Source organism: Passer montanus, unplaced genomic scaffold (genome assembly GCF_014805655.1).
Source record: "Passer montanus isolate IOZ18808 unplaced genomic scaffold, ASM1480565v1 scaffold202, whole genome shotgun sequence".
In the NCBI taxonomy this organism is placed as follows: Eukaryota; Metazoa; Chordata; class Aves; order Passeriformes; family Passeridae; genus Passer; species Passer montanus.
The window spans coordinates 23,525-167,703 of record NW_024366615.1 but is presented as its reverse complement, the minus strand read 5'-3'; the positions used below and the strand labels follow the sequence as shown (position 1 = coordinate 167,703).

Below are 144,179 nucleotides of genomic sequence, written 5' to 3'. Positions count from 1 at the left end.
ATGTGCAACCAAGGTTCAAAACTAAAAGATGCAGGCAGTTATTTCATGTGATCCCTTAGCTATATGTCAGAGCTGTCTAATAGTTTCCAGTGTGGTATGTTTTTATGGTTTTTCTCAATAGATTCTTTCTGTGATTTCGTATATGAAACATGCATTTTTTCTTCTTGTAATAAAAAGCATTGGTTTTCTGCCCAGGGTTTATGTGACTTGACGTGTTTCAATTAAACTATCTGCTGCAGATGAATTATAATCTAAATTAGCATCCATGAGGCCATCTCTTCTTCTGCTTTATTTTGTAAGTTTGATCTGGCCATACAAAAGTGTGCTTTCCATGGAATATTATAAAAACTCAAACATTTGAGATTCATCTGAAATAGCTGGATTTCTGTGGATTTCAGATATATCAGAAAAGTTCACATTCTCTGAATTTTATTCTCATTTCCCTGCCACTGCCTCAAATGAAGTTTTTTGACTGTTTTTCATATTTTCCATTTTTTTCTGATTCAGATGTTCTGGTTTAACTGTAGAATTGGATTACTCAAGCTCTGTAGATCTGTCCAGAGAATTTTATTTGGGAGATGGGAAATGTGTTGTGGAAGCTTGGCTTGTTCACACCCAAGGAAACATGGTAGATTTGGGGAAATAATTAATTTCTGGAGCACCATACTGGTAGCTATTGTAGTGGAGGTTCTGGAAGTGTAAGGTTGACAATGTTCAGTTTAGAAATCCACAAGTGTGAGAGATGTGGAGATCAAGTTGCACGGTGTCTGTGGTGTCAGCAAAGACATTTCTGTGACTGGGACTGTAAAGATTAGTTTGAGGCTGTGTATTTTGGACTTTTCAGCGCCAAGTTCCCTGAAAGCACAGGATGAAAGTGTTCCTGACATAAAACCTGGGCACAGCTGACACAAGTCTTTATAACCTCCAGCAGCAGCGCTTGTTCAGGCATTTGGGTCTTTGTGATGGTGCTGGTAGAACTGGGAAGCAGTTGTGTATTCATTCTCTTAACACCAACATCTTGTGGCTGAAAAAGTAATTAAATAGGCCAAGAATTGTGTGTTTGGTTCATTATAAATGGTGGAACCTTTTTGTTAGCAATTTGATCTTAACTCTGAGGTAGCAGCACCCCACTGTGCTTCAGTGGGAATGAATCCATTGAAAGGCTTTGGATGTTTTATTAGAAATCCAGTTACGTCAGCCTTTTGTTGGGAAATGGAGTGCTTGGAGACATTCCCTGCTCAGGTGTAATTCCCTGAAGGATCGTTTGTGAGCTGTGCTTGGGTATGTTTACTTTTATTGTGGAAAAACACGACTATTGGAGTGCAGTCTCTGGAGCAGAGTGAATCAAATGCCCTGGCAAGCCTAGCAGGATCCTCAAATGTGTAATGGAATTCATGTGCAAAGGACACTTTATCAAATGTGCTTTTTCAAAGGAGAGAATTCTCAGTGTTAAGATAATAAAATTCTTGAGAGCTTGTGGATTAATTAAAAAAAAAAAACAAAAAACAAAACCCCAGCATGTGACACTGCGTCCCTTTCATGCACTTTTATAGCTTCTGTTTTTTTGTGGTGATAGAAGTTGTGAACACCCATAAACTCTTTGGCTGGGAAGAACAAGTACTTCCAAATTAAAATATAGTGACAGGTAATATAGAATCCCCTTATTTTTCTGCTGTGTCGCTCAGGTGTTTAACTTGAAATGCACTCACTGAAGTTAAAAAACTTGCTGAAGTAAAAGGTGCTTTTGGCTTCGTGCTGCTCTGTGGAGGAGAAGGGAGCTTGTTTTGAGGCTGGGCTTGAAACATGGCTTTGTTTTCCCGTGAATTCACTGAAACCACCGTGCTTTACAGCAGAGCGACTGGGAACTAGCATTACACGAGAATTCTGTGCGGTGCCGGGGCGGGTGGCTCGGTCCTGACCCGTCCGGGGAGCGCTTGGGGCAGCGCTGCCGCCCGGGGCCTCCTGCCCGAGCTCCTTCCTTCCCGAGCTCCTTCCCGGGCCCCCTCCTTCCCTGGCTCCCTCCCTTTCTCCTTCCCGGGCCCCCTCCCTTTCTCTTCCCTGTTTCTCTCCTGCTCTCTTCCCGAGCTCCTTCCCGGGCCCCCTCCTTCCCTGGCTCCCTCCCTTTCTCCTTCCCTGTTTCCTCTCCTGCTCCTTTCGCTATCTCCCTCCTCCTCTCCTCTCCTCTCTCCTTCCCTCCCTCCCTCCTGCTCTCCTCCCTCCCCTTCTCCTTCCCTCCCGCCCTCCTGCCCTCCTCCTTCTCTCCTTCCCTGATTCCGTCCCGCTCCCCTCCCTCCCTCTCTCCTCCCCTTCCTTGCTCCCTCTCTCCCTTTCCTTCCCTCCTTCCTCTCTCCCTCTCCTCCCGGGTTCTTTGCCTCCCAGCAGGGCTCCCTCCTTCCTCCCGGCCTCTGTCGCTGGTTCCCTCCCTCGTCCCTCCCCGGTCGGTCTCTCCTCCCTCTCCCGTTCCGCAGCCCCGGGCACACAAAGGCCGCCTTGTCCCCAGCGCGGCCAGCGGGCACAGCGCTGCCCCTTCCAGAGAAATGGCCTTTGCAATTCAGCCGGGGACATTATTTTTGTTCCTTGTGCGGAGTACGTCAGCCTGCAAGCCGGCCTGTGGGGTTTGAGACGAGCAGGCTTGTGCGTGGAGATTTTTCCCCTCGTTCCCGTTTGGTTTGGTGGCAGTAGGATTGCGATGGCAATTTATTTGTGCATAAAAATCTTCCTACGGCTACATGTTCGCAGCTGTGAAGTCGAGGGAATAATTGTCTTGGTTTGTGTGATAAATATTTTGGCTTTTTCTTGCAGTAAATGTCTGCACATGAAAAGTTACTTTAGTGTGTATCATGTAAAATGATGTGTAGTTTCAGACTCTTCAAATTCAGTTTTGTTACACTGAAGAATGATGTCCATCCCACCCAAAACACTCCTGAAGCTGCCTTACACAACAAGTTTTTTACCATGAATATCCAATTGCATTTGTTTACTTTAATGACACTGTGATAGAAATTAGTGGGGAATACTTTAAAGAAAGGTGTGCTAAAAGTTACTTTTATCTGAAGACCATGGAATAATTCAGGCTAGAACAGACTATTTCATCCAACCTCCTGCTCAGAGCAGGAACAGCTGCATGTTCAGTGAGTTTAGAGTTGCTCAAAGGGAGAAATTTTGAGTAAGATTTGAAATATTGAGTAAATAAAGTTCCTCACTAGAGGATTCTTGTCACCTTTCTCCTTAGCTTGGCTGAGAACGCGGGGTGGAAGTGTTCTGCAGAAAATCAGGTCCCTGTTGTGGAGGAACATGGTTCCAGCAGGCCTTGAAAAGATGCAGAGCTGGCTCTCAGAGGTAGCGTGGGAGTTGTCAGAGAAGCTCTTTGCTGCTCTCTGGGTTCCAAACTTCATGTGGTATTGAGAAATATGTTCCCACTGTCATTTTATTGTGACAAATTGGAGTTGGGAAAAAACCCCAGCACAAAGTTGAGAACACCCAAAGTGTCTCTCATCTGCTGAGTGAACTGTCTTCACCCAGTCCTTGGCACAGACGTGTCCTTGAAGGATTTTGGGGTTCACCTGGGGCTCTCAGAGCAGTTCTGTTGGAGCTGAACTCCTCAGTGGAACTGAGCCCATGTGGCTCTTGTGTTAAGTGGACAAAGGATCACAGAGCAGGTTTCAAACTGCTTTTCCTAATTTTTTTTTCCTTTTCTTGTCTTCATTGCTTGAATGATGGAGTGAACCAGACACTTTCTTATTTATTAATGGAGATCACACAGTGCACAAAATTAAATTGTTTTCAAGAAATATATGTTAAATGGAACCTTCAGAGACAGACTTGAAAGAGCCACCATATCTAAGTTAATATTTAACACAGTTGTAGTTCTTAGCCAGGGGGAATTTCAGAAAGCACTCCAATCCCTTTCAGTTGAAGCACATGTGAAAGGTTTGTTAGGAACAGTTTCAGGGCTAAAAGCAATTTGATTGATAGCTTATCAGTACTTCACAAAAAGACCTATCTGTCAAAATTTGGGTAGATGTTGAGGTACTTGAAAAACCAGGCAGTGTTAGCTCAGGTGTCTCCTCCACTTGCAGACAGAAGGGGTTTGTTAGCCAGCTCCAGATTTCTGCTTTGATATCATGTTTTCCACTTTCATTTTCCATCTTTTGTGGAGGAGCATGACCCTGCCCTGGTGTGGCAAGGCTCCAAGCTGCCTGTCAGGGCAAAGCTGTGTTAGTGCTGCACAGAGGGGTTTGATCACCCACTTAGGGAAGGCATCGGGGGCCCTGTGCACTCAGGGGTGGAATGGGAGCCACACAGTCATGGAATATTCTGAGCTGGAAAGGACCCACAGGGATCATGGAATCCAACTCTGAAATGAATGGGGAATCCCCTGAGCCCTGGTGTTGGATTTTTACCCCAGGGTGAAAGCAAAATTTTACATTGTGTGAATCAACATATGTCTACATGGGGTGAAATTCAGCACCAATCCAAAATCCTGAGACCTTAGAAAGAAGCAAGGAAAGAACCAGAAACCTTTGCAAACATACTCTGGATGTATATCCAATCCCATGGAAACAAAGGTTTAATCTCACTTCTTTCTATTTAACCATTTTCCCAGATGTTTCCTGCAGTTTGACAGATGTGCCTTTTACTAGAAAGTTGTGCTCTTGAGAATGAGAGTGTTATGGACACAGTTGCTATAGACAATGACTGTGTGAGGGTAAGGTTTGGAATAAAACCTTACATGAATTTCTACTTGAATCAGTAGTTTTGTTCCCCAGGCTGGCAGTGCTGATGCTGTGGGATAGCAGGCACAGCCTGGCAGGTTTAACTCCTTCCTGCAGCATTGCCAGGTGCTGCCAGACTGCTGGAATTCCCAAACAGTGAGCTGGGGGAGGAAGCTGAGGGATCCCAGGGAATCCTTGAGCTGTAGGGCTGGGGGTTGTGAGATGCCCTGAGGCTGGGCTGTGCAGGGCTGGGGCTGGCTTGGTTTGGGGTTTGTCCTCAAAGAAAGAAGGGAATAAAAGGGCTTTGGTGGCATTGGGGTCTGGAGGGTTTGATCCCAGTGCTGGGGTTGCTTTCCCAGTGGGAATTCTGCAGAGATGGATCCCATGTGGGTGTGGATGAGTCCCCAGATGGATTGGTCCCACTGTGGATGGACCCTGTGTGGGTGAGTTACAGAACCACAGAACACTGTGAGTTGAAAAGGACCCACAAGGATCATCAAGTCCAGCTCTTCATTCAGTGAGTGGCCCATGTGGGGATTGAGCCCAGAGTTGTGGATGGATCCCATGTGGACATGGCTGACACCACTGACATGAGTGATGTTCTGCTGCCCAAATGATGCTTCATAAACCTTTGTCACGTTTTTAATCAGTAACTGCCACGATTCACAAACCAATACCTTTAAAAGGGAGTAAACAAAGTCCCAAAACATTTCTTCTTGTGATTTGGTTTTCTAATTAAGTCTCCCCTAAACCAGAAGCTGCTGTGGAGGAGACTGCTGAGTGCACAGTGTGGGGTGCCTGAGCTGCAGAAATGCCCTCCAAACACTCATCTGTTGCTGCTGAGGTCCATTTGGTTGCCAGCTTTTCAAGGAAATATTTCACTGTATTGGTCTGAATAGTTGTGCAATATACAATGAAGCTGTTACTGTTTTTATAGTGCTTCTAGAGTTTTCGGTAATTCAGATTTTATTACCAATTACAAACAGTTTCAATAAACTTTTAATGAAATGTTTATCCCTTCTTTAAAACAGCCTGTGAAAAAAGGCTAATTTCTTAAAACCAGTTGTTTAAACACTGCTCTTGGTCTGAAGGCCTAAAGAACCTGGGTTTTTTTTGAGAGTTTTTGACATGTCTGGAAGTGAATTATTGTAGTTTCTCAGCTTTTCCTGCTTCACCTCAGCTAATGTTACAGTGTGTATCTAATGGATAGAGACATAATTTGTAAGTTTTAAGCATCCCAAGCCCTTTTCCCTCTTTCTCATTAGACCCAGTGGAGCTGGAAGGGAAGGCTGTGCAGTCCCATTTTCTCCTGATGATTTGGCACAGTTAATTCCTGCACTGTGACCTTATTTTCAGAGGCTGGTTGGTGTTGTTAAAGCTCTTACCAAATAAACTGGCTATGCTCATGCTGTTGACGTCTTTTACTTCCCCTATCATCTATTTGGAGAAAATTATTAATCTGCTCCTCTGCTGTAAAATTCAGCCTGATGCAGGCTTTTAGGTGGTGGAACTAGGGGAAATCTCATAGACTTGAGAGAATTTGGGGTTCATGGATTGATTCAAGCTGGTACCAACTTTTACAAACACAGTTCCATGACAGGCATTGGGTGGTGATCAAAAGTACTTTTTCCAAATAAAAAAAGTAAAAACATTGTGAGGAACAAGCCAGTGAATCCTCTAAGAGAACATAACTGACATTTTGTATTTCCTTTAACTCCTGCCAGGTTTCACCTCTGAGTTTGAGCACCAGCAGGTTTTCCCAGAGCCTGCAGGACAGCCTGAAGTGCCCTGGCAGTGCTGGGTGCCCTGGCTGATGCTGGTGCCCTGGGACACGACCCACTGCAGCACTGGATGTGCAGCCTTTCCCCTGACACTGGCCCAGCGTGTTCTCTGGGTGACCATAAATAGTTTTTATGGTATTTTCCAGTGACTGGCTATAGGAGGCTCGTTGCAAGTGCCAAGTTTGGCTTCAAAAGGAATTAAAAAGCTGCACATGACCCCTCTGATGGATGGGTAGAGTGCAGGAGGACATGAGTGCCAGAAGTGTTTGGGTGGGCACTGCAGTGGGTACAAATGAATCCCTTCACACCCTCTGACCTTGTAGATGTTTCCATTAAAGCCTCCCTGCTCTTTCCCTAAACTCAGGTTTTCCTTCCTGCTTGTTTGAAATGTGGAGTGTCTCTTGTACCTCGTGTTTTTATTGTTTTATCGTTTTATTGCTCTCCTAGAAGGTCACCCCTCCAAGCATCCAAAGTGCCTTAAGCACTTGAAGCAGCTCAGAGTTCTGCAAGGATGGCTTTCCTTTCCCTTCCAGCAGTGATTTGCTGTTCTAGATCTCATCCTGTTCATCCCAGTGCCTCCAGTACCCTGCCTGGCTCCACTCCCTCTGCTTCAGCAGCTTTGACTGTCTCAAGTACCTCAGAACAGCCAGACCCTGTGATGGCTTCCGCAGGGTTCACTTTTGAGCTAGAAGGGAAACCTGACTTCTGGGCTGGACTGGCAGCTGTAGGATGGAGTTCCTGGCACACTTTGATGTGTCTGGGTTTTGCTGAAACTGCCCTCCAAACAAATGCTCTCCAGAGTGCAGTAGCAGCATCTCCCAAGGACAGACCACATCCTCTGCAGGGCCTTTCTCAGCTTCCAAAACACCTCTGTCTCCTGTCCTAGCTCTTCACAGCTGGCAGAAATAATTCTTCCATGCAGCATTTTTCTTGTGTGCAGTGCAGGATTTTCCAGAGGCAGCTGGAGCTACTGTTGTTCTTTGAAGAGAGACTTGTGAGGTGGCTGAATCAGATAAATCCCAGAGAGTTGGAGTTGCTTGTCCTGTCTCCTTTCCAAGAACTGCTCTGCTCCTGGGCAGGAGCTGGGAGAAGGAAGGCAGAGATGCCCTGGTGCAGGTTGGAGGATCAGAAAGTTTCTTCTCTTGGACTGATGGGATTGGTGGGAGGCTGAAACTTTTTGACTTTTTGTCCTGAATCTTTGAAAAGTAAGTAGGATCTGATGAAAGCTCAGCTGCTGGTTCTCACCTAGTAAGAGTTAAACCAAACTTTGGAGATGTGGAAAAGGGTTATGGTTATTGTCCAGAAATCACTGTGTATTTTAGGAAACTTTTGCTGCAATATTCATTTATACCTAGACACTTCTTGTGGTAACAATGAAATCTGGAGCTTTCTCTTGTTCTAGCTCCACTTTTTGAGCTATTCATGATTTTTAAAGTCTTCTTTACAGGATAAGTTTTGTTAAAGCTACCTCAGTAGAATTAATGACAACACTTACCATTTCAGAAGTTTCCTGGGTATTTATTAGAAGTTAAATTTTTGTTGTTTGTGGCTCAGGAATGGTCTCACATAAAGTCTATTCAAAAATGATGGAAATTTGGAATGAGCCATCAAGTGTGCCATGCAAAAGAGAACCTAAACACAGGAGTTTGGAGTAGGTTTGGAGTTGGAATATTTTTGTAGTTGAGCAAGGCAGCAGCAGTGCAGAACAGAGAGATTAGTGAGTCATTTTTCCCCTTTTTAAAAAGAGTTCAATTGCAGTCTGTACCTATTGCAGCCAGGTCACTGTACTGTCATTGTTTCTGCATTGTACACATGTTCCAGCAGTGACAGAACTTTTAATTTAATAAATCCCTGAGTTTTGCTGTTATAAAGCAACCGGTGCTGTCTTCTAAAACAATCCTGTGAGTGCTGGAGCAAAGGTGGCCAACCATTAAAAAAGAATCCTGTGAGAAAAACGAGTAGGATCTGAGATTGTGTTAATTGATTTTACTGTACATTAGATTTAGATTTCAGTTCTGTGGGTTTGGCTTTGGACTGAGCTCTTATGTCATGCAGTTCTCTTGCATTCTTTCATACTTGTGAGTGTGAAGGGTTCAGGAAGGGAAATTCATCTGTATCTGAGTATTTGTGCTTTGGTGCAGGCTGTAATGGGACACTCCTTTGTGCATTTCACAGCTTATTATTGATTTCTTCTACTGTGAAATCTGTTCCCCTGGTTGATTCCATTTGCAAGTAACTGTCTGGTCCAAGGTTTATCTCTGAAAATCCTGTTTTGGTGAGGATAAATATAGAAAGTCTGAACTTGTGTTTGTTTATATGAGATGATCCCATTTCTTTTTAGTGTTTTCTTTTTTTCAATGGTTTAGACTTAAAGGTCTTTCCTTTGAGGGAGGGTATTCATTATGTTTATCAGGAAACCATACCTGGGTCTGTGGCAGGAGTGATTCCCAAAAAACAAGGATCTCTGCAAGGTTTGGGATGGAGTACTGAGCCAGAAAAGAAAAAGGCTGTTCAGAGGAGCTGGGAAGCACATGGCTGGTACAGTGGGATGGAATGGGGCTGTATATTTAGATGACAGTCATTCAGGAGGGCACTGGGCTGCTTGGAGTATTTTTTCATGTTCTGAATACTTCAGATAATTGGCTGAGACTCAGAGCAAAATGCTGCTGCTTTCAGGTTTTATTGGGGGTTTTGTTTGTTTGGGTTTTTTGTAGTGAATTTGTTTTGCTTAATTCTGAGTAAGGAACTCTTAAGGATTTTTCTCCCTGGATGTATATAATTGTATTTCAAATACCACTTTAAATTCTAGTTTTCCCTCCCAGTAACAGAATTACCTCACAGTAACAGAATTAAAGTGTGCAAGGAGATACTTTGCAGGAAATGATGCTCATCATGTGGAGCAGATATTCTGTATCAGTGGGTTAGAAATCCTTGAGCAGCCTTTAACAAAAGCAGCTGCCCTCTTTCAGACCTAGTGAATAAAGGCAGTAGAAGATGTAGGAAAACAAATATCACAAAGATGCTGAAAACGTTCAGATCGTGTCGGAATTAGGCTGCAGAAAGGAAAGTTTGCCCTTCAGCAGGGCATTGTGTTGGTGTGAAGAAGAGGGGGTGCTTGTTCTTTGTGCGAGTGAAACTCTGCAGCTTCCATTTCAAGCCAGCGCTGCGGCTGTGCCAAAGGGAGTGAGAACCGTCTGTGATTCCTTGCCTTGGAGGTACAGTAATGCTTTTGGCAGCATTCCGGAGGGCTCTGCAGGCTGGAAGTGAGTGCAGGCAGCGCTGTCCCCTTCGTGGGCCTCTTTTTTCCCTTTTCCTGCAGCAGCTGGCAGGGGCCGCCTGTTGCTGTGGGCCGGCTGTGAGTTCCCCCCTGGCGGTGCCAGCCAGCAGAACAGCCTGGGGTGAAGTTCTCCGGGACAAAACCCTGGGAACAGGGGCATTTACCCACCTTGGAGCTGCCCTCTGCCATGGCTGAGCCTTTGGGGACAGCCACCCCAGCACATGATGCTTGGTAAGTGCTCTGATTCACTGGGGGGCAGCTGGAAAAGCATGGCTGGGTTTAAAGGATTGGAGACATTCACTGGAGGTTTGGAGTGTGTCTAATTTTGCTAAAATAAAGCTGGAAAGTAGCTGGGATAGCTGTGTGAGCAGGGAATGGGGTGGTGGGCATAGAGCCCTGTGCCTGGCTCTGCTCTGGGCTCACCCATGGGAATTGCTGGATTTTAAACACGAGTTGCTCTGGCATCTTCCCCACTGTTCATGGACTCAGGGTTGGTAAAATCTGCTGATTTTTAAGACAAACTGGAGTCCAGGGATGGCAAAGCTGTTTGGACAGCTGGATTTGTTTGTAGTATATATTTTTAAGTTCTGTTTTGAGCTTGGTCAGAAATCCTTCTTTGTGATTTTGGGTCCTTGACTTGAGAGAGGCATCTCTGAACTTGTCCAGAGTGGGGGGAATGTTTGAGCTCCTGGACTTCAGTGAAATATGATTATCTTCACACACTTATCTTGTGACTGCCCTTTCAGATAAAGTCTTTGATAGCAAAACAAGAATCATCATCATAATAACAGCAACAAATTTTCCATAAAATATTATTTTTAAGTGACACTCTAAACTAAATCACTTAATAACATGAAATTGATGAATGCCCTGTAAATAATCTTAAAATTGTCTGACAAATCTGTAGGATTTGCTATTTATGTGTGAACAGGAGGGCCCCCCAAATGCTGCTGTATTTTCACAAGGACAGAGCTTTCATGGTACTGTCCTACATGGTGCTGGTAATTTCCAGAAGAAATATTACCTGATGTGGAAATAGTTTTTTAGTTTTTCCAGAGACACTATGAGTTGAAGGTGGATGAATTGAGGAGAGGGTTTTTAGGGAGTGGATTATAAGCAGTTCCCTGCCCGGAAGAGGAGTTGTTCTAATTTAAGAAGAGAGAATTGCTTGCCCACAGAAAGGCCTGGGGTGTGGTCTGCTGAGATTGCTGAGATAACCAATAATTTTAGGTGTCTTTAGGGAAGGTCTGCCTGCTGGGCTTGCTCCTGGAGACAAGCTGATCCCATTGCCCAGTTTTTGGTCTCTTCTTCCAAAAGTCTTAAGGGAAAATTTTTGATGGGTTTTTCTGTGTTATAATTTTTGTTAGGATTGGGTTTTGGTTTGGGTTTATTTTGTTGTTGTCCTTGTTGCTGGTTTGGTGGTTTTTTGGCAGAAAAATTGCCAGTTCAACAATATTTAGGGCTGTGACTCTTCATTTAAGGTGAGGATGAGTGAAATAAGCGTTGTTGTGTAAAATGGAAAGTTTATTTTGCTTGGGAATTTCAGTAAGTTTGTTCATCAGCGGTCACTTGACAGCCCCACCCCCCAGTAAATGCAACAGCTAAGTTGTTGGAAAGGGAGTTCTGAGACAAAAAACCCCAAACAACTGGTGTAGGTACATGTTTTGTTTCATGTCATAAGCATTTCTTGGGGAGTAAACAAAACTTTTGCTTTGAAAATCAGCTAGTACTTGCTAGAACAAAAGAGAATAATTCTGAGTAGAGATTCTGTTGGAGGCAGTGAGAAGTAGGAATCTCCTGGAGCTGTTGGTGGTTTTGCAGCTTCCAAATTGTCATTTTTATTGTAGTAGCCCAGCTAATATTCAGTTGAAAAGTGAGAATTTGACTGCAGCACCAAGAAGGAGCATTTGCTGCCCAGTGATTTTAGGTGTTTTTGGGGTTGCTGGTTCCCAGGATGTCCCAGGCTTTGTCCAGGCTGTGTGTGAGGTTCCTGCCTGCGTGCTCAGGGCTGGGATGGGATCATTCCCGTGTCCAGGAGCTGTTTCCATGCTGTAATCCAAGAGGAGCTACTGTAGGTTAAATATAGAGCCCCTTGTGCTGCCATTAACTCACATTTGTATCAGTCATTAGCTCAGAGTGCTGCAATTCCAAACTTTCCTGCTGAGGCTGCTCCTGCAGTTGGATTCTGCTGCAACTGAACTGGGACAGTGCTGGGACAGTGATTCCTGGGGAATTGTGAACTGCTGCTCAAATCCAGCCTGGAAAATGGGCTTGGGGAACACAGAGGACCAGCTGTGAAACCTCCAGGGTTGGATTTTACGGTGGATTCTCCTAATCTGCAGCTGCTAATTTGTAATTAGTGAAAAGGGCCAAGGGGATGCAAAGGGTTACAGATTGTATTGTTGAGCAGTTGGCTCTTCCCTCCCCAGGCTGCCAGGGGAATTTGGCACAGAGTCCCTGTGTCCTGAGCTTCCCAAGTCACTGGTTGCCTGGCATCGTGTTAACCCAACTTCTACCATGATAAATGAGCTGAGATTTGATTCAGGAGCAATAATTTCTGTACAGCCAAGTGACTCTGGAGCAAGATGAGGAATAGCACAGAAGAACTGTGAGTAGGTCAGCCAAGGTGCTGTTCCTGAATGCAGCAGAGATCTGGATCCTCATCTCCAGGAAGGAGGTGACTTTTAGCTCTTGCCAAAAGGGGCCACAAAGATGACAAAGATACAGGTTTTATTTGAAGAAGGCATTGCTGGAATAAAAGCTTGTTGAAGAGATGAACTTGGGAGTGGCTGCAAGATGATAACAGGGGAGCAATGGCTTTGTCTCTCTCCTAATTCAAGAGTCAGGGCTAGGAAAATCCAAACCATCGGATTTTAGGTTGAAAAGAAACAAAAAGAGTCTGTGAAGAAAAGATACTTCAAAAAGTATGTAATTTAAAGCCTGGAATCCATGACCAGGGGATGTGGAGGCTAAAGGATTTAGGGCTGGGCAGGATCACCATGGGACATCCCCACACCCCATGTGGGTGCTTTAGGGGCTCTTTATTTCCCTTGATTGGCAGGACTGTTTTCCCTCAGCCTTGCTTGTGGAGAGGCTTCCTCAGACACTGAAATAAGCAGTAGCTTTTTGGTCTTGTAACTTACTTCAGCATTGAATGTTGATTCCTTTTCTGTCTCTCCCTTTCATCTGAGCCTTTTTTAAGATCGTTCCTGCATATTAATTTGCCATGATAGGCTTCAAAAAATGGGAGAAAAACCACCTTGAATTTCACACACTTTTAGACAGGACGCAGAGGGTGTGTCGCTGGTACTCAAGAACGGTCCAAAGGCAGTTGTTATTTTTATTTTCCATGGAGCTGGTGGTCTCAGGTGCTTCTGCAGCTGGAATTTGCTGTTCCCCACTGCAGTGTGTGAGCTCTTCCAGCACTGCTGTCTCCAGGCTGCTGGGGATGCCCATGATCACCTGGTGATGAGAGGAGTGCTTTTCCCTTCAGTCACTGGTTTGCCTTTAATGACAATTCTGTTGTGGTGTGGAAACTGAAATCCCTCATTCCCAGATATAAACCCAGCTCTCTTTTCATTGCAGTGAATGGTGGGCTCGTTATGTGAGCAGATATACAGGGATTTGCTGTTCAGGAGTAGCTGGAAATTAGTCTTTTGAAAGATCAGTTGTAAATAAATGATTCTGAGATAAGCACGGTGTAGTTTGCTTTTCCTTCATTTTCTCCTCTGAAAATGTTGCTTCCTGCCTTGACTCCCTGCATTTTTGCTGATATCAGCCATGTCTTTTTAGTAAAATAAACTTTCCTTGGGCTTCAGCAGTGCTTAGAGAATATTGCAGAGTTAGATGGAGTGGGATTAATAGTATGGTAAAGAGGAGGAGTCTGATGTTTGGAAAAGGTGTTCCTTGGTGCATGTGGATGAGTATCTGAAGCAATTCCAGCCTGAAGAGAGATGCTGCCTGGCAAAGCTGGCAGATATGTGGGCTTGGCTTCTCTCGGGATATCCCACTGGGGGATTCCCCCTGGCAAGGTGCATTCCTGACAAGGAATTCCTGATGGAATGCTGCAGGTGTCAGGACCACACAAATCCCTTTTCCCTGTTTCTCCCTGGCAGAAGCAAGCCTGCCAACGGGGACTACCGGAAGGAGCACCGGGAGCGGAGCCGCAGCCCCATCGAGCGGGCGGCTGCCCCCACCATGAGCCTCCACGCCAACCACATGTACGCCTCCATCCCCAGCCTGAGCATGGAGCAGCCCCTAGCACTGACCAAAAACAGCGTGGATGCAGCCAGGACAGTCGGCATCTCCCCCAGCCTGAGCAGCGTGGAGCGGCAGCAGGTACGGCACCGGGATTGGCACCGGGATTGGCACCGGGAATGGCATTGGCATCGGGCCACGGGCAGGGCTCCGGCTGCCAGAGGAGAGGCTGCTCCTCGGGCAGCACGGGGTTAAAAGTGCACCCTGAATGTCACAGCTTGTGGTATTCGTGTGACATGCCCATGCTTGGGAATGCAGGAGTTGTATGTGGGAATATTTGGGAATGCAGGAGTTGTATTTGGGAATGCATGTGTTGTATTTGAGAATGCAGGAGTTGTATGTGGGAATATTTGGGAATGCATGCACTGTATTTGGGAATGCAGGAGTTGCATTTGGGAATGCATGAGTTTTATTTTTAAATATTTGGGGATGCATTAATTGTATTTGGGAATGCATGAGTTTGTATTTGGGAATGCATGAATTTTATTTGGGAATGTGTGAGTTTTTATTTAGGAATGCACAAGTTTCATTTGGGAATGCATGTGTTGTATTTGGGAATGCATGAGATGTATTTGGGAATGCATGAGATGTATTTGGGGATATTTGGGAGTGTATGAGTTGTATTTGGAAATGCATGAGTTTTATTTGGAAATATTTGGGAATGTATGAATTTTATTTGGGAACACATGAGTTTATATTTGAGAATGCACGAGTTGTATTTGGGAATGCATGAATTTTATTTGGGAATGTATGAGTTTGTACTTGGGAATGCAGGAGTTGTATTTGGGGTACCAGTGTTTTAAGTGGGAGTTCAGAGGGGTTGGTTCAGGGAGGCCCAGCACCTGCTGGCAGTGCCTGGGGACATTCCCTGAGCCCCTCCTGGTGATCCCTGTGTGCTCCCCTCCCCTCTGTCCCAGCTCTCTCCAAGAAGGGGTGCAACACCAAAGGGAGAATTTGGCTCAGGATGATCTCAGTTGTTCTAGCCAGCCAGAGGCAGTTGCTGTGCTGTTCAGAGCAATGTTGTACACTCATTCCCTTTTCCTGAAGCCAAACCATTCTTTTTGATTATTTTATGCCTGGTTTCCGTGTGCTGGAGTGTTGTTAAGGTTTTTCTGTTGGTTGTTCTTCGCTTTGCCATCTTGCACGTGGCATTTGTTTTGCTGCAGAAGTGCTGAAGCTGAGCCACCTCTGTAGGCAAGAACAGATTCCTCGTGTGTCAGACTCACTTTGATCCCTCCTACAAGAGGACACAAAGCAGAGAATTGAGCTGTGATGAGCTGCAGCACTGAGAAATTAAACTGCCCATGTACCCAAGCTCTGCCTTCCCTGGGTCCCTCTCTGTTCTCTTTGACATTTTGAACCAGATTTCAATCATTTTTCTTGGGAAAACAGGATGTTGGGGCAAGGCCTTGCTAAGAGCACAGAGAACAAATCATACAAAACAAAAAGCGTACTGAAAAAAAGAAATCCTAGTTTGATAATTCCTTTTTTTTTGATATTTTTTTCAACCTTAAACATGTTTCATGAGATTTCATCTTACTCTGTTTCTAATAAAATACCTAATTTGCATCAGGACAGGGTATTCATCTGCTGTAGTTAGTGATTGTAACTAAATTCTCAGTTTATCTCAATAGTTTTATGTAAGTTTCTATATTCTGTATACACAGAATATACACAATTGTATATATACAATATAAACAATGTATACAACCGTAGCAGAGAATTCTGCCAGGTGCCTTGTTGGGTTCTTTAGGGTGTTGGCGTGTGTATTTCTGAGATACTTGATACTCTTACCTGTCTCTCTACTTCCCACCTCCTGCATCTCCAAAATACTCTTCTGAAGAGAATTAAATACATGCCTTTCTCAAAAACCACTTCTGAGAGGCACAAAATCCTCACCCCTACAGAAAATAATTACTCCCACATGTGAATTGTTTGCAGAAAAATAAAAAATCTTCTGTTTTTCTTTATTTACTTTTTTCTACTTTGCTGACAGTGCAGTAAGATGTAAATAACCTCATTGCTCTTTTGTCCTGGCAAAAATGGTGTTAAACTTCCCTAGAAAGCTCAGCTCTTTTACTTTACTGGCCTTGCTCTTGCTCTGCCTAAAATACCACCAAAGAAGGGAAATTCCCTCCTTCCTCACTGACCTTGTATGGGGGTAGGTGATTTTTTTGTGGATAAAATTTTGTAAAATGGTCAAGAAATTAAATTCCATCAGTTCTGTTCATCTTTTGAACACTTACTACTTAATTTGCATTGAGTATAATGGACTCCATGCATCATCAAATATATGAAATTTATTCCAATGCCTGTGTTATTTCCCTTCAGCCACCTGGAGAAACTGGGACATTTCTTCTCCCAGGCTTTGTGTAAATGTCCCTAGTAAACAACTCTGAAAAGAGTATTTTATGTTACACTTAAAGTACAGATGGAGGAGTTCTAATGTAAGGTAGCTGTGAATAGACATTTTGGGAATTTGCATGTGCTGAGAATGACAGTGATGTTAATTAAGTATAAATTAATTCACCTGCTGGAAAGGCAGGTGAATTCCAGCAAGAAAGGATTTGTGGTCTAGACTGGCTCAGAGTTCTTCATATTTATTGTACATTGCAGGGGATGGGATGCACTGTGGAATACAGAGGTAGGGCAAGGAAAACTCAACTTGTGAATAAAAATTATAACACCACGACAACAAATACCTGGAGAATCTGCACAAGTGGCCACAGAATGAAACATTTAATGTGTTGATGTGGAACTCAGTGAAGTTGACACAGTCACTGTAAAATCACTTCAGAGTTTTGCTTTCACACTGTCCTTTTTCTGTTCACTGAAATAACCTCTATGGAAATGCAATGGATTTTTAAAAATAGATTTTTATTTTTAATTTTTAATCAAAGAAGCAGCTGAATATTTAGGGGTTTAATATGAATTGGGTAGTTTAAGGATTTAATTGCCATGGCTGTGGAGTTGCAACAATCAGTGTAAAATTATTTTTAAGATTTACTTTCACACTGCCCTTTTTCTGTTCACTTACATAAGAACCGTTGTGGAAATGTGATGTGGATTTTTATTTTTAATCCAAGAAACAGCTGAATATTCAGGGGGTTAACATGCAGTGGGTTGAATTGCTGCTGCTGAGTGTGCCACTGTGCTTGTGTCCCCTCAGAACCGTCCCTCTGTCATCACCTGTGCTTCTGCCAACAACCGCAACTGCAACCTGTCCCACTGCCCCATCGCCCACAGCGCCTGCTCCGGGGCTGCCTACAGGAGACCCTCCAGCTGTAAGTGCCTGCCTGGGGTGGGAAGGACTGGTGGCTGCTGAGGAAGGCAGGAGCTTCTCCTGAGATGGAAAATGTAAACCCCTTCCCTCCAAATTATTATAGTTTTGAAATTAAGGGGCTCTCAGGCAGAGATATGGGAATAGGAGTAATAGTTCTTTATTAGGACAATAAAATGCAGTGATACAAAAGAGCACAGCCAGAGTCAGAGCAGGAGCTGAGCCCCTGTGGGTCAGGGTGGTGGCACAGTCCCATTCCATGGTGGCTCAGCCCTCCTGCAGTGCCAGCTGTGGTTCTGCTGGAGCAGGGATCCTGCAGAAGGGTGGAGTTTTCCTCTGAAGGTCCAGGGGTGGTTTAGATGGGTCTGCTCTTCCTCTGGGAATGCAGTGGAGAAGAAAGCTGCTCCTCTGGGAATGCAGTTGGGAAAAGGCTGCTGTGGTGTCCCAAAATCTCCGATTCTATCCAGGTAGGAATGCTTGGCTCCTCCTCCTGGGTGGAGCTTCTCCCAGTGGGATGATGGAATTTGATCAGCCAGGCAGTGACACTCACTGGCCATGAACAGAAGATATTTCCCAGAGGGAGGATTGGTTGTGGAAGAGAGAAAGAAAACTGTCCAATGAACAGAACTGCCCCACCTCTAATAGATGGCAAATAGAACACACACTTCCAGCCACACCTTGCATTGCACCCTGAGACAGTGACACCCTCCAGCCTGCCCTCACTGGGGTCCCAGCAGAGCAGAAGGTCCCCAGTGTGCCCATATTGACAGGGAGAAAAGGAGGTGAAATGTTGGACACCCCTTTGTCTCCTCCTGTGCCACAGCTGGAGGTGCTGCTGCAGAACTAGGGAGAGAGAGGTGTTCTTTCTTCTTGTTTTGAAAAGCTTATTTATAAAAAAACCCAAAAAACAACAAGCACCCCACACAGACAAATAAGTCATTATGTTTATTTTAGTCCAGCTGACAAACAGCAGCCAGGGCCAGCAGATCCCCCCACGCTCTTTTTTTAGGAGCTGTAGTTTCCCCTGCTCTCTCAATGGCCAGGAGACTCTTGTGATTCAGCTGCAGTTGCAGAAATCTTTCCTGCAGCCACAAATACCCTTCCAAAGGCTGGACCCTGCACCCTGCTCTGCATGGATAGCACAAAAACCTTTGGAGGGCAGTTGCTACAGCAACCCAAACAGGGAGCTTTAGCTTTGTGCCTTCTGTGCAATTAGCAGTGCTCATGAAATCTGCTCAGGCAGTACTGCTGGGAAAGCTGGGCTGTTCCTGTTCACTCTCACTGCACAGAAAGCACAGGGGAAGCTCAGCCCTTCCCTTGCAAGGCCTTTACCTGCTGGGGCAGAGCTTTAACTTGCAGCACTGCCAAAAGCTCAGGGGCTCCAGCAGCCAGGATGTGTCCATGGAACAATACCAGTGTGATGTAGGCAGCAACCTAAAGCCCATAGCAGGGTATTTATTAGTATTTTGTTATTCATAGTAATTTAAAAATAATTTTTATAAAGGTCAGTATACTGTTGATAACTAGAATTGGGAGCTGAAGGAGCCCCTTAGGCTCATGGAGAAATCAATCATTGAGGATCTCAGATGTTAAGGTTTTCTCACAAACTGGTGTTACTGGTCCCAGGAGAGCTGCTCCAGTGGGCATGGGAACAGGGCTGGATGTTTCCAGAAAAGATCTGTTCCTGTCAGGTGAAGAGGTGTCTGTGCATGACACTTGGGTTTATTTTAGGATCAATCAAGCTTTGCTTTAGGATGAAGTAGGGGGGCTGTGCCATGGATCCAAACAGTTCCAAGTATTTTTGGAAAGACAATTCTTATTAAAGACACACAAGTACTGATTCTAAATTGTAAAACTGCAGCGCTCTTATATTTAGTCTGAGGAATTACTACAGTTCTTGGTCAAAACCTGACTTTTAAGGCTTTTGTCGTAGTCTTAGAGTACTTACTGCAGTGCTCCTGATTCATTTAGTTCTGACTGCTCCCAGCACAGGTGTGGGGAGCAAGATGAAGCCCTGAGCTCAGCTTTTGGCATGCTGCAGTTTAGGATGAGGTCTCCTCACACCTGACTGCTATCAGCAGGCTTGGGAGCTGATTTTAAACAACTCTTTACATTATTAACTCCATTTAAGCTTAAATATAAGTTCTGTGTGATTGTTCTGGGAGAAGGTTTCCCCATAGAATTGGAGCTGGAGCTGTTAGTTGCCTGAGGGAGAAATACAATTATCTATAAATGCTCACCTGTTCCAGGTCACAGAAATGTAAAAATATTTAATTCCATTGGGTTTTTTTTTCATTTTAACTCCTTCCTTCCCATCTCCTTGCCCACTTCTTTCACTCCCAGGTGTGTAAGGGTGTGAGGAAGGCCATGTTAGTGACAGGGACTTGTAGTGACAGGGCATTAAGCTACAGGGGAGATGCTTTGGGGGCTGGAGCCCCTCTGCTTTGGAGATAGCTCAGGAGAGATGGGGATGTTCAGCCTGGAGAGGAGAAGGCCCTGGAGAGAGCTCAGAGCCCCTTCCAGCTCCTAAAAGGGCTCCAGGAGAGCTGGAGAGGGACTGGGGACAAGGACATGGAGTGATGGGATAAGGGGAATGGCTTCCCATGCCTCAGAGGGCAGGGTTAGATGGGATATTGGGAAAAAATTGTGAGGGTGGGCAGGCCCTGGCACAAATGCCCAGAGCAGCTGTGGCTGCCCCTGGATCCCTGGCAGTGCCCAAGGCCAGGCTGTGTCTTGGAACCCCTGGGACAGTGGAAGGTGTCCCTGGCAGGGGGTGGTTGAGCTTTAAGGTCCTTCAAGCCATTCCAGGGTGTGTGAGAGGAGGCAGGGTGAGGTGCAGGGTGCGAGTGCAGCGCCAGGGTCTGAGGTGCCCCTGTGCTGCTGTCCCCACAGCCAGCGCTGCGTGTGACCCGGTGGTGGAGGAGCACTTCCGCAGGAGCCTGGGCAAGAACTACAAGGAGCCCGAGCCCGTGGCGAACTCGGTGTCCATCACGGGCTCGGTGGATGACCACTTTGCCAAAGCACTGGGGGACACGTGGCTGCAGATCAAGGCTGCCAAGGACGGCGTGGGCAGCAGCCCCGAGTCGGCGTCGCGGCGGGGCCAGGCGTCCCCCTCGTCCCACATGGTCAGCCACAATCACTCGCCCTCCGTGGTCTCCTGAGGACAGCAGCCTTCCCAATGGGAATTGCATGGTTTGACTGAGCTTGGAACAAGTGCTTCAGTAGTGCTGGGGAGGGGAGGGGAGTTTTCAACACATGTTTTTGTGTACTCACTTTGATGTTTTTTTGGTTGTTTATTTTTTTTGTAAAAGGGTGCCCTTAAAGACGATAGCAGGAACTATTTCATAAAGATTCATATGATGTAGCATCCTTTTCTTCCTGCCTCAATTACCAAAGAAACCTCTGATGCAAATCTGCTGCCCCTTAAAAAAATAATGCACGCTAATCCACAAAAGCCATTACACTTAGTTGGTTGACCCAAGTGCTTTTTTGCTTTTCTTAGCTTCTCAAGACTAGAATTTGTCTGGTTTGCTTACATTGCTTTTTTTTTTTTCCTCTGTGAAGTAATTTTGTATGTATATACTTGAAAAGAACTGTCATGTATGATTTGCACTATTGGAGGAGGACTGAAGTTGCACAGCAACTTTCTGGAAGAGGCTAAATATTTTGAGGGCAAACTGCTGAAAAAAGGGTTTAAGGATGACATTTCTATCAGTTTGATTTTTCTTAGAGCAAAACAGCTTTGGAAGGGGAAGTCTCATACAGGTTATAGGTCTTTCTCTCTTTAGATTTCAGGTGCTTAGTGCTTGCAACTGGACTGCATAATTTACAGAACACGGGCATTTTTTCCTAAACACTGCAGTTTGTTAGAATAGAGCTGAGGTTGGAGGGTTCCATAGTGCTTAACGATGCATGTTTTATGAAAAATAGCTGGTATCTATTAATGTATAGACAGTAAGAATCATAATACTTATTAGCTTCTCTTCAGAATTAGTTTATTTTTGTCAGTAACAACCCTAGATATACTTACTGCTGGTACAGTTGTACTCTATGATATTTGTATTTGCTATTCACTTTAGTGGCAGCAGCCCCGAGGGCAGCTCAGGACAGGCCTCGTGCAGCACTGCTGCTTCACAGGGATCTGCTTCCCAAACCCCAGTCTGTGTAATCCACCCTGAACTAGCTGCAGGAACTGCTACCCTTACAGATCTTGGCTGGACAACAGATTGTTACAGTTTGTGAAAGGTGACCTTTCCGTTTGTTTATTTTATTTTGGTTTTTTTAAGCCTATCCATCAGCCTACGCCAAGTCGCAGCATACATTCCTCCAGTAGATTTTATACAGGTATTACTGCATTTATTATCATTTGCTATTTTAATAGCTACTAACTAGAAATTAGGCAGTAGAGGCAGGCATAAAACCACAGCTGTGCTAGTGCTAAGAGCTTCTCTTCTTCTTGTTAAGTGTAACTACTCTCCCCAGTACATTCCATCTTCCCAGGACAGTTGCAGCCAGGGCTTGGTTTTTATACTGGGCTCCCTGAAAGGATGGGCTCAGTGTAGGAAGTGAGAACTGGTTGGAAGATGAACTCCACGTGATGTATTATGGACTATGTTACAGTATTGGGTCCATTGTGGCTTTTATTTTATGCTTTTTTGTTGTTTGGTTTTTTTTTTTAAAGTTAAGCTATTTAATTTGGAAAAGGTGCAGGGTAGAAAGAGATTGGGAGATTGGCTCTTACTCTTGGTGAGAAGGTGGCTGCTCAGTTTTCTTTAAAAAAATAAAAAAAAAAACCACAAAAAAAAACCAACCCAACACCTAAGCCCCCCAGTTTTACACATTTCACTACCATCTTACTGGGTAGTCAACGCTTCCTTGCTTTGGCATTCAGTACCCTACTCTCTGTAGGAAGATTGTTAAAAGAACACTTTTTTATATAGGTAACTTTAAGACCATCGTTACGCTGTGCGTAAAGAATGTACAGAGAAATTTGTAGGTATTTTTTGAGGAACAATTAATTTGTTAATGATATGTAGCTATTTAATTTTTCCCTTTCCTTTATTGTAATCATTCTTTTTTTTTTTTCGTTCGTTTGTTTGGAGAAAAAAGTTGATCTTTTTTTTGTGTTGTAGATTTGTCTGTAATACAGTAAAAAGTGCAGGAACACAGTTATTCTATGAGGACACTGCATTAGCATTAATAGCCACTCGTTTGTTATTGCTACAGGCTACTGAGCAGTATAACAGTCAATACTAATACTGTAGATGGACTCTGTGGAAAATGTGACTCCTCTATTTCTTTGTAAACACAAATAAGATAATGTTTTTAAAGCTAATATTTTCAATAATAGCTGTTTTACAAGGTTACATTTACTTATCTGAGATAGGTAAATGGATTTGAGGGCAATAAAGATTTAATGTGCTACATCCAGTAAAACAGATACTGGACACAACAATGTCACGAAAGCCAAAGGGTTGGGGGGAGGTGGAAGGACACTAAACTGAACTCACCATCACGAGACGTGGTGAAGCTTCTTCACAGAGCCAGGTTATCTACAGTTCAGTTTGAAAGATTCTCTCTGTGTTTGTAAATCTGTAATATACCATTCTTTTGTGGCCTTGTTTCACCTGGAAAAAAAAAAAAAGGTTTGGCAGGCCATCTTTTTTTTTTGTACTTAAAAGTAGCCTTAAAGAACAATAAAGTGCTCTTAAATCACAGGTGTGTTCCTAAGCCTCTGTATTGCCTGCTGAGACAGGAATTGGTGTGTGAGGCAAACCTCTGGCCACATCCTGCCTTCCTTCCAAGCATCCCTCCCTTTTTTAGGACCAAAACCCCACTGGTGGGGCTGCCACAGCCTCAGTCTGCAGTTCAGGGGGCTTTTCCCTACAGGAGTTTGTCAGGAAATCCTTTACAGCAGTAAAAACCCTGCTGCTGCCCCAGCAGCCATGCTGGGCCTTGAGGAACTCACCTGGACAGGAGCTGGTTTGGAAAACACCAGCTGGTGCTGCATTTCTGTTCCTGAAAAGACCAATTTTGTGGCACTTTGTCCTTCAACTTCTTCAGGGAAAACAGCTGAATTTCAAATGTCGACCTCCACAGTCCTCTGGTCCAGGTGAGCAGCATTCCAATGGCACTGGAGATGGTTAATCCTTAAAAGGTAGTTCTAATTACCTGAGTTTGAGAAAGCCCCGTGAACCAGGCAAGAAGGGGGGCTCTAAAATGAAGGGGAAAAAAAGCCCTAAAAGGAAGGAGACATGAAGTTCCTGTTGGCTCAGCAGGGTTTGGAAACATGGCAGGCCTGGCTCAGGGTGAGGAGATGCCATGAGAGCACTTCAGGAGGATTGGTGGAACACATCTGGAACACATCCCTGCTGAAGCCCTGGGAAGAGGCCCAGATCTGTGCTGGGAGGGTGTGGGGGCAGGCCAAGCACAGCACACCCCTGGGGCTGCTCTCCCAGGGGAGCTCCTCTCCCTGCAGGGACAGGGACAGTGACCCTGCACCAACGATTTGGGGGCTCCATGGCACAGGCCAGGCACATGGCTGTCTTCCAGGTCAGTGACTTACAGCAAACTCCATTTCCTGCATGGGAGCAGGGTTTTTCTGGCTGGCACCATGCAGGAGCCAGCCCAGACACGCAGTATTTCATGCAGTGCCCCAGCATTTGTAGTGGCATCTTCTGGGAGCTGAGTGAGAGGCACCTTCCAGCTGTGCCTTCAGTCCCAGCCCCACACACACCAATTCTGATTTCAGCCCAGCCACCACGTCAGAAAGCAGAGCTGGCAGCACAGACACCCCCAGGGCTGCACAGCTCGGGCTGAATGCACTTTGGATGCACCTCAGGCTGGACTGGCTGTGGAAATCACCTCTGCAGACAAATCCACCCAGAGGTGCTGGTGTGAGCAGGGGTGGCAGCACGGGTCCCAGCCCTGTGTGCCCCAGCTGTGACCCTGAGTGCCACAGTGAGCCCTGGGCTGCCCAGCTGGGCTGGGGACACCTCAGGAGCCTGGCAGTGGCACTGCTCAGGCTCCTGTGAGTGGAGACTTCTCCAGTGTCCCAGCACTGCCACCAGCTCGTGTTCCCAGTGTGGCACCCAGGCAACACCCACAGCAGCATTTCCAGGGTTATTTGTGCACTCCCCAGGGCTGGCACACCCAGGCTTGGCCCAGGGGACTGCTCACACTATCTTTAGATCCTTCTTGAAATGTAAAGCCCTCTGCATGCTCCTGATCCCTGTCCTCTGGCACAGACACAGCCCCAGGTGTGTTCCCAGCTCTCCAGCTCTCTTCCCTTAGCAGACAGTGATCCCACAGCTGGATTACAAGGTATGCTAAAGCACATTTTATCCCTGAAGAGCTCCTGATAGAAATTATATCCATTTAATAATTTTTTTAACCTCTCTTGAAATAGGAACATTCTGCCTCTCTGGAACAGCTGCCTCCAGTGCTTTCTTGGGTATAAGGCAGCCAAGACAATTTCAATGTGTATTTTGAAGCTGTGGTGCCAAGCAGAGCCCATTCCCAGCACGGGCTGCTCCTGAGCTCCTGGGGCCAGTGCCCTGCTGCAGGCTGCATCCCCATCCCCAGGGAGGAACACCAACGAGGAAATTCTCCTTGTGAAGGATCAGGAGCCCAGTTCAGCCAACAAGGGGCAGGCTCAGAGGTTCAGAGCTGCTAATTGCTGTGGCACTTGGGCATCCACAGCCAGGGACGTTCCTCCCTGCTGGGAATGGTTGGCATGGGATCAGTACACCTGGATATTCCCACTGGCATGCATTTGTATTGCAGCAGAGCTGGAAAATACAGAATTTCTTTTTCCACAGGCTCATTTCACTTAATGCCAAAGCAGTTACTGACATATTTCACTGCAGTCACATGAGACCCTCTCAGTCTTTTCTTGCTCAGCCAGTTTCACTGCTCACTGCTGCACTGTTCAGTCGAATTTTACATTTTATTTTGCTAAGCAGCAGCTTTCTTAAGTGCCAGGGAGAACATCTGTCTTCTGTCCATCACAAAGAGACACAAAGGCATCTGTCAACACCAGGCTGTGTCAGCCAAACGCCTGCTACATTTCATAGTCAGAAAGCTGCTTATCTTCCAAGTGTTTACTCAGTTTGGGGAAATGCTCTGCACACAGAGCCCTTCTGAGAGCCTCTGCTAGCTGGGGAGTCAAGGTTACCTTTTACAATGCAGAAAACACAAAGCCCTGATCTCCTGCTTCCTGAAAACAGTAAAACACTCTGGGTTGAGCTGTGTTAATGACATCTGGCTTGTGTGTTAAAATATAAACAATGTATCACTGAGTTAGAGTAGTTCTAGGGAGTTTAAAAATACAGATTTTATTTATTTATTTATTTATTTTTACTTTCAGAGGGAAAAAGTCGATTCAACACATTTAAAAATAGTATTTCCCAGGCTAAGCCTGAACCACTGCCCTCACTGCCACACTGCAATATTCACTTACCTGTGTTTTTTTTGAGGGGGGAAGTAGAGATGAAAATAGTGAGAAGAACTAACAATACTCACAGATCAAAGCAAGGGCTTTTCCTTTTTCTTCCAAGGGATGAGTTCTTGGGCTCCTGCTAAGAAAATCCTACAGAAAATCTCAGCTTATCAACTTCCCCAGAAGAAAGTGTGGGTGACTTCAAACAGCCCCACAGGGAGCCAAGGCTTTTCTCTTGATTTCCCTGACATACCTGCAGTGAAGTTGATGCAATTTTTATCCTCGCAGGCTCTGAGGAGTTCCTGGCCCTGTCCTGTTCCATGCCCTGACACAAACACACCTGCTCAGGAAACACACCCCAAATCAGAGCTGCTAAAAATAAAAAGTCACCCTCTGCTGTGAAGCTTTTCAACTCAATACCAACCTTTTGTCACTGGTCTCTCCTTCCCAGTGGCTCTCACACCTCCCTCAGGAATTGGAAAATCAAGATTAAAAGAGGTCATTTATTAACCTGCAAGTTGCATTAATAGAGTAACAGCAATGACCAGCAGAGCTGGTTGTTAAATGTAAGCAATATTCTCATTTTTCCCCTAGAACTCAGCACATTAACACACAGGTACATAATTCACCTTTTGCTGTGAGAAAGCCCCAAGATACATCAGGAAAGTGTCCAGAGGAAAGCAACATCTCAAAGCACTCCAGACATTTTCTTTGTGGTGATCAAGACGTGACTGGCTGAACAGGGCTCAGAATCACCAGCCATAGAAAGGTAAAATGCACTTCAGCTTTTAAAGATGTTGCATAAATTGTCCTGTTTCAGAGGTCTTTGTTGTGCTCCCCTCCTCTGACATTGAATTCAGCCTCCAGCTCCCTGGTCTGGGCAAAGTAATTAATGTCATTAACTCAAACGTGGAGTTTTCAGGTGGGAAAATGGAGAAAAAACCCAAGAATTGCAAAGCCACCATTTAAAACAACCCCAGAACTTGTTTTAAAAATGTGCTCACAACAGAAAATAATGCTTTGGTTGCTGCCAGGCTTACGAATGCAGGCTGTGAGTCAAGCTCTGACCTTTCAGGATGATGCAAAATCAGCAGCAGTAAATCAAACCATGACTTTGCTGACACGTCGGTACCTCTGAGTGATTAATCCAACAAATAAACAATTTCTGCCTGGAAGTGCAGGAAGGGGAGTGTGGGATTCTCCTCCTGCTCTGCCCTGTGGCAGCTGAGCTCTGGATGCAGTTTTGGTCCCACCAATTCTCACAGGAAATGTGAAAACACTGGGGCAAAGGCTGAGGACCAAACTCAGTGCAGATCCACCCATCAGAGATCATTAAAGACAGAGTGGAGGCAGGAAATATTCTCTGTTTAGAGGGAAAGGTTGCTGCTTTTAGCTGGCAGATCCATCTCCATTCTGTCCTTTGGGACACATCCCCAAACAAATCACATGGATTTCCCCAAAAGAATTGTCCATTTTACCAGCACAGGTCAATTAGCTCACACATCACTCTGGACTTTTGAGACTTCACACAATTCCCCAGCCATCCAAAAACTGTTTTTTTTTACCAGCACAGGTCAATTAGCTCACACATCACTCTGGACTTTTGAGACTTCTCCACACAATTCCCCAGCCATCCAAAAACTGGTTTTCTGCCTCTCTAATGGTAAAGAACAGACGCAGAGCATTGCTTTTCTATTGCTGGCACAAATCCCCACTGCTGTGTGGCTGTTTGCCCTGCACAGACCCAGGGACAGCAAACAGAGCAGCATCAAAGTGCTGCAGTGCCTGCAGAGCTCTCCTGCCACCAGTTATTTGGGTTATCACTCATGTGATCAATTCCAAAGGATATCTCACAACTGTGTTGTGCACTCCCAACACTCAGAAAATATTTCACTCCCATTTTTCAGGAGTGAAATGAAAATCAGGTTATTCTGAATGATGACATTTGGAGTTAATTCTGTCCTTGAGGCATTTTGCTTCACATTTTCAAGTCTTTTTGACACGGCCACAAAACAGATGGGTTCGTTTTGAAATTAAAGAAAAAAGAAAACAGATCCTTGGGAATTGGAGGAGGCACAAAACAACAAAAGCCCAGCGCTGGGAGAGCAGCAACATTTTGAGAGTTGAGAAAGCTGCAATTTACCCAGGCTGGTGAAAAGCAAAGATTCTCCCCTCAGGAAACCTCCTCTGCTGAGCTCTGCATCCCCAAAGTGGGAACCAGCTCCAGTCCAACCTCAAACCCAAACAGTGCAAGAGCTCCCACCCAGGATGGGGTTTGGGGGCCCAGGAGCTGCTCACTGAGCTACAAAATCACAAGTGAACCCTCCAGATTTGTGTTTATTTATTCAGCTTGGGGTGGAGACTCTGCCCAAGCAAATCTGTTGCTTTAGTTGCTCTGGAGGTACAAATTCAGAACAACATTCCTGCCCTTCCTGAGCAGCTGGGTGACAAGAGAGAAACATCACTTCATTTCTGCCCCAGAGGAGCTGAGAGCTGCGGGGACCCCTTGGAGCCACAGCTCCACAAAACCTGGAAACCCCAAAAGAAAAAAAAAAAAGGATGCTGAGCCTCAGGAGAGCTCCCCAGAGACAAACCCTGTCACAGAGAGGGATGTGCCAAGGCTGTCAGCAGCCAGGGGGATGGACTGGACCTCCCCAAGCCAGTGACAATACCTGAGCTGGGAAAGCTCCAAACTGGGCTCCAGGCAGCTGCTCTTCCTGCCTCTCCTCCAGGTTCCTCTCCTGCCCCTTCATAGCTCCCACCTGGGGCTGGAACAAGGGAGGGAAGGAAAACATGAATGTGGAAGGGCAAAAGAACTGCTGGAGCTTCACTGCAGCAGAGATTTGGGGCAGTGGGTGAGGCTTTCCAAGGATTTCTCAGTTCATTTGCTCTTCTCTCATGATGGAAGTTTTGTACTTTTTTTTTTTTTTTTTAGTGAAAAGTTTAACTGGGGAAAAGAGCCAATGACAACACTGGGAAAGGTTTGTAAAACACAAAAATATCAGTGACACCACTGCAGAGCCCAACAAATTACAGGTCATGGCAACTTATTTACACTTTGTGCTGAGTTCACTCAGGAAGTGAACAAACCCCCCTTTTTTCCTCTCCTCTGGAGTATATTTATAATGTATGATCAGGAGGAAGAAATGCTTGTTAATTAAGAATTATTATTAAAAAAACCCAAGCCCAATTCTTACTTGCTTCTCAATTCTGTTCCACTAGCAAAGTCAAGGCACACCAGAGGAATCCAAAGCTTTGGTTCCTGGGGACAGAGCTTGGGCAGCCTGGGAGGGCTCAGCCACCACTCCCTGCCCCTCTCAGCCTGGGCTGCTGAGCTCCTTGGACCCAGTTCCTGCTGAGTGTGGATCCCAGTCCCTCTGGGATCACTGGGACAGAGCCAAGCTCTGGGCACTGAGATGGGGAACAAACGCCACCCCCAAAACCAGAAATTCCCTTTAATCAAGAGCACTCAAATGACATTTCCCTTCCTGATGTTTGTGTTCCACGAGAACAGCAAAGCTCTTTGGGAACTCCTCTCCACTTCAGCTGATTTGTTCCACCAAGCCCAGGGCCCATCCTGGGCATTGCCCAGACACACCTGCAGGAAAGAGCCAAACTGAACAGGGAGCAGCCAGAAGGTAGGAGCAGATTTATTTATTCCTCTTTCACACACATAACTTTTAAAAATACATGCTTAGGGTAAGATTGTCTTTACATTTGACATCAGACTTCTCTCAGAACTCTGCAAACCAGTTTAAAACACCATCAAAGAGCATCCCAAGCTGGGCATCCAAAACTGAGGCCAAGGAATCCCAGTAACTCCTGGAGCAGCTGTGCAAATCCAGCTGCAGGGCAGCAGCAGTGTGAGAGGGAGGCAGAGCAGCATCACCCCCAGAACCTGCACTGTTTACTCCTGCCCAGCTGCCCCCAGTGAGCTGCTGCTGCCCTGCCAAGCCCTCCTGCAGTCTCCTCTGGAGCAGCCCAGGGGCTCTGCTCCTGCACCTCCTGTGGCAGCCACAGAGAGGACAAAGTGATTAAAACAGCAGTGTTTCCAAAAAGCCCAGGAATTCGTGACATCGAACTCCAAACTGTGACACCTTGGCTTAGGAAACGTCTGAAATCACCTACAGCTGAAGCAACAGAATAATTTAGGAGCAGTGCTTTGGTCACACTCTGAATCGTGCTGTGCTGCACGTCCCCATGTCCTGAGTGTCAGCCCCCCTGACACCCCAGTGACATTTCAGCCCCATTCTTCTCCAGTATCTCACATCTACAGGTATTTTGTTATGCTCTGCTCCCACAGGACTTTTAGGAATTTCTATCTTGAAGTTATCTCACTGAATCTCTTAATGACATTTCCAAATACTATCCACAGGAAAAGAAATGAACGGATCCCATCGTGGCTGGGAATGGAACCAGGATCTGTCCAGCCACAGGGCAAAGCTGTGACCTGCCCCATCCCTGCCTTGCAAATCAGGGCTAAAAAAACCCTGGCTTAAGTTTGCAGTGTTGTTAAACTCGACTGAGTTCATAGGGCAGAGTTTACAGCTCTGTCATCCCAACTACTGCCCAAGAAAAAATCAGAAAGAGTGCCTAAATGCATGCAGGAGACATGCAACAGCAAGGGTTTGAATTAGAGGAAAATTGTCTTTGTGTAGCCAAATAGTGGTGATGGTATCCCATTCACACCACCTGCATGCCAGGGTCCCCAGCTTGGTGCCAAAAATGAGAAATCACTGGGATACAGCAATAGGATCTGTCCACTGAGTGGGATTTGAGTGAGAGCTTTTTGTTAAAAGTAATTTATAAGTAATTTAGAAAATGAAGGACCCAAGGGGAACTCAACAGCAACTTTAGGAAACTAAGATTAATCAAAAAAAAATCTGAAAAAGTATAGAGGTGCAGAAGAGATACAGAACCTTTTTAGAAGAATTTTGGCCTAATGTGTCATCTGAAAAATAACTTAATAGTTATATAATAATAGTGCCAGAGTTTGGCATGACTGGCAGCAAGCCCATGACCCAGAGCAGCCCTGGCCCCTCTGAGCTTTGCTTTCAGGGCCAGCACAGAGGCCCTGCCTGCCCAGTGGGACCCCGGGCAGAGCCCTGGGCTGCAGAGCCCTGCCAGGCCCAAGGCTGCTCCCAGACACGGGCTGAGCCCTGGGCACAGCAGGCAGCTGTGCTCTGGGCACACAGGGGCAGCTGGGGCGTGTGACACACCTGCCACGGCCACCACCCCTGCTGCCTCCCCACGGCTGCCGGGCAGGACAGTGACAGTGACAGTGACACTGACTGTGACAGTGACACTGACACAGTGACAGAGTGACAATGACAGTGACAGTGACACAGTGACTGATAGTGACAGTGACAATGACAGTGACACTGACACTGACTGACAGTGACAGTGACAGTGACAGTGACACTGACAGTGACACAGTGACAGTGACAGTGACTGATAGTGACACTGACTGTGACAGTGAACGTGACAGTGAGTGACAGTGGCAGTGACAGTGACACAGTGACACTGACAGTGACAGCGAAGTGACACTGACAGTGACAGTAGCAGTGACAGTGACAGTGACCGATAGTGACAGTGACAGTGACACAGTGACTGATAGTGACAGTAGCAGTGACAGTGACAGTGACTGATAGTGACACTGACACTGACACTGACTGACAGTGACACTGACAGTGAGTGACAGTGACAGTGACAGTGACAGTGGCAGTGACCTGGTGGCCAAGGCTGCTGCCGGGCAGCAAACAGCTGCAGTGCTGTCCCCCCCCCAGAGCCTTGGGGACACCCTGCAGAGCCTTGGGGACACCCTGCAGTGCCCGAGCTGTCCCGAGCCCCCCGGGCTGTCCCGGGCAGGATCCCTGCTGTCCCTGCAGGGGCTCGGGGCTGCCGCAGCCACCTCACTGCCAGCGGTGGCACAAGAGTGACAATGACCCCTCTTGTTCTTGCCCCCAGAAGAACACCGGGAAAGCAGGCTCAGGCCCTGCCCTGCCCTGCTCCCTCCTCCAGGCCTGCAGGGAATTCTGCCCAGTCCTGAGCAGCAGAGCCTCCACAAAGGCCAGGCTGCGACGGTGCCGTTCAGGAGCAGCTGGTGCATAAATCTGGATCTCCCATCTGAAGTCACACTGGCAATTCCAGCAACTGAAAGGACTCAAATGTGTGTCCTGGGAACGGCAGGGCAGCCTCCAGGGATGAAACCCCCTCATCCCTCCCTCCTCAGGCACAAAAAGCCCCAGAGCAGAGCTGCAGAGCTGGGAGCATTAAAAGCAAAGGCTGGAGCCCTGTGTAGGAAAGCAGCACTTCCAAGGGGGATGCTGGTGATGTCATGGCATTTAAACGTGGCCTGAGTCACAGGTTCCTGAGGAAGTGGCAACACCTACGGAATTGCTGGATAAAAGTCAGCCCTGGAAGCACAAAATGAAAATAAAAACACTCCCAGACAAAGCAAAAACCTCAAGGAAAATCGTGCCTGCTTTAGAGAATCCCTCCCTGCTAATGTGGGGGAAGTCTGACTGGACTGGGAGTGGAGATGGACTGGGAGTGGAGATGGACTGGGAGTGGAGATGGACTGGGAATGGAGATGGACTGGGAATGGAGATGGACTGGGAATGGAGATGGATTGGGAATGGAGATGAAATGGGAATGGAGATGGAATGGGAATGGAGATGAACTGGGAATGGAGATAAAGATGGGAATGGGAATGAAGGTGGGAGTCACTGAGACCCCTCTGCAGGGAGCCTGCAGCACTCGGGATGTGGGGAGAGAGGGAAAGGAAAAGAAACAGAAAGAGGAAAGAAAGGACACCAAAAGCCATCAAACCCCAGAGCTCAAATGCCCTCAGAGCACAGACATGGAAGCTTCCCCCCTTCCCTGCTTTTCCCAGTGAGGAAGCAATCCCAGCAGCTCTGCTCCAGGCAGATTTAGCCTGCACTGCTTTCCTCTGGGAAGCCAAAGCATTGCAGCAAGGAGCCTCCAGCCTGCATTTCAATGCCTTGAGCCTGCAGGATGCACCAGTGCAGCTTCTGAGAGGAGCCAGGACCATCAGAAGACCACAAAGACCACTGGACCAAAAGAGAAATGAAGGCAGAACCCTACAGCTGTCCAGTTTAACGTCTCCCCTCTCCTGCTTCCCAGTGCAGAACAGGATTTCACTAACAAATCAAACCATGAATCATCCTGCTGGGATCTTGCACAAGTCAGGAGTCCCAGTGCCAAGGCTGGAGTTCCACACGAGCCTGAGCTTTTGCATGCTCAGACTACTGAAGCAGCAACGCACAGCCAAGGAATGTCAGAACAGAAAGTAACTGGATGGGAGAGGAGGGAAATTACAAGGAATCATGTTTGAAAACTCTTTGATTTGGAGCAGCACTGTACAGCTGCTCCTGTCCTTTCCTGTTAGCTCTCTACAATATTTTGTCAAGAAGCCATTTGACATTTTTGCATTGAAAATGAAAGGCACGTGTGCATGTGACCTTCACTGCAGAGACAAAGCCCATTGTGCTTCCTATCAATGTGCTACACAAACATCCAGGCAGGAGCAGGAGGAAACAGGCATTTAGGGAGATGGATGGAGGGATTGGTGCTCCTGCCAGCCAGGAAACACAGCCCAGGCTGTTTTTAGAACTCCTGATTGTCCTTTTTTCCCTAAACCCAAGGAGCTCCAATGGCAAGGGAGCTCTGTCTTGATTAAGCAGAAGGAACCTGTGCTGGTTAAATTCTGACAAATAACTGGTGGGTTCTGAAAATCTATCCCAAATAATCCCACTGCACTTGAGTCACAACAGGCTGATAATGTAATTAGTGAGGCTGCAATTAGAGCTTGAACTTAAATACAGCTGGAGCAGACACCTGCACCCTCATCCTGGGGTGAGATCACCCGGGCTGGGAAATGAGGTGAGAAAACCGCTGCCCTAAGTCATGGAATACTGAGGGTGCTTGAGCACAGCGCTGCCACTCCAGTTTACAGCTGCTAATTCTTCTGGGAGGAGCTTCAGCCTGGTTAAAATAATCCCCAAGTGACTCATTCCAGGCATTCCTTTCCAAGCCGGGCTGGTGGAAGGATGAGCATTGCCTGAAGAGAAAGGGGAGCACGAGGCACAGCCTGGTTAGTAAGCCCTCAGCATGGCAACAAAACAACAGTTCTGACCCAGGAGAACTGAGAATAAAGCCCAGAGAGGTTATTGACAAATTACCAATAAAAGTAAAATTAGAGGAAAAAACCTCAATAAGCTGTTAGGGTATTTTTACTTCCAAACCTGCCAAGTGCTGCACAGGTAAGAAAATGAACTTTCCAGAAATTATTGTCCTGGAAAGATGAAGAGGCAACAGAGAGGGCAGCTCCAGATGGATTTCAAACCTAAAGCATGGCCTGAGTGGTGTTTTTGGCCTCTGGAGAAGGCAGCTGCAAGGGAAGGAGAGCTGGAAATGGGGCAGGAAGGCAGGGTTTCCATGGGTTGGGAATTTACACCCTGGCACAGTCCAAAGTCCTCCTAGTGTAGTATTTGTGCCTTTGAAAACAGTTAATCCAGGTGCTCTGCAAGAGCAAAGGTGCACAACAGCCTCTGGAAGGAAAGTCTCATTCTGGCAGGATATGCACGAGCACATCAGCTGCACTGAAAATGAAATAAAAAAAAGAAAAAAGGAATTAAGGAAGCCAAATGGTAACAGGCTGGAGACATCTTCCAGGCTCTGTTTCTTATGAAGTCAGCTAAAATTTCCCATGTTGCAAATTCTTCTTTAATGGCTCTCTTTGGAGTATAAATGCTTACTTGTTTCTAAGGAAAGCCTTGCATTGTTATTTCAAGAAGAAATTCAAAATCTGGCAGTAAAGTCCCACCACTGAGCTGCTCCTGCTCTCTTTCCCTGTGTGCACCCTGAATGCAAAGTCCCAGAGCAGCAATCCCTGAGCCAGGGACACCAGAGTGGCCTGGAGCACGTGGAAGGAGCAGACAGGCTGGGGCTGTGCCAGCCTGAAATGGATTTTCTTCTGCAAGGATGTGAGCAATCCTTCCTATTCCCACAAGAATCGAGAGCTGGGACTCGCCTGGAACTCTTAAAATTTGGTTCTTCTTTGTTTGAAGAGGAGTTAAAAATAAACTCATGGATTGTGTGAGAGGCAGTGTCCTTGAGCAGCAGCAGTGACCTCACCCATCCCTGGCCTCGGGGAGAATCCTGCACAGCAAAGTCTGTTCCCAAAACCCATCTCAGAATCTCACTGCTTTTATGGTGTGGCTGGAAAAGGGGAAAAACTCAAAGGGAAATTGGGAGCTGGGCGAGTTCTTCATGGCCCAGCACAGCCCCAGAGCAGTGGAAGGGCTGCAGGAACCCTTGGATTTGATGATCTGAAGGGTCTTTTCCAACAAAATGCTTCTCTGATTCCATCACCAACCCCAGTCAGGCAAGTTAACAGATATTCAGGAAGAACTGGTTCACTAAGAGGGAGAAACAAGTGTTAGCAAATGGTTCCACAGAGCAGAGCTCAGAAATAAACTCCACCTCAGTGAGTTTTCTAAAGAAGAGCACAAGTGAAAAACTAAAATAAATTGCTCATAGATGGCAGAGTCACTCAATTTTGCAAATACTTCTGTGGCATCTGTTTAAGGTGAGCCAGAATTTCTACAAAGAAACAAGACTAGAATAATTTAATGTCAAGGGGTTGGAAAGGACCTTTGAGAGGATCTAGTGCCACCCTCTGCCATGGACAGGGACATGCAGAAATTGGGTAAGAATATCAAAAGTGACAAAATGGGAACTTTAGTTTATCTCACTGGGCTTCTCTGAGGACACAGGGAAGGGAAAGCATTTTTCCAAGATCAAACTCCATGATTTAAAGGCGTGGAACAGTGACTGCAGTTTCCTTTGTTGTGCCAAAACACCTCCAGTGCTGCTGCCTTCTACTGAGGCAGAAGGTCCTTGGTCCTGGAGCCATCCTGGGAATGGAGCTCCTGTGGGTCCTTCTCCACCAGCCTGTCGGGGCCACATGGACCCTCCCCCCTGCATCTCGGTGTGATTTGCACTTTTGGGCAAATATCCCAGAGCTGAAGGCTCCAGGCTCAGAGCAGCCACTCTTGAAGGGCTCTGGCCACAGCTGTGATGGCACCAGGACAGTGCCAGGTGTCCCTGAGGGAAATCCATCCCCAAGGAGCAGGGCTCCAGGGAAGGGAACTCCCACAGAATCTCACACTCCTCACTCTGATGGATGTGGTTCCCAAATTCTAAACCCCAGCCAGCAGGACACACTGCAGGGGTGGTGGAGAAGCAAAATTCCAGCTGGCACAAGTGGGTAATCACAACAGAAGCTGTCATTCATTCCATCAGTTTCTTTAATGCTCAAGTACAGAAGTGGTGTCAGAGCTCTCCACTGAGACCTTCCAACAGAATGAAATGTCCCCAGATGAGGCACGGGGGTGTCACACTGCAGGCTGCCATAAAATGCCAGTGTATTCCCATCAGATAATGAAATAATGAGAGCAGGATCCTCTGAGGCTCCTCATGCCCTCTTCCCAACAGGTTTGGTTCACACCTGGACAGCCCTGGCTGGGCTCCCCAGTGAAGTTCAGGTTCTTCACTGTTAATTGTTCATATTTACTGTCTAAAAGGAATCACCAACAGCATTTTATGAACTGTTGACTGGCACCAATGGAGAAAATTCAGTACTTTTCTCTGGTGCCATGGTGGAGGAGCTCCTGGCAGCACCAATAACAGTAAAATCCCAGCTCCTCCATGAAGAAAGGAAAGTTTAGCTTGTCCCAGTAAACAGCAAGCACTGGAGCTGGGCTCTGGGCAGAAATCCTGTATAAGTGTATACAAGGCAGCAAATAAATGTATTTTTCTGCCATTAATATTTGAATGTACATATTCATTCATTGGAATGGATTCACTCCGTAAATGCCCAGAAATTCAGTAAAAGCAGTAATTTCCAACAGCCTGCTTTAGAGAATCCCTCCCTGCTACTGTGGGGGAAGTCTGCCCCTGGGAGTGGAGGTGAACTGGGAATGGAGATGGACTGGGAATGGAGGTGAACTGGGAATGGAGGTGAACTGGGAATGGAGATGGACTGGGAATGGGAATGAATGTGGGAGTCACTGAGAGCCCTGCTGCAGGGAGCCTGCAGCAATGGGGATGTGGGGAGAGAAGGAAAAGAAAAGAAAAGAAAAGAAAAGAAAAGAAAAGAAAAGAAAAGAAAAGAAAAGAAGAAAAGAAGGAAGACAGGACACCAAAACCCAGAGCTCAAATGCTTCCAGAGCACAGACATGGAAGCTTCTCTCCTTCCTTCCCTCCCAAGGAGGAAACAATTCCAGCAGCTCTGCTGGAACAAGAACAATTCTGGGCCACAAGGAGAACAAAACCAACATTTCAGTCAGACAAGGGAAGACATTCCAAGCCAGACTTAAGAGTTTCTGCACATCAGGGACATGAGGGGAGCAGCTGGCCAGGAAAGAGCCCAGCCTGGCCGAGCTGGTGGCCCTGCAGTGACAGAGGGAAGGACACATGGCACTAACCCTGAGCCTGAACCCTCCCTGCCCTGCACAGACACCTCCCAGGCAGAGTTTCAGGCACTCAAAACAATTATTAATGTTTACCAGGCTCAGAAAGATGTGCAGCTTTCAAGTCTTAGATAACCCCAAACTGCAGAGCCATTTACACTCCACGGTCAGCAGCTCCCAAAGATAAAAAAAGCAGATTATTCCCTTTAAACTGTCTTGGCACCAACTTGTGGCTCCAGCTGGACTATGGCATGGTTAAAAACATGCCAGCAAAGCCATGATGTATTTAAACTGCTTTAAAAATGCAGATTTCAGGGTTTCAGTCTCAGTCTTCAGTGCCTGACCACCAAGAGATGACTTGCTCATTTACCAGGCTCTGATTTTCAAAATATATTGCATTCATATATATTTTTATATTACACTTCAGTTACCTAAGTGGCTCCAGCTGGACTATGGCATGGTTAAAAACATGCCAGCAAAGCCATGATGTATTTAAACTGCTTTAAAAATGCAGATTTCAGGGTTTCAGTCTCAGTCTTCAGTGCCTGACCACCAAGAGATGACTTGCTCTGATATCCAGCTCTGATTTTCAAAATATATTGCATTCATATATATTTTTATATTACACTTCAGTTACCTAAGCTAGACATTTCCCTAGGTAATAAATGATGTAAATACAATGACTATGATAATAAATAAATAGAAATAATGGCTATTTTAGACAATAATGGCTATTTTAGACAATAATGGTTATTTTAGACACTTGGTGCAAACCTCAGCAGGTTTCAATAAATCATTTCTGATCAGAAGATGGGAGTTGCATATTTTGACCTGACTGAACTTGTTCTGATGAGAGAGAAACTGGGAAATTTTCTACAAAAAAAAAAGTCTTCAGAGCTTATGTTAAGGAAGGAGCTAAAATAATTGGATTGACCAACTAATTTTCATAATATACCTGGGAAATAGAGGCTGCTTGGCAGATAAAGTGATTTGCATTTTTTCTAAGTGAGTTAACTCATAAACCCCACGATATAAAGCTATGAAAGGGATTTCAAATTTCCTTCTAAAACCTGTTCCAAGTTAAGACAAATAGATTCAATTTTGCAGTAAAATGTACTCTGAGATTTTAAAACTCCATTTTCTCAAGCTATTTTTTTAAACTCAAGGATTTTCAAACTTCTGGTTTTGCTTATTAAGCCACTTGAAAAAATTCAATGAACCAAAAAGGAAAAGAGAATTCCTCTTTTTGAACACCTGCAAGGTTCTGCATGACCACACCCAAGAACAGCAAAGTCAGGGAACAAATTTCTCATTTCACTGAAGCATTTCCCTGCAGGTTTTGACTGAATCAATGACCCACCACCTCCTAAAGTGATTTTTTACCACAGAACAGAACCTTCTCTGAGCTTCAGGGGAGCCTAATCAGGATATAAATGCATTTTGGTCTTTCCTGGGCAAAAATCAGTCAAAGCACTTTGTTTGCATAGCATGAAAAGATGGGATCTTCACAGGGAATAACAACTCCATGGACACATCAAGAACATCTGCACCTGAAATTTGTGTTTGCAAATAATTCCTGTGGTAGAAGGTTCAGCTCCTTCCCCACTCCTCCCCACCTTTAAACATTAAATTTAACTCCCAAGAGCAGAAAGTGCTCAACCTTCACAAATTCCACCTGAAGTGCCCCAAATCTGAGAGAGATGAAAAAAGCCATTCAGAAATGCTGCTTGGACATGGCCACTGAGAAGCAAAATAAAACCTGGCCCAAACAAACCACCCAGAGTTACTTAAGCAGCATTTTTTATATGTAAGCCATATTTAGAAGCTTAAAAAAAAGAAAAAAACCCACAAAAAAAAAGACAGACCAGGTTTAAAGACAAACACATTGCTGCAGTTATTTACACAATAAAATGAAAACATGGTGAGTTCTGTCCATGAGAGACTGCTTTTCCAGAGAAGTTATTCATGGCAAAACGTGGGTTCTGTTTGTTTGTCTTTCCAGCAGCCAGGAGGGGTAAGCAATCATTAACTCCTCAAAGCAGAGATAAAAGGCAGGGCTGCACTCCAGAGCATCCTCCTCCTCCTCAGCACCTGATTTCAAACTGTTTCATCATCACTCATGTCCCAGATCTGCAACAAAAAAAGGAATTTTAGCTTGTGCAGTTGAAATATGCTCTTAAAACACTCTGAAAAATTCACATTGCTGTTTAAAAGCAATAATAAATAGCATTTTATGAACTGCTGACTAGCACCAATGGAACATTACAGAAAAGTCAGTATTTTTCACTTCTGTTAACAACCACACACCAATAATTATTTGTCATCTTGGGGGTATTTTTAACATCTACTTTTTGGGGTTTGTCACTTTGGCTAATCGGTATTTATTATCATTTACAGAAAAGAAATCAATTTGGTTATTTGCTATTTATTATCATTTATAGATAATAGATAAATGTGGCTATTTGATTTTTATTATCATTTACAGTGAGGCTCAGATCAAGCCCCAGCCATTTTGGGTTGGTTTGCTGATTCACTGGCACACACTTCACGTGAGTAATCACTGCTAATAAACAGCTTATTTTACTAAACACTGCAGAGAAATTCTAGACATTGATGAAGCATTAATTGGTCATTTGACACCTAGCTATTAGATCTCATAAACAGCACCTTAAGGACAAGAAGTTATGTGGGAATTTGTACCTTTCTACTGCTTAAGAAAGAATTAAACTACAGCATTTTTTCCTGCTGTGTAACATCATTGTACTTTTACTTTCTGACTTGCCCTTGGCCAGTAAATGGTTCTGGAGTGGGGGAAAAATGAGTATTTCCCCAGAATATCCAGGTGTCCTTGTGAGCACACTGAGGTGCAGAGGTGGAAATTCACACCAGGGATTGCAGAGCTATCTGGGGGGAGAAAATATTCTCATTACATCCTCCAAGCTTTTCCTTCCTGAGAAACAGGGATGCTCCTAAACCACTTTTTTTCCCTGATATTTCAGAAGTTTAGCTCATGGCAAAGCCCCTCTTTGTACCTGGCAGGGTTTAAGCTCAGGACTAACACGGGCACTGAGCCTCCAGCTGGATTTAATACCAGCAACACCAGGTTTATGATACATGAAACTGCATCTGTGACTGGAGCATTTCAAACCTGCCAAACTATCTGCAACACTTGTGGAGTGCTGCAGATGACACATGACAAGTGGTCTGGAGGAGAAGCACAAAAATGCCATTTTTCCAGAGCACACGCCCCAGAAATCCCTGGCCAAAGGAGCAGCAGCATTTCTGTGTCCCAGGGGAAATAAAACTCAGTTCCTCTGTTCCAAAACACAACTTGTGTGCTGGCATCAAGTGGCCAGCTGAGTTATTCTCTCATTTTACATCCTGGCCACTAAAATATATCCAACCCCCCTGGCAGCAGAGCATGAGCAGCTCTTTAGGCTGTAAATTCTTCAGGGCACAAAGCAGTATTTTACATGCACCCAGTGCCTGGGACAATGGGGCACTGTTCTCACTGCAGTGGGTAGACAAATAAAAAATACAAATAACCCCTTTTCTAGACAGGCAACAATGCCTATTGACCTATAGCTTTAATAAACCCTCAGAGGGGAAAAAATGGACTGCTTCTGGAATTTAAAAACGTTCTGAAAAAAGCTCTTCCAATCCAACCTGGGGAAAGACATAAAATCAAACATTTCTCTGCTGTGTAAAAGGAAAACTCTGAATGGCAAGGTTTTCTCTGTTCCTAGAAGAGGCACAAAATGGTGGTGTAAATCCTTATGGAAAATCCTGAGGAACAGTTTGTTTACAAAAGGAAAAAAAAAGAGTTTTCATCCTGCCCTAGATGAGCAGCTCAGAGCGTGCCAAGGCAAACACAAATGTCCAGCTCGCCAGTCAGGGTCAAGGATGTGGAAAATAAATACAAAACCCAAAATCTTTAAATAGAGTTTAGGGTATGATTCAAGGCAGAGAAAAGCAGAAATCCCAAGCTCAGACAGTCCCCCCAGTCTGAAAACAAAGCCCACAGACTGCAGCCCTGACAAGGAAAATCTCTCCTATCCAAAACTCAGCTCTTTTCTGGGGGACTCTGAACAAAAAGGAGGCTTTGAACAAAAAATATTCACAAAAACACTGAAAATGAGGTTCCCAGGTATTTAACCAACACTCAAACATCCTGGGTTGAGTGGGATGATTTTAAAATTATTTTAAAAGCATTTTCCCTCCAGGAGAACAGTTTTATAAGCCAGTTTACACTTCATGCAATCTCAGAACCATTAAACCATAGAATGGCTTGGGTTGAAAGGGACATAAAGCTGATTTTATTCCATGGGCAGGGACTCCTTCCACTACCCCAAATTGCTCCAAACCAAATCCAACTTGGCCTTGGACACTTCCAAAATCCCAGCACAGCATTTCGTGTCCCATTTACCAGGGTTTAGAAAGAACAAAGTAGAGGTATCTTAACAAAGTACACGCAGAGGGAGGAGGAAAACCCAAAACAAAAGAGAAAAATTCAATACAGAAGTTAACAATTGCAAATTGACTTCAAGAAAACAAGCTCCATGGGATTGTGCAAAGGAAGTTGTGTGAAACACTGACAGCTAAATTATCATAGGCTCCTGACTAAGAGCAATAGATGTTTTCAAAAATGATGTGTAAACTTTAATAGATGATGGCTGTGCAAACTCTGGGGATGACTTCAAAAGAGTGAACCTTTCAAGAGAGGAAATAAAACACAGAAAGCCAAGAAAGACAGTGTGTGAAATGACTGTCAAGAGAGTCTGGTTTCCAAACCAAGCAGTGAATTTGGATTTTTTCACATCTCCTCTGTCCCGCAGCACACCTGGCTGAGGCAAACCCAAACACAGCTCCAGGCAAAGAGAGGAGAAGTCAGAGAATGAGGAGAAAATGAAGCAGCTGCCAGCCCCACCCCAGCCTGCACAACCTGGGCAGATTATCTGAATGCACCTGCTCCTTCCAATACCTGCTCTCCCATTCAAGCTCCTTAAATTTCACATGCAAATGATGGCTATTCAGGAGAAAGGAAGGATTCCCACACTTGCAAGTCCCACTATTATTGTCAGCAATAATAGGAAGAATAAGGTGGGGGGAAAGCCACAAATTCCCACAGATTGATTTCCCAGACTGCGCTTTCAGTAAATCCAATGGAATTGGGAGTTTTGCATCTCCTCCCTAGCACAGGAACACCTGCAAACTGAATTTCCACAACAACAGCTCCAAAACTGGTGCTCACCCAGCCAGGCTTTGCATCTTCCAATTAACATCTGTGATTCAACCAGATAATGATTGTTTATCTTCTAAATAAACTTGCAAGAATAGAAATGCACCTTGAGGGGATTCTGAGAAGTTTCTTGCCTCCAAACTGCCAACCAACCAAGGCAGCCCCACATGAGTTGTTTTCTACACACAACTGAGGTTAATTTACAGACACATGGACCAAAACACGCTGCTCAGGAGGACCTGGAGGAGATTTTTTATGCAAACCACAGGGTTTGCTGTGTTATGAATGCTTCACATATGCCAGGGAGTACAGAGTAAAATTCTAAAGGCTGAAAATGAAATGTGTCATCAGTGAAAGAGCACAGCTGAGGATCACATGAGAACAGGGCTTCGCTGAGTAGTCATCAAATCTCACTCTATGATTTAGAAACAATCAGGATTTTTAATGAAGAGAAAACACATTCAAGCAACTTTTTGCTATTTTCCAGCAATAAAATGTGAGTTTTTGATAGAGATGAGGTAAAGCATGTTCCAGCTCCGTGTTTACCCCAGAGAGGAACATCAGGATTCCGGGCAGCCCGAATCACTTTGCAGTGTGGATATCTGGCTCAAGACCCCTGAGTGGGGTGTGCTGAATGTGCTGAGCTGACCTGGCCAGGCTGCAGCACCCCTGTGGGACCTGCTCCACCCCTTGGCATCAGCATTCCCTCCATTCCCTCCTTCAGGAACAGCCCCAAACTGCAGCCTGAAATTTATGGAACCCCTGCAAGCTCCAACCTGTGCAGACACACTGAGGGGGAATTACAAAGTTCAGCACCCTCCTTTCATCTCTCCCTCTGCACAGTGGGCCCTTCCCTCATCTCCCTCAAGCCCAGCACACTCTGAGTTTTCCACACTCAACAATTCCCTCCCCATCCCTGGAGGAAAGAAGCCCCAGGTGAACCCCCAAGAGGGAGCATTAAGGAGAGATTTTGCTTTGCTCAGCCTGCTCAGGGCACTCCTCGCTGTCCAAGACCAGAGAATACATATAAATAATAATAACTAATAGGAATAACCCAAAATCTTTAAATAGAGTTTAGGGTATGATTCAAGGCAGAGAAAAGCAGAAATCCCAAGCTCAGACAGTCCCCCCAGTCTGAAAACAAAGCCCACAGACTGCAGCCCTGACAAGGAAAATCTCTCCTATCCAAAACTCAGCTCTTTTCTGGGGGACTCTGAACAAAAAGGAGGCTTTGAACAAAAAATATTCACAAAAACACTGAAAATGAGGTTCCCAGGTATTTAACCAACACTCAAACATCCTGGGTTGAGTGGGATGATTTTAAAATTATTTTAAAAGCATTTTCCCTCCAGGAGAACAGTTTTATAAGCCAGTTTACACTTCATGCAATCTCAGAACCATTAAACCATAGAATGGCTTGGGTTGAAAGGGACATAAAGCTGATTTTATTCCATGGGCAGGGACTCCTTCCACTACCCCAAATTGCTCCAAACCAAATCCAACTTGGCCTTGGACACTTCCAAAATCCCAGCACAGCATTTCGTGTCCCATTTACCAGGGTTTAGAAAGAACAAAGTAGAGGTATCTTAACAAAGTACACGCAGAGGGAAGAGGAAAACCCAAAACAAAAGAGAAAAATTCAATACAGAAGTTAACAATTGCAAATTGACTTCAAGAAAACAAGCTCCATGGGATTGTGCAAAGGAAGTTGTGTGAAACACTGACAGCTAAATTATCACAGGCTCCTGACTAAGAGCAATAGATGTTTTCAAAAATGATGTGTAAACTTTAATAGATGATGGCTGTGCAAACTCTGGGGATGACTTCAAAAGAGTGAACCTTTCAAGAGAGGAAATAAAACACAGAAAGCCAAGAAAGACAGTGTGTGAAATGACTGTCAAGAGAGTCTGGTTTCCAAACCAAGCAGGGAATTTGGATTTTTTCACATCTCCTCTGTCCCGCAGCACACCTGGCTGAGGCAAACCCAAACACAGCTCCAGGCAAAGAGAGGAGAAGTCAGAGAATGAGGAGAAAATGAAGCAGCTGCCAGCCCCACCCCAGCCTGCACAACCTGGGCAGATTATCTGAATGCACCTGCTCCTTCCAATACCTGCTCTCCCATTCAAGCTCCTTAAATTTCACATGCAAATGATGGCTATTCAGCAGAAAGGAAGGATTCCCACACTTGCAAGTCCCACTATTATTGTCAGCAATAATAGGAAGAATAAGGTGGGGGGAAAGCCACAAATTCCCACAGATTGATTTCCCAGACTGCGCTTTCAGTAAATCCAATGGAATTGGGAGTTTTGCATCTCCTCCCTAGCACAGGAACACCTGCAAACTGAATTTCCACAACAACAGCTCCAAAACTGGTGCTCACCCAGCCAGGCTTTGCATCTTCCAATTAACATCTGTGATTCAACCAGATAATGATTGTTTATCTTCTAAATAAACTTGCAAGAATAGAAATGCACCTTGAGGGGATTCTAAGAAGTTTCTTGCCTCCAAACTGCCAACCAACCAAGGCAGCCCCACATGAGTTGTTCTCTACACACAACTGAGGTTAATTTACAGACACATGGACCAAAACACGCTGCTCAGGAGGACCTGGAGGAGATTTTTTATGCAAACCACAGGGTTTGCTGTGTTATGAATGCTTCACATATGCCAGGGAGTACAGAGTAAAATTCTAAAGGCTGAAAATGAAATGTGTCATCAGTGAAAGAGCACAGCTGAGGATCACATGAGAACAGGGCTTCACTGAGTAGTCATCAAATCTCACTCTATGATTTAGAAATAATCAGGATTTTTAATGAAGAGAAAACACATTCAAGCAACTTTTTGCTATTTTCCAGCAATAAAATGTGAGTTTTTGATAGAGATGAGGTAAAGCATGTTCCAGCTCCGTGTTTATCCCAGAGAGGAACATCAGGATTCTGGGCAGCCCAAATCACATTGCAGTGTGGATATCTGGCTCAACACCCCTGTGAGTGTGGCTGTGTGGCTGAATGTGCTGAGCTGACCTGGCCAGGCTGCAGCACCCCTGTGGGACCTGCTCCACCCCTTGGCATCAGCATTCCCTCCATTCCCTCCTTCAGGAACAGCCCCAAACTGCAGCCTGAAATTTATGGAACCCCTGCAAGCTCCAACCTGTGCAGACACACTGAGGGGGAATTACAAAGTTCAGCACCCTCCTTTCATCTCTCCCTCTGCACAGTGGGCCCTTCCCTCATCTCCCTCAAGCCCAGCACACTCTGAGTTTTCCACACTCAACAATTCCCTCCCCATCCCTGGAGGAAAGAAGCCCCAGGTGAACCCCCAAGAGGGAGCATTAAGGAGAGATTTTGCTTTGCTCAGCCTGCTCAGGGCACTCCTCGCTGTCCAAGACCAGAGAATATATATAAATAATAATAACTAATAGGAATATATATAATAATAAATAATAGGAAGGCTGTGGTGGGTGGGAACACACAAATTCCCACTGACTGATTTTCCACAGACTGATTTTCCAGATTGCACTTTCAATAAATCCAGTGGAACTGAGTCTTGCATTTCCTCCCTAGCACAGGAACACCTGGTACCTGCAAACTGAGCTTCCACAACCACAGCTCCAGAACTGCTGCTCACCCAGCCACTCTTTATTATTTCCCCACTTTATGACTTCTCTGGTTGCCTGCAGCTGCAGAATCCAGCAAGCATCCACTTCTCCCAGTACAAGACCTCATCCCACAGTCATTCCCCCAAATATTTTGTCAAAATTACCTTCTCACTTCCTCTAATTCAGCTACATCCAGAATCAGACCAAAATCTGAATATTTACCTATCAGATGTGTCATCCTTCTGCTGACACATCAATTCCATACTTAAACACACAGAAATTCACCTAAAAAAATTCAAATCCAAGGCTTATAAAAACTGCATTTCTTCTTCAAGCTGCTTTATTTAAGCAGCAGGTGCAGAAAAGGGTGGATAATTTCTCCAAATCCCTGCACACAGTGGCCCTATCCCAGCTGGCTGACAAATCCCTGGCATCTCTTGTACCCCCACAAATTCTCTCTTTCTGTCTCTGCCCCCCAGACTTCCCTTCACTACCTTGCAATAAAATCAAGTCCATCAAATTGTACCTTTTTTTTTTTTTTTTTTTCCCAGTGCTGGTGGCCCTGACTTCTGCTTGTTTTGCCCTTCCAGCATTTCCAAAATTCTGTATTTTCAGCCCACAGCCACAGCTTGCAAAGTCAGGGTGATGGAGATTCTCATTTTAATCTCAGCAAACAGCAGCTCTTCTACAAGTTCCTCTTGTATAAATTTTTTAAAATACATGTACAACACTTAAAAGCACAGAATGGTTTGGGTTGGAAGGGACATTAAACCCTAAATATCTTGTAGAATTGGTACCTGAAGGGCTTTAAAAGCTGTTTTTATGAACAAAACAGAAAAAGGCAAGTAAACAGCACAGAAAATATTTATTAACAAATAAACCTTTAGCTTGAAAGTCTTTTTAATATCTCCAGTCCCAAGCAGACATACAAGCAGTAGCACCAAGCACCAATCAGTCCCTCCTGGGTTTAGAGCAGTTTTCCCAGGTATTCATAGAAAAGGACATGAAAACTTCACAAAAAGGATTTTTTTTGGTCATGACTAACAATCAACGAAACAATACAAAAAAAAGAGAAACAAACAAAAATGCACACGGGGGTTTTTCTGGTATAAAAATGCCCCAGACAGATTTCCTCCCATTGTTCCTTGTTTTATGAGGGAAGAAAAGTCCCAAAGCACAACAGCAGCAAACACCAACCCCCTTTCTCTCCTCTCTGAGCTGAAAAGGGCATTTTGCAGGGCACAGCCCTGGAGCTGCTGCAAAGCCTCTAAGAGGAGATTTTCTACTACCCAGCCTTTTCTTCAGGCTCTTAAAAACTGCAAACAAGTGGGAAAATAAATAAAATAAATATAAAATAAATAAACACCCCCCCAAGCACGTTTGATGATGCCATTATTCCGTTTTGGGTGGGATTTCCAGCTTCATTTTACTACCACCAAGAGGCAGCTGTCCAAGGAGAATGTGTGCTTGAAGGAAGCCACAATTAATGGAAATTCTGTCATAGGAGTGATTAAATCTGATAGAAAGTCTTTGACTGAAATGAAAATAGAACATTGTAGTATTTAATAGTGTATGTTTGAATTCTTCCATCACCTTCCCCCTTTGATGTGCCCAGGTTTGACATTAAAAATAAAACTGTATGCTTATATTCATCATAATTATAAGTCCTTCAAAAATTGATAATACAGATATAAAGGCAAATTTCCTTTCAAGGCTTATACAGGAAATGTGGATTGGATACAGAAATGGATCTCAGAATAATGAAACCATTTCTACACCTACATTTGAATTTGCTGTAAATCCAGAATTTGCCATGTCCCACTGCATCTTTTTAACTCCCAGGTGACGCAGAACTGCTGTCAGAGGCCTCTAAATGAGATTCCAGGTCATAAAAATCAAACATTTGGTAGTTATTGATTAAAAATGAGCAGCAGATTAACTCCACCACTGAACTGGAGGAATGAACAATCCAGAAATAATGAAGAGATTGTACAAGATGGACTTAGGGGACACTCAGTGCTCCAAGGGGCACAGAATCCCTGAGCTCCAGGACACCTCTGGAAATCCTTTTGTCCACCCATCACCCAAAGCAGGGCCCACAGCCTCAGGGTGCTCAGCTCCTGTCACAGAACCACCCCAAATTTCAGAATGGTCTGTCCAGTTTTGAGTTTTAAACATTTCTGAGATTTCCCAGCCTCTCCAAGAACCCTGCTCCAGTGTTTTTACATCACACGAGATTAAATCATCTCTTGAAGCAAGGATCATCTTGGTTAAATTAGCCCACAGCTAGCACAAATCCATAAATATGTCTTTTATCATTATCATCATCACCACCATCCTCACCATCGTCATCCTCACAATGCTTCTCCAGAGCCCCTGACAGAACAACACCCTCCTGGCAAGTCCTGCACACTCATCCATCTTCCCAACAGCTTCAAGATGCTGAATTCTGGGGTTCAGCTCACTCAAAGCAGGTAATTCTCATTTATTGCCAGGAATCCCCAGTGGCTGCCCAGGCAGGGCACACTGGGGAGGAACCAGCCCAGCAGCCCCCATGGAATTAGGATTTTGGGTGGGAGAAGGAACTTGGACTGACATTTGTAAATCAGATCATGAGGGGACATTGCCCCTGGGAACTGGGCAAAACTTCTTCTTCTTTGCAAAAATCTCCCAAATTATACAAAGGGGAAAAAATGAACAGAAATCCTCGAGGCTTGGAGAGCACAGATCATTTTCAGATGAGACAGAGATTCCCATACCAATAAAAAGCATTATTGGAAGGTCATCTAACCCAGATTGAGTCAATTTTCAGCATTTCAAGTTTGACCAACCACACTCCATCCTCAAAAAGTGTAGCTGGCAAACACAAGCAAAATACACATTATTCATGTATAATATTCCATTATTTATGTAAATAATTCCAAACCCAACAACAGGGATCCTTTTCAGCTCAATTCCCATTATCAGAAAAGAACATTTGGCAGGAAAAATGAGCACATGTCCCACGTGCAGTTATGTCACACATGTGAATTTTGTGCACAGCTTTAGTATCACCAGCCTCCCCCTCATGCACTGCCTGTAACACACCAGTTACAGAAAACTTGAAATGTAACCAAAATATGAATTCATGAAAACTTGGATTTACCCAGTGACCTCACTAATCTCATCATTGCTTCCATGGAGATCCATGTGGTGTGTACACAACATTTCTATCTTGTGGAGGAGGCAGCAAGAAGGTAGGGAAAACTTCCTCCTCCCTCCTCTTTTACAGCAGGAATGCTCTTCGTACAGTTAGAACTGAAAATAATTTCTGAAAATATGAATTGAGGGAATAAAAGAACACAGTTTGCAGTGTTAAATGCTCAGAGGATAGTGGATTGTCAGATTTATTTCATGTTGTATACTTAGAAACTTAGGGGAGATAAATCCATTTGTTTAAAAATCTTACGTGCCAGTTTCCCTCCTGATCAATCCTCTCACTTTTCCCATCAGCCTTATGAAAAGAAATATTACCCAGAAAATTGCAAGTGCTGGTAGAAAAGCACAAAGAGGAGTAAAAAAATCAGTAATTAAAGGTAAGGTAATGATGTTCTAGAAATAGAACAGGCAGATCAGGTTTCTGGTTTGGTTTTGCTACAAATGGACAGAAAAACCTGAAAAAGCAGAAGGTGCCTCAGCAATGAGAGACCTCTGCAAGCACCTTGCCTGCTCTGGAAACATTTGTTTGGCCCATGTAATAAATTACCAATAAATTATCAATAAATTAACAATAAACTAACAATAAATTGTCAATAAACAACAGAGGCAGCCTCAACTTCACTCAAAACCTCATGTACTGATTTAAAACCATATGTCCAGCCCAGATTCTGCTGAAAACCTGGGTCCAACTGTGAGATTTATTCCTGTGACACTTCAGTCAATACAGGAATGGAACAAACAAGAGTTTTGATGTGACTGTGCAGAGATTTTGGGCCTGGAGGCTCTTGCAGGGATCTGGATTCTGCAAGCCCTTTCAGAATTGCTTTTGATTTTCTGACCACAGAATTTCAACATCTGCTGGACTAACAGAATGTCTGCAGTAGTTGTGTCCTAGCTATCAAACCTTGTTGAATTTGAATGTTTCTCTGGACCTGCTGTAACAAAGTGGGTGCCCACTTGCTCTGCTGTTGGTTTTTCATCCCCAGGACCACAGCAAGGTTCTCCCAAGCTCCTGATGGAGGCTGAACCTCCTCCCAAAGCTGCTGGAAGAGCCCATCACCACCCCAACCATTTGGTGTCTCTGAGGGCACTTCAGTGACCCCCAAAGCAAGCCCACTGTGCTGCTCCTCCTCAGAGGGACAAACACAGCCCCTGCAGTGATCCAGCTCCCAACCAACCCTGTTACTCCAGGCTGATTCAGTCAGGCTTAGCAAAGCCCAGCTGCAGCCCCATGGAGCAGGCCCAGGGGCTCTGGGGCTGTCCCAGATGTGCTCCAGCTGCTGGCAAGGCAAACAGCTCGATGTGGCTCTGAGCTCCCTGTCCCCCAGCTGGGGAGCTCTGATCTTCTGGCCTGCTGTGTGGCTGCAGCTCCAGGAGCTTCTGGGGTCACAGAGCCCAGCTGAGAGGGATCACTTTAAAATCTGAATGCAGGCAGCAAATGGAGTGAGAGTGGATTCAGAATGGGAACACAGAACTGGGATGTTCAATGGATTGGCCATAAAATTCATCCTAAACCAAACAACAGATCCCCTGTACTATGAGAACAAACGTCACTTTTTCATGGCACTAAACCTACATTACCCTAAACATCTCATTTTTGTCACTTCACCTCTTCTTCCCCTGCAAAGAAAGATCTGGATACACTTATGAGGTTGTTTTGAATAATTTTGAACAATTAAGAGTTTGAATTCAAACAGAAAATGGTCAAACAGTGCAGAGCCCTCCGGGCTACCCCTCTCTTGCTGGAATTCCCTCCCTCTCATGCCATGTGATTCCAGGCTGCATCAGCATTCAGCAGGACACATCCCAGAGCACCCAGCCCAGAACTGCCATTCCAGCTCCAGTTGCTGCCAGGAGGAGCAGGCTCCAGCAGCTCTTAGAGAATAAAATATGCCAGGACTAACATCTTTACAAGTGCAAAAAAAAATAATCAGAAAATGGTCAAACAGTGCAGAGCCCTCCGGGCTACCCCTCTCTTGCTGGAATTCCCTCCCTCTCATGCCATGTGATTCCAGGCTGCATCAGCATTCAGCAGGACACATCCCAGAGCACCCAGCCCAGAACTGCCATTCCAGCTCCAGTTGCTGCCAGGAGGAGCAGGCTCCAGCAGCTCTTAGAGAATAAAATATGCCAGGACTAACACCTTTACAAGTGCAAGAAAAAAAAATTTACACACACACACACAAATATATATATATAAAAATATATATACAATATTAAAAAAAATTATATAAAATAGTATATATCATACAACATATATTTATATATTTTTATATCATAAAATATACATAATACCAATATATAATTATTATAGATTTATATTTTATAATGTATAAATTATATATTTATATATATGTATAAATTTACATATATGTATTTCCCCCTTCTCCCCCAAAACCAGGTTTATATTAATTTAAAATCATATTACACTTCTGGAATCACAGGATCCCAGAATGCTTTGGATTGAGAAAGGATCTCAAGGCCCATCCAGTGCCATCCCTGCCATCTCCTTCCACTGTCCCAGGCTGCTCCAAGTCCAGACCAGCCTGGCCTTGGGCACTGCCAATGATCCCAATTTCAGCTTCAGAACCATCTCATTCCCACCCTGATTCCACACAAATCTCCACATCCCTTTTCCTGGCTCAGTGGAACGTTCTTGCAAAATGCCAGTGCTGCATTCAACAGTTGTGTAATGCAGAGACTTCAAAAAAACCCAAACCCCAACCCAAACAACCCCGTAAAGGACATGTCACACAGAGTACAGTTTTCCCAGGAGCAGGATTCCACCCAAACATCCTCACTGGGAGCTCAGAAAAGTGAATTTTGTATTTTCAGATCCCTCTCCTGCATTAACCTTTCAAGTGCTACTGCTTTAGCACAAAATTTATTTAAGAGCTGTTATGTACCTCTGATATTTCTCTTCTGGTGTGATAAATAAAAGCATCATTATTCTATTGAAGTTCTTTGTTCTCAAACTGTATAAATTTTTTATATTGCAGCTAAACCTGAGTTTTTGATTTCCTCTTCATCAGGGATGGCTGCTTTTCCCCATTTCATTTTTTATTATGAGTAGCAGAAGATGTTTTCTAATGAGCTAAATCTGAATTAGAGACATTCTTCTCTGCCCCTCTGCACAACATTTAATATCGCTTACTTGCATTGTGAAGATGAAGCAAAGTTTGCCTTCATCTTTAAAGTCATGAGCTGTTTCTTCCACAGACAAAAGTTTGTAGTGACCAACACCTAGCACAGGCAACCTTGATAAGTTATTCCAGATATATACAGTTGTAATGGAGAGAATAAATTTGTTTACAGGGGTGATTTTGACAAATCACATCTCTATCAGTGCACTCCTTAAGACAAAGCAAGCTTTAAGAATCTTCCTGCTCACATATAATTCACCTACAGGAATAACTCCTTTTATAAAGCAATTTCTTCCTTCTCTAAGACAAACTATCAATGTAATAACTCAGGTTATTAAACAAGTTAAGCTCTGCTGCCATTATGATGTTACTCAGATGAATCAGTTGTATTTGTCATGAACAACTTAATCCTCCAGTGGGTTTAGTATCTTAAGTGGATCTTTTTTATTTTAAAGCTTATTTCCTGGTGTCAGAGGGGATTGCTATAGGAAAGAGGGGTGGCAATTGCTTTTCATGTGCTGCTCAGCATGCACTGCAGTGAAGCTCCAGCTGAAAACCTACACAGCAAATTTAAATATTTAACCAAACACACTAGAAATATTTCAATAAATAAATAATCTATAATTAGTACAAACCCATGCTTTGTAATTCTTGTTTTGAAAGTCAAGGAGCTGTTTTCTAGTTCAAAAGGTTCCTGAAGGACTAAATGAAGCTGTCTTATTGTGATGTATTCATTTCCCACTGATCTGATACTCCAGCATTGTTCAGAGTGAGGCTGGTGATGTAAGGAAGGAACTGCTCGTGGAAACTTCTGTATCCCTTTGTGCAGCCCCACTAAAATCCCAACAACAACAACAAAAGTTCCACAACATTAACCAGCAACACCAAAAACCACCCAGCCTTTAACCATCCTAGCTCAGGTTTGCATCTGCACTCTTCATTTTCTGGGATGAAGAGCAGTCAGGATTTCAGATTGGCTTCAGAAAACTGCTCCAGTTACCAGAGGAATGCGGGATGTGAGGGCACGAAGCCCTTCTCAAAATCCCTCTGTGTGTGTCTATTTTATTTACAGGGACCCCCGTGGAATGATGCCTCTGACTCCATGTTCTCAGAAGGCTAATGTATTACTTCATAATACTGTATTATATTAAAGAATACTATACTAAAGAATGCAGAAAGGATACTTACAGAAGGCTAAAAAGATAATAATGAAAACTCCTGACTCTTTCCAGAGTCCTGACACAGCTTAGCACTGATTGGCCAAAGAGTGAAAACAATTCACAGCAGAGTCCAATGAAACAATCTCCTGTGGGTAAACAATCCCCAAACACATTCTGCATGAGCACAGCACAGGAGAAGCAAATGAGGTAACAATTGTTTTCCTTTTCTCTGAGGCCTCTCAGCTTCCCAGGAGAAAAGCCCTGGGTGAAGGGATTTTCCAGAGAATGTGAATGCCACATGTGTCCAGCCTGTGAGCCCTCCTCAGAGCTGGAGGATCCTCCAAACCACAGTGCCAGGCCAGCCAGGTGATCACCCCATCCAGCATGGAAAACCTCCTTTATTTCTGTCTGAGCTTTAATTGTGATTTCCCTGCTCCTTCTCTTATTAATTGTGCAAAAGCTGCCCCTGGCTCAGCCGGCACCCCAGGGATGTCACTGCAGAGCTCCATTCACACTCAGGAGTCTCCACAGTGAATCGAAGCCTGAGCAGAGCTTCTCGGGGTCTTGCTGTGAGTCATGATGACAGAAAGCTGCTGTGGCCATGAACAAACAGCACTGGATTTGCTGGCTTTGTTTTCCATAAAGCAAGGCCTGCTTTTGGGCTGTACTAAGTGCTGCTTCCAGGGAATCCAAAAATCCAGAGGTGGGCATGGAAGACTAAGGTGCTGCTTGAAAAATTAAAAGTTCTTGAGCAAAGCCCACAATGAAGAGACCATGAACAGCTGAAACATCTGTGCACACAGAAAAACTCCTCTCCCAGTTGGGAGCAAGCTGGAACTTGCATGGGGCCCTGCAAACTCCTTAATTGTTGGGAGCAGACAAAGTCTGTTTAGTCATGTCTGCTCAGGGGGAAGATATTACAACACATCTGCACTGCCTCTTTCCACACAGGTCAAGCAGCTCTCCAAAGCTGTTTTTCCACCCTTTTTTTTCTGTCTAAGACCCCCTCAGGCAGGCTGGCCACACAGCTGGTGACACAGGAGGCAGCTGTGCCCAGGAGCTCCCAAACGAGCAAGGAAAGGACAATCCCCAGCACTGCCAGCCATGGCTGGAGGGATTCTGAGTTTAGGAATGGTTGGAGATGTCTCCAAACTGAGCTGCAGTGCCCATTGAGGACCACAGATCAAACTGGGACAGGAATTCTAACTGCTGTCTTCATTGCTCAAAGGATGGAGCAGGTAGCAGGATTCTTTCTAAAATATTCTAGCAAGGTTTTTAATCCGTGTTCCAAACCAGCCAAAAGCTCTTCCTGCTCCACAAAGCTGGGTTCATGTCCCTCAACCAGCAAAACAGTTAATATCAGCACGTCACACACATTATTTGTGTACTAATTAGCACATTACACACATTATTGGTGTGCTATTACACTAGCACACAAATCTTACTGGTTTGGATCTCTCTGTCTCATTGGCAGCATGGGACGACCAAAGGTGGACTGATTCTGCTGGAGTTTTTATATTTGTATGGAAATATCCACTCTTACCTTCAGGTTGATTTTGCATTCTGGAGAATTTTAAGCCTTGCATGTGATACAGACACAATTTATTTTACCAAATTCTTAATTAATATATAAAAATATGTTTAATAAATAGTTTAAACTTGCTTTAAACTTCATCCTTTCTGAACACAAAACTATGGCTAGGCTTCATGTCTCGTTAAAGAACTGAGGAGGATTTATTTTTCACGAGCAAAAAACCCTAAAAGATCAGGTTCAATAAAAGAAATTATTTATCTCCATCAACGTCTCCAAGTTCTAATCTGGGCAAGTGATAACATCAGTGCCATTAGTTTAGAAACAATTGCTGTTTGCTTTATTTAGAGCAGCCAATCAAAAAGGGATTTATCTCCAGACTAGAACTTTTCCCACACCAAGGAGAAATGAAATTCATATGGAGCCCAAGTACAAAGCTGGGCAGGCACATGCCATTATTTCATTGGGGGGAATCTGGTTTTTAAATTCTGGCACTGCTGCTAACAAAAGAAAGGAGTCAAACCCCAACAAATCACTCAAAAGGCAGCACAAGTAACAAGTTATTAGAATTATAAAAGTTCATGCAAAGATGAAAAGTGCCATAAAAACTTATGGGAAATTATGCAGTGAGTCAAGGGTTACTAAAAGACAATAGGGAATGGGATAAGTGTTGCATTTCTTCATGTTTGGAATAGAGCTCAAAGGACACCAGACCAGCAGGATCATGGGATACAATTGTGTTCCTTGACTTATTCACCATGGCACAATTACATTAATAAAGGGAATTTTTGTTACTCTGAGAAAATGGTGGTGTCACTTTGATTTACAATCCATAAAAAAGGGAAATGAGAAGCATCTCCAGAAAGGGCAGCACCTAAACGGATGAAATCATGCAGCAGTGAGACTGAAGGATAAACATGTTTAGGTTGTTTGATTATTGGTGACAACTCTCTGAGAAAATGAGTTAAAGGAGATTTATTGGAAGTGTTTCATAGAAACTGAGATGAAAGATTTATTGCCTGGGTTCTAAAATCACTGCAGAGTGGAAACATCCTGCAGAAGGAAGGTGTCAGAATGCTGACAGCACTGGGGAGCAGAGCTCAAAAGGAGACTGAAATAAAATAAAATCAGTTTTAACACAAGCTGGGAGTTTGGTCACGAGGTGTACAGATCAAAACATGGAGAAGCCTATGGTGACTGACAGCATAAAGGACAAAGAGGTGCTGGAATGAAAAAATCCCTTGTGCAAAACACGGGTAAAACACAGGAGAGAAAACCTGCAGGGATAGAGACACATGGGGGTAAAAACAGGGAAAAACCTGGAGATGAAAAAGCATCAGTGCCACCCAAAATCCTCCTGCACATAAAGCCAGCCCCGGACTGGGACACCCCTACCCCTCCTCTGCCAGGGCCAAAACAAAGCACCAGCACCTGGGAGAAATACTCTGATATATGGCAACGTAAGGATTTTTTAAGTTTAAGAACTGGATTGAACAAAATATGTGAGTTTTAAATATTGGGATATGTGGGAATAGAATGATTTTTTAAGTTTAAGAAACTAGATTAAACAAAATAAATCAATCTGAAACATTGTAATAGAAGGGGAATATTATGATTATTGAAGTTTAAGAACCAGATTGAACAAAAGAAGTGAATCTCAAATATTGTGATATGTAGGAATATTCCCATTTTATTAAGTTTAAGAACTAGATTGAACAAAAGAAGTGAATCTCAAATATTGTGATATATGGGAATATTCTGATTTTATTAAGTTTAAGAACTGGATTAAACAAAGTAAATAAATCTGAAACATTGTGATATATGGAATTATTCTGATTTTATTAAGTTTAAGAACTAGATTGAACAAAAGAAGTGAATCTCAAATATTGTGATATATGGGAATATTCTGATTTTATTAAGTTTAAGAACTGGATTAAACAAAGTAAATAAATCTGAAACATTGTGATATATGGAATTATTCTGATTTTATTAAGTTTAAGAACTGGATTAAACAAAGTAAATAAATCTGAAACATTGTGATATATGGGGAATATTATGATTATTGCAGTTTAAGATCAGGATTAAACAAAAGAAGTGAATCTTAAATATTGTGATGCGTGGGAATATTGTAATTTTTGAAGTTTAAGAACTGGATAATACAAAATAGGTGAATCTCAAATATTGTGATATGTGGGAATATTATGATTGTTGAAGTTTAGATTAAAGGAGATGGGTTAATTCTGACAGCTCTAACAAAGCAGATCACAATTGCTGTGTTCAAGGACTGGTGGCCACGAGCTTGTCCCCACCCCAATCTAATAAGTGAGTTTTAAATAGTGGGATACATGGGAATATTATGATTTTTGAAAATTAAGAATCAGATAAAACAAAATAAGTGAGTTTTAAATATTGAGATATAGGGGAACATTATGATATTTGAAGCTTAAGAACTGGATTAAACAAAACAAGTGAGTTTTAAATATTGTAATATGTGGGAATAGAATGATTTTTGAAGATTAAGAGCCAGAATAACAAATTAAATGAGTTTTAAATATCGGGATATATGGGAATATTATGATTTTTTAAGTTTAAAAAAGTAGATTAAACAAAATAAATCAATCTGAAACACTGTGATATATGGGAAATATTATGACTGTTGAAGGGATATATGAGGAATATTATGATTTTTGAGGTTTAAGAAGCAGATTAAAGGGGATGGGTTAATTCTGACAGCTCTAACAAAGCAGATCACAATTGTTGTGTTCCAGGACTGGTGGCCACGAGCCCGTCCCACCCCAGTGGAGCTCAGCTGACCAAGCAGGGCAGTTTTTATCACTTGTGACTGATCAAAACCTGCTCCAGCCTCCTATTCCCAAAGGGCTGCACAATGGGAATTCCAGCCTCCTGCTGAACCTCGTCCTCCCAAATTGCTTTGTCTGTTTTGGCCCCGGGCTGTGTATTAGAAATGATAAAAGTGCTTCTCTCAAACTCAAAGCAAGGCAGCTCCAGTGCCAGTGTCAACATGACAGAATGCTCGTGGCTACGAGGGGAGAAGGAGAAGGGGGCAGGAGGGAGCTCTCACTCATGCTGGGCAAGCAGGAACAGAATTTTCCTCCCTGGCTGAAGCCCAGGCTCATCCCACCGTATTTTTAACCTTCTCCAAGTCGACTCGACTGGAAGAGCTGCTCTGGCAGCAGTTGCAAATCAAACTTGTTGTAATTATTCTTACAACACAAAAATGAAGAAATGCTTCTGTGCCTTTGATATGTGTTCAGTGCTCTTTTTATCAGGGTTTGCCTCGTTCAGAGACACTGGGAAGAAACAATCAACCAAGAAATAAAGAGCATTTCTTGAAAGGAAGCCAAAATGCAATGTTTTATGCTGACCTACACACAGGGGTTCCCCCCCCTCCCTCAATGAGTGAACAGAAGTTCAGTTTCAGGAGGAAAATACCTTTTTGACAGCACATAAATTAGAATTTGGGACAGACAGACACACAACCCCAACATGCTGTAGTGGCTTGTCACAGTACTCAAGAAGCACAGAATGTTCTGAGTTGGAAGAGATACACAGGAACGTCCAAATTACACCCAAATAAGACTTTTCAAATACAATAATTAAAATCATGACCAAGATCACAGAATCATAAAATAGCCTGGGTTGGATGAACACTTGTTGAAAACAAGTGTTTCACCAAGAGCCAGAATAGAAAGTCTGAACAGTCACTTATTTAATGCTGAAGAATTATTCCCCTACCTAAGGAGAAATATTTATAATTGCAGACATTATAAGGCCCACAGAGAATGTGTTTGAGGAATTTGCAAAATTCAAAGGGAGCTCACAACACTGCAAGGCCAATTTGAATTTTTAACTGTTTTGACTCGTGCTGTCATTAATTTTTATGAGCAGAAAACACTCTAACAAACACAGTCAAAACATCCTGCAGACAAAAGCAGGTAAGATTCAATTTTAAATAATACACTTTTTATTTACATGATGTGCATATCCCTGTGGAACATGGCAAAACTTTCCACAGAGCACAAAGCCCAAAACAAGACTGTGAATGCAAACCCAGCAAGTTACCTGGGTTATTCCCTTTAAGATTCAAACAAAAATGCAGGATTCTTACCTTGGATTTTTGTTTATGTACAGTAAGCTTCCACAGATTTTATTTATAAACTCTTGCTTGGAATTTTCAATTATTTTATTCCCCAGTGCTTCTCCTTTTATGGCCATCTGTTTCTTCCCATATTTTGCCCCAAGGCACATCAGCTGTCTCCACAGCTGAATGAAATTCCCATCTCTGGCTCAAAGGAAAACTTTTTATTTTTTGTTTATTTGTTGAACTAGAAAGAAGCCACCCATCAAAAGGAGAAACCTTTACCACGAGTTGGGTCTTGGGATGCTGCACACATCCTCCTCACAAATATCTCTACATTCTGACTTTGAAATGCAAGAAAATAAGCAGGTTATTCATTGTGGGAGACCTAACTATTGTTACTAATGTTAGAACTGCTCCTAAATGCTTTATAATAGAGTTAATTAGTGAAATTTTTCTCTTCACTCCATGATTCTCAAATGGATAATTTCTTCCATATATTAACTGAGTAGTAAACAGCAACGTGCAGAAGGAAAAATAATGAGCTCAATCAGTGCAACTTAAAAAAACCCTGGTGCCTGGCTTGGCACAATGCAATAAAATTCTGTTTAAATTAGAAAATTATAAATGGGCATAGCTGCCATCATTGACTCGGAAGAGAAAGTGAGACACAGGAGAGGAGATGTGGAGAATTTGGAAGGAGGAAGTTAACAAAGAGCTACATTTAGGCTTTTTATCTAAAATTTTCCAGAGAATGTTTTACAGCCAAGAGTTTCAAGATGAATGAAAAGCTGCTTGGAATAGGAGAAGCATCCAGCTATGAACAGCAAAACAGTTTCCATTAAACCATCCACCAATCCCCATCAAATCAACCCAAATCCACCAATCCCCATCAAATCAACCTAAATCCACCAATCCCACCAGACCTCTGAGGTCACACTCCTGTTTTTGGCCTGATCACTCAATCCCCTCCAGTCCCTGCTGAATTTGAGCCCCCAAACCCTCCCTGGATGGACTGGAAGATGGGAAATAGAATGGGAAAGTGACTTGGGGGTCACACTCCTGTTTTTGGCCTGATCACTCAATCCCCTCCAGTCCCTGCTGAATTTGAGCCCCCAGACCCTCCCTGGTGGACTGGAAGATGGGAAATGGAGTGGGAAAGTGACCTGGAAGGAATAAAACCCAAACAGAAGCCATCTGCAGTCCTAAAAGGCAAAAAGGGAATGGGATGGCTGAGGATGGAGCTGTGTGGTCAAACAGTCTCAGAGCAAATGAGAGAGCTGCAGCCACCCCAGATTTTGCAGCTTTTCCTTGTCAGTAAATGTTCTACACCAAGAGGTTGTTTTGCTTTTCCACCTACTCAGTACCCTAATACAAGGGATTTTCCTCCCTAATACCAAGGATTTCTCTCCCTACCACAAGGTTATTTTCTTCCCTACTACAAGGTTATTTCCCTTCCTACTACAAGGTTATTTCCCTCCCTACTACAAGGTATTTCCTCCCTACTACAAGGTATTTCCTTTCCTGCCAACCCTGCTGTGCTTACTCCTTGCCTGCCACTGCTGTAGGACATCCACTGTTCCACATCACCAACTCCAGCTGAAAAATCAGATTATAAAAGACTGAAGCAAGCAATCATTTGGATAATTGGATCACTGAAGGAGTTTTCTTGCTCAGTGCAAGCTGTTATATCCTGACTGTTTATCAACACATCTAAAGACAGAAACCACCTTTAAAGCCAGGCTCAAACCAGGCTGAGCCCAGGCTCCACGTGCCTGCAGTGATTGGAACACTGAGGAATCATTCACCTCCCTGCAGGTCCTGATTCCTGCCTGTCAAACAACCCCTGCCACGTGACCCTCCTGCTCAGGAGATAAAAATCACTCTGTGTCTTTGGGGACTGAGATCTTCATTCTGCTCCCTTTGAAGTCAGCCAGAATTTTGGCATTTATCTCACTGATGAAGGATGGGATCCCAAAGTGTTTGTTCAGCACTTCTGGAAGGATGCCAGCCTTAATAAAATCAATTGAAATGCATTTTAAAGACATGGCCAATCCAAATATTTATTTGCAGCCTCCCAGACACATCCCAGTATCTGGCATTTCTTTTGCAGCTGAAATGCAGTGCTTGGCAGAGGCACTGACATGCTCCCCACCTTTAGGGAGCCAACATTCCTGTTCCTGCAAGCATTCAACCCAGGAGCTTGTGAAGACTCAGCAGGACTGAAACACTGCTCAGGTTCTCAGCTCCACTCATGGAATAATGCCTTTGATAAATCTGGCCCAGCAAGATCTTAATCCTCCCATTGGAAGAAGTTCATGAACTTAGCAAGGTTTTCCCCTGGAGAAAGAATCCTCCTCAAGATAAGCTATGATATTTATTTTTCCAAAAGTTGCTTCTATTGCTCCAATGAAAAACAAGAAGGCACAAAGAAAAGCTGAGGGTGTTATTACCAATACTTTCTAAGAGTCCTGAGTACTAATTAGGGTGGAAAATAATTTTTTCCATGGTGCTGGTTCCCACCATGTCCTTTTATTTTCACCACATGCTAGAACAATGTTTCCCAGGTTGTTTTAGAATCACAGATAGCATTAGAAGCTGAGCTGTGAGGACAGCTGAAGGCTTCCAGGGGAAAGGGAAAAGGCAGCAACCATTTTCCACACCTGCACAATCTGATGCATCTGCAGAGTGCTCAGGTGAAAAGATGAAATGAAAGCAAATCCTCAGCACGAGCACTCCAGGGTTCTGAGAGGTCCTGCAGGAACACATTTTTAAAAGAATGACCTCCAGCATTCCCTGTCATTTTGCTTTTTTCTTTCTGGATTATTAACACGCATTGATTCTCCAGAATTGCAATTTCTACAGTCTTTTGAAAGCTCCAAGATTTGTATAAATATAATTTCCTCATCTTGCTGTCTACATTATAGGCACAAAGTTCAGCACATATTCTCCATATTTATACTTAATTCATCTTTAAATCTTTCATTATGTCAAGAAATATTAGAGTTTTGCATAGAATTATAGAAAAAAAATTAAGTTAGGGACACCTGGAGGTGATTTATTGTATGGGAAACTCATCCTATGGAAACTTTCTCCCCAGGGATAATGTCACTGTCTTCACCTTTTTGCTCCCCCACCTCTGACAGAGTTTTCTGCTTAGAAAGACAGAAATGTTGTGCTCCAGTGCAGTGCCTTAATTACAGGATTATTTAAAATTAATTTAAATTAGATAAAAGTAAGAAAGTGTGGAATGAAACCACTTTTAAACCCAAACCCATTCCTCAGGACCCTATCAAGTTCCCTCAGAATGAAGACCCCTCTGCTTGCATGAAAATTTAAAATCAAAACCTCAACACTCACCACACTCCTGGGAACAAAACTCAAAACTTCTCCTTTGTAAAATCACAAATATTTATGACTAAAGGTTTTTTATTCACGACAGCAGAGTGATTTTTGTTCAGCCTGACACAAGTGAAGCCTCTCCTGTAAACTGCCCCTTTTAAGTTGAACCTCAGTCAGAAACCAGGTTTCAACACCAATTCAAGGCCATGACTTCCCTCTAAACAATATCATAACAAACCTTAGACTAAAGGAAACAATGCACAGGTGTAACCTTGCTTTTTTAACTATGAGGAAAAATTCAGTCAAACCAAACAGTTTAGAGGTTGTTTTATTTAGTTAAGACTGACAAGTCCACACAAGCTAAAGACACCTCTCAATTTAGGATTATTTTCCTCCTGGCAAAAAAAATAAAAAGAGCATTTTTACAGTCAAATTTGATTTTTTTTCTTTAAATATTAAAATATCCCCCTTGCTTAATTATTAAAATCCCTCAAAAGACAACTTGGACACAATAAAGAACCATTTATTGGTTCTGACTGCTATATAGTTTTCTATTTAAGACAACTAAAACAAAGATAGCATGACAGCAGAAATACTTCCAAAATCCAGCACTTTTCAGAGATTTTCCCTGTTAATTTTCAAACCACCACACACAACAGAAGCTTGAGTTTCCATGTGCAAATATATCTTAATACACTCAGTTTTGGTCAGCGTCTTACCTAACCCAGAGCCACAGATTAATCTCTACAAAATAAAACCAAGAATACAAAGAATTCCATCTCTATCCCACATTCCAAGGCCCACATGCCACAGCTCCAGCTCTGATTCACAGGTAGCTGGAAAATAAACTAAAGAGCCAGAACCGAGCAGAATAAGCCTGGATCAGGTCCTGGCAGCTTAGAATTGCACCAGGACCCTCCAACCACGGGGAGGAAAAAGAAGAGGATGAAGAGAAGGAAGAAGAGGAGGAGGAAGGAGGAGGAGAAGGAAGAAGAGGAGGAGGAAGAGAAGCAAGAAGATGGAAGCATTTACTCCCCATTTGCTCCTGAGGGAACACCAGGCACATGGATCTGCAAAAAGTTTTCATCCCTGAGCTGAATTTGCTGTTCCATTATGCAAGCACTGCACTGGGTTTATTCTGCAGCCCCTGCCCTTGCTGGGTGGTGTTGCCAAGTTGTTTTGCTGTGACTCTCCCTGGAAATAGGAGAGGGCTGCTGTGGCATTCACATTCTCTGGAAAAATCCCTTCAGATATAATATAGTATCATAAAGTAATAAATTAGCCTTCTGAGAACACGCAGTCAGATTCATCACTCCCCCTTTGTCTGGGGGGAACACAAATACCATAGGCTGCTGCTGCAGGAGCTGGAAATGACCAGCCAAACCCCTCCTCTGCTGCTCTCACCCAAATATCTGCTGGGTACCAACATCAGCACCCCAAATGCTGAATCCCCATGCAGGGGGAGAGCCAAGCTCCAGCTCTCAGGTTTGGGATATCTGCCTGACAATTCTACATTCACAAGGCTCTATTTAAATTGGGATATGAGGCTTCACAGACATGGAGCTCCAGCAGTTTTGGCTGCAGAATTAACAACAAAACCTGCCCTGGAATAACAGCAGCAAGGAATGTCACTGGTAGCACAGCTAAGGAGCTGAGTGCATACAAGAGGCACAGCCCAAATCTGCAATTAGGGTTATTTTTATCCCACAAAACCCCCAAAATAGCTGAAGATTAGTATTTTAATGCATGGGAAATTTAATACATTTGACTGTTGAATAGAGAAAAATAGATTTCAGCCATTTTCAACAGAGTTTTTATACTTTGATTTTTCAATTCCTTTCCATAGCAACCAAGCACAACCAAGATAAATACCAAAGTGAATTTGTCACCTCCATCTTCACTGCTAAAGTGACTTCTTTTCTCTCCTAGGCAGCAAAATGTGCCAGATTTCCCTGAAGAAAAGCATTTCTCAGTGAACTGAAGGAAAAGTTGGAATACTGGGGTCCCAGTTGCTGAAAATACTTTTTTTTTTTAAATTTCTTCCTCCTTGGAGAGGGGAATGTCAGAATGGTGTGAAACCTTGGACACTGCAGGCAGGAGAACTGAGCTGAAGTGTGAGACAATGCAACTGGGAATCACATTTTGTCATACCTGCACTCTGGCTGAGGCTGAATTTCCCTGATTTTCCCTAGAGAAGTTCTGGAGGACAGCTGGGAAAAGTCTGCTACACAGGCAAGAGCTCTCAGGGCTTCATTAATTTCTGTCAAAACTCCATCATGCTAATTAGGAACTAATTTATAACCTGAAGATATTGACTGGAATTGAGTAACTTCAAGGAGTTCGAGATGCCTGCGTGTGAAAATTCTGATAGATATTGAGAAATCCCCCAGAGGCTTCACTTCTCAAATGAATCCTTCAAAAAGACACAACTGTACTGCAAGCACCACATCAGATGTTATCTCCTCTAATTCCCTTCCACAGAACAAATCAAACAGAGCTGCATGTTGTAAAGTTCTCTGTAAATATGGAAATGGTTTGGAATTGTTCAAAGCACAGCCCTTGCAATGAGACATTAGAGAAATACCACTAACTATATTGAAATGATAATTTTTCAGCCTTTGATTGTTACTACAGATACCTATATAAATACAAATACCACGATATGCATGCACTTCAGAAAGAACTGCAGGAATAAATTAAGAGTTGGATTTACATTACTGCAAGTAAAAAATCAGATTTATATTATTACAACAATTGTCCTTGCAATGGGACAGTGGCTGCAAAGTCACTGCACCTTATGACATTAGAGAAATATCACTCAATATATTGAAACGATAATTTCTCAGAATTTGATTGTTCTACAGATACCTATAGAGATACAAATAACAGGATCTGCCTGCCATTTGGAAAGAACTGCAGGAATAAATTAATTTAAGAGTTGGATTTGCATCATTACAATGAAAAATACACTTAAGATACTTTAAACACATGTCTACTTGTCTGTTTTCACAGAATAACTAAGATTAATGAAGTTGATTTAAATACCTAATCCTACCAGATAACATGATAATTTCAGAGAAGGGACAAACTAGGAAGCAAGCAAAACCTAGTTTAAAATTAAAAATAATATGCCAAAACATATTGAGAGTTGTGATCATGAAAAGACCTTGCCCTAAACCCTGACTTTATTCTCAATAACTACAACAGGAAAACCTGAATGAGCACTTTTGAGAGCCACAGCCCTCAGCAGCTCATTGTTTCTGATTTTTGAAATAAAACCCTTTCATAAAAGGGCTCGTGGTACAGGTTTTGTGCAAAGACCCTCCAAAATCTTCCAGTATTTGCATAGGAGTGCCCTTAACATATTTGATTAGCACCAGGTTCCTATGAAAGCTATAAAAATATTCTTCTTATTTGCTACAATTCTAGATTGCCATATCCATTTCAGAGCTAAAAGGAAGCCAAGTCCAATTTAATTCACCGTGAATTTTTGTTGTGTTGCTGTCAGACTGAAGCTGCCCATGTCCAATCAAGTACAGCTGCATTTCCAACCAAGCACAGAAAGATGGTGACTGGAAAAATGCCTCCCTTTTGCTGGATTATAAAAATAAATGGTAAAAGAATGCATCCCCAACTCACAATATGCAATTTCAATGCCATTGGTTTTCTGTTTGGAACTAGAACTATCACACAGCAAATAAAGATCAACATTTGGTTTTGTTTTGACTTTTTTTTTAATTTTAAACTAGGTTTTGCTTGCTTTCTAGGTTTTCCCTTCTCTGAAATGATCATGTTATCTGGCAGGACTAGATATTTAAATCAACTTCATTAATCTTAGTTATTCTGTGAAAGCAGACAAGTAGATATGTGATTAAAATATCTTATGGGTATTTTTAGTTGTAAAGATATAAATCCAACTCTTAAGTGATTGCCCACACAGGGATCAAACCCAGAAATGTGGTGGTTTTAGTACCATGCTCTGATAAACTGAGCCAATAATAAAATAATCACCTCAGAGTATCTCTGGGGATCAGATAAATGCTCTGGGGACACTCCTGAATTGATTCCAGACAACACAAAAATAGTCTTATTAGCAGAAATTGTTGCCTTCCAACTCTGTTTTCTCCTCATCCTCAGCAGCTCTCAGGAGACGCCAGCAGGTATAATATGCTATAGATATTTATTTTATATATTATTTATTTTTATATAGATACATTTTTTCTAGACCTGGGGATCTCTTGGGATGTTTTTTCTCACAGTTCTCAGGGAGAAGGGAGAATTTCTCTCACAGGAGGAATTTTCTCTCCTCAACCATAAATTCTCTGTGGGCCAAGCACAAGAGCCCCGTCCTCCTGGACAAAGGAGGAGTACACCACTGAGAAACCTGGAATATAAACCTTCCTGCTCCCTTCCAGAAGAGAGAACTGATAAACATCTGGGCTCTGGAAATCACTTTGGGATGTTTGGATTTTGCAGCAGCAAACTGCTCTCACACACTGTGCTACATCATCACATGACCCTGCCCTTTTCCAAGAAAAACCCAGGCAAGTGAAAAGACTTCATTACCATCAACTCTTTTTTCTTAAAACTTACATAATTACCGTGCAATCTCTTCTAAGATCTGATTTATTCTAGCTTTAATTACTCACTTCAATGAAAGGATTATTTCATAAAATATATCTTTTCACTTCAATAAAAAACACAGGTCTCTTTCTCTTTGCTGTATGTATTTTGTTTACCACTTGCCAAGATGTTATTTCACATATGTGAAAAGAAAACTGGACTGAACACATGTGGAATAAACTCTTGGCAAAGGCACTGCAAGGGCTTGCCACTGAGAAGATTAGATTCACAAGAAAAGCCTTCTACTTTTTCCAAAATCAGCAAAGGTATTAAATAAAACAAAACAAAACAAAACAAAAAACTCATGAAAAGGAAAAGAAAGGATTTTCCAGATAACTCCAGATTTTTAGTTATTAAGATTTTCCTCAGAAGACCTGAACATCTCAATTGTGTGTCCACCAGAATGTCAGGGTTCCCATGCTGAGGAAAGGCAGAATTATAAAGCCCTGGTTTTATTCCAGTCTGTGTTCCTCATTTGTTTAACAAGACTGAAAACTCCTGATTAAATCATCAACAACTCTGATTAGAACTGGTTTTATTGATTAGAATTGTTGCTGTTAGAATTCTGATTACAATCGTGAGAGAGAGCACTTAAATTCTGCAGCTTTCTTGATTTTTGCACCATCTTGCTTAGTCCACAACCCACATTAGCATCTATTTTAGTCCATTAGAAATGTTTTAATTACTAATTTGGGAGCTCCACTTTGAGATAGGTTAAAAAGCAAATTTCTGACCTCCTGTATGCACAGCTCCTGCAGACCAACACTGAATTGCAAGACAGGGATTTGTTGCCCACACAATGTTTGCATCTCTCGAGTTCTCAGCTGGGGCAGAACATTGTTTCCAGCCAAACAGATGCTTGTAAAATTGAAAATGAAATTATTTCATTTAGCTGCATCATCTCACCAAATGTGCACAAATTCAGCTCCCAGGAAAGTTTTCCAGGTGCAGATTTACTAGAAGGTATCTCAAAGATGGAATTTTAAGAAACCCAACTTCAGGTAAAAAGATTATTACAAAGCTGGTACGTAACTTCAGCATTCCAAAGAAATATTTTCTAACATTTATTAAATGATCATGTATCTATGTTAGGTTATCCATAAAATACTGCTAAAATCAGATTAAATTACACCATCAGCTATGCCACACTTGCCCATAAGAGCTCAACTGTGCAGCTTGGACAAACTTACATTTATTTCTTTCAACTTCCCAACAGCCAAAATATAAAAGTAAATGGCACAACCCCCATGAAAAACTCCCTTTTAAAATAATTTTAAAGCTAGCAATTTTCTCACAATTTTTTAGAACTTTACAGGTGAAAAAACAGAGTGAGATTGAGCTCCCTGATAAAAAACCTACAACAGCAGAACAAAACTCAGAAAGGATCTGAGGATCCCCAACTGCTCCTTTTCTGCAAGAAATTCACATTTCTTTCTAACCTCAAACAAAAAAAAAATCAAAGATCTGAGGAGATTTATGACAAATCAAGCTGCCCTTTTATCCCTGTCACAAACCACAGATTTTGGTTCAAACCCAGTTATTATGGAAAAAAAAATCCCACTTCCACAGCACAGCACAAAACCCTGGCAGATTTAGAGCCCTTCAACGTCTTATTAGCAGAAATTGTTGCCTTTCAAGTCTGTTTTCTCCTCACCCTCAGCAGCTCTCAGGAGATGCTAGCAGGTATAAACATGCTTTCTTTTAATTACAGAACTGCATCACTGCTGTAACTGATTCCCAGCTCCAGCAAATTATAACCAAGTGCCCATTGTGCATAACAATCATTTAATGGCTGACAAACCATCATGAAGAAAGCTTTAATGAAGAAAGCTGGAAGGCTGCCCGAATTTTATGGCAGCACACTCCAAAAGAAAGAGTTACAATCTGTAGTTAAGATTAAGAGAGCCTTTTAATCCAGATGGCCAGAATTAAATAAGGCAGTGCAGGGAAATTTTCATCAAAAGCTAGTGCAACATGAAAGTCCCAAAATTCCCCCAGTAAACCACGACTAATTATTTCAAACAGAGGCTGCACGTTCGTTTTGTGTTGGGAAGAACTCAGAGGGAAATCCAATGTGAATATGTTGCTTTCTCTGTGATAATTCAATTTACCCACTAGCTTTTCTATCATAAAAGAAAGAATCAAGAAATCTCTGTAGGCAGAACTGTTGGGACAGTTAAATAATAAAATTTTTCAAAAAAATTAAAGTTAAAAGCTTAATTAGAGTTAATTAATTAAATTTAAATTTAAGTTAAATGTAATTAAAATTAAAGTTAAAAGTTAGAAAATAAAATTTAAGGAGTTTGCAAAATAAATGACAAGTTCTTTCAGATTTTCAGCTTTAAGATACAGCTGAGTAAAATTGAAGCTGTTGAAACTGAAATTTGAAAAGGTCCTTAGTTGCAGTATTGTGTTGTTAATTAATAAATGACACCCAATTTTCACCCAGGTTTGCTCCCCTCTGCTTTAATTCTCTTGGAAGTGCTCAGCACTGCTCAGAAGATGTTTCTTTCTCTGTGATAATTCACTTTACCCACTAGCTTTTCTATCATAAAATAAGCAGCAAGAAACCTCTGCAGGCAGAACTGTTGGGACAGTTAAACAAAAAAATTTTCAAGGAATTCGCAAAATAAATGACAAATTATTTCAGATTTGTAACTTTAAGATACAGCTGACTAAAACTGACTCTCTCCAATTGTTCTTAAAAAGTACAAATACCAATTTTTAGTAGGGCAATAAAGCAGCAAGAGGCTCTGCTTTTCAATGACTCTTTTTGCTGCTGGGGGTTTTGTAGAAACCCCAGCGTGGAGAGGTACACAAAGAACTTGATTGCTCAGCTCCTCTACAAGAAAAACATTTGTCTTTTGCAAAGAGTTTTTATGTTGATGAAATAAAACCTCTGTGAAATTCATCAATTAATTAGAAATCACAGACTCCTGCCAAGTTTGAACTTGCACAGACCCAGCTTCATTTCACCTTCCAAAAACAGCCCAGACCAGCCCATTTTGGGCACCTTGCTCTGATGTTTACATCCATTCCTTTGATCTGTTTGCTGAGGCCAAGCTGGTGCTGAGCTCATAAATCACTTTGTCCCAGTCAGAAATACTGATTCGGGCAGGAAAATAAGGGACTGTGTTGAGAGTGGGCAAATCCCAGGGAATAATGGAATAATGTTGCTCCACAGCATCGTGCTCCCTGCCTGAGCCCCTGCACAGCAGAGCAGCCCTGGCAGCTCTGGGAAATGGAGAAGTGTTCTGCTTTCTGACACAGGGGCTTTCTGCTCTTGCAGAGCTGGAAGGAGATCACGGCATCTTTGATTTGTGTTTTTTTCTGTTCCATGATTTTCTGACAGCAGCAAGCTTTGAAAGTCTGCCAGGCTGCCTGGAATGAGGAAGGAGTGACAAGGTCTGATCACTGATGGCACTGCTGTCCATATTTATATTTTGTGGTACTTCTGTGCACACACAGAAGGAACTTCAGTTCCCTCTGCTCCCAAACACACACCAAGGGCTGCTGCAAGCACAAAAGCTGCCAGTTAATCTGCTTTTTTCTGTAAGAAACAGCAACATTTCTACCTCATGGATTATCGAAGTTGAGGAAAAACATAAGCGACACAAACAAAGGTTTGACAAAAAGGAAAAGAAGACCCAAACATCTGAAACCCCTGGTTCATCCTGGCTGCACAACATCTTTCATTTTCTAAATGTTATCATTTTCCCTCTGAGCTCTCTCAGGGTGAATAAAATATTACTGACATGACTCAAAATCAGAAAAAAAATGCTGCAGCAACTGAGTGTGAGCTGAATCACAAACTGTGCTGCTGGTGGCACCAGCAGCTCCTGGATTATCTGCAGATGGAGCAGTACAAAGGAAATCCTGTCCAAAAGCAACAATGATGGAGCTGCTGCTCCCTGTGGGACAAGGAGCAGCCCAGGATTGCTCAGTCCCCCTTATCCCCGTTTTTCCAACAAGGCTCTTGTGCAATGTCAGGAAAATCAGAAACTGCCACTCACAAGGGTTTACACACAGGAAAAGGCAAATCCAGTGGAGATGTGGCTGTGGGCAACTATTCAGCAAAGACAGCCCTGAAAGGAGAAAAATCAAACAAAAGAAAAACCGCACGTGAAATTTATTAATGAGAGACACGGGAGGAAAATCTAATTATGAAAAGAGATCAAAATTGCCACAACAAGATGCGAAAAGAAGTTGAAAGCATCTGGCCTGAACTATTCCAGCTCTTCCTGCAGGACTCCAATAAAGCAGTGAAATATCAGAGTCAGGCCTGGGTCTGCACTTGGGAATTGGCTCCTGCTCCAAAGCTCTGCTCTTGCTGTACAAGGGAATTCTTAGGATAACTCAGTTAAAAATTACAACATACCATACCGAAATAAACACTGGAGAACAAATAATTATAAAATAGCCATTAAAATGTCCCCCAAATCAATGTATTGTTTATTTGTGGAATGCCTGCAAAAGTTTTTTTTAAGGGGGTCATAAAAATTCCTCACTCACCATGAGTCCATTCATGAGGGCAATGAATTTCCAGAAAATCCAATTTTTTATATAGCTCAAGAGAAATATTTTTGGATACAAACTTTAAAAAAATACTGCTTTTAAACGAATAGCTTTATTCCTTAAAATGAACAAAGACTTGTCTGCAACGTAAACAACGAAAATAAAATTAAAAGAAAGGAAGACCACAAGTCTTGTAACCTAAACACAATACCCATTGTCTGGACTTCCCTATTTCCATGAAGAACATCTGATTTTCATTTTGGATTAGAACATTCTGCTAAAATTACTAATGCACTGGGATAAAACTTAATTTAAAATTTCCAGATGAACAGCTTCAGCTAGGATCCGATGGCTGCTCCGTAAGTGAGAATTCCCATTTAAACTCTGGAACAATGATTAAAATCCAATATTGAATCCTTGCTGCAATAAGTTTTGATGATCTCAGAGAGAACAGCAGAAAAAAAAAATCCCACATAAAACTCAGATCCACTGGCAGCTTTTGTCACTGCCTGGCCAGGGAAAGCTTGGCTGGTGGCCTGATATGTTTGTAATTCCAAGAACTTCCAGTATTTTTCTGTGAAGAGTTACTCAACTGCCAGGGATGAAAATTCAACTTTCAGCGTGCTGGAGTTGATGGTGAGAACAAAGATGACAAACTTCTCTCTGATTTTCACTTCCTTGGATTTTCTGCTCAATAAAAAGCTATGGAGAGACCTGAGCTGGACAAAAAGTGGGAATAGAAGGGGCTCCTTCTCCTTTTTGTTTGTCTGAGGAGGTGAAAACAAATTTGGGTACTCTTGGTGATGTCAGCATGCTCTGACATGTTTTTATTTCTGAAATAAAAACACACAAAACCCAAGGGCCCACGGCAGCTTTGCTACAAAAGCTGCACTACAAGAGGTTCAGCTCAGCCTTCCCTTGGGCTCCATTCTTTCCATGGAATTGGGGTGAAATAACAGCAAAAACCTCAGGGAAAATCCAGAAGAAAAAATGAAAACTCCTGACAGAAAAAATAGAGGCAGAAACAGATGGACTTAGTATTGTCTGAATGAGGGCACACATCTCATTCTGGCAATGGAAATAGAATTTTTTTTTAAAAAAAAAAGGTATCTGAGGCCATCAGTATCCTGTGGACAGCCTTAAATTTCCAAGAAATTACATTAATTCCAGGCATGAAGAAGATAGAGGAAAAACAAGATTTAAAAAAGCTTTTATATATATATAAATGTTAGGGTTTAAAGTGTAACTTTTGCTGTTTAATTGTCAAAGGTGGAGGCAACAGGCCTTGGCAAGAGCTGTGGATTGGAATAATTCCCCAGGCACACAGGGCTGAGGGAGGCTGCTGACAAGGGGCAATGGGCTGAAGGAATATTTCCCAAAAATGCCTGGTAAATTACACCTGATACTCAACGGGCAGGAAAAACAGGTACTGACAATTTCTTATTGCTCAATGGGGATGCAAATATTGGAAGGTGCATGTTTGTACAAGAAGAATGTAAAATCAACCAGAATATTAAATTGACTTTATGGGGAGAACAGAATAAATGCTGGGCAAGGCACCTCTCACTAAAGGAACAAAGAGAATAAAACACAGGGCCTGAGCCTAACCTTAAATCCAGTCTTTGTATAGAAGAAATTTAAATATTTAAATGCAAACAAAGTATAAAAATTAAGTATAAATCAGTTAACAGCACCACAGTATTACTGATGTAATTCATTTGTCCAATAGCACTTTAAAATGGAAGTGTTTGCAATCATAAACTGAATAAATGCTGCATTACTCAACCAGATTATTGTGAAAGAGCAGAAAGATTGAAGAAAAATTATGGGCTTTTTTTTAACATGATGAGGCTCAGGAAAAGTGCAAGAAAGGGCCAGTAATGAGCAGCATTTTTATAACATTCTGCTAAAAAACAAGTCCATTATTGAAAAGTAAATTGTTTAGAAGCATTCCTATATCAGTTTAAAAATACATTTATATAATGTGTATTCAGAAGCTATATCAGCTTACAAATACCATTAGAACAAAAGAATACAAAAATAACAGGAAACTGCAAGTGTTGATTCTGAGAGTTTACCATGAAATAACCTGAACTAAGTGAAGATGAGAAGATGAACATTTTTATTTAAAATCCAACATCCAGAGGATGCAAAGGAGACCTTCAAAGCCAAGGCAAGCAGGTGTGAACCAAACAGAAATGATGGAGCATGGAGGACATGAGGGCAGAACTGTTGGGATGCTGGGAAATCCAAAGGAAGCAAAAGATGGGATTGCAGTGAGTGAATGAGACAGGAGAATTTCATCACTCAATTCACAGCAATGATACATCTTGGGTAACTAAAGCAAAACTGAGAAAATGTTAAAAATAACAGGAAGGGAGGAAGGATTAAAGCAAACTCTGTTGGATGGGGTTGGAGCACTTAATAGTAAACTGGAAGAGCACAATAGGAGGATGGGAGGTTTTGAATGCTTAACAGAAAACATTTGTGACCCATGAATGAAATAGCTCCAGCTCCCAGCAACAATGACAGAATTGTCACAGCAAAAGGGAAACCAGGAAAGTACTTAAGAGCAAAAATAATACCAGTGGTTTGCATAGCAGTAACATCTGTGACTATGGCAATATGAGCACAATAAAGAATGAGAGCTGTCTTCATTCAGCTTTAAAAATACCTTTGGGTGGGAGACAGAGAGAAAAATGGGCTTGCAGGGCTGCAGGAATCCCAGCTGCTGGGTTTTGTGGACCAACAGATTTCTTCTAATTGCCACTGATTTACAATCTGGGCAAGAGATTATTTTCATTCTTCCCTTCTGCCCTCCAACTCCTTGATATCCAGAACAAACAGATTTTTGCATTTGAAGGTTTTCATTCTGTGATGCCCCTCCTAGCATGAAATGAGAAGCCCTAAATGAAAATATTCCAGTGCCACTTGGCCAATGGGCTCTGCAAGGCAACACTTCAGAGCAGGACAGCCTTTCACAGAGCTGCTCTGCAGACTCAGATTTACCTCCAAAGGGTGAGGAACACACCCCAGCACCAGGCTGGGCTGGGCTGGTCTCCAAGCTGTGCTCCTGCAGGACTAGGAATGACCTCAGCAGGACCAGGAATGATCCTTGCAGGACCAGGAATGATCTCTGCAGGACCAGGAATGATCCTTGCAGGATCAGGTATGATGTCTGCAGGATCAGGAATGATCTCTGTGCTTCCCCAGCTGTTTCCTGGGAATAGCAGTGCCCTGGTGAGTCCCTCATGGGTCACACCACATGGGGTATGGGTCTCCTAAAAGACCCCTCATTTGGTTTTTCACTGGGCTCCTCTCTCTGTAAACCCCATAACCCCAAAGTGCTCCTAGAGCTCACCCAGCTCCTGCAATTCCTCTGGAATGTGTCCAGCTTGTCAGCCCAGCAAAGCACAGCGTGCACCTGGATTCCTTTGTGCTCTCTGTCTGCTGTACCTGCCCTGGGAGCTGCTCCACAGCCCCCAGAGAGATATTTCAAAAAGTCTAAAAGACAACAGGTATGAAAAATTACAGGTTTTGCTCTGCAGGGAAATGATTTATTGATGCTGAGAGCTTAATTTAGTAATCAGACACTATCTGAAGAGGAAAAAAAACCCACTCAGCCATGGAAAAGTTAGATGAGGAAGCTATTCCAGCTTTTGATGTAGTTTTGTCCCAAATTCAAAGTCAAAAAGACTGGGGAAGACGTTATCCAGTTGACTGAAATCCAATCTCATAGTGCATTGCACCCAGGGCTGTACCTCAAAGGCAAAAGGGACTTAGTCATATTTTTACATAACTAAATTCCTGAGTCACATTACAGAGGGAGAGTCAAAGGGAGCTCAAGAACAATTTCTGCCATTACATATTTTCTCTTTATAGTATTGCTTGTAAGGGATTAATGTTGTAAGACTTATTTCAAAACTTAAAAACCTTTCATCATTGATTATAGCTCATTTTTCATTCAGACTCACATTAATTCCCACAGCACTAATTCTGCATCGTGGTATCAAGAGCAAATGATGACTGCTGAGCTAATTTTGAGAAAGCAATAAATAATTTGCAATTAATCATCTGTTAAAGCAATAATCCTTTTGAAACATCTCAGCAGTGCTGCAGACTGCACAGACAGGAACGGAATGCAGCTGTCTAGAAAGCATTTCTGGATCTCCCAGCACTCTCTGAGCTGGGTTAGGGAAGCAATGTCAAAATGCTGCCAGTTTTATCCAGCTGAGATTAATGAAATGATGCAGTGGATGTGAGATGCACTGAACTAGCTCACACAGAAAAGAGCCCTTGCAGCAGCCCAGCACACTGCAGAGCTGTTTCAATCTGCATTTTCCCTCTAATTTCACCACCTGTGACCAAGTTTTGCAGGAAAAAAAAAGCTAAATTAATTCCTTTGTTTCTAAAGCCACGATTCCCTGTTTCTCCTTATGTGGAAGCCCAGAGCACTGGGAATATTTCTCTGTCTGCTCTGGGGTGCCCTGAGCCCCAGGGCAGCACTGACTTTGACCCTCATTCAGGGAGAACGTTTCCAAGACTTCAGAATAGTCTGGAATCCACAAAAGTATGAAATGGATTATAGAGAGTAGTGGAGGTGTGTCACTTGGTGAGAAATTGAGGTTTTGGGATTTTTAGTATGTTGTGGATGGGAGCAGGATGGAGGGCACAGGGTATCATCCTGGGTTTCTTCTTCCTTCTTCTCCATGGCTTTGGGTGGCATTTTGTAATTGGGCAGAACAGCCCACATTGCAGCTCTTTGGGATCAGTTATTGGGTTAAAAGGGAAAATAACCCAGGTGTCAGTTCTTAATTGGATAGTTTAGTCTTAAAAGTCCTTGTACCAAGAGATTGTTGGCCATTTTGTGCCTTCTAATGAAAAGCTGCCGAACTCACAGCAGTGAGACTGTTTTAGTGATAAGAAATAATAAACACCTGATCCCAACATGAACTACTGTCTGGAGAGCCTTCAATCCACACCCAGAGAAACCTATACCCTTGCCTTGCTCAGACCCACTGCTGTCACTCATCCTTGCTCCCAGCTCTGCAGATCCCCACTGCTCCCAGAATGTCTGATCCCAGAGATCCAGCCCATCCCCAGCAGCTCAGGCCATCTCCTCCCCCCAAGCTCAGGGATTACAAGTAATTTCAGAAATATGATCCTGATCACACCAGCCCTGTGCACCTCACTGCACTCATTAAGCTTAATTTCTCCGTGCAGAGCCTGGGTTTGTTCCTTTCTGTGCATTATCCAGTGATCTGGAGGCCTAAAGAATGCTCCCATAAAATTCATCAGTGGCTCAGTGTCAGTTCAAAGCTGTCAGACCTGCTGATTCATTTCAGCAGCATTTACTGTGCTTCATTAATTCTAGATCTCAATGTTTTCAACAAAATAATGAAGTTATATATAACTCCAAGCAGCAGCACCAATAAATCCTTCAAGCCTTTGGCAACTCCTTTAATCCAAAGTAATCATGTTTCCTTGTATAACAAGTCTTGTGATGTCTGTAATAGCATCTCACTATAGTAACAACAGCCTTCATGTTATAGCTCCCTGCATGCCTACACTATTAATCAGTTCCCAGATTTAAATATGAAATTAGAGAACTCTTGATACTCTTCCTGAAACAGATATGCTAATCAGAGCCCCCCCTCCACCCAAATTAAAAAAAAAGTCCAATATGATCAGGCCTGTGGAGTTGTTGATGCTGGAGTCAAAATTGCAGCTTGCTGGTTATTGCTGTGCTCTATTACCTCATCCCTTCACATTAAAATAACAATCCCAAACAACCAGTCTATTCTATAGGCAGTTTTCTCTGCCACGTGCTCATTTTCTTGGCTTTTCAACAGAAGAATTAAAAAAAAAAATCTCACCAGAAGGAAGGATTGCAGACTTTGTGCTAGAACTGGGAATATCATTTGCCTTCAAATGCAGAGGACATTTTATCTTCAATTTAGAAATTACTTAATGAAAGCAACATTCTTGTACTTCATAAGTGAGCTTAAATGCCAGCAATTTTCCAAACACACTGACTTTTCCCCTAGTATTGTCCTGAAGACTCCTGCAGCATCCTCCAGCAGCTGTTACCTAAAGGGATGTTACCACTGGCCAACCTTGCTTGAATTTAACATCACTTAGCAGAAAACTTTATGACCTTCATGCCTCAACTTAACTAAAATGATATTTAACAGCATTACTTCCTTTCCCCCAGTCTCCCATAACCATCTCATTTCCACTGTATAAAAAGAAAAGTCACAGTCAGCTCCTTGAACCTTATCAACATGTTTGGCTATAATCAAGATTTTACTTTGTTGAGCAATCCAAACATATTCTGCAGGCATAATCTACAAATTAAACCATATTAAATTGCATATTAAATGCATTCAATAATTCGATCCAAATACTAAAATATAGATTAAATCCAGAAAGCAGAAGTATCAAATTCAAAGAAGTTTCTTTTAGAGGCTGGAAATAACATCCTATTTTGCATTTGCATCTTTGCCCGTTACCCTTTTAATTCTTGTAAGAATTAAAATCCAGCCTCAGTTTAATGACTGCCTGTCCCTGCAAAGAAGCCCAAGGTATCAGAATTTTTTAGATATGAGATTATTGCCTGTGGAGGAAGAGATGAAATGAGTTTTAGTGCCTGAGTTACTCTTGCAGAAAGGTGAGCACAGCAATCCCAGGTAGAGCACCAGCAGTGTTTTCATAGGCACCATGTGTGGCAAAGGCAGATCCAGAGATTAGCATACATAAATCACTCACCCAGGGAGAAAAAAAAGCCTCCTCCATTGCCAGCTAAGACAACTAACACAAAATGCATGTTTTTACAAGGGCTATTCAAAGAAATAGCATGAGTGGGGAGAATGAGTCATGGGCCAGCAAGCTTCACACACTGCAGCTACTCAGAGACAGAAGACAAAGGGAATTAGGACTTAGATGATTATTTTTTTTAAATAACCAAGAAGCATTACCAAAACCAGCTGCTGCACTGTAATATTTCTAAACAGCTTTGTTATGCCTTCATATTCTCTTCCAGTAGGAGTTTTCTCTTTCTGACTTGAGTTGGGTTTGCTGTTGTTGGCACGCTGTCTCAGTAGACATTAGACAAATAAACTTTTCAACAACATAAAGACTTTCAAAACTGTATCTCTTAACCCCTATCCCCCTGAGAGGCTGCAAAGTGGTTGCTTAATTCTTTACAGGTTTACTTGTGCCTCCCTTCTCTATTTCTGTGACTGACTTTCTTTAGTTCCCAAAAAATAAACAAGCCTCTAAGCACTTATCTCCACCTAAATCACAGTTTCTACCTATTTCCCAACCATGGATTTTTTGTATTTATTGACAAACCTATTGGATTTCACACTTGACTTGCAGGGGATTAAATTCATTGCCTGGTGGGCTTGGGTCAGTACTTTACAATTACAGGAGATTATTTTGTATAGAACAAGTGCTTCAACAGAACCCTAATTTTCAGATGACAAAGTACTGATGTACTTGCACATGTAGAGTTTTACTCCAAATTTGTTTCCATAATCTCACAGCTTTAAGGTCATTCTAATTAGACCGGTTTTATTCCATTTACTTTTGTGTTTTAACTGGGATAGGGTCAATTCACCTCTTGTCTTAGAGAGTCCTTGCCATTAAATGGCCATTTTACAATATTTTACATGTATTTTATAATAGTCAAACAACATCTGCACATACACCCTCCTGCACAGAGATGGCAGCAGAACTGCTACACTCCTGATCACATTTTAGCCATGAATTTCACTCCTACCAGGGCTTGCAGCTCAGCCTAACTTTTTAAAAGTCCTGTTGTTAGATTTGCATTTTCTATTTACCAAAACCACTCCTATTTATCCAGCAAAGTGGAATTCTTTTAAGGTTGCTGTGTAACAATTAAATGGCTAAAAACCATCACCACACCTGTAGGATAACAAAAACTTCTCCTGTATATGAAAATAACCAACTCAGTAACTCACGAGCAGCTTTTGCTTTGTGAAATATCACATGCAGGAAAAGCTTTGGTGTCCCAGACTCAACACTACAAAATGCAATAACTCAGCACTAATTTAAAGCACATTATTTAATACCTAGAGTGGGGTTTTTAAAGGTTGAGAGACCAAGAAAACAGAAACTCATCCTGAAACTTTTTTTTTTTCTAGTGTTATGATCTCCAAGCTTAAAAGGGAGACACTTTTGTCTTGGCTAATGTTTTATTACACATGTAACAATGCAGACTTTTCTGATGTCTCTTCATCAGGTCAGGCGCAGCTTTAATTTACAATTTACAAGATTTTACTTTCCAACTAATTTGACCTTAAATCAACTAAGAGAAGTCACTGCTAAGGAGAAATTATCACTGAAGAGATAAGAGAGAACCAATCCTTATCTTCTCAAACACAAAGTGGCTCATCTTTGAATCAAAGCTGGGTTTTAATTGCAGAATTGGTCATTCATTTTTATCACTCTGAAGATATCAGGTGGTTTCTCCAGGACTCCAGCCAATTCCATAAAAACAACTATTCTGCATGGCAGATTTCAGCTGGGAACCAGGTTTAATGTGTTCTAAAAAAGTGTTGGAAAAAGGAAACTTCAGGAGAACCTGAACTACAGTGAGGGAAAGGAAACACCAGCACTTTGCAGAGATGTTCATTAAAGTGCAAACACCAGGAAAATATTCTAATAGAAGGAGAGCTCAGACCAGTAGGAGCTAGGTTAATATTCATTTTAAGGGCTCTCAAACCTGCCTGTTTTATAAATTAGTGTCAACCAAAACTCAGCAGCAACATGGATGCAAATCTTTAAACACTCACTCTGGTAAAATTATTTCATGGTTCACAAAGGAAGGAACCCTGAGCCAGGGTGAAAATTTCAGCTGAGAAGTTGCTCACAAACAGTTTTCCATATGAGATTTCCACCTAGGAGCATGTCTTAAAATTGATGTTCTGTTCTTAAAATTTGTGGTGCTTAATTTCCTCTGTGACTTAGCAACTGCTGGCATTGAAGAGAGGCTGTGCTAAAGCCACAGGATTTTCCAGCAGCTCTTCACATTTCAGTCATAAATAAACTTCATTTATTACCATTTCCTATATTCCTATATATTTCCTATATTCCACCTATATTTACAGGAAAATTGGTCCCAAAGCTGAAGAGAAGCCACTGCTGCTTGTGCAGAGGGGTTTTGGGGTGAGAATCAGCTGGTGGCAATAACAGAGCACCAAGGCACTTGGGGGATGTGACAATTGCCTGCATGGGCTCACCCTGACAGAAATGCCCTCAGAGAAGTCCAGGAGATGTTTCCAGAGGAAATCTGGATTGTCAGGAGCATGCAAACATGATTAACAATGAAAATATTCTGGTGGACAACATTTCACAGGCTCCAGGATGAGCAGAGCACATTGATCCCTAATGAAGTAACTTAATTAACACTTGAGGGGGTGCCCCAAGACATTCACAGCACCTCTGGGCAAGACTGAAACAACTGGTGTTTATTGAAATCTGGCACTGATTTGGACAGCAGCAAACTTTCCTCTTTTTTAAAATTTTATTTTATTTGAACAAGCACTCATACTCTTGGACTGAGATGCACATTGTAGAATTTATGGTCTTAATTAGAATTAAAGAAGTTCATCAGCGTGTTTGTCTGTGTTGTGTAATTTCTTATTCTTCACATGAGAATAACAGAATGCATTTTGAACAGTCTATTCATTCTTCTTTGTGACAAAATATATTGGAATGGAAGAGATTTAATCCCTGAATTTCATTACTTCTCATTTGCTGGAGAATTTTTCTCCAAAGGAAGAAGAGTCAACAGAATTTGAAACTCTCTCTAGTGCTTCCCCAAAACAAAGATTTTACAGCTTCAGTTTAGCAGTTCCTTTCAAAATTTTGGTGTGATGTATTCATTATTAGCTTAAATTACTCTCAAATCTTCAATAAAGTACAATTTAACATCAATTACCTCCCCAGCACAAATCAAAGCATTACCTCCTCAGCCCCAGTACTCCTTGCTGAGGTGCTGATCTACCCAGGGCAATGGAAATGAGGCATGGAGAAGAGCAGAGCACCGCTGCACCTGGACTGGAGCTGCATTCTTATTAAAAATAATTCCTTTTATTAAAAGAGAAAAGCCCAAAAAGGCCAGAGCCCCCCTGGGAGAGAAGGGCTGATATTGATCACCTGCACTGATCAATACTGCTCACAAAGAGGAAAAGCAGCCAGCAGTTATTGTCTGCAGAAGCTTCCTGAAGAACAGAGTGCACTTCAGTGCTGCTCCAGGTTTTTTCTTGCAAAGCTTCTTCCCCCCACATAAAAGGTGAGGAGATAAATTTATTCCTATTGGCACTTTCCATTTTATAGTTACAGGAGATTGACTGTGACATTTTACATGGAGATTTAAACTCTATCAATGTTTTGATACTAAGACAACAATTCAGTTAAAAAAATAACCCTTAATGTTAATTAAAATAGTGCTGACCTCATGAAGAGACATCAAAAAATAACCCTATGAAAAACCCACAAAAAAAACCCCCAAACAACAAAACCTGTTGCTAACCCAAATGCCATTATTCAATTTCTTTCAGTGGGTTTTTTTCCCCATATATTTGATATTTCAAACAAAAATGATAACTGGATACTAACTGTCCTTCCCTCCAAAGAAATTAATGTCTGCACAAGCCCCTCCCTGTCCTGAAGGGACAAACACACATTTATTCAGATATCTCATGAAACAGGAGTATTTGTGCACATCACTCTCTGACGTCAGTCCCAGGAAGATAATTTGAATATAATTAATGATAATAATTGAAATTATCATTGAAGGTATCAGGGGAAAGGCAAGGAGCTCATGTTTTGGTAGCACACAGAGGCACCACTTTACAGGTATTTCTAAACCTTTCCAAAAGCGGCAGAAGGCATCAGCAGAAAAGAAATAATAATCATAATTGTTCAAAGAGCCAGGAAATATTACTTGATAAATGAAGAAAAATGATGACACTAATTGACATCATGAGAAAACTCAAAAAGAAAAAACACAACCCACCTCTTAAAAGAAAACAAATTAATCTCTTAATCTCTTAAGAAAGAAATTCCAGGGCAGGCCTGAATCTGTCAAAATTAATTTCTCCAGAAATCCACCAGATTAAAAACATGAAGGAAAACAAAAAAGCTCACAGTCACAGCAAAGTCTCAAATATTAATTTTGGGCTACCCATCAGTAATGATTTCTTTAGGAAGTTTTCATAACACCAAATAAAATTACATTCTGAATAATACTTGGCTGACAGAGAAAAACTGCCAAGTTACAGAATTTGCTGTTACAATATTGTTGTAGCTGGGTTTTTCTGTTTTGCTTGGGGTTTTTTTTTTGGCTCTTCATATGTTATTGTTTCAGCATCAAATATACTGCATAATATAATGCAGAATCAGAAACAAGCAGGATATTTTTAATAGAAAAGCACACTGGAAATTCTGAATTTTCTTCCAAATTAGGACAAGCACAAAGTTCCTTTTTAATACCAGCTGCTTATTCTGCAGCTAAGCCTTGTTCCTCAAGAAATTACTGAAAAATAGTTAGGAACAAACCTCAGGTAAGTGCAGAAATGATAAAATTGGGTTGTCTGTATTTTCTCTGAGTATTTTACTAGCATGAATCTTTTTTTTCATTCATTAGGATTGTCTGGGATACAGAAAAGGGATTTTGGAAATGCCAAAGAGGCCTCATTCATTGACTGCAAGAACTTGTCACAGAAACTACAGATTCCACACTTTTTGTGAGAGACAGAAACTTGAAATACAACATTCTGAAGTAAAATAGCACAGACATAATGACCTGCTGGCACCATACCTGACCTTTACATTCATATTCAAATATAGGAACTCTGCTACAGATTTAATTTTTTTTCTAAAGCTCTTTATGACCCTCTTGGATTGCAACTTCTACTCCTTCTTGTTTTTTAATCAGAAAACCAAGTGAAAATTTTATTTCTGGTGTGTGTTTATAATCTTCTTTCATCCTGATGAAAGCAGGAAGTGCAGTAAGGCATCCAAGTAATTCAGAAATTGAAATGCAAAGAAAAGCATATTTACACTTGTGTCTTATTCCAGAGAGAAATGAGAATTGCAGAGAGAAGTGAGCTGAGCACATCAGCAAAGTTGTGAATTAGGATGAGAAAACTTTGAATTAGAAATTTCAGAGGGTAAGCATCTTTACATCTGCACAGATTAACCCCTTGCAGGGTGAATCTGGAGCATGTGAGGAGCAAAGCAGTTGGGTTTAGGGATGCATTGATATGAACAGTCCTGGGCAGCCCAGCCACGCTGTGACCTGGAAATTATTCACTTTTTTTGCCTCAGCTCCACACCTCCAGCCCTGATGATGATTCACTTTTTTTGCCTCCAGCTCCACACCTCCAGCCCAAGGATGCTCAGGCTGCCTCTGTGTTAAGCCCAGCCATTAAACCCCACTGCAGGGCGAGCAAAGGTCGAGTTTAACAGCTGAGCTCTGCAGAAAGGAGCCTGAGTGAGGTGGAAAACAGAAATGGAGAGCTCCCATCAGCTCAGGCAGCTCCCCAGGTGAACAGATCCAGGGAAACAGGGCTGAGTGCTGGCAGGGGAGTTTCCCACAGCTCCCCTTGCTGCCCCCAGCCTGGGGCATCACAGCCTGCTGCCCACGCTGCACAGAAAGAGCCAGCTGGGGAAAAAACCAGCAAAATGCTCCAGAGAAGCTAAATTAAAGCCAGATGTAGAAGGAGCAGATGCCTGAAATGTACTTGAATGTCAGTTCAAGGCAGGAGAGGAAAGCTTGCTGGTGTTATTATTTATTAATTGTCATGCTAAGGAAGGCATGGAGAACATTTATGATGTAAGAAATAGGTGTTCTGTTGACTAAAAACCCACAGTTTGTATCAACTTTAAACCTATTTAAATGTATTAAAATTTTAAACATATTTTTTAAAAAATGTTTTAAATGTTTAAGTTAATTAAGTTTAAAATGTATTAAAACTTTGAACATATTTAAATGAATTAAAATATTATGGTCAACTGCACAGCCCTGGAATAGGAATTAAGCAGTGCAAGTAAAAAAAGATTTTCACTAAGTGAAAGGTCTTCTATATCTTACTGCAAATTGTGTTCCTTAAATCTGGGCAAACACACTCTGTGCTAATCATGTGGGGGGAGATTTCATGGAAATTTAGGCTATATATCCAAAAATGTTGTATTTAACAGTTACTCCTACAGAACATGCACAACTTATCCTGATTCTCTTTTAGGCAAACTCAAAACTTAGAAAAAAATTCCCATTAAGCACTTTTACACACACATCATGAAAGGAGCTAAGCATTTAGGTGAACTAAAAATAAAAAATATTTTAAAAATTTGAAACATAAGAGCAGCACAACACTTTTTCTGACCACAACAAAACACTCTTGGCAAAATGTTCAATGAAATGCTCTGAGTGAATGCACATTTTAACAGAGAACCTTTTAAAAATAAGCACAAGATTGAGTAGTTCCCCTGTCAGAGGCAGGTTTATTAGTGAAATATCAGGGATTTATAGATGGAATTACAACCCAGTTATGATGTTACTGGGTAAATAGAAGGTTGGATGACATCTAACTTTACAAGTCTATTTTCTTTATAGTTCTGGATAGATTTTACTAGACAGGAGGAAAGGAAAATCTGCAGTTACCAGAAGCCATTTTATGGCCTCCAAATGCACCAATAATCCACAAAATCCCTCTGAAGAGTTTGAGTGGTGAAAAGCAGATAATTTCTCACCAGAAAAATGAAACATTCCCATCCCAAACCAGGCCATCCCCACGTGGTGAAACCTCTCAGTGCTTTTGCTGCAAGCTTTAGAGTGTAATGAGAATATCTCAAAGCAAAGGAGCAGCAACCTTAGCAAATCCAATGGCTCCATTTTAGAGAACACATTCTGCCAAGAGCAGCTCCAAAGCAGCCAGAAACACCAAAAAAATCATTTTACAGAGCTCACAGTCCCCAGCTGCAGCGTGAGAAAAAGGAGCTTGAAATACAAGAGAAAAGGAGCTCAGGACAGGAGAGTAATTCTGCAGAAAAGATATTAAAGGAGAGTAATTCTGCAGAAAAGATATTAAAGGAGAGTAATTCTGCAGAAAAGATATTAAAAGCACTCTCTTGTGCACCTAAAAAAAATTAAGAATTGCCCCGGATGATGAACTGAGAGACTTGTGGAGGAGCACAAAACAACCTCTTTGTCTTTCAGAGCCAAAATGTAATGGTTTTCAGTGGCAAAGTGTAACAGAGAGCTGGGTTTTAATCCAAAGCAAGCAGGGGCGCTCCAGGATCTCCATAAATAATGTGCCTGTCAGCCCTTGCCATTCAGGAACACAGATTCACCAAGACTGTTCAACTGGTTAACTGCTGAAAGAGATGGATTTTCCCAAAAATGCAGCAATCCCAGAGGGAAGAATGAAGCAAGCTCCCTGGTTTTATGACAGTTACCCTAATTTGAAAATGTGAGCTCTGCAAATACTTGTTATGTCAGATTTTCCACCTCTGAGCAGTGATTTCACTGCATAAACCTCACTGAAGTACCCCAGCATTTTTGAAAGGACACAAATTCTGGGTTTTGAGCAAAACTTTGAACTTCAGTAAGCTACAGCAAACTCCCACCAGACTCTGTATTTGTAGAGTATCTAAAACCTCATTAACAAATACCTATTGTGAAGCTGCAAAAGGGATTTATGGATTAATACCTGCTAATAATACATTACTAATTTAAATTGTTTTTATGTTTTACATTAGCAAACTAGACACTGAAAGTCAGGCCTGGCAATCAGACTTTAATTATTCCTGCTGTTAATGAATGGCATGTGTTAAAGGGTGCTTGTTTTCCCTTCTGGGATCCCTCTCAATATATATTTAAATTTGTTCTAGGTATGACCATGCTGATTTCAGAATGCATTAGGTATTTTACAGTTCACGTTTCCAGCATCTGCTACAATTATTTCTCAAAGTTTGAAACATGAAACAGAGAGCCAAGTCATCATTATCCACCCCAAACTTATTAAGAAGCACTGTGGAGCCCTTGCCAGCTGAAAAAACAGCTGCAGCACTTGCACAGGCTGCAGGGACTGAATAATCACTGCTTCAGAAGCAGCCCTGGGATCCAGCTGTGCCAAAATTAAACGATGGTGCACAAGGGTAGATACTGGCAGGAGGAAGGACTACAAATCATTGTTAAATATAATATTAGGAGATACCTAATATTTTTTGATTTTTTATGGAGCACAACTCAATATTGAGTTATCACCAGTCCATGAGATCAAACATACACCCAGGTTTCTGCCCAAATACCTTTTTTGTCACTGGGCAGATAAACAGCATTTTTTCCCCATATTATAATCCATCAAGCAGCATAATTACATTTTAATTGATCTAAAATTGCAATTGATTTCCTCACACCACATAACCCAAGTCACCTGCCTCCTTTAAAAGTAATATTGAAAGACTCAGGTACAGAAAGTTACAATTCATTTAAGAGAATGTCTAAATCATTGTGTCAATCATTCTGTAAATGAAATACCACTGCTTAATTCTATCATTTGACCACATAATTAATTAATATCCACATTTTATTTGCTTACCTCAGCAGCCTGTGTCTCCTGGTGTAATAAAGTCAGACCTGTCAAGTCTTCCAAGAAGGAATGTGAAGAATTAAAAACTTTGGCTAGGAAATTAAACCCTTCTTGTTCATACTGCTCAAGGACCTGCCAAATAAACAAACAGAGAAGTGTTTCAAATGTAATACCCATAATCTGATTCATCCTCATACTTGGCTCGCAAAATAAAAGCAGAACCTTCCTCAGCACTCAGAAAATGACTGGACACTGCAAACAGGTAAAAATGACAGCCACATAATTAATTAATATCCACATTTTATTTGCTTACCTCAGCAGCCTGTGTCTCCTGGTGTAATAAAGTCAGACCTGTCAAGTCTTCCAAGAAGGAATGTGAAGAATTAAAAACTTTGGCTAGGAAATTAAACCCTTCTTGTTCATACTGCTCAAGGACCTGCCAAATAAACAAACAGAGAAGTGTTTCAAATGTAATACCCATAATCTGATTCATCTTCATACTTGGCTCACAAAATAAAAGCAGAATCTTCCTCAGAAAATGACTGGACACTGCAAACGGGTAAAAAGGACACAGAACAGAACAATCATTTTCCCCAGCTCAATCTCTACATTGAGGAAAGGTGGAAGCAAGAGGGAAGAGAAATGGGGTTTGAGATTTCCTGCTTTGAATACATTTTTTATGACAGATGATAAGGCAAGAAGGAAAGCTTGGCTGCACAGCCATGAAAGGAGCATTTGAGTGCCACAAAACACAGTAAAGCCTGTTCCAGGGGCAGTGCAGGGAAAGAACCATGCTGGGACAGCCTGAAAAATTCCCCGAGTAGGTGTCCAAGCCCAACACCCCCAGCCTCCAGAGATCCCTGCTTCTGAGGCTCTTGTATCTTTCTCTATTTTTCTGCTTTAATTTTCCCAGTTAAGTTTTTATTTGGACAATTTTACAAGCTCCTCCAAGAACTGTGAGGTTTTAGTTTATATTCCTCTCAGGCCCAGACCACGAAGAAGTTTATTGCAGCCTTAGGGAAGGAGTTGCCAGGCTGGTTTCAAGCCAGGGAGATGCAGATTAAGGGAAGAGAAGATAAATATCAAACATGACCCCCATCCTACACCTTTTGGGACAGCAGGCAGGCAGAAAATGGAAGGAACTTATGCCTGAGCAATCCCAGGATCCATTGTTTCCTTATTTTTGTTCCAAGTTCTGATCATTTCACCCCCTGCTCTCAGATGAAGCAGCTGAGCTTGATGAATTCCAAACAGCTTTTCCTGCAGAACTTCAAGGAGCAGAGCAGGATTTATGCAGGGACCTCAAAGCCACAGACATTTAAATGGAAAGGAACAGGATGTGTGACAGGGAAAGGATCACCAGGATCCAGAAGAGGCAGGATTTTCACAAGAATGGAAATCTCCCATCAGAATTCATCAAATCACAACTTAGTCTCACAACAACTTCACTCCTCCCTAGTTTAACAATTCCTAATGGTCTCAAACACCCAATTCATTGATAAAACTGTGGGAACTTGGCCAGCCCAACAACATTCTTCAGCAAAACACATCCTGTGAGCACTTACACTGGAATTCAGGCTCGTTAAAAACCATATTTATATTTAGCTGACAGGATTCTAAATCTACTGATAAAAATAGACCGGGATCCTCACTCAGCTCTTCATGCAAAACTATCTAATGCATAATTAGGGATCAAAAAACACAAACAGAAACAACTGAAACACAAGTATGAAAAGGAAGACAGATATAAAAGGTGATTATCAAACATTTGGCACCTTCCTGACCACACTTATTCTTCTAAAATAAACAAAATCAGCACTTTACATTCTCTTCCTGAATCTACAGAAATTGTTCTTCATACTTTAAAAGTTTCATTTGCCATAGGGGTTTGTGTGTGTGCAACAATGACTGATAAATATAACCATGAATTTAAAAATGAAAAAATGATTTAAAAAACAATATTGGGAGCATTTCTTTGGGGTTTTTTGGATTTTTTTATTCCTGAGATAAATGAAATAACACAACATTCACAATGCAATACAGAGAACTGAACAACTTCAGCATTTTTTTGGAGATGTGTCTTCTCAGTATTATCCACTAAATATGGTGGGATTGCACTGTGGCTTTACCCATCCAATGGGAATTCTGGGTTTCCAAATCCCACTAAAACAACCCGAGTGCAGCAGTCTCTGGCACAGACACCAATTTCAAAGCCTGGAGTGTGTTCACAGCCCTGCCTGTGGGAATTCCTCACCCTGGCAGGGGGTTTTGGCTTTTTGGCTTGTTTGCCTCCAAGGTTTTTGGAAGAACCACAACCCAGATTTTTGGTGCTGCAGGACCAGAGTTCGTGGCCCACTGAAACCATCCCCAGCCTGCACAATGAACCTCAGCCTTATTTGAAATTATTACAGCACCTCAGAGAAACGCAGGGACAACAATGCTGAGATATTCTGGTCTCTTCCCAGGGGCAAAACTTATTAAAAGATGTAAACCACCTTGGGCTATGCAAATATTATGAGCAGAGCAGGGAATTGAGTGCAACCTTCCTATATACAGCTCATCCATCAAGCAGCCCTTAAAGCTGGCTGGGTTTGTTATTCAGCAAACTCTGCTTCCATCCTCGCTCCCAAAATCTGGGATTTGAGCCTGCAGTGAGAATTTCCAGGTGCTGCTCCCTCAGTGAGTGCACCAATCCAGAGTGCCAGGGTGCTGAGCAGGAGCTGCCATGGTTTATCTCAGGATGGGCAGACCTTGCCCAGCCCCTGCCAGGAATTCCTGAGCTCACCCTGGCACCCAAAGTGGCCAGAACTGCTGGGGATGGAGCACCTGGAGCAGCTCTCCTTAAATCCAAGTGCCCTTTGTGCTGTCATCAGTGTGGACAATGCCAGGAAGTCTCTCATTAAGTGCCTTTGAAAGTATTAATATTAATAAAATTAATAAATACAAACAAATTAAAATTTATATATAAATACACAAATAAAAATTTATACATAAATACACAAATTAAAATATCTATATAAACATATATAATATAAATATTAAAAATTAATACATCATACAAATGTAAATTATTATATAAAATATAATCAAATTCATTGAAATTAATATAAATATCAATAAAATTGACAAAATATTAATAAGGTCACAGATCCAGGAGTTGCAGGTACATTATTTTTAGATTTTTTTGTACTGGTACATATTAACCTGACCAAATCCATTGCTATGGAAAGATTTAAACATTTCTCTTCCCCCTGTGTGGCAGAGACCTTCCATGGTGCCACAATGGCAAATTCAGCTTTGGGTAACAAATCTGACCATGCACACAGGATCTTAGAAACATAAAGCACATCAATAAAGAACATTTTTTTCTTCTAGCAGCAACCACGGAGGCCTGAAAAGCTGTATTAAAAAGTGTACTTGCTGATTCTAATGACTTGCTTTTTACAAAGAGTAAAAAGCAGTGCCTGCTGAATGGAAGTGTTTGTTAAGTAGTTTTAAATCCAGAATTCCAGGCACGTGAGCCAACAAATGTCATATCAGAGAGCCAAAAACCACCGGCAGCAGCACATGTGCTGCCTGAGCAGGTACCAGTGAAGAAGATACCCACTGTAATGAAATCCTTTTGATAATGGCAGTGACTGGGAGAACATTTTGTCACCCTCAGGGACTTTATTTCTCCAGTGAGATGATGGAAACTTTCCAGTGCCACAAAAGGAAGGAATTCCACAAAGCTGCACATCTAACCTTTCCTCCCCAAATTCAGCAGCAGCTTTTCTCTGATAATGGAACAGGGCACAGATTTGTTCAGCAGCCACTGCCCAGTCCTCAGAAAGGAAAAAGAATGAGGCAAAATAATCTCAGATTGCTATGCCAGGAGACCACACAGGGAGTAATCACACAGGAATAAAACCAGTCTGAACAACAAATAGACACAAAATAATTCTAAAAAATGTTTCCAGATTTAATAAGTGACCAATTTGTTGTTGCATGGAAAGGAAATTTTCTCCTATTTAATCATGTCTAGCAGATCCCAAAGGCCCAAGGCTGGCATGAATTTGCTCTTGCACTTCTGAACAATTCTCATCCTTGGTCCCAGTGAGATTCCCAAGGAACAGCTCTACAGGAGCAAAATACTTGAGAGATGCTATGTCACATTCATATTTTCTGAAAAATCCCTTTGTCCAGGATTTTTCTCCTGGGAAGCTGAGAAGCCTCAGAGGAAAAGGAAAACAATAATTATCTGATTTGCTTCTCCTGTGTTTTACTCCTTTGGAATGTGTTTGGGGATTGTTTACCCACAGGTGATTGTTTCATTGGACTCTGCTGTGAGTTGTTTTCACTCTTTGGCCAATCAGTGCCAAGCTGTGTCTGGACTCTGGAAAGAGTCACAAGTTTTCATTATTATCTTTTTAGCCTTCTGTAAGTGTCCTTTCTGTATTCTTTAGTATTGTTTAGTATAGTATTCTTTAATATAATATAGATCATAATAAATTAGCCTTCTGAGAACATGGAGTCATATTCATCCTACCTTCCTTCATCTGGGCACCCTGCAAATGCAATAATGCTACAAATTTGCATGGTTCTTGATCTCAAACCAGTTATTGTCTGACCACAGATATACAAAATCCCACCTGAACTTTTCCAGGGATAAACCCAGTCCTCCAGTGATGTGTCACTATGCAGCAATTCATTTTCCAGGCAGGAAAAAAAATTATAAAAGCATTACAAAGAACCAGAAATACATAATTCTTGCACCCAGCCTGGCAAGCTGGAGCAGGAAGGATTTATTAAGGAACTCTTATCTTCTCCTCACCTGCAGGTCACTTTTCAGAGCTTAGGAGAGCTGGAAATCACCAATTCCTTCTGGATTTCCAGGCTGCTACAAACACTGCCAGGAGAAGCCACATTTTTACATCACCTTTCCTGACATGCAAATGTCTCAGGTTGATGCCACAACCTTGATTTCAGCCTCCACTTCACAGAGCCAGAGCTCCAGAACTGTTTCTTTTACACAAGGGCATTTTAATAGAACAAATCAAGCTGTGGATGCACACCATCCCATCAGGACCAAATCCATGGGCTGCCAAAGCTTTCTGAGTAAATGATACCCAGAAACTCATTTCATGAGCAATCTTCTTCTTCTGGCCTGTTTACTGAAGTTAAAAAAACCCCAAATCTCATAGCAGAAAGAAAAAAATACAGGCTTGGAGTAAAAGGACTTGCTTTGAAATGAGAAACAGATGTGCAGCCTTGGTGTTATATTCTTTTTAACAGCATTCTGCACAAAGTCCTCTCAATTGCTGGGTACAGAGACATTCAGAGAGAATCTGGCTCCAGGATTGCTTTATAGCAGAAAAGTTAATATCTGCTTAAGCAAAAACACAAAATACAAGCTCCAAACCCAAAGAAACTGGCTACTGATGCAAAATTGGCTCTTGTTTTATTTCTGTCACATCAATTCCAAACTATTTTACCAGTATTTACATTTGGTTTGACTTTTTTTTTTTCCCCTTTTCAAAGTAGGTTGCATCTGTGGAGCGTGAACCAGTGCTGTTTACTTTCCAGGAAAAATAAAACAAGGAATGAATGCTACCAGCTGGATTATTTACACTAAAGATTTCTGGGTAATTTACCCCCAAACAAGTTCCTGGATTGTTTACACTAAAGATTTCTGGGTAACTTACCCCCAAAACAAGTCCCTGGATTATTTACACTAAATAAGATTTCTGGGTAACTTAGCCTCAAAACAAGTTCCTGGATTTAAACATTTCCCTCCCTCAAAGGGGGCAGGTACCTCACTAAACATTTCAGAGTCACAAAACATCTCAATATTCAAGGCTCTGTTTAGAAATTGGACAGGCCTGGATATATTTTTACACACTGTTAACTCCCTGCTTATCACAGGCCATGCAGCAATGATAGAAAATGACTGTTCACCTGCTGAAAAGACATTTGAAAAATAAGACAGATGTAAAAAAGTCTTGCCAGCTCCATTCTTCAAAATTCAATGTATCTGCTGTTAAAACAGCAATTTAATGAAAGTTTTATGCTGTGAAAAATCCTCCTGAATTAGAGGAGAACAAGCTGAGCCACTGAGTTAATATTCAAAATTTTATCACACAACCCATAATTCTGGTTTCCTTAAAAAAATCCTCATTCTCAGACTCTTGCCTTTTCACAAAATTCTCAATTTTTATTGCCATCTGATCCTGAAAAGTCATCAAGAAAAGTCTAATAAGATGATGCTGTTATACAGCTGTGAAAAAGAAGGCAATAAAATTGCACTTTTGTGAGGATCATGGAATGATTTTTCAGGGCCTTTTAGTTCATGGGTTTGGAACAGGAAAGTCTGACATTATTACATAAAAAAAGATAATACTCCAAAAATTACCTCAAATGGAATTACCTAAAACTTGTGCATTCACACATGATTAAGTCTGAAGAACAAAGTTCTGCAGAAAGCTGTGCTCCAGGTGTGCACTGAACAAGGCCATGCTGGAAACTGCAAATTTAGAAAGCACGAGACAAAAACGGCATAATTTTGGGCTCGTGTCCAAATCATGAAATCACCCTCTGCACACACACAGTTCTCTCCTTTCCTTCCCATCATCAGTATTAAAAATGAAAGCAAATCAGAATAAAATCCTAACTAAGCCAAGTACAATGTGCTGAAAAATCATTTAAGGAGGAGATTGTTGTTTTAATTCAGAGTAGGAGAGGAGTGATACAAATGAGCTTTGCCTGTTGCTATTTCCTACCCTGATTTTGAGCTGCAATGGGCAGAAAATGGAGAATTAACTCACTAAAGAATCAGCTCTGAAAGGTCCCAACAGGGCTTTTTTTAGCTTGGGATTTTTCAGTTTCTTTTGAATGATAAAAAGGAGGAAAGTAGAGTTCTCAGAAACTTAAGAAATGCCAGTTTAAGCATGGCCTTGTCAACATTTAGTTCCTGGGAGATGCATGCATTGTTTTCTGGAATAATCTTGATGTGCTTCATCAAGTAGCCATTTTCTCTGATAAGAATATCTGACAGATAAAACTGCAGGATTTTGGTTTTAGCTGCTCTTTCCTCTCTTAAATATTTCTCACAACTTATTTCAAATGTAGCAGCATCCCCAGATTCCAGACTAAGGAAGTTTCATGGCACAGCACACAAGCTGAAAGCATTCCCTGCCTGAAAACAAAGAGTACAGAGATGTGAAAGGAAAGAAAGGACCAAGAGAAAAATCCACATCTCATTTCAGAGAGTGAGCAAGAGGCACAAAGGGGGTTTTTGGTAGTCAGCACCATCAGATCCTGTGTCCTGACCTCCCTGAGCACGTGGGTACACCCTTCAATCCTCTCCCTGCTCACTCCACCTTTTCCACAGCATGGATGTTTACAACTTGGATATTTACAACTTCATTTATCCCTACTCTGCTTCCTGGCCAGCGTTTCAGCTGCTGAGCTCATCAGCAGTCCCAGCATGCTGGGCTGCAGCTCCTGGCATCACTCACCCTGTGCTGTACAGGGAGGCAGAAATCCCTGATCCCCCCCTGCCCCCTCCCACGGGAAGGACAGTTTGGGGCTGGATTTTGGGTCAGACATGCACAGGAACAGGCACCTAATCCCCAGTTTTTGAAGGAGCAGCATCCACTGTCTGCAGAGAGCCCCTAAAGCTGGGAGAGAAGCAAGGGCACTTCCCAACATGTAAAGAAATGATTGTTCTGCCAGCAAAGCATCTGCCTGATGCTGAATGATGCTCTGGCTGCCTGCACAAAGTGTGGGTTGCCAAAGGCAGGAGTGACCCAGCTCTGCAGGGCTGGCTGGAGCCACCAGCAGCCAGCAATGAGTGGGTGCTGCCCAGGAAATGTCATTTATTCCATGCAGCCCTGCCCTGGCAGCAGCACTTCAAGGAGGCAGATCTGTCACCCTGAGCACCCAGCACTGGCACAGCCTCTGGCACAACCTGCAGCTGCTCAGGGCTGCCCAAACCACAGCTCCAGCTGAAAAATCCACATTTTGTGGGCTACCTCAGAGCAGAGGGGTTCAGAATCTCGATGTTCTGCAATACCTATGAAAACAGCACTGGAGGAGAAACAGCATTTTCTTCTTAAGGAATATTTACTGGATTTCATAGATTTCTGCTATTTTACCATCTCTTAAAATTGAATTCCCTCCACTCTTCCAACTTCAAACAAAGCAAACAATTCTGCAAGGACAGATATATCAGCACTGTGGAAAAACTGAAATAAAGTCAAACTTAGCTCAAACTGTTCAAAAATACTTGCAAACAAAAATCAACTTTCCCATAGAACAAAGCTGGTGATTAGTTAAGTTGAAGAAAAAGGACAGCAGGGTAGACAGACACCTGTCAAAACTACAATGAGAATGCAGAAAAACATCTGAAAAACAAGTACAATAATTAAAATAGAAAAGACAATTAAAATGAGAAACAACTTACGTAATTAAAAATATTCTGTCTCCATGAATATGCACTGAACCCTTGGAATAACTGAATAACTTGGGAATAATAATAATTGAATAACTAATAATGACTAGCTTCCCAATAAAGTACGGAATAGAAAGCACTAGGCTGCAAAAATGCAAAAATCTTATGGAAGGAAAAAAGAACAACTACAAATTGCTCCTATTCAGCAAAATAAACAACTTATCTTTGGAGTTCCAGGTGGAATCCTAGAGAATAAGGGCTGGAATTGATGGTGGGGTGAACACCATCATCATCATCACATGTTGAATATTCCTGAATTTTAATCCAGTTCAGTGTTCTCCAAGTTGGTTTTTGCAATTCTTTTAGACAGATATTTTACAATACACACAAAGTATTTTAGTTGAGTTTTGTTTTAACAGACAGAAAAGGAATTGTGTGACAGCTTCACAGAGAGATGACAAGACAGCACAGATTACCTCTAACATAAATAACCAAAAATTATATTCTAGGCACAGGTAGATATTGAACATGTCAATATTAGAAAACTGCAGTGATGCTGTCTTTTTCCCCATTGATGGTCCTTTACTTTGTCCTAATTGTAGTTAGAATTTCATTGAATTGGAAGAAGAAATACGGGGAAAGATCCTAAACAAGAAAACCCTTTAAGACCCATAAAATTTCACTTAAATGCAACAGAAATACAACCTGTCAGAAATTATTCCATTGTCTTAAACAATGGTAGGTTTCCTCTTTCCTTTAAACCCTACCATTTTGAATTTTAAATGTAACAATGGGAAAATTCATTTTTATTCATTTCTAAGTCCTACATGGAACTCAGGATGCTGAAAATGTGCTTGGGTGTATCAACAACTCATTCTTCAAGTCTCAGTGAAATCTATCCAATATTAATACAGAGGCTCCATTGGGCAGAGACTTATCAAATGCTCACACATGTAAATTCAGGAAATAAGTAAAGTTACATATGGACTCTGCTTCACTGACTTCACAGCACAGCTACAGAAACAACTCTTTTAAAACATTCTCTTACATTTTTGAAATGGTCATTCCTGAAGGACAAACATTTCTCCCCATGTCCTTCATCAATTCTGTAAGCTCTGCAAGTGATTTTTTTCTTTTTTTAGTACAGGAATGACCAAGGCTTTTTCCCCCCATGACTTTTACATCCACACATTACTTGAAATGAGAAATGTATAATATGAAAAGATTTGAAGGAGTTTCAGTGACAGATCTTCCATTGCTACTGGGAGAAAGCAAAGAGGAATGTCTTAAGTGCAGTCAGGGCAAATCTGAAGGGCCTGGAATCAAAATCAAAATTATCTTAAGTGAAAAGCATCAGTGAGTGGTGAATCTTGCAGGTTGCTGTCAGAAGTGATCAGAACAATTTCAAATAAAAATGAGGGCCCAGCAGTTAGCAGAGGAGAACAATGCGAGCATTGTTGAGGCTCCACGATGACAGATTTCCAAACTGAAACACTCATAAATAACCAACTTATGCAACCCCAGCGCTCAGTAAATGTCACAGCAAAAGGGTTTCATCTATTCCTGAGATGGCAAAAAGGGAAAACATCTGCAAGGGCAGGGGAATATCCTGACTGAAACCAGAAATTGTAACATAATGCCAACAATACCATCCCTGATCCCAGTGTCTGCCCCTCCATGCCACGCAATGGAACTGAGAAACATTCAACAGGAACTCAGTGGTAAAAAGGCCCTTCAGCAGCTCCAGCTCCCAGCAAGAGGAGGAGAAAGCTGGGAAAGAGCTTGGAAATCAAATCAGCAGAGAATATTGTGCTGATTTTGATACATTTCACAGAGAGGGTAGTTACACACGAGCATGACTGTAGTAGGGAGAGAGAAATCTCTTCAAGGAGAATGAGTCAGATCTCCAGCACATGGGTGCTAAATTTTAACTCTGGAAGAAATGTGAGCTATGGGTAAAACCAGAGGGTTTCTGATATCCAGGTTGCTTGGTGGCAATTATCTCTTGTGACATTAAACTCTGCATCTGTGGGGTCTCCTTGTTCATTCCATGACGCACAAGAAGTAAAGGGGAGCAATAAAAGGAAATTTTCACTGCCCTCATCAAAATAGAAACACTGGCAGTTTTGCAATAAAATACTTTTAAATACTTTTAAAAATTTTAAAATGCATATTTTAGCATTCATGATTTAAGGCTTTAACCAGTTTTCTGCAAGGATCAGATCTGTTTTCCAAGGAATTGCAACACTTCTCACCATAACATAATGAACAAACAGCCTCATTTTGCTCCTAACAAGGTAAACAGGTTAATTAGCCCAGTCAATAATAAGCTAAATGCTAAATAAAGCTTCTCCTGTAAGTAAAGCAGTTGTTACAAATAAATATCTGTGGGAAATGGATTTGTAGAGAGCTTTCAGGGCTTGATAGAAGGTTTACACAGCATGTATTTGTATGTTAACTTTGAGATAAGAAATGCTGATTTAGAAATGCTATGGAATAGAACAGATATTGTTGAAAGAGAAATGGAGTTAGAAAAAAGTTTCCAAGGATGGCTTTGTAAATAAGATTAGAGAAATAGAACTATGAAAGATGCATTGTAGTAAGATTTATGAGGAGTAGTTTTAGATTATTAGTTTTAAGACATCTAGAGTATGGTGTGGTAAAAAGCTGATAGCCAAGAAATGCTTATAATGTTTTGTAATTAAGAATTAGCTAACTTCTGATTGTGATGATGTGAATTATAACATCTGTATTGTCTCACCCTTCTCATGAGACTGAAAATGGAATAAAGGTTTTTAAAATGCCTCTCAGTTGTCCCATCTCTGGGTCAGACAAAAGTATTGTCTGACAAATATCCATCCTAAATATTGTCTGACAAACATCCATCCTAAATATTGCCTGACAAATATCCATCCTGAAGAGCTCTGGAGTCTCCCTTGCTGGTGCCAGAACAAGTTTGGCACCAGAAGAGCTCTCAGGGCTCTCCCAGGGCCCTGAGCTCTGACAGCGATATTTGACATTCCAGCACAGCTTCTGCAGGACCAGAATGAGACAGAGAGGGAATCATACAAGGAAAAATTGGCCCAGAATAAAAATAGATTGGTTTCCTGCTGCGACCATCCCAAAATTCCTGAACAATTGCCTGCAGGAAGCTTCTCTGGCACGTGGCCTGGGCAGGACAATTCTGAGTAGGGAAAAGTTGGATGCTTGCACGTCTGGCCTCTGTAGCTTCAAAAGCAGAGAAATGAAGGAATGGCTGAGTCCAAATGCAAAGGACTCCAATCTCCAAACATGCAGATCAGCAGCAGCTTCTTCTGAGTCCTCCAGCTGGGCTGGATGGCTTCAGGATGTACTGGAATTCTTCTACAATTTCTAATTCATTAGTTTTGTGCTTTAAGAGTTACAGAGTGACAGGAGCTCAAGGAAGAGAATGCTGACAAAAGAAAAACACCATGAACACAATGCCAGCAAATTCAATTCTATCTGTGCTGAAATTCTGATCCTCCAATAATTCTGACATGGAGCAGGATGAAATACTAAATTACCTTATTAAAAAACAAACCCTCACACAACAAACCAACATAGAGACTACAATTAAATCATAATTGGATTTGTCATTTCAAAGCATCAGCATCAGATTTCCACATAATGCAGGGTGACATATCTTATGCTAATAAATAAAGTTAGCAAAGTAAACAAAGGCTGTGTTTCTACTGTAAGGAAATCCGTGAGCCAATGGAGCAACCTTTTCAGCACACAAGAAATTCAATCCCCAAACCACATGAAAAGTGATCTCTCTGGGAATAGCACAGCTGCTAAAATCCAAGGCACTTTTTATTAAATCATCAAGTCTGTTTATGTAAAACGGGGCTCTCTTAAAATGACCTCCAAGAGGAAATGATTTGCTAAGGAAAAATTGATCCCTGCATTGAATTTATCTGCCTGGATGTACATTTTTATTGTTTTTACATGGCAGTGTTTCCTGAATTGGAGATAAGGAGAAAATAAGAGGAAAAGAGAAAGAAAAAAACTTCATCTAACAGTTTAAATTCTCCACCATCAAGGTTTCAACTACTGCTGAGCTTTCAGCTCTTCAACAGAGTAGATCCCACTGCTGTTATTTTTAGAAACACCCAACTTTAGAGCTTCAACTTTTGAAGAGAAAATGCACATTTGAGTCCTTCAAAACTTGTCAGATATACCCAGATAGCCCAGAGGGAAAAAAAGGATCACTGGAGAAGAAGATATTGTGCAAGTGAAGATGCCAGTGTCCCATTATTGCTTGATGGCTCTTTGGAAGGAGGACAAGGGCAGGGAAAGGAACAGAAAGAACTTTCTGCAAGCCCTTCCTCACGGTACAAGAGGGTGAAATAAATTCATGGCACTCCAAGCACTTCAAACCATGAGGCAAAAACCCTCTGAATCTCCCTGCTGAGAGATCCCAGGGAAAACTTCTGGAAGTTGCACTCCACAGCCAGAAAAAACTTGCCAGAGGGAATTTTGGAAGGCCACAGGAGAGGGAAACAATGCAAGAGCTGCCTCCTCACGGTACAAGAGGGTGAAATAAATTCATGGCACTCCAAGCACTTCAAACCATGAGGCAAAAACCCTCTGAATCTCCCTGCTGAGAGATCCCAGGGAAAACTTCTGGAAGTTGCACTCCACAGCCAGAAAAAACTTGCCAGAGGAGAGGGAAACAATGCAAGAGCTGCTCCAGAGAGCCAAGAAACAGCTGGGAACTCTGAGGTGACTCAGGACTGGCAGCACAGGCAGCAAAGTCAACAATCTGCTCAACAAAGAAATGGTAAGAAGCAATTTTTCCCCCTCAATTGTTCATTATTTCTCTGTTTTGTATCACAAACTAGAAATTTCAACAATTTTGCCTATTTGGAAAGACATTAAGCTGCAGAAGGGTAAAGGGATATTTATTCAATTTCAGACATCAGAAAGGATTTCTTAAATAATACCCATCTCATTCCTTCCTACAAAGCTGAAAGATAATGACAGTATTTTTGTGACATGTATTTTTGTGATTTTTTTCAGCAATGTCTTGGTCAATCTCTGCTTGGATTCTTCAGCTGATGGCAGCATTTATGTGGAGATAAAAAAAACAAACAAACCAGCATGCTAAGAGGTGATGCCAAAGAAATTTAGAAAAATAGCTAAAAAAAGGCTAAAAAGAAAGGGAAAAAACTTTCAGCTGAAGTGGGAACAGATTTCAAGCCCTAAGGAAGTCAGAGAAAATGTCAAAAGTTCCCCAAAATTGACCTAGAAATATAAAAATAATAGAAAGCACAAACTCAGCCTTACCTTGGCTGAACAGGCTGTGCACTTATCAAATGCCAGGCTGACTGGAAGAACATTATCAAATCTGGATAAAAATCCTCGGATCTAGAAGATGTAAAAAAAAAATAACTTACATTACTATTTTAACATTTCCAAAATTCAATATGAACTGGACACATGCATTCCATAAAAAGAACATCTACCATGTTCTAACAGTCATTCCCAGTAAAACTTGCAATGAATTTATACTAAGCACATATGATTGCTTTCTTTTCTGTACAAATAATGGCACAACTGCCTAAATGCAGTATTGCTTCACCAGAAATAGAGGCATAGCTCCATCTGCAGTTGGCCTTTTCTGACTGCAAAGTTCCATGAAAAATAAAAAGTCATGGTGTGACTACTTAAACATATTTTTCCCCATCTCTATAACCCATAGCCTGAACATTTAACTGCTGTGCATTCCTCAGTTACGATGTTAATATGATCTTATTGACAGGCAATTTTAAAATTCCAGACCACCATTTCTGTTAACAGAGGGAGCTCTGAAAACACTTTGCAGCAGGGTTTGATCACTTCAGTTGTGAACTCTTTGGAGTTTTGATCATCCTTTTCAATCTGTTTATTACAATGAAGAGATCACACCAGGAACAGAACTTCAGTAACTCTGCAATACAAATAATAATACCCCAAATTTGAAAATTTGAAACTGGAGTTTTGAAAACTGGTAACACATTTGAAAGTAGAGATTTGGTTGAGTTGAAGAAAAAACTGCTGTATGGTACCAAAACAACATGAAGATTTTGTGGTAATCATAATAAGTAATAATTAAAATCAGCCAACTCACATAATAATTGGGAGTTGGCTGATTTGAATTGTTTTCAAACTCCCAAGAGATTTATAAAGTGAACTTCATGATGCTCATATTGGCAGCTCTGGTGGAGAACAGAAAGCTCAAAAATTGCTTTATTCACATGATTTTTGCTCCAAATTCCTGCTCCCAGCAAACTGTTGCCCAGCAGGGAGCAGGAATTTTGTGTCCATGAGTAGCACAAACACAGTGCCAGGAACACCCTGCCTGGGCTGTGTGATGGGTTAATATTATTGATATTTATTTTTTAATAAACATGAAGAGTCAGTCCTCTGGGAAATAGAATCAGCATTTTTTTAAGGAGACAACATCTGTGATGATCAGCTCCCAGCTCTTCAACAAAAGGTTTTATCACCAATGATTTACCTGGTGAGGAACAAGCCCAAGGGAAGTGGGTGGTTCATTCATTCTGTCATCACTGCTGCTGGCCACAGCATAACCACTGCCAAAAACACAACAGGGAAAATTAGAGCAAGACAACACACTCAGAATTTCCAGTCAGCTTCCAGACATTTTGCTACAGCTTCGAATGAGTCAAGGAATCTCTGTGGAAAGTCTGTTTCATAGGAACCAAGACTCAGCATGATAAATATATATAAATCAGTCTGAGACTCATCTTCAACTCCTAAGTCAATTTTTCTCTCACAGGTTTTAAAGAGAGAAAACAAGCCTGAGGTTCAAGATGCAGAATTTCAGAGTAATTTCTGTATCACAGATAGAGTTTTAAATAAGATTTGCAACACAGGGCTTATCTTGAAGCCCTTCATGTGAATGCCACACCTTACAACAGGTCCTCATCACAGGGAAGGGAAAAGGAAAAAGGAAAGGGGGAAAGGGGATCCAAGATTACTAATAGCATCATTTTCATCTTTTGAAAGATTCTTAATATTTTTCTGAGGTTAAATTCAGAGAGAGATGAAAAACTTAAGCCTTGATGAAGCAGTTCCCTCCAAAACTGCACATTGCATTAATTTACAGACGTTACCCCTCACAGAATTGTCCTTCTTGAGGTGTAATTCCTCCTCCTCACTACAGAGTCTATTAGCCTGGTCTGATTTCTCAGAGAACAGCAATGGCTCACCCTTCTGGATGCTGCAGCACAGAAACCATGAGCTCCACTGCCAGGGCTCCAGCCACCATGGCCAGTCCAGGCCGGCTGACCGTGCACTGCTGGTCCAATGTCCGATCCCTGGTGGACTACAAACACAGACAGCTCTGAAGGGAAGGCAAAAGAGCCCCAAAGGAACCAGCTGCCCTGTACAAAGCACCTCTAGTGCTGTGCAATTCACATCTGTGATCTTCCAAATAAAAATCTGCTATTTCTTTACCTCATGAGCATCAGCACAGCGCAGATCCCTTTAGGAAACACCATTAAAACCAAATAAAAATTTGAGTTCCAACTTTTAAAAGAGAGCTATAATCACCATTTGCATAAGGTTCTACTCACATCCCCTGGTGCCACAACATCATTGCAGAAGTAGCAGCCCAGTTTGTAGCCAGGGATATTTGAGAACAGTGAGGATCCCAGCAGATCAGAAGAAGCAGAAGTGTTGCTGAAATGTGAATCACCAGATTCTTGCTGTTTTGGTTTCTTTAGGCCATGTCTCATAACAACAAAAGTGTCAAATCCCAAGGCAGCATTGATGACCAACTGTGAACAATAAAGAGAGAACAACAGATTTCAAGTGAGCCAAAAAGGGAGGGGAAGAAAAAAGCAGCCTTGAGGTTTTTATTCACTATAAATGCCAAAAAGCCCACACGCTGTAGATGGATGAGCAACCCATTAACTGCATATGTACCACCTTAGCCATAAACAACAGTTTCTGAAAGGTGCAGAATTCCAGCTGCCAAACCCTTAGAAAAAACCAAAACCAAAATAAAAGTCTGTTTCAGAAAGTCACAAGACCTTGTCCTTTTCTGAGCCTTTCAGGGCAATTTGATCCCAATGAATGACTCCCTCTAGTTGTTACACAAACTTGTGACAAAAAAGCAACAGCAGCTTCAAGCAATGAAATGCCATCTGTTATCCAAAGCAATTTCTGCTCAGTAAGGAAAGCAATTAATGATTACTTATGGGCTTCATCTGCATCTGCTTAGTCACATGGGGAGCAGGAGCAGCTGTGTGCACAATTCCTCTGTCCTCATTTCCCCTTTCTCTCCACTTTGTGGCAAGTGCACAGTGGAATCTGGAGCACAAGTATCAACACAGTGATGACTGCAGCCAGTCAAATACAAAGGAAGATGCCCTGCTTCATATGCAGCTCCTGTTGATAGAAATTCTGGTGCAGCACTTCCTCGTTTTCCATTCTTCCAGCCAGGAATTATTTAAAAGAAGAACTCTGAGGGGAGCTCTCTCAACAATTAGTCATCTTAATTAGCAAGCTTTCAGTCTCATCATCATTCACAGTAGTTCCAATTATTTCTGCATATTCTCTTTCAGCCTTGGAGTAGTTCATTTTTCCTCAGTCCTGAAGTGGAACCCTGCTGTTGAATCTGTGCAAGGCTACAGCAATTAAAAGAGTGCATCTTCTCACTGCATCTACCTGTAAAACCTGAATATGCTGGTATTAGCAGAAATTACTAATGTTGTTAAAAAATTCCCACTGCAATCAACTGTTTTTTCTCAGTTTACAGGCAGGCAAATATTTCATTCTAATTGATTTAGCCTTAATTAAAAAAATCATCTGGTTTTGATAAAGAGACCATAGAGAAGTATAAGAGACAAATGGAACAGTATCTTTTGGCATGGATTAACAAAAAGAAAAAACAAGCAAATTTTAACAAGTTCCAGTACTCAGCAGGAGCAGTTTTAACATCTGACATGAGGATTCAGCATTTGAAGGGCAGGTTTGTCTGAGGTGCTTGTTTTGGGGAAGGAATGCAGGAGTGGCAAAGATCCCCAGGGCACTTGAATGGTGGAGTGGGGAGAACAACTCAACTTGCTACCATGGACCTGGTGGTGTGCATTTCACAAAAATCATCTCTCACCATCTTCTTTATTTTCTTTTTGAGACCAAACTGTGCAATACTTGAGATCTGCAGGTGCCACACAAAATTACATTTAGAGCAGCAACATAAAATACTGAGTGTTTGCTTGGACACCTCGAGATTTCCCTGCTGTGTTTTTTCAGTGACAGAGAATTCTATCTCCTCAGATGTAAGTGATGTTATCAAATCAACCAACTGTCATGCAAACACACTGTACCATGGAATAACAGAGAAATGTCACAAAAAGTTTCAAAATTACACAAATATGCAAGAAAAATGTAGAGGGGCACTGCTGAATAAGAAAACATGGGAAGGAAGTCTTGGAAATCATAAAACCACTCTATCCTGATTGAACCAGACAGGATTCAAATAAAATATGCACAAAAAACTCCACATATTGCTGGAAATTCCCAACCATACCACAGGGAAGAGTATGCTGGCCCTGGAACTTCCCAGCTTCAAATTTTGAAATTTTAAAACTGAATTTTTGAAAAACTGTTAACCCATTTGAAAGTAGAGTTTGGGTTGATTTGAAGAAAAACTGCTGTATGGTACCAAAACAACATGAAGATTTTGTGGTAATTATAGTAAGTAATAATAAAAATCAGCCAACTCACAGAATAATTGGGAGTTGGCTGATTTGAATTGTTTTCAAACTCCCAAGAGATTTATAAAGTGAACTTCACGATGCTCATATTGGCAGCTCTGGTGGAGAACAGAAAGCTTAGAAATTGCTTTATTCACATTCTGCCTCAAATTCCTGCTCCCAGCAAATTGTTGCCCAGTAGGTAGCAGGAATTTTGTGTCCACGAGCAGTACAAACACAGTACCAGGAACACCCTGCCTGGGCTGTGTGATGGGTTAACATTATTGATATTTATTTTTTAATAAACATGGAGAGTCAGTCCTCTGGGGAATGGAATCAGATTTTCGGTAAGGAGACAACAAGCTTTGCAAACTTGCTTTTTTTGACATTTCTGTGCTGTTTTTCGACAGCTACAGCAGAAAGAAAGACCACAGGTGCAAGAAAGGCCAGGAGGAATAAGAGGGAACTGATGAATTATCAAGTTACACACCCTTACACCTGAAGCTGTGATCCAGTGAAGCCCTCAGTAAGGGGACACTGATCTCTCCACTGGCAAAGGGAAGCTTATTTCAGCTATAAAGAAAGAAGTCCATTGCTCAGGGACAGAAATGGGTTTAGGACAAAGGTGGAATGAAAGGGCAGGCAATGAATGGGTTGGCCATCGATGAGGAAGGGAAAGGAAAGGGAAAAGGAAAGGAGAAAAGAAAGGGGAGGCAATGAAGGGGTTGGCAGCACACCCTCCTCTTGCTGGCTGCAATGAGAGCCAGTGGCTCTCCCTGGTGTCCTTCAGCAGACACAACACATCGTGGCCTTCGATGAGGAAGGGAAGGGAAGGGAAGGAAAGGCAGTGAAGGGGGCACACCTTTCTCTTGCTGGCTGCGATGACAGCAGGCAGCCAGCGGCTCTCCCTGGTGTCCATCAGCAGGAACACCACGTCGTGGGCTTCGATGAGCTCCTCCAGCTGCGCCACGTCCTTCCGAGCCTGGGCCATGGTCACCTCCGAGAAGTTCACCGGGTGGCCTGGCATGGGGATGCTCATGTTATAACCCTCAGAGCTCTAGAGAGAGGCAGAGAGAAAACCAGCAGTTCAGAAGGTAACCTTGTGAGCAAACAGGTGTAAAATTGAACACAGAGCAGACACAAATTCAAGTCCCCGTTGTCAGAAGGGCAGCTCTGCCCCGTGCACCTCTCTGTGTGGCAGTGCTGCACTGAGGAACAGTGCTGGGGTTTCTCAGGCTGGATTTATGCAGAACAGACTCTGAGTCTTAGCAGGCCTAGCAAATCCCTACAGGAACAGAGTGGAACTGCTCCTGATCCCCGGGGTTACACACAGCACCCCAAAGCCAAGCAGCCACATTTACATGTGATCATGATCTGTGATTAAAACTTGTGTCGTGATTCTCTTTCCAGCCCCTTCCCACATCATTTTAACAGGCTTCAGTTTGTATTTCTGCTGCTGAATCCTGCCTCAGTCACAGCCATGTGCAGGATCACACACACTGCTCCTTATTTTCAGTTCCTGAGGAGGAGAACAGCCTCAGATGATTTCCCTGTAATTCCAAAGTCGTGTGGGAAACTGAGACAGCAAAAAGCACTTTTTTTTGCAGAGCTGGAGGCTCACACTGTGCAGAGGCTGGAGGATTTGCTCCTGTGACAGAAACATCTCTCTCGTCCAGCCCCTTTCTTGGGCAGGACACACTGAAAGCAAATATTGAGCCAAAGAAACATCTACACAATGCATGTACAATGCAAACAATTAATTCACTCCTCTGGAAATGTGTCAGCACAAGCTGCCAGCCATCTGCTGGAAGGGAAGGATGGATCCCTCATTTATGTTACAGAAGAACAAGCCTTTCCAAAGCCTCCCTGCTTGGCACTGCAGGAAAAATTAAGAACCAAAATGTAAAAACTGGATGAACCAAGCACAAAATTCCATGGAAAGAGAGGAAAGGAAGGTTGGGGGAATGTGCTTTTGCACAGACCAGTTGATGACCAGCACAACTCATAAATCCAGGTGAGTCAAATGACCAGAAGGGTCATACATACATAAATAACATACATAAATAACATACATAAATAACATACATAAATACATAAATCTCCCTGAGGATAAAAAGAACCAGGCCCATCTAGCAGCTTGGAGAAATGACTGTGGGTAACAGCTGCATTAACCATACCAAAGGCTCCAACTTTTTATCCCCTCTGCACCATCACCACAGCCATCAGGAAATTGCTGGGGCAGGCTTTAATTTCAGTGTCATCATCTCCTCCAAAAGGCTGTGGTAGGAATACAGAACTTAATCCATGCTGTGCCTGAGTAAAGTATCCATGGATAACCCATCAAGCCCGTGCTGCACAAGTGCAGATTGATTAGATCAGCTCAACTCACACTGCTGGTGACTCAGGAGGGCAATTTTTTTTAATAAATTAAAATAAACAAGATGGAATTAACTGCACCACAAAATGGTCAATGTGGTTTATAAATGCCAAAATCCTACCAGAATTGCAAAAAAGCTCAACCTAGGCATTGTAGCTGTAGGGATACAGACAAGCCTGGCAGCTCCAACAATTTTATTTGAATAACTGTCCCTCAAAACAAAGGCAGCAGTCACCAGGCAAAGTGGCTGAGGTGCATTTTGGCAGCCCAGCAATGGCAAAAAGAGCTCAAAGGGCACATTTGCATTATTTTAAGGAGGAGTAAATGTCCATACATATCCCCAAAGAAAGATAATGCTCATTCCAAAGAGTCACAAAATCTCAGCAATCTAAGAAAAGTTTTAAAATGCCTCCAAATTATCCAAAATATTTAGTTTCAATCTCATAAAATACTAGAAAGACATTTAAATAGGGGGACAATATGTTGTTCCATTTGCTCGAAGTTAAAAACTAAGCTATGTCTTCTAATGCAGAAAATCAATTTAGAGGAGATTGCAAATTTAGGATCTAAAACACAATAGAAAATCTCAAAACTATATTTATTACTTCCCTCAGGACCTGCTCCCATAGTAGACAACTAATATGTCTGACCTGGCATTACTCAAATCTCTTTAGGACACCCTAGGCAGGAAAAAAATTTCACTTCGCTATCAACAAACTACAAAACAACTTAATGATCCTTAATTATATTTCATTACTACAAATATTTACCTCAAAAAAGTTACCAGGAAGGGATATTTGAAGTAAAATATTTCAGTAACCAACTGAAATATTTCAGAACACCTGCATAGTGTTTTTAACATTTAACTATTAAAACTTGGAATAGCAATTTAAAGTCACTTTTTGGAGTTTTTTTGTTTTGTTTTGTTTGCCCAGTGACAGCAACATGGAAATAATGATCTTACCACTCCTGGGAAGATTTTCTGCAGCCTGTCTGCTGCTGCCAGAGCCTTGGGCTTGCCCCCACTCAGGCAATCCTCGAACTCGTAGAGCGGCTGCCGCACAGGGTTGGAGTAGGAGATCTTTGCATTGTCCACAAAAGTGATTTTCCTCACCCCCCAGCCCTAAAGGAGAACCCAAGTTAATAAAGATAATTACAACAGCCTTGGAAAATGTTTTTGAGGAATGCCACACACTCAACATTGAGTTTTTGTCCAAATTTTTAAGCTACAAAAGTTTTTGCAATTATTCGAGGTGACTGAAATAAGGGAACAGAAAATTTGGTTGCTAAATATATATATATTATATATATATATTTTTATATACATATATATATATATATATAAAAATATAGCATTTAATAGAAATCCCTGAAACCCTGCTGAATTCAGTGGCAAAGGGTGAACATCCCTGAAAGGAATTACCAGCACAGTTATTTCAAGTGCTTCACTGTGAATTTGGTCTTTATAGCTTGTTAATTTGTTCCAGAATCTCTTTTTTTTAATATCAAGTCAAAATATTCTGCCAAGGTTCCCTTACTATCTCATGTCAGCAGCACTTGAGTTATTTATTTCCAGTAGGTATAGATCTTCCCTGAAATTTATAATATATCTCATGTGCATTCTGTGTATTCTGATGCACAGTATAAAATTTGTCTCTAATGTTTAATGGCAGCTGGACAAAAAAAATAAAGAATACAGAATTTATGAGAAGCAGGAGATTATTTGTGAGATAAAGGATTTACCATCAAGGTCCTTGCAACACTACAGCCCAGGGTGCCAGCTCCCAGCAGCAGACACTTGGCAGCCACAATCTTCTCCAAATCCAGAGTAGGCACCAACCTCCAGCACATCAACTTCAAATTCAGATCCACAGATGATTCTGCCAACCTGTGCCATGAATAAATAACAACAACTCTGAACCCTCCTGTGCTTCTCCAACAAAAGAATAACTGACATCTCAGCTGAATGAATTAATTTTTAACAATTTTTTTTAAAGAGAGAAAGAATTCAGCAGTGTAACACATAGGTAATATGGAAAACAAACAGAAAAGGGCTTCTGAAAAAGTTACAATTCCAACTAGAATTTTAGTAATAAAATTGATGCAAGGATGAAAATAAAAATGGTGTCTCAGCCAAGATTCCTGTTAAGCCGAGTGCTAAGACAGATAATTTTCCATAAATTTTTGTTTCTTTTTTAAACTAGCTGGTTTCCTGTATCCAGTTACACCTGCCCTTAACTTGAAATATTCCACTTGCCCTAAAGCATGTGGGCTGTTCTTTCTGGAAGTTTGAGAAAGAAAATGAAGTAGGAAATCTGTGTTCAAGCAAGGGGCAGATTTTTATATCCATCAGAACACAGGGTGTTAAAGCTCTCGCTAGGCCAGACCACCACAGCTCTCAGATTCCTGCAAGTTTCATTCCCTCACACACCATAAATAAAATCTTTTCAGCATCCAGAAAGTTATTTGCCCAAGAAGGATTTAAATGGCAATTATCAAGGTTGGCATTTTACCAACACCTCTTTGGGAAGCACTTGGATAATTTACACAAGTAAAGAAGGTCAAGAGACCTAAAGAATTAAGAACTCTGAGATGAACTTTATTGAATATCTGTGAAGACTCTGAGAATTTCCACAAATGCTTGGCAAAAATGGCTTTACTTAATGGGCTGAACCTGAACCATCAGAAGAAGTTGTTTTTCCAAGGCAAGGACACATGCAGACATTCTGTAACCTCATTCTTTTAAATTCATGCACAAACAGAATGATAAAAATTATTAAATTCACATTTCCTGAGCTCCTTCCTGTCCCACTCTGACAAACCCCAAAGGATGAACTTATTTTCATGCTTAGTTTCATTAACACCCTGCAGGTTATGGAATTCAATCAAATTCCCACAGGCCTGCAACACTCTGACCTACATTTCACTCAGTTGTAAATAAATGCATCCAGAATTCTCAACTAGAGTCCAAAATTGCCAAGATTTCTGCTGCAGGCAGTGCATTGCTCTGTGAAGGTCCTTACCTCCAAAACAAAGTCCAGACAATATCCAGTGGATGTTTTACTGCATATTCTTACATATTTCACATTTCAACTTGCTATGGCTTAAACCCAACTGAAGAAAACTATGGGAATTTAAAAGAAAAAAACCAAACCTTTTTGGATCCATGCATTCACTGAGGTTCACCATCCGTGGCCCCATGCCTCCCTTTTGGTTTTTCTCCCATCCAACAGCTTTTGGACAATCTATTTAAAATATTTAAAACACAAAAGAAAAATAAAACCCAAAAACAACCAAACCAAACAAAACAAACAAACAAGCAAAGAATAAAAGAAAGAAAGAATAAAAACCTTAATATCTCAGGACAGAAAATAACAAATTTTTTTGGACTTAACCCTGTTGGGAAAAACCTTATTTTAAACCTGCCAGTAAATAACTTGTCCTTGAACAAATTTTGCTGTTTACATCAGTTGAAAGTTCCAGGAGAATTGTTTTGCTTTCAGGTGTCCCCTGTGCTGCTTTTGCCCGCTCAGTTTCAAACCCAACACAGAGCTGGCATCAGTCACCATCAAATCTTTAATGTCAAGCTCAGTAAATTCACAATTCAGTCAATTTGGCCAATTTCAGTCATCATTCCATGGTCCCTAGACCCCATCTGCAAATTCGGTGCAGAATTATGTATCATAATTATATAGAAATTATATATAAATAATTTGCAACAATGACATCGGAAGCATTCAGAACTTTTTGCCTGAGGTAGAGCAATTCTGTGATACTGTCCTGCACCTAGAAATTGAATCTGAGATTATGTTTTAGCATTTCAAGTCTGCTGCTTTAAAATACACCTGGATGTGTCACTATGGGGCAGGTTTTTATCATTTTAGAAATTCTCCAGAAATTTTGCATCCCATAAATTGACTATCATTTTTTTCCTACCTGAGGGACTGTATACAAATTCAACAAGAGAAAATGACATAAACTGCTGTTTTATTGTATTTTCTATGCTACCAGCAGGACTTTCCTTCCTGTTTTCAATTAAAAACACAATTACAGGAGGAAAAAATTAAGGGAGAATATTCCCTCTTCTTTCTTTGTTGAAAAAGGAACCATTTCCTTCAGAGACATTGAACAGAAATTCAAACATTTTAAAATCAATTTGAAACAACTTGGCATAAGCAACAATTTTGTAGAAATTCTCCAGAAATTTTGCATCCCATAAATTGACTATCATTTTTTTCCTACCTGAGGGACTGTATACAAATTCAACAAGAGAAAATGACACAAACTGCTGTTTTATTGTATTTTCTATGTTACCAGCAGGACCTTCCTTAGTTTTCAATTAGAAATACAATTACAGGAGGAAAAAAAATTTGAGAGAAAATTCTCTCTTCTTTCTTTGTTGAAAAAGGAACCATTTCCTTTAGAGGCATTTAACAAATTCAAACATTTTAAAATCCATTTGAAACAACTTAGCATAAGCAACAATTTTGTAGCAGTAATTTATTTTGCCATGTCAGCAGTGATTAAGAAGGAGGGAAAAAAGGGGAAATAAGGTTTTTTAATGGCTTACCCGGGCCCAGGGGTGCCTCTGGAAGTTTGATTTCAAAGATGATGCTGTGTGAGATGTCTCTCACCCCTTGCATGGTCCTGTCTCTGAAGCAGAGCACTTCAAGCCTCTGCAGGGCACTGCCCCTGCCAGTCAAATAAAAGAGAAACACAGACAGACATGCAATTTCTTTAATAGAAAAGGGACTTGTTTTAACACCATTTCACACAGATTTAGTCCTTTGCAGGTTCTGAATGAGACATTGTTGTCTTTATCAGGTACAGAAAGAGAAATAATTCCTGAAGTGTAAGAAATGGTTTGGTGTGACACAGCTCCAAAGGAATGACACTGTCAGCCTGTCCTTGCATTTATCCAGCACTGGACAAACTGCAGATTTAGAGGGATAAAAAGCAGAAAAGCACCAGAGCACACATCAGGTGACATGCTGGGACTGCTGCAGCACCATGATTCTCTGAGTTCTCTATATACATAATTTTTCCTCCTTATGGTTCAAACCCCCAAACAGAAAATGAGAATTTTAGTGCCTAAAACCTTCTCAACCCAAGGCTGAGTAAATGTAACACTCAAAACTATGGAAGTGCAACCTAATTACAGTTTTGCTCCAGCAACCCAAATTACTTCTCAACCCAAGGCTGAGTAAATGTAACACTCAAAACTATGGAAGTGCAACCTATTTACAGTTTTGTACAGTTTTGCAACCCAAATGCATTCAATAAATTAAATCCTTTTTTTCAAAACCCATAGTATAAAACTGTCTTGTCTTCTCCCCACCAAAAAAAAAAAAAATCAAGTGGTACAAGGAGAAAACCTACTAATATCTGTTTTGAAAGTGTAAGTATAAAACTGTCTTGTCTTCTCCCCACCAAAAAAAAAATCAAGTGGTTCAAGGAGAAAACCTACTAATATCTGTTTTTTAAAGTGTAAGCCTGCTATTACTTGACACTAATTATTTCTATAAATTCACAGAGTATTTTGAACAAGATTTGACACAGCTGGCAGGGTGTGGAGCTGGCATTCCCAGGTGCATGCAGCCATGTGAGGATTAGGATAAACAGGAATTTGTGACAGACAGAAGTAAGAAACAGAATAATGCACAAAATCAGAATCACTCCAAGCAGATAGTGTCAAGGGAAAAAACAAAATCTCAGGTGGGGGATATGAGTGAAATGCCATGGAGAAAATAATCTCATTTAATATCAACCAATAAATACTCTTTGTGGGAAAGAATAAAATAGATACCATTTGTGGGCTGCCAGGATCAGGAAGTTTCTCAGTGGCCATCCTGGGTACTGGGATAAATTGCAAGGATCATAAACTCCAACTGTCACCTGCAAATCAAATTGTTCTACATGAGAACTCCTCCATCCACAGTCATGCAAAGGGTATTTGGCATTTTTAAATAAAACTTCTGGACAAGGCAGGTCTACAGACACATTCTGCATATATATAAATATTTAGTCCATGGTCACACCAGGTTTTCCTCAAGCTTTTGCCACAGATTTGAGATTTATTAAGCTTGGCCTCTTCAGGGACACTGGATGTTTCCTGCAGTAAATGTACCTTGATTGCTTTAAAAACACAATTATGAGGGAAGACCAGGAACCGAAGCCTTGCTCTCAACTCAGAATTCTGCACTGATTTTGGGATGATCAAAAAGTGACAGGGCACAGGCTAGCAAGAGAACAAATCAATGGGAAAACAGCAGAAAAATCTCTTTACAGCCACCCTCAAGACACAAGCACCGTGCCCAGCTCAGCATTAAAGCCTCAAATTATTCACAGATTAAACATTTAACTATATAAAATTACATAAAATTCTCATTACCTTTCCTTCTTGGTCTTGAAAGAAGCCATCCCACTTTTTCAGCAGGGATATCATGACAGAATTATCATGATACTTGATTAAAAAATAAGGCAGGGCTGTCACCCCCTCCTCCTGGCAGAGGTCATCATAGGCTTTCTGCAGGGCTTGGATCTGAAAGTGCAAACACAGCTGAACCAACAGTTTCAACAATTCTGCACTGTAGTACGAAAAAACTAAAATTTGCTTAATTTTTTTCCTAAAACATAAAAAAACCTTCTTTTTCTTCCCTGAACATGCATTTTGTTAATAATTTTGTAATTTTAATAAGTTGGCTCACTGAGGGGATGCCCTTTATAAAGGTTTTTATAAATGAGTTTCAAAACCAAAGCTGTATACATAACTACATATTTATTTTCATTTTATATACAGATTAACATATATATCTCAAAAATAAATACAAAATATACAACTTAGCATAATCATCTCTTGAAGAAGAGCTTGCCATATCTGCACCTAAACTGAGATAACTTGAATAATCATGAAACAAAAGGTAAACAAGAAACCAACATGGAAATATAATCATCTCTTGAAGAAGAGCTGTTTGCCATATCTGCACCTAAACTGAGATAACTTAAACAATCATGGAACAAAAGGTAATCAAGAAACCAACATGGAAATAAAAAAAGTGAAGTTTTAAAAAGAAATTAGAGTCTACAATTAATTCAGGATGTGTTGACAAAAAAATATTGCGTTTTAAAGCTCAGTATTGCAGAAGTCACAATCTTTAGGATTTTGAATACCTGATTTAGTGAGAACCTGTCCCCAAGACAGACAGGCTTCTGAGTTATCTGAATTCCATCAGGGAAGCAGAGAGCAGGGTAGCAAAACCAGTAATAGAAATGATATTTCTTTAAATCCTAAGGGGGAAAAAATGGTAAAATTAGGTAATAAAGAGATATATAAAAATAAATTATATAACACTAATTAAAATTAATGGTTTATTATTTGAACCATGGGAACCACAGGGGTCTTTACCTCACAATGATTTTAGAAAAATCATAAAAATACTAAAATACTTCCATTCTCGGTATATGTTTTAATTTAAGATTTAAACAGACAATGTGTGTACAGTCCTTCAGACTTTGTTAGCTGGAACATTTAGTAAAGCTTTCAATTTATTCAATATAAAACAGCTGCTCTACTTCTACTGATATCTGTAAGGCTACCAGGTAATCTCATATATTTGTAGAAAATAATATAAAAATATATTAATGCAGCATTATCACTGATACAAAATATATGAATACTCTTAAAAAGAAACTATTCCACTACTTCCACTACAAGTAAGAGACACAAATTATCTGTACTCACTGCAAATGTCAGCAGCAGGAACCTGTTCAAGAGCATTGGGTTCTCCAGTGCAGCTCCAGATTTGATTGATTCCCAGATCTGCCATGGATTGTGGGGACAAGAAGGAAGAAAAAGGGCAGAGAAACACCAGGAGAACATGAGAACAGCTGCAAAAATCTGTAATTCTTCCAGCCACCTTTAAAGTCTGGAGATAAACCTTCATTGACATTTTTTTAAACTGAATTTATTCATACAACTATCTGCGTTAAAAGGATTTTAAAGGTCAGACAACAGGGAATTACAAGGCCACAGGAATGCAAAAAATTCCTAGTTTGGAAATGCATGAAAACTTTATTACATGAGGTAATTAATTAAAGGAATCAAGCACAGGTCAAAGTAAAGCATCTTAAATTTGACTTTCACCTCTCCCCAGGCCATGACACTAAATTAACAGTGCAGGCAGACCAGACCCTCTCACCCATCTTTTTTTTGTTTTATTATCTCAGGCTTCTTGCTGCTGTGGAGCATCCCCATCTTTTTGTCACAGATAAATTATAGTAATCTAAGATTTAAACCAGGCACTGCTGGTTTTTGGGAATTAACACAGATTTTAAATATGCACTCTACAGAATTCAAGTCCCTGGCAGCTCCAAGAGCATTGCAGAGCTTAAAATGTGATGGAATTCTCCATGTAGAATTAGTTATCATTAACTAAATTAGGTTCTGATTTTTTGTAGAGAACAGTAAAAAGCAAACACCAAACATCCTTCTAGAATGAGGTAAATCCTGAGGCTACTCAGGACTGGAGTATCTCCAAATTTGGGGCAGAGTGTGAAGCACTTCAAGGGGTAGAAAGGATTTGGAAACACTCTGTGATTTGATTTTAAATCTCACCTCATTTGCTTCCTTGTCCAGGAGTGCTTTCTTATCACAGGATTTGAAAGTCTCAAAAGTGTTGGTGTTATACAACGTTCCAAAAGCAGGACAGCAACGTGCTGGTATTGAAGCATTCCTGGGAAAAAGAAGGAAAACTCCGGGAATTAACACAGCCAGCAGCAGCAACATCTATCTTGTGGTGTTAACTTCAATTATCAGATGAGGCACAGCAACAAAATTACCATTCATTAAATAAATTAATTAAACTTTATGAACATGGATTGGTGGAATAACAACCAGTGCAAACACACATCTCCATCATGGCTTCAAAAGCACATCTGGCATCTGTGCTCTCCAAGCAGAGTGACACTAAATCAGGGATTGAAGCCTTTACATTCTGTTCAAACAGAAGCTACCTGTGACAAATGGGATTTGCACTGGGAAAAGCTAATTTAGGCTGAACTTAGATGCCAATTTTGTACTCACATAAAGAGCTAGTTAAAATTTGATGTTTAAAACACATCCCAAAGGAAACCCAAACCAAAGATTGGTCAGCTTCTACAGTTTGTAACATCATCACCTGGAGAAGCTGCTCTTTGCAATCAGTATTTTATTTTTGAGATAAATTAGGTAAAACCCTACAATAGTCCCTTACTTTACACATCTGATTGATTTCATTGCCTCCTTTAACACTGCTTTCAAAACCTGGTATGTTTCAAGTCATAACAGAAACCACTTTGGAAGAAATTGCAGTGTAACAACCAGGGACTGTAAAAACTATTTGAAATCATAATTAAGCTATAAGGGAAGGAGTCAAATGACTAAAAAAAACCTCCCTAATACAAAAAGCTGAGGAGATGGGAGGAAAAAATAGTATTTCATATAAACATACATGTAGAAAGTAAGTGAATCTGAGAATTCAGAATATATTAAATTCAGCCAGAAGGAGGGGAATTCAGAATATATTAAATTCAGCCAGAAGGAGGTTTTTTTTTTTTTGTGACTCAAAGCAGTTTCTCCACTGTTATGAAGTTCATTAATTTATTTATTTACTCATGAAAATTGTCTTTTCTGACCTTAAGATGTACCAACACATGACAAAACCTCAGCAAGACCATTGGAAATGGGTCTGAAAATGATGGTAACTGTAACAACAAAAACCTTTGGTAAAAAGGTTACTTATTTATTCTCACGAAGAGTTACTTTTTCTCACATAGAGTTATTTATTCTCATGTAGAGTTATTTATTCTCACGTAGATTTCTGTAACTAATATACCAGTTTTTTGCCAGGAAAGTGTCTCCACACAGAAATGAAGGCAAACCTCAGCCTGTACTTACATATCAAAGGCACTAAACTCCAGTGTCAAGCGAGCTGGCAAACCCAAAGGATCACCTGGACAAAAAAAGCAGCAACAAATCTCCTTTTAAACCAAAACATTCAGGTTATTTCCATTTTTTGTTGATGTAAATGACAGTGAAACATACAAAACCCCCAGCTACTCTTTCTAGTGTTTCAGCAAACATCTGAAACACGGCGGAGGAGCAAACACACTGAGAGGAGAGCCCGAGGCAGCAGAGCCCGGGGGGGTGCTCACCGTTGTAGTAGTAGCCCTTGATGAGCTTGGGGGTCTCGTCCAGCCGGTACTGGGTGAGTTTCCTCTGGGTCAGCTCGTGCCAGAAGCCCGCGTCCAGCGCGCTGCTGAACGGAGCGAACTGCAGCGGGCACGGCCCGGCACGGCCCGGCAGCGAGCGGGCGGCGGCCATGGCCCGGCGGGAGCCCTGCGGGACACACACGGCCGGCGTGGGCACGGCGGCACCGGGCACGGCACCGGGACAGAGACCGGACACGGCACAGCCGCACGGGAACGGGACCGGACACGGGAATGGCACAGCCACACGGGAAGGGCACAGCCACACGGACACGGCACAGCGACACGGGAACGGGACCGGACACGGGAATGGCACAGTCACGGGGAACGGGACACGGACACGGCACAGCCACAGGGAACGGGACACGGACACGGGAATGGCACAGGGAACGGGACACGGACACGGGCACGGGAATGGCACAGTCACAGGGAACGGGACACGGACACGGCACAGCCATAGGGAACGGGACCGGACACAGGAATGGCACAGGGAACGGGACACGGACACGGCACAGCCGCACGGGAACGGGACACGGTACCGGACACGGGCATGGCACAGCCACACGGACCCGGCCCAGCGGCACGGGAACGGGACACGGTACCGGACACGGGCATGGCACAGCCACACGGACCCGGCCCAGCGGCACGGGAACGGGACACGGTACCGGACACGGGCATGGCACAGCCACACGGACCCGGCCCAGCGGCACGGGAACGGGACACGGTACCGGACACGGGCATGGCACAGCCACACGGACCCGGCCCAGCGGCACGGGAACGGGACACGGTACCGGACACGGGCATGGCACAGCCACACGGACCCGGCCCAGCGGCACGGGAACGGGACACGGTACCGGACACGGGCATGGCACAGCCACACGGACCCGGCCCAGCGGCACGGGAACGGGACACGGTACCGGACACGGGCATGGCACAGCCACACGGACCCGGCCCAGCGGCACGGGAACGGGACACGGTACCGGACACGGGCATGGCACAGCCACACGGACCCGGCCCAGCGGCACGGGAACGGGACACGGTACCGGACACGGGCATGGCACAGCCACACGGACCCGGCCCAGCGGCACGGGAACGGGACACGGTACCGGACACGGGCATGGCACAGCCACACGGACCCGGCCCAGCGGCACGGGAACGGGACACGGTACCGGACACGGGCATGGCACAGCCACACGGACCCGGCCCAGCGGCACGGGAACGGGACACGGTACCGGACACGGGCATGGCACAGCCACACGGACCCGGCCCAGCGGCACGGGAACGGGACACGGTACCGGACACGGGCATGGCACAGCCACACGGACCCGGCCCAGCGGCACGGGAACGGGACACGGTACCGGACACGGGCATGGCACAGCCACACGGACCCGGCCCAGCGGCACGGGAACGGGACACGGTACCGGACACGGGCATGGCACAGCCACACGGACCCGGCCCAGCGGCACGGGAACGGGACACGGTACCGGACACGGGCATGGCACAGCCACACGGACCCGGCCCAGCGGCACGGGAACGGGACACGGTACCGGACACGGGCATGGCACAGCCACACGGACCCGGCCCAGCGGCACGGGAACGGGACACGGTACCGGACACGGGCATGGCACAGCCACACGGACCCGGCCCAGCGGCACGGGAACGGGACACGGTACCGGACACGGGCATGGCACAGCCACACGGACCCGGCCCAGCGGCACGGGAACGGGACACGGTACCGGACACGGGCATGGCACAGCCACACGGACCCGGCCCAGCGGCACGGGAACGGGACACGGTACCGGACACGGGCATGGCACAGCCACACGGACCCGGCCCAGCGGCACGGGAACGGGACACGGTACCGGACACGGGCATGGCACAGCCACACGGACCCGGCCCAGCGGCACGGGAACGGGACACGGTACCGGACACGGGCATGGCACAGCCACACGGACCCGGCCCAGCGGCACGGGAACGGGACACGGTACCGGACACGGGCATGGCACAGCCACACGGACCCGGCCCAGCGGCACGGGAACGGGACACGGTACCGGACACGGGCATGGCACAGCCACACGGACCCGGCCCAGCGGCACGGGAACGGGACACGGTACCGGACACGGGCATGGCACAGCCACACGGACCCGGCCCAGCGGCACGGGAACGGGACACGGTACCGGACACGGGCATGGCACAGCCACACGGACCCGGCCCAGCGGCACGGGAACGGGACACGGTACCGGACACGGGCATGGCACAGCCACACGGACCCGGCCCAGCGGCACGGGAACGGGACACGGTACCGGACACGGGCATGGCACAGCCACACGGACCCGGCCCAGCGGCACGGGAACGGGACACGGTACCGGACACGGGCATGGCACAGCCACACGGACCCGGCCCAGCGGCACGGGAACGGGACACGGTACCGGACACGGGCATGGCACAGCCACACGGACCCGGCCCAGCGGCACGGGAACGGGACACGGTACCGGACACGGGCATGGCACAGCCACACGGACCCGGCCCAGCGGCACGGGAACGGGACACGGTACCGGACACGGGCATGGCACAGCCACACGGACCCGGCCCAGCGGCACGGGAACGGGACACGGTACCGGACACGGGCATGGCACAGCCACACGGACCCGGCCCAGCGGCACGGGAACGGGACACGGTACCGGACACGGGCATGGCACAGCCACACGGACCCGGCCCAGCGGCACGGGAACGGGACCGGACACGGGAATGGCACAGTCACGGGGAACGGGACACGGACACGGCACAGCCATAGGGAACGGGACCGGACACAGGAATGGCACAGGGAACGGGACACGGCACCGGACACGGGCATGGCACAGCCACACGGGAACGGGACACGGGCACGGGAATGGCACAGTCACACGGGAACGGGACACGGACACGGGAATGGCACACGGGAACGGCACCGGACACGGACACGGGAATGGCACAGGGAACGGGACATGGGAACGGCACAGCCACACGGGAACAGGACTGGACACGGGAATGGCACAGCCGCACGGACACGGGACACGGAGAATGGCACAGTCACAGGGAACGGGACACGGACACGGACACGGGAATGGCACAGCCACATGGCACCGGGACCGCCCCGCACAGCCACACGGACTGACAGAGGGGAATGGCACAGGCACAGGGAACGGGACACGGACATGGCCCAGCCACACGGGAACGGGACACGGACACGGGAAGGGTACAGTCACGGGGAACGGGACACGGACATGGCCCAGCCACACGGGAACGGGACACGGACACGGACACGGGAATGGCACAGGGAACGGGACATGGGAACGGCACAGCCACACGGGAACAGGACTGGACACGGGAATGGCACAGCCACATGGCACCGGGACCGGCCCCGCACAGCCACACGGACTGACAGCGGAGCTACACGGCACCGGGCCCGAACACAGATACGGGACCGGCCCCGCACAGCCACACGGCACCGACACCGAACATGGGCATGGCACCATCCCCGCACACTGACACGGGACCGGCCCCGCACAGTGACACGGCCCCGGCCGGCCGGCACGGGGCAGGCCCCGCCTCGTCTACGCGCGACTGCGGCCCCGGCGAGCCGGTGAGGCCCGGACACACCGACCGCGGGGGGTGCAAGGGGCACTGCGGGGACGGTGCCGGGGCTGTGACCCCGCGGGGGCGGTGCCGGTGCCGTGGGCTGTGGCAGTGCCGGTGGCGGTGGCGGTGCCCGGGGCCGGCAGGACCCGCCCGCTCCATCCCCGCTCCATCCCCGCTCCCCCTCACCGGCTGCGCCGCTCGCTCCGCACTTCCGGCATCCCCGGCCGGCGCACACCGGTGATGTTACCGCAGCCCGGCGCATGTGACGGCCGGGCGGCGCGGCGTGATGGCGTGCGAGGCACGGTGGGAATGGTCCTCATCCCGATCCCCATCCCGATCCCCATCCCCACCCCCGTCCCGGCCACGGCGGGATGCGGCGGTGCCCGCCCACCCTCCCTCGGTAGCACCCCCCGCCTCGGCGCGGTCGGCTGGCCCGTGTCCCTCAGCGCTCAGAGCCGTCCGTGTGTCCGCTGCCGTGTGCTGCTCCTACTGCCCCGGCACACCGCAGAGCGCTCAGAAAATCTAATAATTTAATTTAATTCCCTTTTAGACGGTGTTAAAACGCGCAAACGCGCCCCTGCGCTGGTGTTTCCTGTCCCTGGTGTGTGCGGCCTTGCTGCCGGTGTGGGAGAGCCCCATGGGATTCCCGGCGGGCCCGGCAGCCAGGTGCTGCTGCACCGGCGCTCCTCGGTCCCCGCCAGGGTTTGTGAGGCACACATGCTGTCATACTGGCCTTCCGCCAGTGTTAAAATGGACGAGCCAACATAGAACTAGGGGACCTAGGTGATGTCTAAGGATGGGAGCATAGTCCAGTGCCTGCTTGGATCCTTTTTGCTTCTCACCCTAACCTGAAAGGATGTTGACTAGAGAGAGGACCCGAGGTGTTGGACCGAAAAGGCGGAATCTCCTAATCTCTGGTGAGGACGGAATCCCCAGCTCTGCCTGCAGACCAGTGGACACAGCTGCATCATCCTCCTCCTCCGTGCCACTCCTGGGAGCACCGGCGGCGTGGGCGCGACCCTTTGATTTCTCCCCACCTGAGCTGATTCTTTTTAATAAAGGCTTTAAAAAGGAGAAAGATCTCCTGCCCCATTTATTTCAATCAGCACTCACCTTCTGAAGAAAATATGGACCATATTTTGGATCAAAATATGGACAGTTATGGACCAAAGCCCATAACTGGAGGTGATAAGAATGGACCAAAACCACAACCAAGGAATGTATGTGCTCTAAAAAGGTGGAACCGAGGAGGAGCCATGCTAAACAGTTCTTGGAACATGTAAACTAGTTTGGGGAAAAGTTTACTATGTAAAAGTAACTTTTAACTGAAAAAGTTACTTTATAATTGTTTGTGAATATGTAACAGGCTGATGCAATAGAAATAGTATCTAAAGGGTGTTTCCAAACTGGCAGGTGAGCCCTTGGCTGGGTACCAAGATGCACCCAGCCATAATAACCTTTGCTCTGTGCTCCTTGTCTCCTATTGTCCTTTATTAAACTTTTAAAATGTTCATAAGAGAATGAACTTGTTTTTCACCTCTCCAAGAAATCCCCAGACTCTCATTGTGTTCTCTGAAGCTCCGTGTCCTCTGACCTTGGTTGTCAACTGGAAAAGGCTGAAAACATTTTACAGGAAACCACACCTGAAATATTCTCTTGAGCCTTGCCCCAAGTTGGTGGGAGGCTTCTCCACTTCTTACTGTAATTTGCTTTCCTCTGCTTCCCTCACATCCAGAGCCACTGGAACTTCCTGTTCAGTGAAATAAACTCAGACATTTTCTTAGTCACTTGCTATTTTAAATAGGCACTGTTCCATTTCCCTATTTTATTGTTATCTTACAACTATAAAATGTGGCTATCACAAATCCTCTGTCTTTGCTGTTAACACAGTTACACAAAGATCATGGGTAAAATGACTTGAGATTAAAAAAAAATAAATATTCAGGCAGCTTTATTTTCCTGGGTTTAGCTGTTTAAATGTTCTTTATTTTTACCAAAGTTTTTTATTGTCACAGTCACCATCATTTTTAGACCTATTTTCAATGATCTTGCTGAGGTTTTGTAATGTATTAGTGTATTAGTACATTTTAAGGTCAGAAAAGGCAATTTTCATGATCAACAGGACAGATTTCTTGAAAACTCTCAGCAGCCCTTGGGTAAGAGTGTTTTTCAGCACTAATAAATGTGGCTGGCTTTTATTTCCTCAGGAATCATCTAAATTGCCATCCATTTTGGTCAGAATTGCTGTTGCAAATCAGAATAGAAAAAAAAAAATTTAATGGCTGTGAACCTCAGCAATTGTTTGTGGAAGGCCAGGGATTAGAGCATGTGTTTCAAAAGGTTCTGTTCTCTACTCCAAAAAGGTGCATTTTACTACTTGTGCAGGTGTTCCTCCTGCAGTAAAAACTTGTCTGAATTCTGCAATGAATTTTGTTGGTTTTATGTTCTCTCTCTGCATTTTGCCTGATTTCTCCTAGGTTTAAGTTTCCTAATTGCAGTTTTTCCTGAGTGCAAGTTGAAACCAAAATCAATTAATCTCTGAACCTTGCATGATACACTGATATAGCCTGAATTTAAGTTTATTCCTTTATCACGTTTCCCCAATGTATTAAAATGCAGATATATTATGGCTTCATTTAATATGGAATCCTTTAAATACAATTAAGAAACTGTTCAGAATGTGGGAAATTCATCAGCACAACAAAAGGAATGAGAGAACTTTCTTTTTTCTTTGTAACATCAAAGCCAACCCAGCTTTCAGTTGCACTCCAACATCTTCTTGGTCTCTTTTCCAACACTGAGTATTCAATTATTGTGTTTTTCTACTGAAATATTTGACAGCAAGATTTATGAAATACAATTAAACACAAAGGATAGAAAAGGTAAACATATTTCATGTATAATCAACTATATTCTTCAAGTCTAGAAACAGCATCACACCCTTCTGGAGCAGATGGTGACAGTATATTGGGCATGGAAATTCTTTTGGGACGTAAAAAAATCTACTTTTTTCAGCAAAGTTAGTGTACCAGTTAATATAAGCATGATATCAAAGAGATACAGTAGGATACACACTAAAACTTGACATTTGATGAAAAGTTTGTGCTTTAGAGGAAGCTATAAATAAATAGGGGAGTTTTTTTAAACAGTTGCAAGTTCTTTCTTTGACTGTGCAAAGTACCTCCACTTGCAAATCTCACTTCACAAGCATTGTGTTTGATGGAGTAAGTTGAAAGAGAAAAAGGTTTTTGGCCAATAACAGAAATGTGATTTCTTCCTTTTCTGTGGCTGAATAATTTATAATCACTGAAGAAGTTTGTGTCTCCATTTCTGTAATGGAAGTAGTGGTCACAAATGGTTACAATGGTGTAACAGTTCATGTATTGACCTTGAGTTTTTCAGATTCTTGACCTGAAGTTGCTCTTCAAATGTGTTAAAACTATTAAATACACATTTCCCATTTTTACTACCACTTATTTACTGATTACAGTCTGCCAAAGTCTTTTACTGTGAAAGAGGAACATTTATTTTGATCAAACTCCTGAGCTGCACTTGAGCTCCAAAACCCCAGACCAGCATCAATGAATGTGGAGGATCTTTTTGAAAGTCTTCTTGAAATTCTGGTTGCAGAGAGGATAGAGGAATGGGTTTAAGGTGGAGTTGATGTAGCCCAGCCATATGGTGACCCTGTGCAGTTCTGAGAGCTGTTTGTGGTCGTGGAACGTTATCACCATGAAGAGCACGAAGTAGGGGATCCAGCAGAGCATGAAGGCTGCCATGATCACCCCCAGCTGCTTGGCTGCCTTCCTCTCCCTGTTCCAGTGCCTCTGGGTGCTCCTGGAATGGCCGTGCAGGGCGTGCCAGGTTTTCCTCAGGAATGTCATTCCCCTGGACTCCCTGCTCTGGGTCCTTCCCTGAGGGTAGCAGGGGCTGGGCTGTGCCTGGGGGGGCACCTCAGTGAAGGTGTGGTTGTCTGATGCCCCGCTGGAGTCGCTGTCCTGGCAGCCAGGCTGCTCCTTATTCCCAGTTTTTTTCGTGGCACACGCCCCGCTCTTCCCTGCTTTATCCAAGCCAGGCTCAGGCTTGGCTGTGGTGAGAGAGAAACAGCTCCACTTCAGGACCTTCCCATTACTCAGGGCCTTTGAAGCCCTGTCAGGATGGCTGAAATGAAGCTTTGCCTCCACTTTTTGGAGCTCTGGGGAGCTTTGCTTGTCTGCACCAGCGGTGTTCCCACCTAAGATTTGCTCCTGGGGGCAAATACTTTTCTCATCCTTCATCCTGGTGTCATGTGTGGTGTTTTTTTCCGTGGAAGACCAGTGGGACCCATTGCTGAGCTCCCGGTGCTGGCAGTGCTTTCGAACAGCCCTGAAGATCTTGCAGTAGAACCACAGCATCAGCAGGGAGGGCAGGTAGAAGTTGAAAATGGCCGCCAGCACTTTGAACCAGGTGACTTTGAAGAACTCCGTCTCACACTTGTTTTCCTCCACCTTCCTCTGCCCGTTGTTGGCAAAAACGTGCCAGCCCAGGATGGGGATGACCCAGGTGAAGGAGAGCAGCCAGGCCCCCAGGATGAGCAGCGAGGCTCTCATCTTGGTGCGGTACTTGAGGTACCGGAGCGGCTGCTGCACCGAGCGGTACCGGTCCATGCACAGGATGAAGAGGTTGAAAATGGAGGCCGTGCTGGCCACGTAATCCATGGAGAGCCAGAACAAGCAGGCTGCCAGCCCCAGGGGCCACTCGGGGCTCAGCAGGTCCACGATGTTCAGGGGCATCACGGCCGCCCCCACGATCAGATCGGCGATGGAGAGGCTCACGATGTACAGATTACCCACAGTCTGCAGCTTCTTCTCCGTCCTCACGGCACACAGCACGAGGATGTTCATGACAATGGTGACCAGGGAAATGCTTCCCAGGAACAGGCCGAGGAGGGCTGGGGGAGCGTTGCTGGAGGCCTCTGTTGTGTTGTTGAACATCTTTTTACGGGCACGCGGAGTGAGAATCGGAGGGGGCGTCCAGGCCTTGGATGTTCAGTCATGGTTTGCACTCCTGGGTGAGAACGTGTTAGGTTGCTTGGGGATTTTTATTTCCAGAACTAGAGGAAGGGAAAAAAAAAACCTACTCAGTTGTTATAGTAATAAGATAGTAAAGCTAATTTGTGCCTCAGCCTTTAGAGCTTTCCTAAATAACAAATTTTTACAACATTTTACATACATGTAATTTGTGTTTTAGGAAACCCCTCTAAACAATCCCAAACAGTTTTCATAGAGCTTAATCTCTTTCTGTTCCCACAATCTGAAGAAGAAATTTAATTCCTCACAGTTTTAATTCATTATATCTCATTAAACAGCTGATCATGAACCATAACATAAACTCCATATTGGCAAACCAATTTAAAATGTGCTAGTAAAAAGCAATATTAACATATTCTGTACTAAATAATTTAAATGAGCCAGTGCTTATTTACAACCTCCCTCTAATAGTTTGAGTATCCAGCAGTTGGCAGTCAGTAGGCAGTAATTCCAATTATAGGTAATGAGTAATCTCTTCCTACACAATTTAAGCTCACACAAATATTTAAAGATGCCAGGCCCATTTGAGATCAAATGTCTAATAGTTTGAGTATCCAGCAGTTGGCAGTCAGTAGGCAGTAATTCCAATTATAGGTAATGAGTAATCTCTTCCAACACAATTTAGGCTCACAAGGATTTCAAACATTTAAGGATGCCAGACCTATTTGAGATTAAATGCAAAATAATGGGATTTTTCAGGATTAATAAGCATCTTCTACTTCCCAACTGCTAACTTCATGTATTGATCCACGGTGCAGGATTGATTAGTAATATTTTACATCTTGGAGGAAATGATAACTGACAAAATTCTGCCTCCTGTCCATTGATGAAAAATGTCTGTGAAGGTGACACACATTCTGTGCCATTTCATAGCTTGTCTGAGTTTATGTTCTGGTAAATATCTCAAAGCAATAAGGAAGGAAATTGAGACTGTGAATATATTTGCTCAAAGTATTTACACAACTAGCATTGAGGTATGCATGGGATTTCTCACCCTCATAACTCTAAACATGGCCAGAGCAACACAATACAGCAGGTTGTTCCATAATCAGCATTTCCTATTGAAATTCAGTGATGCAATACTTCATTTAACTTTATCCTTTTTCATTCCAGTAATCAGGGTTTAAGCTTATATGGCTTGTGAGCCTTATGAGAGGTCAAATTCCTTCTTGCCTGGGCTTTACTCACAGGTGGGTGTTGGGAGAGGAGCTGTGTCCTTGGTGCCGGCAGCATCCATAGGCAGAGGAGACAGGAGCACCCTGGGCAGTGCTGAGATCCTGGATTCCTTCAGGCTCTGCCAGGACAATTCCTCTGTGGCAGCTGCTCACAGCTCACAGAGCCCTTGGGCATCTCCTGAGAATGAGGACAGAAATGACTCTGTGGGTGTTGGGGACAGAAATTATTCCATAGATGCTGAGGACAGAAACTGCTCCATGGATGTGAGGACAGAAATTTTTCCATGGATGTTGAGGACAGAAATGGCTCCATGGAAGTTAAACCAGCGTGCTGGAAAGTGGTTACATCCCAGTCTGTGTCTTTGTCTCCAACTCTTCAGGTGTGTTTAGGTGTAGGGGCATGGCCGAGGCAAGGAGCTGATGTAAGAAGCTGGAATGACTGATCTTCACCCCCATGTACTTCCATTTAAATGTATAGCAAAATAAAGGGAGAAAAAACAACTTTTTCCAGTCTTCAACTGGAAAAAATACCAGCAAAGAAAGCTGCCTGGTTAGACAGCTCTCCTTGGTTGCATATGGAATGCATTAACTGCATTTGGGTCTGGACTAGATGACCTCCAGAGATCCTTCCAGCCCTAACAGTTCTGGGATTCTGTGAATAAAACAGCAGAACACAATAAATGGTGTTCACTGCTTTCCAAACCTTCTCCTTGGCACTGCTGATGTTGGATAGGGCAGGATTTAGGAAACAACTTGCAGAATTGATCAGGGCTGCTCCTGCTCCAAAGCAGGTTAACGTGCCCTTTCTTCAGGAGCTACTGATGTCATTCCTTATCTCTAACTCAGTTGCCAGTAGAAGAAAGCAATAATAATGAATAAATGGGCTTTAATGTTTGCACAGTTTAATTACACTGAAACAAAGTTCACTAAGAACAAAAAAGCCAAACAGCCCAAAATCTTGGATTGCTTTGTGGAAATTCTAAATCTTGACCTCACTGTGAAATGCCTCCTTAATTTTTACTGTCTGTGAAGAGCTTTTTCTACAGGGAGGCTCAGCAATCATGATTTGTTACTGTATTACATTTCCAAGGAGCAAGAATCTACTGGGAGATGCTGAGTGGAAGCCTCAGTGCCTCTTAAGTGCAGGTGCAATCTATTAAGCCCTGACTGAGTGGGAGAAAGTTTCGAGAAGCTGGCACGTCTCTTGCTGATAGATTTTTAAGAAATTACAGCTCCAATGAGCAAAATTCTTGTTCATCAGACTAAATTCAAGCAGGAAGTGAGATTTGAATTCAGACAGCCTTTACTCACTCTGTTGTACTTAAGAAACTTATTTATTTCTAGTCACTTTTTTTCCCTAAATTATTCTTGATTTGTTGAAAGTAGTAATATGTTAGAAGTTGGATTAATTTCCCTCTCAAAAACTCATTTATTTTACTGTAAGGGAACAGTCCCTATTCAATGCCTGCCAATACTGAAGGAATATTTTTGATAAAAAGTAAATGAAAAAACTTGGTAAATCTGCCTGTTGTTCCCACTCAAATGACAATGTCTCAGTCCAGCCAGGACAGATTGGAAATGTAGCTTCAGTATCCTTCAAGCAGCATTAACAGCTACTTAATCAAACAATTTTTTACAACACCACTGTGTTTTCTTCATTTTTTTCCTAAATAAATTTATTATTTTTAAGTTTCAGCCTTAACTTAAAATTATCAGGAGATAGATACAGACTTTTTTTGACACTGGCTGGCATTTTTTTTAAACAACTCTCTTGACCTATATTCTATTAATATTACAAAGAGCTAACAGAAGATGGATGCATTCCAAAGAATGTTTTGGCCTTCCAAATGTAAGCCCCGACTTCCATGAAACTCCTCTTTTAGCAGCTCAGTTTTCTAGCTTGAGCTGTGCTAAATGTCAGTTTTTCCATGACAAATCCAGTCTTGTCCTTGTGATAGCATTTCCCAAATACGGATTATTTTTACCAAGAGATTGGAGGAAAAACTCATCTTGACGAGAATCCCAAAGCTTCCAGATATGGTATTAATTTTCCCAGCTAGTCTAAACATTATCAATATCAACTAATTGATCATCAGTGTGATCTCTTAGCAAAACAGTATTTAAATGTAATTTTCTTTAACTACTGCTGTTCTGTCTTATATTCTTTGCTCCATTACTTGTGTGTAGAAAGGGAATTTGCTGTAGGTGCCAGACCTGTGAAATCACTGTTGTAGTGGAAGAAAAGTCCTCTGTGCTGTGATGCAGGAAATAAACCCTTGAGCTGTAAAATCCCAACAAAAGAGAATTTCCCAGCAATGTGGCTCCTTTAGAGCTGAGCGGCTGCAGTTGTGCCTTTCTGGTCTGGGTTTACAATCTGTTATCCCAACTCAGACTAACAGGGCATCTTTCCTACAAGGATAGCAAAAAACCTTGGTTTTTTTTCCACCTTGTGCTACTACTGACTCCAACCCCTGACAACTGTAAACCTTGGTGGGTTTAATCCCTCTGCATCAGAAATACAATTTAAAAAATGTAACTCATCCTGTCATCCAAACATTAATGTCTGGTTCTTTGCAAGTGGCTTGGGAGATCACTACTCACAAAATTAAAAAACAGTGTATCTGAGTAAGAGCTGGGAGTTCTTTCAGTGGTGAGGTTGATCACTGCAAAAACTCTTTGGGGATTTACTTGAGTTCAGCTCAAGTGAGCTTTTGGTGCTTTGGAACTGTATGAAAACCACCAAAAAAGTGCACAGATTTAAAAGTCCTAGTGGGTGTGAGGAGTCACTCTCCATGTACTGGCAAGCCTTGTTACTGAAAGATTTATTTTAGGTCACTTTTTTTTTCTTTCATATTTAATTTGAAACCTGTATTTTCAGTCTCTTCAAACATCTGGTGAATTTACTGCAGTAATTTGATGAGTTCCTTCATATTTTAGCAATAACTCATTGAAAATACAAAGTTTTTCCTTTATAGAAACACTCATCTAACTTAAGCTCCAATTTTTTTCTTTTTTCCCAGGCAGTTTTAATGCTTCTTGTTGGATTAAACAGATGGCAAAGGGGCACAGGGTTTCATAATAGCGAGAGAGCCTGGTGTTGTGCAGGTAAAAACTTAAAAAACATCTTATCCAGGAATTCCCATTCCTCTCCATCATTCCTGTCTGTAAAGGAAGGCTCCATCAAGGATGGGATAAGGTTTAGGGCAGGTCATGTCCCTGCTGTAGAGCCAACCTCCTCAGGATATGGACTTGTACTTGAGGAAAGATCTGTATGAAAATGATGCATTTATGATTTTCCCTCACAAGAGCACAGCTGTTTTCAGAAAAGGGTGTGGGTTTAAGTTCTTTCTTGTCCTCTTTCTTCAGCCAAGCCCCTGTTCTCCCTTAAACGAGGAACCAACCCCTCCCTGCCTGTTTTTTCCTGCCATGTACCCTTCCCTTCCCTCACCAGAGAGATGCTTGAAACAAGCGCATCAATATTTTCTGTGCAGACAGCAACACCCCCAAACCATCCGAATTCAAGAGTGGCCGCTAAGTACAGTGGGGAGCCGGGACTTTATCCGCCTGTTTCCCTTCCCTTCCTTCCCATTTCCACCTGAGCATCCCCGCCGTGCTCTGCCCCTGCTGGCCTGACCCGCAGCGACTCCTCTGTGCCCCGGGGGGACCTTTGGGGCTGCAGCTTGGACAAGTGTCCTCGAGGGAAAGCTGCCTGAGCTTCCTACAGGCTATTGCTGCACTTCTGGGGTTTTCCTTCGGCTGGGTTTGCCCCCACGGGAGACCCTTTGCTCCACGCTCCCCTCTGCTGCTCTGGGCTGGGATGCGGCGGGCAAGGAGCAGCCGGAATCTGCTCCCGATTTATGCTGAGGGAGAGTTCTCAAAAGCGGGGGGTGTGTGCTGGTGAGTTGCGCTGCTCCTGTTTGCTTTCCTCCCCCGCTCCTCTCGCTGCGCTCAGGGGGGACAAGCGAGCTCCAATTCCTCCAGTTCCTCAATTCCTCCAGTTCCTCAATTCCTCCAGTTCCTCAATTCCTCCAGTTCCTCAATTCCTCCAGTTCTCCAGTTCCTGCAATCCCTCCCGCTGCCCCAGCTCCCTCCGCGCTGTCCCCGCCGCTGGTCACTCACCGAAGGCAGCAGGAGAGCGGGCAGCGGCGGCGGCAGCTCGGGCAGCGCGGCCGGGAGGAGCCGCTGCTCCTCCTGCCCGGGGCCGGGCTGGGCTGGGCTGGGCCGGGCCGGGCTGGGCTGGGCCGGGCCGGGGCGCGGTGGAGGCGGAGGATGCGATGGGAGGCGATGGGGAGCGGTGGGATGGGATGGGAGGCGATAGAGATGCTTGAAACAAGCGCATCAATATTTTCTGTGCAGACAGCAACACCCCCAAACCATCCGAATTCAAGAGTGGCCGCTAAGTACAGTGGGGAGCCGGGACTTTATCCGCCTGTTTCCCTTCCCTTCCTTCCCATTTCCACCTGAGCATCCCCGCCGTGCTCTGCCCCTGCTGGCCTGACCCGCAGCGACTCCTCTGTGCCCCGGGGGGACCTTTGGGGCTGCAGCTTGGACAAGTGTCCTCGAGGGAAAGCTGCCTGAGCTTCCTACAGGCTATTGCTGCACTTCTGGGGTTTTCCTTCGGCTGGGTTTGCCCCCACGGGAGACCCTTTGCTCCACGCTCCCCTCTGCTGCTCTGGGCTGGGATGCGGCGGGCAAGGAGCAGCCGGAATCTGCTCCCGATTTATGCTGAGGGAGAGTTCTCAAAAGCGGGGGGTGTGTGCTGGTGAGTTGCGCTGCTCCTGTTTGCTTCCGCGCTGTCCCCGCCGCTGGTCACTCACCGAAGGCAGCAGGAGAGCGGGCAGTGGCGGCGGCAGCTCGGGCAGCGCGGCCGGGAGGAGCCGCTGCTCCTCCTGCCCGGGGCCGGGCTGGGCTGGGCTGGGCCGGGCCGGGCTGGGCTGGGCCGGGCCGGGGCGCGGTGGAGGCGGAGGATGCGATGGGAGGCGATGGGGAGCGGTGGGATGGGATGGGAGGCGATGAGAAGCGGTGGGATGCGATGAGAAGGGATGGGAAGGGGTGGAATGCGATGGGATGTGGTGGGAAACAATGGGATGCGGTGGGAGGCGATGGGATGAGATGGGATGCAGTGGATGAGATGGGATGCGATGGGATCTGATGGGCTGGGGTTTTCCTTCGGCTGGGTTTGCCCCCACGGGAGACCCTTTGCTCCACGCTCCCCTCTGCTGCTCTGGGCTGGGATGCGGCGGGCAAGGAGCAGCCGGAATCTGCTCCCGATTTATGCTGAGGGAGAGTTCTCAAAAGCGGGGGGTGTGTGCTGGTGAGTTGCGCTGCTCCTGTTTGCTTTCCTCCCCCGCTCCTCTCGCTGCGCTCAGGGGGAACAAGCGAGCTCCAATTCCTTCAGTTCCTCCAGTTCCTGCAATCCCTCCCGCTGCCCCAGCTCCCTCCTCGCTGTCCCCGCCGCTGGTCACTCACCGAAGGCAGCAGGAGAGCGGGCAGTGGCGGCGGCAGCTCGGGCAGCGCGGCCGGGAGGAGCCGCTGCTCCTCCTGCCCGGGGCCGGGCTGGGCTGGGCTGGGCCGGGCCGGGCTGGGCTGGGCCGGGCCGGGGCGCGGTGGAGGCGGAGGATGCGATGGGAGGCGATGGGGAGCGGTGGGATGGGATGGGAGGCGATGAGAAGCGGTGGGATGCGATGAGAAGGGATGGGAAGGGGTGGAATGCGATGGGATGTGGTGGGAAACAATGGGATGCGGTGGGAGGCGATGGGATGAGATGGGATGCAGTGGATGAGATGGGATGCGATGGGATCTGATGGGATGCGGTAGGGAGCGATGGTATGCGGTGGGGAGCAGACAGCAGACAGATGGGAGGCGGTCGGAAGCGATGGGATGCGGTGGGAAGCGATGGGAAGCGTGGCAGGCAGTGGATGAGATGGGATGCCCGGCCCCGTCCCGCCGCGGCGCTCCGGTTCGCTGCCGAGGGATGCTCCGCTGTCCCGGGAAGAGCCCGGCTCCGGCGCTCCGGGACACTGCCGAGGGATGCTCCCCTCCAGTTCCTGCAATCCCTCCCGCTGCCCCAGCTCCCTCCGCGCTGTCCCCGCCGCTGGTCACTCACCGAAGGCAGCAGGAGAGCGGGCAGTGGCGGCGGCAGCTCGGGCAGCGCGGCCGGGAGGAGCCGCTGCTCCTCCTGCCCGGGATGCTCCGCTGTCCCGGGAAGAGCCCGGCTCCGGCGCTCCGCTGCTCTCCCCGCCCTCCGGAGAGCCTCGGAGTGGCCGCAAACCTGTGGAAATATGAGCTGGCTGTGCGGGAAGCTGGCGTGGGACTCACCCGAGGTAACACGGGAGTCTGCGGAGCATCCGACACCACCTCCTGGTCTGGGACCGTCCCAGCCTCATCAATCACAGGCTGTCACCCTTCTCTGGTCACAGCACTGCAGTACCTGGAGCTCCTTTTAGTAGAGCTCTTTCACAACTACTTCAAGACCCAGAAAAATCCCAGATGTGTAACACGTTATTGCATATTTATCTAAACTGGTGTTTTAATGATTCACATACATCTGCTCTGTGTTAAACGTGCACACAGGTCTTGGGGGATTTTTTTGCAACTATCTTACCAATATTCATTCCTTTCTTTAAGATCATGCTTATTTTTCACTCATTTAAAGAAATGTTTAGAAAGCTGTTGCACAAAACTCTCTGTGGGTTCAAAGGGGAATTTTGTTATGTAGGTCACAAGGAATTTATGCAATGATGTTTTTGCAAAGAGCATTGTTGGGCACTTGGTAACTTCATTGTTTGAGAAACTGGTGAGGAGGTATTGTAAACTTTGCACAATTGCTCTCCACCATGAGCAAACAGGAAAATACAGGAAATCTCCATGGTCCTGCCCTCAGTCTAAGAGGATAATATCCATTGCCAAAAAGTGCAACTCTCAGCAAAGTGTTACATCCATTAACTCTTTTCTTGGTGTTACTAAGGCAATCTTTCTGCTCTAGAATTGTCCCCTGTCCCATTGCGGTTATGATAAACCCAGTTTGGATTTTGGGACCCTGCCTGGGTGTCAGAGCAGGGGCCAGGCTCTGCTCAGAGGTGCTGAGAAACAGAAGAGGCAGCAGGCAGGAACTGGTGCCCAGGAAGTTCCCCCTGGACAGGAGGCAGAACTTCTCCCCTGGGCATTGACCCAGCACTGACCAGACTGTCCCGAGGGTGTGGAGTGTCCCTCCCTGGGGACATTCCAGAGCTGTGTGGACACAACCCTGTCCATGTGCCCTGGGGTGGCCCTGCTGGGGCAGGGAGGGGGCACCAGCTGAGCCCTGTGATCACCTCCAGCCTGAGCCATGCTGGGATTCTGTGCTGAGAGGCTTTGCCTGGAAAATGGCTCTGCAGGAGATGGAAGTCTTTCCTTGCTGGTGCCTGTACACAGGACTTGAAGGGCAAGTTGTGGGCTCCCAGTCCCACTGCCCACCCAAGGGTGCTTCTGCAGCAGTTTCCTGCTCAGCCTCCTTTGCTGTTTGACGTTTTTGCTGAGTGCAAACAGGTTTCAGGTAGCACACTGTAAATCAGGGATGTTTTTAACTTTTTATATAACACTGATTTGCAACTGCTCCGTGTGTTTATTCTCCTTTGGACCTTTTCCATGCAGGCAATGCTTCCTGCAAGCACCACCAGAGATGGAGGCCTTAACCCCCTGCTGAAGTGCTGCTGTGACCTGGAAAATGGCTCTGCAGGAGATGGAAGTCTTTCCTTGCTGGTGCCTGTACACAGGACTTGAAGGGCAAGTTGTGGGCTCCCAGTCCCACTGCCCACCCAAGGGTGCTTCTGCAGCAGTTTCCTGCTCAGCCTCCTTTGCTGTTTGACCTTTTTGCTGAGTGCAAACAGGTTTCAGGTAGCACACCGTAAATCAGGGATGTTTTTAACTTTTTATATAACACTGATTTGCAACTGCTCCGTGTGTTTATTCTCCTTTGGACCTTTTCCATGCTTCCTGCAAGCACCACCGGAGATGGAGGCCTTAACCCCCTGCTGAAGTGCTGCTGTGAGATGTTCCTGTCTCCCAGCAAACCTGTTTGTTCCAAGCTGGATTTACCCTCCTTCAGAATGCCAGGGGCTTTGTGCTGCTGAAGGCAGAACTGGAATTTGCATTTATGTAGAAAGGACCAAAGTAAAGCAGAGAATCCCAGCATGGCTCAGGCTGGAAGTGACCACAGGGCTCACTCAGCTGGTGCCACCTACCTGCTCCAGCAGGGCCATCCCAGGGCACATGGATGGGACTGTGTGCTCACAGCTCTGGAATATCCCCAGGGAGGAGATCCCACAGCCTCTCTGGCCTCTGCTCAGCACTGGCCAGAGGGGCAGGATGGCTCCAGATGTGCCCCCAGGGCTGAGCAGAGAGGCAGGATCACTCCAGATGTGCCCCCAGGGCTGAGCAGAGAGGCAGGATCACTCCAGATGTGCCCCCAGGGCTGGGCAGAGAGGCAGGGTCCCTCCCTGGCCTGATGGTAATAGCCTTCCTGATGTCCCCAGGACGCCCTTGGCCTCCCTGTCCCCAGGTCACCCAGCTGGTCACACAGCTGGAGGAGCTCCAGCTGTCACAGGAAGGAGCTTGGGGGATGCACCTCCATTGTTGCATGCCCAGAGCTCTGTATTTATTTTGAAATTGTAATTTGTATTGCCAGGCAAAGCCACAAAAGTTGTCACAACGTGTGAACACGCTCACAGAGGCTGACAGATAAGAGTTTCACAAAATACTCTCACAAATTTAGCAGGCTTTTCAAGCTTCCTCTCAAAACCTTCCAGCCCAGGCTACTTCTGCTGGAGGATTCTGAAGAAATCCTATTTCAAACAAGCTCTGATGGAATTTCAAACAAAGCAAATGGATTACGGTCTGAGACATGGAGCCCTCTTAATTTACACCACTATTACTTTTTATTTGGGAAAACTGAGCAGCAGGCTAATAATAGTACAAGGGTTTGAGTGCTTGTCAGGGTTTTTTAAACTTTGTTTAAATGCTCCTTGTGTCTGCATGCCCTCTATTCTTGTTTTTAATTCTGCATATTGAATTTCAGAGCTCTGCAAGCAATTATTAAAGTAGATTTTTGATTGAATTTGCAGATTTGTCTTTATAATAATAATTAATGAATTAAAATTAAATAAAAAGAATAAAGAATAAAGAATACATAGTACATTACAAATAATACATAACAAATTAATCTGTCCTTGCAGATGAGTAAATCTTTGTGAATTCTTTTTGGTGCCCATTATGCCAAAAGTAGTAATTTGTGATATTTAACATATGTGATGGGGTTATTTTTCTGTATTTTCTTCTATTGATTCTTTTGGATGCAAGCAATCTTCTGTTGCCAGCACGTATTTAAAATATCTGTAAGATTTATGTCTTTAATGATCTCCATGACTTGCTGCTTGCAATGCACATAAACCATTAAGTTATTGTGCATAATTTACCGATTCGGGAGACTATAAATATCACCAAACTCAATTAACAAGTTTTCTTTTCTCATTGAAAACTGCTTGTTGAATTTGCTTTATCCCCCTCTCTCTCTTTTGGTTGTCTCTCTTTTTAAAATTACTAAAACATTGAGGTCACATATATGCTATCATATTGTTTATATTATTTATATTATTTATATTCATATTCACATTCATGTTAACGTGTCTCTTCCTGACTGAGCCCAATAAATGTGAAGCTGTGCACCTATAGATTCTGGGAGTGGAAAATGAAGCCCTTGTTTTTTAGTCTCAAATTAAACATCTGCAAAGCAAAAGCTGAGCTGAAAAAAATCATCTTAAGATCATCTTAAGCATTCATGGAGCTGAAGAAGGAGGGAGGTGGGTCCCAGCCCCGTTTGTGCAGTTATAAAAGCTTTTACAATTGAATTTCTAATGGGGTCACCCCTTTCCCTCAGGTCAGGGGTCAGGAAATGAGTCAGGCAGGTGGAGTTTGATACTCCCTCACAAGGATTTTGGCTTTGAGGTTTGAACTTGGACTCCACATTTGTTTTGTGCTGCTTCTTCATCTCTTGGGTGTTATTTTTGTCCTTAGGGGATTGCTTTGTTAATATAAACAGGAAATATTTAATACAGGCAATTTTTCTGGTGCTGCCTTTAATATAAGCCAATGAATGGAGGTATAATTGATGTTATGGTGTCTTTGCTAATCTGTCTTCAATGACTTTTTTGTTTGGTGGTTTTTTTTGACAGTCTGGTGGGTATTTTGTTTGGACAGTGCTGGGTTCTGAGAAATGGAGCTCTGGGATATATAAACCATATAAAAATCCAATTAAAATAAAATTTTATCCCATATAAAATTGCCATTATAGTTTCAACATGCCATTTTCCTCTGGGAAACCTGTTTAAGTGCAGGTGAATGCCCTACCTGCCCATGTGGGTGGTCAGTTTTTCAGCCACAGGTCAAACACCTTCACATGGAAAAATTAACTTCAAGTTCCGGAGAATGTTAACAGCAATTACACCCTTAGAGATTTATGATGTGGTAAAATTTCCCCAGAAATCTCAAAATAGTAATCTTCAGGAAACACTTGAGAACTTGGCTTTTGGGACTGAAATTGTCTGGTTTTTGTCTTGCAGGTTGTGAGAGGCCCTGCTCCAGATAAACTGGGAGATTTATTCTGTTTTGTAAATATGCTCAGTGTTTCTTTGCACTTACAGTGAGGGATTTATTCTGGCACGGGATAAAACCCTGCTGTCAGAGCAACTGCCCAGCAAAGATAAACCAGTGGAGATAAGAAACAACTTTCTACCCTTCAAAGGGCTCTGCTGTGTCACAAGGGCTGAATAGATATTAACCATAAGCAGGGAGGGGGAAAAAATGGAGTTTTACTGTCTGAAAGCTCCTTGGATCTGGAATAGGGGAGGAAGAAAAGTGCTGAGGGACAAAGGTTTTGTGTAATCACTCAATGCACATTCCCAGACTGCTCCTTGCCTGTCTTCCATCTCCAGGGGATTGTTTGAGCTGGGCTATCACACCCTGAGCTCCCAATTCCAGCTCTCTCAGGCAGAAATCCTGTGGCTTCTGCTTTGCTCTGCACAGTGGGAAACAAAGCTCCTAATCCAGACTCTGTCCCAGTAGGATTTCTGCTCCTCCTGGAGCTGGCCAGCCCTGGCTCTGTTTAATTTTAGGAAGCTTCCAAGGATGGGAATCCCACCTCCTCTCTGTGGAGGTCACTCTGGTGTTGCACTGCTCACCTAACATGAGGTTCAGGCACTGAATAAGTGGGATTATGGGGTAAAACACTAAAAAGGGTTGTGGTCATCCTTGAGGGTGAAAATTCATTCCAGGAAATTCACTGGGAATAGAAGTGAAGGAAGGAATGAAGTGAGCAGCCTAGGAATAGTTTGAACATTTTTTAACACCATAAAATAAATCTATTTTAGTGTATTTAGGCAGTGTATTTATTTAATAATCCCTTGACATTTTAAACAAGGGAATAAGGCTAAGAAAGAGTCATTACAAATGCCTTTTAAAAATGCTATTTTAGTTATTCCGTTTAAATAGAAAAAAAGAATTTTTGGTGTGGGAAATGATACTTTCATCCTGAACTCGCTGTTTGCATCTGAGGTTTAAATCTCTTTGCATGGTCTGGGGGTGGCTGTGAGCCAGGGAACAGTGTCAGCCTACAAATCATGATGGTCAAGGGTGTGGGGTTGAGTCACACAACAAGCCAATGTGGGAAGGATGGACAAAATTTCATTGTCATTCATTTCTTTGGGGTCTCCCAACTCAGTCTGAGATTTTCCACATAGGGATACAAAGGGTAGAGAGTGAATCTCTGGTGAAAATTAATAATCCTCCTTCCAGACCCTGCAACTTTCCTGTTGTGAACAGAACATAATCCAAAAACTAAAAGGTCATCATATCCGTGATTAACGGCAAATAAAGAAACCAGACTCAATTTTCTAATGCAATCAAAGTCAATATTTCCTAGTGGAAATTCTTCAATTTCTCCATGCACGGATGTTGATAAGCAGAGTTTTCTCCAGTGGAGATTACTTTATTTTTTGTTCAGACTGTGATGAGAGACAAGAAAAATCAGTTCCCAAAACATGGGAGCACTGTGGAAGCTCCTGAAGGGAAGAACTAAAAGAACCTTGATTTATTTCAGATCTGTGACTGTACAATGTTTTTCTTATTATAGCTTTTGTAAAGAATGGAAACACCTTGTGGAGGGAATTTTTTGAAGATTTCCTTGGTTTGTTTATGCTTTCTTGTGTTCAGCCACCACATAAACTGATTTTTCTTATTAATGCTTCTGCTAAGGACTGTTCCAGCATCTCTGCTATTGAGCTTCTAAGAGCTGGCTGTGCTGGAGATTTCCAGAAATTCTGGACTTTGATTGCTGTTTTCCCTGTCTTTCTTTAGTGCTGATTCTGTCAAGTGAGTGTTTGCTTTACATTGCTGTATTTTCCAACATAAATGTTAGTTATGTTCTTGCCTCCACACTGGAGCTCTTAAGGTGGGCAACGGCCCATGAATTTTAGACAATCCTGGCTGATTGTCTCTGTGGATGAACAGGAACTGGCCAAGAAGAGGATTCTGTTCCTTTCTTCTCTGTGGAAGAACAGGACCTGGCCAGGAAGAGGATTCTGTTCCTTTCTTCTCTGTGGATGAATAGGACCTGGCCAGGGAGAGAATTCTGTTCCTTCCTAATCCCATCTGTCTGCAGGAGATGATCTGTTTTTAGCTGGAGCTGAAAGGTGAGCCTCATTCCACACCAGGCACTGATGCAGAAATGCCTTTTAAAACACACACAAGTGATTTTTTAGTGAGCCACAGAGCTCTTTTTACCCATTAAGCCACCACAAACCACATGGAAGTGCTCATAAATCTGGTGCTTACACTTTTAAAATATTAATTTAAATCTGTGTCTTACTAATACTAGAAAACATGAGGAATTTTGTGTCCTGGAAAGCAGTCTGGGGGAATGTGCAAAGTGAGAAACTTCACTTTTCCTGGTCAAAAGTCCTAAGTTTTAGATACCTAGGGAAGTTATTAATGTTTGGTAACTTGTTTTGTGAAAGAAAAAGAAAAATGTTCACGTTCCAGATAAGGGAAACAAAATTATGTTCAGCCCCTGGTTTGGAAGGAAGGTGGTGGAAATGAGAACATTCAATTGCTTTTCATTGGCAGGGGGCCAGGGGCAAGAGGAAAGGAAATTATTTTAGATCCTGAAGAGACTTGGAAGAGCTGAAACTTGAATTTGGCCTTGGCTGGACTCAGCAAAGAGAAACTGAGTTGTTTTCACAAACACTTTTGAGTTCTAGGGATGAAAAGTTGCTTCTTCCCCCTCCCTGCTTTTCTTCATTGAGAAGTTTTTAAAAGACTTTTCATCCTGAAAATTGCATCAGGATTGTTCTTGCCTCAGGAAGTCCAACACATCCTGGATGCGAGTGTGTATGTGGGCAATATATCTGTAAGATATTTATGAACATACACATTACTTCTGGGTGATATATTCAGAACTAATCATGTAGGGAATGACATGCACCTGCCAGGAGAGCTCCCTGATTTATGATTTAGTGCTTCAGACTCTTCTGGGATGGTTTCCGTAGGAAGGAACAGTGACTGATTGCATTTCCTGAGCAACATTCCACACAAATCCTGAGCTCAGCTTCAGGAATTCTGGAGCTCAGTGCTGCAAGGGAAATAAAAATATAATTCCATGTTGAGGAGCCACTCTCCTTTGTGCCTGCAGTGGTGACAGGAGGAGCAGTGGAGGAAAGAGTTCACAGTTTGTTCCCCTATTTTAGGTGATTCTCAGCAGGCTGTTCCTGAGCTGTGCTCACAGTTTCTTGTCTCAGCACCTGGAGAAGTTCTCCTGATGGCAGTGAAGATTTCTTCTGATCTCTGGTGGAAAATAATTAGTGATGGTCATTTTGGTGAGAAACACCCTCAAAAGTGGAAATGTGTAATTTTCATTGTCTAGATCCAGAATTCCCAGTGAGCGGGTATATTTATAAATGTTTTATTTAGTGTGAAACTGTGTGTCTATTCCTCTGTATGGCTTTATGTATGCCACAAGGATATGAGCATGGTTTTATTCCCATTACATAAATAAATGTAGTCATTCTCTCATTATTTTTTTCCCTCAGGGCATCCTATTTTTCATACTTAAGTTTCCTCCTAAGCTCAGCTCAGAGGATAAAAAGCAAATATGACATGATTTATGATTGCAAGTAAGTGATGATAGGTAATATACATATAATATTTAATAATTTGCCTATACTGACTTCTCCCACTCATTTTTCATACACTCCATTATGACTCCTAATTGAATTTTCCCTTCTGCCCTATTTCCACATGAAAATATAAAACCTGTGGCAATGCAGAGTGGGTTTAATGTTGATTTTGCAGAGGTGTCAGTTGGGTATCATTTATGGGGTGGTTTTAGGAACAATCTGGTGCTGTGTTGATGCTGTGGGGATGAGAACACTCCTGAGTTTCCTTTTCAGTTCACTAAGCCACATTCCTTGAGTGGTCCTTAGGCCAAAGGATGCTTTGTGGTGGATGCAGGAGCTGCATTCCAGGCTGGCTCCTGAAATCCCATTGCAGGCAATGGGAGCAACTTTTTCTAGCTCACATCTTAAAGAGAAGCTGTAAAAATGGAATTCCCTCCCACTTTAGCAAAAGCCAGGGTGCCCTTTATAGCTGTGCAGGTGCCAGCTGGATTGCTTGCCTTCCACCTGCCTGTATCCTCTCTTTCTTGTCTGGATTTGATAGTATTAACATTTTTTTCCTCCTTCTGTGACACTGGGTAATTTTTGTGTGCTTTTTACTCTTCTGAGCCCTGTAACCAGCTCTACAACACCCCCTTGCTCTGCTCAGGTGAGACCCCACCTGCAGAACTGCCCCAGCCCTGGGCCAGCACAGGAGGGACCTGGAGGAGCCCAGAGGAGGCTCCAGAATGAGCAGAGGATGGAGCAGCTCTGCTGGGAGGAAAGGCTGGCGCAGCTGGCATTGCTCACCTGCACAGGAGAAGCTTTGGGGTGACTGAATTGTGGCCTGAAGGAGCCAAGGAGAAGGATGGAGAGAGGTGATTTACAAGTGACAGGGCACAGGGAATGGCTCCCACTGCCAGAGGGCAGGGCTGGATGGGATATTGAGCAGGAAATGTTCCCTGTAGGGTGGGCAGGCCCTGGCACAGGGTGCCCAGAGCAGCAGTGGCTGCCCCTGGATCCCTGGCAGTGCCCAAGGCCAGGCTGGACACTGGGGCTTGGAGCCCCTGGGACAGTGGAAGGTGTCCTTGCCCATGGCAGGGGTGGAATAGCAATGATGTTTAAGGTCCCTTTGAACTATTTCCCCTTTGTGGGAAATAGTAAGGGTAAGAAGATTTTTGGAAAGCTGTAAAAGCAGGCTTCAGAAGCAGAAAGAACAGAAAATTTAGACCTAGCTGCATCTGTAAAGTCTGAAAGTGTAAAAGTTACGATAGTACAGCAAGCAAGGACATGAAACAATAGCTTGAGTCTTAGGCTTGGCTAAGACAGACCTTGAGACGGCAGGAAAATGTGCTTAGCAAGATAGGAGAAGGTTTTAAGCTTAACAATGGAGTATTGTGTATGGCTACTGTATGCTGGCAAACAAGCCAGCCCAGCGTGAAGCAGGTGTGTTGTGTTTTTATTGACAGGCTAGAACAACTGTCTGTCAGCTTCAGCAATGTGCTATTGGCTAAAAAGCTTTTAAGATGCTCTGTAACAAAGAAATCTCAGGCTGCTGCTGGCTGTATGAGAGCTTTGCCATCTTCCTAATGACTCAGCCATTTAATGAGCCTGGTGCTGCTAATAAAGCTCAGGGGATGAGCCCCAGCAGTCCTGTCCTGCTTGTGGAATAACCACACCAACAAAAACCAGTCAGAACCGTGCAAAACAAGTTTTCTCTCAGGTTAGCAGATGTCGCAGCAGGAAACTGCTGTGGGAATGTGGCACGTAGTAGGTCTCTTAATGACCTTCAAGGCACTAATTGATTTACATTTGTTGTCTCAGAGGTGAATCAAATTCAAAGTAGCAAATGCACTGAAATTGCCTCACTTCCAAGAACTGAAACCTTAGTTGGTTTTAATTTATCTGAAAAGTGGAGAGAATATTATTCTAAAAATATTGCTGTGAGCCTGAGTGCAGTTTTCTTTGCTTGGTGGATGAGTGTTGTGACACGTTCTTAGTGCTGGGAATCTTTTTTTATTTTTTTCT

General features: G+C 43.2%; 3 protein-coding genes and 1 long non-coding RNA gene across 5 annotated transcripts in view; 1 reads left to right on the top strand and 3 right to left on the bottom strand.

The window, feature by feature from the left end:
• VGLL4 (vestigial like family member 4) overlaps positions 1–23,027 on the top strand; it is a 78,408-nt gene extending 55,381 nt beyond the window's left edge. For both annotated transcript variants that reach the window (XM_039708453.1, XM_039708452.1), the window contains 3 exons: positions 13,889–14,111; positions 17,200–17,314; positions 20,203–23,027. In XM_039708453.1, coding sequence (XP_039564387.1) covers positions 13,889–14,111; positions 17,200–17,314; positions 20,203–20,471 — 607 coding nt within the window. In that variant the 3' untranslated portion in view covers positions 20,472–23,027. The remainder of the gene's footprint in view (positions 1–13,888; positions 14,112–17,199; positions 17,315–20,202) is intronic.
• A 13,891-nt stretch (positions 23,028–36,918) lies between these two features.
• On the bottom strand, positions 36,919–87,459 carry LOC120501782. Its single transcript, XR_005627399.1, has 3 exons — positions 87,335–87,459; positions 37,886–39,378; positions 36,919–37,679 (listed from the first exon to the last, which is right to left on the bottom strand). It is a non-coding gene; the product is annotated as an uncharacterized LOC120501782 (long non-coding RNA).
• Positions 87,460–87,626: 167 nt separating this feature from the next.
• Positions 87,627–122,477, bottom strand: ATG7 (autophagy related 7). The gene is made up of 18 exons (XM_039708473.1): positions 121,914–122,477; positions 118,056–118,239; positions 117,799–117,853; positions 116,479–116,596; positions 115,606–115,683; positions 115,035–115,151; positions 114,256–114,405; positions 113,671–113,759; positions 112,435–112,556; positions 111,019–111,109; positions 109,608–109,752; positions 108,829–108,987; positions 106,350–106,544; positions 103,361–103,564; positions 102,995–103,110; positions 102,280–102,355; positions 101,067–101,147; positions 87,627–87,761 (listed from the first exon to the last, which is right to left on the bottom strand). The coding sequence occupies exons 2-18, from the start codon at positions 118,222–118,224 to the stop codon at positions 87,627–87,629; spliced, it is 2,100 nt and encodes a 699-aa protein (XP_039564407.1). The 5' UTR covers positions 118,225–118,239; positions 121,914–122,477.
• A 2,761-nt stretch (positions 122,478–125,238) lies between these two features.
• HRH1 (histamine receptor H1) lies at positions 125,239–134,137 on the bottom strand. Its single transcript, XM_039708451.1, has 3 exons — positions 134,078–134,137; positions 127,985–128,149; positions 125,239–126,819 (listed from the first exon to the last, which is right to left on the bottom strand). Exon 3 carries the CDS (start codon positions 126,698–126,700, stop codon positions 125,306–125,308), a length of 1,395 nt encoding a protein of 464 aa, XP_039564385.1. The 5' UTR covers positions 126,701–126,819; positions 127,985–128,149; positions 134,078–134,137; the 3' UTR covers positions 125,239–125,305.
• Positions 134,138–144,179: the final 10,042 nt, after the last annotated feature.

Coding starts and splice junctions, on each gene's coding strand:
- ATG7 (XM_039708473.1), bottom strand. CDS start 118,224: ATGGCCGCCGCCCGCTCGCTGCCGGGCCGTGCCGGGCCGTGCCCGCTG. Junction 108,988..109,607: donor GTGTTGCAAGGACCTTGATG/GTAAATCCTTTA, acceptor GTTCTCCTTTAG/GGCTGGGGGGTGAGGAAAAT. Junction 87,762..101,066: donor GCACAGCCTGTTCAGCCAAG/GTAAGGCTGAGT, acceptor TTTATTTGGCAG/GTCCTTGAGCAGTATGAACA.
- HRH1 (XM_039708451.1), bottom strand. CDS start 126,700: ATGTTCAACAACACAACAGAGGCCTCCAGCAACGCTCCCCCAGCCCTC.